Source organism: Indicator indicator, chromosome 10 (assembly GCF_027791375.1).
Source record: "Indicator indicator isolate 239-I01 chromosome 10, UM_Iind_1.1, whole genome shotgun sequence".
NCBI classification, from domain to species: Eukaryota; Metazoa; Chordata; class Aves; order Piciformes; family Indicatoridae; genus Indicator; species Indicator indicator.
The window spans coordinates 33,513,712-33,642,271 of record NC_072019.1 but is presented as its reverse complement, the minus strand read 5'-3'; the positions used below and the strand labels follow the sequence as shown (position 1 = coordinate 33,642,271).

Sequence of the window (128,560 nt, the reverse complement as noted above, 5' to 3'; positions counted from 1 at the left end):
CAAGGAATGCATTGTTTACAGGACATAAGTCAAGCAATGCATTGTTTACAGGACATAAGGCAAGAATGCATTGTTTACAGGACATAAGGCAAGCAATGCATTGTTTACAGGACATAAGGCAAGAATGCATTGTTTACAGGACATAAGTCAAGCAATGCATTGTTTACAGGACATAAGGCAAGCAATGCATTGTGTAGAGAACATAAGGCAAGCAATGCATTGTGTACAGGTTATAAAGCAAGCAATGCATTGTTTACAGGTTATAAAGCAAGCAATGCATTGTTTACAGGTCCTAAGGTAAGCAATGCATTTTGTACAGTTCATAAGGCAAGCAATGCATTGTTTACAGGACATAAGGCAAGCAATGCATTGTTTACAGTTCATAAGGCAAGCAATGCATTGTTTACAGGACATAAGGCAAGCAATGCATTGTGTAGAGGACATAAGGCAAGCAATGCATTGTGTACAGGTCATAAAGCAAGCAATGCATTGTTTTCAGGTCATAAGGCAAGCAATGCATTGTTTACAGGACATAAAGAAAGCAATGCATTGTTTACAGGACATAAGGCAAGCAATGCATTCTTTACAGGTCATAAGGCAAGCAATGCATTGTTTACAGGACTTAAGGCAAGCAATGCAATTTTTACAGGACATAAGGCAAGCAATGCATTGTTTATAGGACATAAGGTAAGCAATGCATTGTTTACAGGTAATAAGGCAAGCAATGCATTGTTTACAGGTCCTAAGGAAAGCAATGCATTGTGTACAGGTCATAAGGTAAGCAATGCAGTGTTTACAGGACATAAGGCAAACAATGCATTGTTTACAGGACATAAGGCAAGCAATGCATTGTTTACAGGACATAAGGCAAGCAATGCATTGTTTACAGGTCATAAGGAAAGCAATGCATTGTTTACAGGTCATAAGGCAAGCAATGCATTGTTTACAGGGCATAATGCAAGCAATGCATTGTTTACAGACGTAAAGGAGAGTAATGCATTGTTTACAGGACATAAGTCAAGCAATGCATTGTTTACAGGACATAAGGCAAGCAATGCATTGTTTACAGACCCTAAGGCAAGCAATGCATTGTTTACAGGACATAAAGAAAGCAATGCATTGTTTACAGGACATAAGGCAAGCAATGCATTCTTTACAGGTCATAAGGCAAGCAATGCATTGTTTACAGGACTTAAGGCAAGCAATGCAATTTTTACAGGACATAAGGTAAGCAATGATTTGTTTACAGGACATAAGGCAAGGAATGCATTGTTTACAGGTTATAAGGGTTGCTCACAGTCACATCCTTCCAGGATGCAAAATCCTCCAGGGATGAAGCTTCCTTCACCTCCCTGGGCAACCTGTTCTAGTGTCTCACCACCCTCATGGGGAGGAATTTCTTCCTAATATCCAATCTGAATCTATGCATTTCTAGTTTTGCTCCATTCTCCCCAGTCCTACCACTTTCTGACACCCTAAAAAGTCCCTCCCCAGCTTTCTTGTAGCCCCCTTCATATACTGGAAGACCACAAGAAGTTCTCCTCATTGCCTTCTCTTCTCCAGACTGAACAACCCCAACTCTCTCAGTCTGTCTCCATAGCAGAGCAGCTCCAGCCTTCTGCTCATCTCGTGGCCCTTCTCTGGACACCTTCCAGCACCTCCAGATGCTTTTTGTAAGAGAAGCTCCAGAACTGGACACAGCACTCCAGGTGTGGTCTCAGCAGAGTGGAGCAGAGGGGGAGAATCCCCTCCCTGGCCCTGCTGGCCACACTTCTCTTGCTGCAGCCCAGGCTCTGCTTGGCTTTTTGGGCTGCAAGTGCTCACTGCTGGCTCCTGTTGAGCTTCTCATCCCCCAGCACCCCCAAGGCCTTTTTTCAGGGCTGCTCTCCAGCCAGTCCCTGTCCAACCTATATCAGTGCTTGGGATTGCCCTGACCCAGCTGCAGGACCTTGCACTTGGTCTTGTTGAACCTCATGATGTTGGCTTGTGCTCACCTCTGCAGCCTGTCCAGGTCCCTCTGGATGGATCCCTTCTTTCTAGTGTGTCAGCAGCACCACACAGCTTGGTGTCATTGGTGACCTTGCTGAGGGAGCCTCAATGCCTTTGTCCATGTCACCAACAAAGACGTTGAACTAGTCTGGTCCCAGGACTGATCCCTGAGGCACTCCTCTTGTCACTGGCCTCCATGTGGCCATGGTTGCAGTGACAGCCCCTCTTTGGGTGGAGCCATCAAGCCAGTTCTTTACCCACTGAATGGTCCATCCATCAAACCGAGACTGCACCAGCTTGGAGACCAGGATGTGGTGCAGGACAGTGTCGAAGGCTTTGCTCAGGTCCAGGTAAATGATGTCAGTTGCTTGGCCTTCACCTATTAATGTTGTGACCTTGTCATAGAAGGCCACCAGGTTTGTCAGGCATTGTCAGGTTTGTCTTGGAATCACCTCCACTTTATGATCAAGACTCAGGCCATGATGACCAAAGCTTGCAGCCTCCCAAACTGTGCAGTCACAGCTCTGTGGGGAGCAGCTGGTTGTGCTTAGCCAGGAGATGGGATCTGTACACTGAACTCAGAGCAACAGGAGGCCTCTTTGCTTTCTTTTGAATATTTATTTGCCTTGTGGTTTCCAAGTACTGTCCATAAATTCAGAATGCTGTCATGAGCCCTTTGAAACTATTTGACCAGTAACCTGCCAAGGGCCCCATCTTGGACACTGGAGAGAAAGGGTGTCCCTGCAGAGCATGGGGTGGGTGCACCAAGAACACACACTTGGTCACATTGTCTCCTGCTGCTCAAGGAGGTTGATAATCTGTGCCAGCTCTGTGGTGATTATCTAGCTAGGAAGCTGCAGGTGCAGTTTGAATTGTTGGGATTGTTTAGCCTGGAGAAGAGGAGGCTCAGGGGAGACCTTATTGCTGTCTACAACTACTTGAAAGGAGGTTGTATCCAGGTGGGAGTTGGTCTCTTCTCCCAGGCAACCAGCAGCAGAACAAGATGACACAGTCTCAAGCTGTGCCAGGGGAAGTTTACGCTCAAGGTGAAGAGAAAGTTCTTCCCAGAATGAGTAATTGGCCATTGGAATGTGCTGCCCAGGGAGGTGGTGGAATCACCATCCCTGGAAGTGCTCAAAAAAAGCTTGGACGTGTCACTTGGAGCCATGGTTTATTTGTCAGGAAGTATTAGGTAATAGGTTGGACTTGATGATCTGTGAGGTCTTTTCCAATCTGTTTGATTCTGTGATTCTTTCACAATAAAACACTATTGTTATAAAAAGATCTCACACAGATTTGAGACCAAAATCTACTCAGAGCTAGATAGGAAACTGTCTGCCTCTTAGAGCTGTTGTTTCATGCTCCCTGCCAACAGACACAGGAGAACATTGCACCATTTTTACCCTGGTTTCTTTCCTTGAAGATCAGATTTGCCTTCAAAGTGTGTAATTAATTTCAGCCTGCAAATCTGCAGAAGGAAGCTGAGGCCTCCAGACAGAAGCTCTTAGCTGTGAGCAGCTGGAAGCTGAATTCCTCGTCAGACTTCTGCTACTTCAGAAATTATTTAAAGTGGTTGGGCTCTAGCAAGCTGCAGAGAGCTATCTGAAAATAGCACAAAGAAAATCCAGTGAGAACAGGCAGACTGATTGTGAGTAATTGAATAGTCTAAGCACTTCCTAAGCACTGGCCTAAGGAAGGTGAGACTTCATGAAAGAAAAAGCTTTGGAAATATGTCTAAATACACAACAGACTCCCTAGAGATTGTAACTTTCAAAAGTACTTGCACAACACACAGAAAATTAAAAAAAAAAAAAAACCCACCTGATTGCACTTAGCAATAAACCTTGGTTTTGCAGGATGATGGTGCTGCCAGGAACACAGAAAAACAACAACCTGGTCACATGCAGAGCTCTCCATAGAATCAGAGAATTGTTAGGGTTGGAAGGGACCTCAAGGATCATCCAGTTCCAACCCCCCTGCCATGGGCAGGGACACCTCACACCACAGCAGGTTGCTCACAGCCACATCCAGCCTGGCTGCAAAAACCTCCAGGGATGAGGCTTCCACCACCTCCCTGGGCAACCTGTGCCAGTGTCTCACCACCCTCATGCTGAAAACCTTCTTCCTAACATCCAATCTGAATCTCCCCATTTCTAGTTTTGCTCCATCCCCCCCAGTCCTGTCGCTCCCTGACACCCTCAAAAGTCCCTCCCCAGCTTTCTTGTAGCCCCCTTCAGATACTGGAAGGCCACAAGAAGGTCTCCTCAGAGCCTTCTCTTCTCCAGACTGAACAACCCCAACTCTCTCAGTCTATCCTCATAGCAGAGCAGCTCCAGCCCTCTGCTCATTCTCATGGCCCTTCTCTGGACACTTTCCAGCACCTCCAGATCTTTCCTGTAATAGAAGCTCCAGAACTGGACCCAGAGCTCCAGGTGGGGTCTCAGCAGAGTGGAGCAGAGGGGGAGAATCCCCTCCCTGGCCCTGCTGGCCACACTTCTCTTGCTGCAGCCCAGGCTCTGCTTGGCTCTCTGGGCTGCAAGTGCTCACTGCTGGCTCCTGTTGAGCTTCTCATCCCCCAGCACCCCCAAGGTCTTTTCTTCAGGGCTGCTCTCCAGCCAGTCCCTGTCCAGCCTGGATTTGTGCTTGGGGTTGCCTCGACCCAGCTGCAGGACCTTGCACTTGGTCTTGTTGAACCTCATGAGGTTGGCTTGGACTCACCTCTGCAGCCTGTCCAGGTCCCTCTGGATGGATCCCTTCCTTCCAGTGTGTCAGCAGCACCACACAGCTTGGTGTCATTGGTGACCTTGCTGAGGGAGCCTCAATGCCACTGCCCATGTCACCAACAAAGATGTTGAACAAGCCTGGTCCCAGCACTGATCCCTGAGGCAGTCCACTTGTCACTGGCCTCCACTTGGCCATGGTCCCAATGACAGCCACTCTCTGGGTGCAGCCATCAAGCTTTATCCACTGAATGGATTCCCCCTCTTTCCCCCTATAAGATATGGCCCAGCTAAGGAGGAAATGAGTTTTAAAATAAATCATGACAATAATGAGCCACAGCCCATGTTTTTGAGAAGGACATAAAAATCTCTGGTGGTGCTTCTGGTTTCCAAGTGCCTCAGAGAGCAGCTTAGTACTCCCTCAGAACAAAGAGGTAAAATCAATGCCCCCCACACGGGCATTCCCCATCTCAGCAGCCAGGGATTCTATTTTCCTCAAGGAGCCTACATCAGAGGCACAGGATGTAATTTTTGGTTCCACTTAAACAGTCCCTAGGGACTGGAAGAAAGGAAACATCACAGTCATTGTTAAAAGGGTAGAAAGGAGGACTCTGTGAATCACCAACCTGTCAGCCTCAGCTCTGTGCCTGGGAAGATGGTGGAGCAGATCCTCCTAGATGTCAGGCTGGACAGGAGCAGGCAGTGTGAGCTTGCAGCACTGAAGGCAAATCACATCCTGGGCTGCATCCAAAGATGTGCTGCCAGCAGATCCAGAGAGGGGATTCTGCCACTGTGCTCTGCTCTGCTGAGACCACCTGGAGTACTGTGTACAGCTCTGGAGGCTTCAGTATAGGAAGGACATGGACCTGATGGAGAGGGTCCAGAGGAGGGCCATAAAAATGACCAGAGGGTTGGAGCACCTCTGCTATGAGGACAGGCTGAGGGAGATGGGGGTGTTCAGCCTGGAGCAAAGAAGGCTCCAGGGGGACCTAATAGCAGCCTGCCAGTACCTGAAGGGGGCTACAGGAAGGATGGAGAGAGACTGTTTGCAAAGGCCTGCAGGGACAGGATGAGGGACAATGGCTTCAAACTAGAGCAGAGCAGATTGAGATTGGAACAAGTTCTGCACCATGAGGGTGGTGGAACACTGGAACAGGTTGCCCAGGGAGGTGGTTGAGGCTCCTTCCCTGAAAATATTCGAGGTGAGGCTGGACAGGGCTGTGGGCAGCCTGATCTAGTTGAGGATGTACCTGCTGAGTGCAGAGGGGGTTGGACTGGATGAGCTTTGGAGGTCCCTTCCAGCCCACTCAGGCCATTCTGTGGTCCTGTGATTCATATTCTTCCTGGTAAGCCTATTAGAGCTCCATTTCTTGAACTGTTTCTTATGTGGTATTGAGGGAGTTAGCACTGTCTGTCTTGTTGGAATCCTGTTTGTAGGACCATACAGAACTGGGAGATGAGGAGCTAAAATTAGCAGGCAAAATTGAGTATTAATGAATGCAAATTAATGCTCACTGGGGAAAAGCCAATTCTCCTCTCTCTCTCTCTATGTATATATATATATATATATATATATATATATACACACACACACTGATGGAAGTTAAATTATTTAGTAACTTTCCAAATACCTCTTAGTGGCCAGTTCTGTGGAATGACACTCCAGCATTCCAGGGTACTTTTTAAAATGAGCTGGGAATTGCTAAGAGAGCCAGAGCAGGACCATAGAATCCAGCACAGGTCACACAGGAACACATCCAGACAGGGCTGCAAAGGCTCCAGAGAAGGAGACTCCACAACCTCTCTGAGGAGCCTGTTCCAGTGCTCTATGACCCTTACAGGCAAGAAGTTCCTCCTCATGTTGAGGTGGAGCCTCCTGTGCTGTATTTATATCCACTGCCCCTTGTCCTATCACAGGGTACAACTGAGCAGCACCTGTCCCCCCCCTTTTGTCCCCCAGCACTCAGATATTGATAGACATTGATCAGATCCCCTCTCAGCCTTCTCTTCTCTTCTCCAGACTGCACAGCCCCAGGGCTCTCAGCCTTTCCTCATCCAGCATTGCTCCAGTCCCTTCATCATCCTTGTAGCCCTCCCTTGGACTCTCTCCAGCAGATCCCTGTCCCTCTTGAACTGGGGAGCCCAGAACTGGATGCAATATTCCAGGCATGGCCTCACCATGGCAGAGTAGAGGGGGAGGAGAACCTCCCTGGCTCTGCTGGACACACTCCTCTCAATGCACCCCAGGACCCCATTGGCCTTCTTGGCCCCCAGGGCACATTGCTGTCCCATGCAGAACTTGTTGTCCACCAGCACTCCCAGGTCCTTCTCCACAGGGCTGCTCTCCAGCAGATCCCCTCCCAACTTGTCCTGCTGCAGTTTATTCTTCCTGCCCAGGTGCAGGACTCTGCACTTCTCCTTGTTGAACCTCATGAGGTTCCTCTGTGCCCAGCTCTCAGTCTGTGTGGGTCTTGCTGAATGGCCTCACAGTGAACTGCCTGAGGTGGGAGCTGCACAATTCCTGTGACACTTCTGAAGCATTCAACTGGGAAAAAAAAAAAAAAGGCTTGAACTTTCATTGATAGTTCATGTGTGCAGCAGGAAGGCAGTCTTCTCTGAACTGCTGAAAAGGCCATGGTGTCACTTGCAGATCAAAGCCACCTATCCAGGTTGGACAGGTCCACAGCCACCCACATGCTGCTGTGTGCTCAGAAACAGAGCCCCTGCAGCCATTAGGTGACTGCCAAGAGCAAGCTCACACAATACCAACACAAAAAGGGAATGTCACAGCTGAAGCCCTGCTGTTCTGCAAGGCTAGAACCATGGTTAGGCTGTTCCTGAAATTTTCTTTCCATATTCATGCTGGAGCTTGCTTATCTTCACTACCAGGGAGAACAACTAACACTACAGGCTAGGGGCAGTGTGGCTGGAAAGCTGCTGGCAGAAAGGGACCTGGGGGTGCTCATGGACAAGCAGCTGAAGAGGAGCCAGCAGTGTGCCCAGGTGGCCAAGAAAGCCAAAGGCATCCTGGCTGGGATCAGAAATGCTGTGTCCAGCAGGAGCAGGGAGGGGATTGTCCCCTGGGACTCAGCTCTGCTGAGGCCACACCTCGAGTGTTGTGTCCAGTTTAGGACACCTCAATACAAGAGATGTGGAGGTGCTGGAGCCAGGGCAGAGGAGGGCAAGGAAGCTGGGAAGGGCCTGGAGAACAAATTTACAGCCACTTCACTCTTAGCAGACATTTCTAGTGAATGACTTCATATGCAGAAGTCATTCATTAAATATGTAAAACATACCTTCATTAAAAATGCAGATTTAATCATATTACAGTAAGGAGCCTGGGTCTTGATATTATCATTTAGGGCCTGGAGAATAAATCTTATGAAGAGTGACTGAAGGAGCTGGGGCTGCTTAGTTTGGAGAAGAGGAGGCTGAGGAGAGACCTCCTGGCTCTCTACAGGTATGTCAAAGGAGGTGGTGGAGAGGTTGGTGTTAGTCTCTTCTCACAGGTGATTAACAATAGAACAAGAGGGAACAGCCTCAAGCTGCAGCAGGGCAGGTTTAGACTGGAGAGTAGGAAGAATTTTTTCCTATCAAGAGTTGTCAGGCATTGGAATATGCTACCCAGGGAGGTGGTGGAGTCCCCAAGCCTGGATGTGTTTTGGGGTGGTTTGAATGTGGTGCTTGGGGATCTGGTTTAGGGGTGAGCCTTGTAGAGTAGGGTTGGACTTGGTGATCCTGAGGGGCTTTTCCCACCTGAGTGTTTCTGTGATTCTGTGAAATTCTGTAACTGCAGGAATTACAAGTGCAGACTCAGAGACCTTTTGAGTGGAATAATTCAATGACTGGAACACTGATGGATATTGCATGAGTGAATCAGCCTAATCATTTTAATGCACTACTCTCTTCTCCTTTCTTATCCACTTCTCTTCCACAATGGCTGTCCAAAGAGGGAGGAAATAAGGATAACAGGAGGGTCAGCCATGGGAATAAATGTAAGGTCCTGCAAACCTCAACTGGAAGCTCTTTGTTGGCAGGCTCACAGGATGTCAGGTGTTGGAAGGGACCTCTGGAAGTCATCGAGTCCAACCCCCCTGCCAGAGCAGGACCATAGAATCCAGCACAGGTCACCCAGGAATGCATCCAGAATCAGTGCATCCAGGCTCAGTGCTGTGACTGACACTCTGTCATTGTAGAAGCAGCCTTGTTCATGAGCTGCCAGGTTTTTTCTTTATCTTTTGAGAAATGTGAAACTGAGGATGTTTTGCAGACAGGTAAATACTGCAGACTGAACGAACAGTCCCTTAAAGCAGCAGGGCTCTCACAGAACAGGTTTAGCATCTTTCCATAACCCAACAATCCTAAAGAGCTCCTTGAAAGGCTGTGTTCGTGTAATATTTATCCAGTTCTGGGCTCCCCAGTTCAAGAGGGACAGGGATCTGCTGGAGAGAGTCCAAGGGAGAGCAACCAGGATGCTGAAGGGACTGGAGCACTGCCTGGTGAGGAGAGGCTGAGAGCCCTGGGGCTGTTTAGTCTGGAGAGGAGAAGACTGAGAGGGGATCTGATCAATGTCTATCAATATGTGAGGGGTGGGGGTCAAGAGGGAGGAGACAGCCTCTGCTCAGTTGCACCCTGGGATAGGACAAGGGGCAATGGATATAAACTACAGCACAGGAGGTTCCACCTCAACATGAGGAGGAACTTCTTCACTGTGAGAGTCCCACAGCACTGGAGCAGGCTGCCCAGAGAGGTTGTGGAGTCTCCTTCTCTGGAGACTTTCAAGACCTATCTGGGTGTGTTCCTGTGTGACCTGTGATGGATTCTCTGGTCCTGCTCTGTCAGTGGGGTTGGACTCAATGATCTCCTGAGGTCTTTTCCAACCCCTAACATCCTGTAATAAATGTTAGGTACTTTTACAAGCACAGGAAATGACTCCAACAAGAGTATCTAACAGGCATGCTAAAGTACCGAAGGCTAGTTAAAGACTGGGATAGAGAGTCAAGACAAGCTTTCCTTATTAAACTTTTTATTAAAATGGGGCTATCTTTACATATTTAAAATACTTTCATATCCAAATTATGCCATATTTATGAAAACAATTGTATGCAAACACTTGCATAAAAATATGTAAAATAAGAGCTAAAGCAACAGAAAGCAATAGAGAGCATGTTCCAAAATGTATTTCAGGAGTGAAATACCTGAGTTTCAGCAAGCTGATTTCCTGCATTTCACTGATTCTTTTAACACTTCAATTTAAGAGAGTATCTGACCTCATACAAAGCATTTCTTTGGTTGGGAGAAACTGCATGGAAAAGGCAGAAGAGCTCAAGCAGAGAGATTACTCAAGGCTTATCTTCAGAGTCTTCTTCCACACGAAGATGCACTGCTTGAGATGCGAGGAACGACTCCCATGTAGCAAGGCACTTAAAAGAGAAAAAACACAACACAGATACATATGAGAATAGCACTTAAAAAACCCCAAACACATCACAGAATCACAGAAACACTCAGGTTGGAAAAGCCCCTCAGGATCACCAAGTCCAACCCAGAACCCTCCTCTGCAAGGCTCATCCCTAAACCACATCCCCAAGCACCACATCCAAACCACCTTGAAACACATCCAGGCTTGGGGACTCCACCACCTCCCTGGGCAGCACATTCCAATCCCTGACCACTCTTGCTGGGAATAAATTCTTCCTGTTGTCCAGCCTAAACCTGCCCTGCTGCAGCTTGAGGTTGTTCCCTCTTGTTCTGTCACTAATTGCCTGTGAGGAGAGACCAGCACCAACCTCTCCATAATGTCCTTTCATACAGATGAATATAGTACTTAAAAAAAACCCCCAAAACACACATATGAATGTAGAACTTAACCCCCCCTAAACCATAGATACATATGAATAGAGCATGGAAAAAAAACCCTAAACCACAGATACGTATGAATATAGCATGGAAAAAACCCTAAACCACAGATACAAATGAATATAGCATGGAAAAAACACTAAACCACAGATACATATGAATATAACATGGAAAAAACACCTAAACCACAGATCCATATGAACAGATCAGGCAGATCTGTAAAACTGGCAGCCAGGGAGAAAAGAAAAAGAATTAGCAGAACACAGATGTGTTGTCACAAGCTGCCTCTGTTGGATGATGGTAAGAGCAAAATACAGTTTCATAGGTAGCACACAGAATTGTCAGGGTTGGAAGGGACCTCAAGGACCATCCAGTTCCAACCCCCCCTGCCATGGGCAGGGACACCTCACACTACAGCAGGTTGCTCACAGCCACAGCCAGCCTGGCTGCAAAAACCTCCAGGGATGAGGCTTCCACCACCTCCCTGGGCAACCTCTGCCAGTGTCTCACCACCCTCATGGGGAAGAATTTCTTCCTAACATCCAATCTAGATTTCTACCCATTTCTAGTTTTGCTCCATTCCTGCCAGTCCTGTCACTCCCTGACATCCTCAAAAGTCCCTCCCCAGCTGTCTTGTAGCCCCCTTCAGATACTGGAAGGCCACAAGAAGGTCTCCTCAGAGCCTTCTCTTCTCCAGACTGAACAGCCCCAACTCTCTCAGGCTGTCTCCACAGCAGAGCAGCTCCAGCCCTCTGCTCATTCTCGTGGCCCTTCTCTGGACACCTTCCAGCACACCCAGCACAGTGCTGTGCACAATGCAGCCAACATGCTGAGTGAGCTGTAAAGGTCACTTGTACCCAGTGAGGAGCACACAGTGCAAGCATTGTCATTGTGTGTGCCAGCAGGGGAGATGCTAGCATTAATTATGCTCTTCTTTTATCTCTTTCTTTAGCTACAGGCAAAGACCTCTTCCAAACAGACAGCTGTCAGGCAGATTCCCTTGTCAGCTCTGTGGCTTCTTATTTTATACCAGATTCCCTTTCCAAGTTAAATAAAAAATATTTTCTCTCTAAATACTACTCAGAGAAGTCATTCCCCTCCCTGAGTAATAGAAAAGAAACAGCACCAGGAAGGCAGGGGGTGGGGATTTCTCTCCTTGTGGCAAATGTGTTTTGACTTGTACAAACTGATTTTTGAAGCACCAAGACTCTCAGCAGCAAAATCAGAAAAAATACAATGAAAATCTATTTCCCTCCCCCCCATGCCCCCAATGACTTCAGTTCAGTTTGGCTTAAATGAATGTTGGCAAAGTGGCAAACCATCAGTAATCATAGATGAGTGTGGAGAATCATGGCAAGGCTGGCACTAGGTAACCTCTACTGTGATGATGCTACCAAAGGACCAGGCTACTACTGGCATGAAGTGATCTGAAGGAGGCTACAAGAAAGCTGGGGAGGGAATTCTTAGGGTATCAGGTAGTGACAGGACTGGGGGGAATGGAACAAAGCTGGAAGTGGGGAGATTCAAACTGGATGTAAGGAAGAAGTTCTTCCCCATGAGAGTGGTGAGAGCCTGGAATGGGTTGTCCAGGGAGGTGGTTGAGGCCCCATCCCTGGAGGTGTTTAAGGCCAGGCTGGATGAGGCTCTGGCCAGCCTGCTGTAGTGTGAGGTGTCCCTGGGCATGGCAGGGGGTTGGAACTGGATGATCCTTGTGGTCTCTTCCAACCCTGACTGATTCCATGATTCTATGATTAGAAGAGGGCAGGCAGATTGGTGCAATAATTTTATTGATCGTATTGGGAAAAAAAATCTTGAAATGGAAATGTTGTAATAAAATATCATAGAATCATGGAATCACAGAATAGTCCAGGCCAGAAGGAACCTCCAAAGGTCATCCAGTCCAACCTCCCTGCACTCAGCAGGGACATCCCCAACTAGATCAGGTTGCCCACAGCCCTGTCCAGCCTCACCTTCAATATCTCCAGGGACGGAGCCTCAACCACCTCCCTGGGAAACCTGTTCCAGTGTTCCACTGTCCTCACAGTAAAGAACTTGTTCCTCACATCCAATCTAAATCTGCTCTGCTCTAGTTTGAAGCCATTGTCCCTCATCCTGTCCCTGCAGGCCTTTGCAAACAGTCTCTCTCTAGACTTCAGGTACTAGAAGGTTGCTATTAGGTCCCCCTGGAGCCTTCTCCTCTCCAGGCTGAACACCCCCAGCTCCCTCAGCCTGTCCTCATAGCAGAGCTGCTCCAACCCTCTGGTCATTTTCATGGCCCTCCTCTGAACCTTCTCCATCAGGTCCATGACCTTCCTATATTGAGGGCTCCAGACCTGTACACAGTACTCCAGGTGAGGTCTCACCAGAGCAGAGCAAAGTGGCAGAATCACCTCTCTGGATCTGCTGGCAGCACATCTTTGATGCAGCCCAGGCTGCCACTGGCCTTCAGTGCTGCAAGCTCACACTGCCTGCTCCTGTCCAGCTTCTCATCCATCAGCATCCCCAAGTCCTTTTCGCCAGGGCTGCTTTCTATCACCTCCTCCCCCAGTCTATATTGATAGTGAGGATTGCTCCATCCCAGGTGCAGAACTTCATGAGGTTTCACCTGGGCACCACCTCTCCAGTTTGTCCAGGTCCCTCTGGATACCCTCCTGTCCCTCTGGTGTATCAACAGCACCACTCAGCTTGTCCCTTAGACTGGAAACCATGCGTCTGTTCCTCTACTCTTTCTTTTCTGCTCTTGCTGACAGAATTCCCAACTAGCTTTGCTGCTTTTGTGCACAAGGACATGAGGCTGCTGTTCAGAGCTACCTAAGGTCTAAATTACTGTGAAAATAGAGCAATAATAGGATAAGATTGATGTGGAAATCTGCTTTTGTCATTGACATTTTGGAGAAATGGTAAATATAAAATTGGGCAGAAATGGTGAAAATAGTACAGCATAAGCAGTGATCTGCAAGTGCTGCAAACTGATATCTGACTTAAATGGTCCTTTGCCCTTTTGTATAAAGCCTTTATGGCTTGATCATTAGATTCTTCCCTACTTCATGTTGCACTGGCAGCTGAGTCTATTTGAGATGACTGAGCTGGAATGTGGCATCTTAGTTTTAAATGTCAGTGAGGCTGCTGCTATCAGTGTGTCTCCACTGTGGTGCTTGGACTCACAGAATCACAGAATTGTCCGGGTTGGAAGGGGCCTCAAGGATTATCCAGTTCCAACCCCGCTGCCATGGGCAGGGACACCTCACACTACAGCAGGTTGCTCACAGCCACATCCAGCCTGGCTGCAAAAACCTCCAGGGATGAGGCTTCTACCACCTCCCTGGGCAACCTGTGCCAGTCTCTCACCACCCTCATGGGGAAGAACTTCTTCCTAACACCCAATCTGAATCTCCCCATTTCTAGTTTTGCTCCATTCCCCCCAGTCCTATCACTCCCTGACACCCTCAAAAGTCCCTCCCCAGCTTTCTTGTAGCCCCCTTCAGATACTGGAAGGCCACAAGAAGGTCTCCTCAGAGCCTTCTCTTCTCCAGACTGCACAACCCCAACTCTCTCAGTCTGTCCTCACAGCAGAGCAGCTCCAGCCCTCTGCTCATCCTTGTGGCCTCGGATTTCTGTTTGCTAGAGCCCAGCTGCATTAGCATTTCAGAAAGGTGCAGGGCATATCTGTTTTCCTAGGCTTCTTCTAGGTGTAAGAAAAGACAGCACAGGCTCACAGAATGCCAGGGGTTGGTAGGGACCTCTGGAGATCTTGGAGTACAACTCCCTTGCCAGAGCAGGACCACAGAGTCCAGCACAGGTCACAGAGGAACACATCCAGACAGGGCTGGAAAGTCTCCAGAGAAGGAGACTCCACAACCTCTCTGGGCGGTCTGTTCCAGGGCTCTGTCACCCTCACTGGAAAGAAGTTTCTCCTCATGTTGAGGTGAAATCTTCTCTGTTCAAGTTTGAACCCATTGTTCCTTGTCTTATTACTGTGCACCACCAAAAGAGCCTGGCCCCCTCCACTTGCCCCCCACCCCTCAGCTATTGATAGACATTGATCAGATCCCCTCTCAGCCTTCTCTTCTCCAGACTAAACAGCCCCAGGGCTCTCAGTCTCTCTTCACAGGGGATTTAATTTTTTTTTTTTTTAGGTTTTCTATTTGATGTTCTACAACATCCATCCCTTGGTCTTCTGTTAATCAGCAAGAAAAATGGGGGAAACACACACAAATGACTCCTTTCTAAAGGGATTAAATCCCAGTTAGGAAAGGTCAGATAGGTTTTACAAAGTCTTCTAGGCTAGCAGAGTCTTCAGCTAAAGGTTAAAACACAGGTAATACAACACACTTCTCTCCTCAACAGGCTTTTGGTTTGTTTTTCAAGTTCTTTGCATACCCAAGCCAAGTAAAAAAAAAAAAAACCCATACTCTTCTCTGTTCAAGTTTGAACCCATTGTTCCTTGTCTTATCACTGTGCACCACCCAAAAGAACCTGCCCCCCTCCACTTGACACCCACCCCTCAGCTATTGATAGACATTGATCAGATCCCCTCTCAGCCTTCTCTTCTCCAGACTAAACAGCCCCAGGGCTCTCAGTCTCTCTTCACAGGGGAGATGCTCAAGTCCCCTAAGCATCCTCATGACTCTCCTTTGGATTCTCTCCAGCAGTTCTCTCTTGACCTGGGAAGCCCCAAACTGGACACATTACTTTCAGTAATATGCATTAAAATACTTCCATCAGCATTGGCTAGAATGTGAAAATGCCTTTCTGGTAGCTTTGCTACCCTGAGCCAACCAGCACTGGTTAAAAAGCAACCACAATATGTTCCTGAAGCAGACAGATACAACCTACTGAAGTCTTTCCAGACAAAGATGCAGAGTATCTTTTTTTTCTCCTTTCTTTTCTTTTTTTCCCCCCCAGTTCCATGAGTTACTGAGTTTTGAATGTATCCTCATTTAGACAACCCAAACACATCTTCCAAACTGCAAGAGCCTCGGTGGCTCATTTGACTGTCAGACATCACAGTGTCGCTCCAGCTGACAGGTTTCATAATTAACCATAGCAAAACAAAACTGGGGCTCTGTGCCTCAGGCTCCAGCTTTTTCTGTTGTGAAGCCTGAACTGCATGCATGGCATTCTGGCAGTGATGAACACTTCAACACTACTACAGAATGGTTTTGCTTCATTCCTCTTGGGAGGGTGGAAATGGAGATCTAACCAGGGGATCAGGCAGCTCTCACAAGGGGTCAGAGAGGAAAATGAGCAAAAGGAAAAATCACAGAATGTCAGGGCATGGAAAGGACCTCCAAAGCTCATCCAGTCCAACCCTGCTGCCAGAGCAGGAACACATCCAGGTGGGTTTTGAATATCTCCAGAGAGGGAGACTCCACAACCCCCCTGGGCAGCCTGTTCCAGGGCTCTGTCACCCTCACTGGAAAGAAGTTTCTCCTCATGTTGAGATGAAATCTTCTGTGTTCAAATTTGAACCCATTGTTCCTTGGCTTATCACTGTGAACCACCCAAAAGAGCCTGGCCCCCTCCACTTGACACCCACTCTGTCACCCTCACAGGGAAAATATTCTTCCTCCTGTTTCCATGGAACTTCCTCTGCCTCAGCTTCCACCACTGCCCCTTGTGCTGGCATTGGGCATCACCCAGCAGAGCCTGGCTATAGCCTCTTGGCACTCCCCCTGCACATCTTTATCAACAGCAATGAGGTCACCTCTCAGGCTCCTCCTCTCCAAGCTCCAGAGCCCTCAGCTCCCTCAGGCTCTCCTCATAAGGAAGATGTTCCACTCCCCTCATCATTTTTGTGGTTGTGTGCTGGACTCTCTCAAGCAGTTCCCGGAGGTCCTTCCTGAACTGAGGGGCCCAGAACTGGACACAATACTCCAGATGCAGCCTCAGCAGGGCAGGGTAGAGGAGGAGAAGAACCTCTCTCAACCTACTAACCACAGCCTTTTTAATCCAGCCCAGGATGCCATTGGCCTTCTTGGCCACAAGAACACATTTCCAAACCCAGGAAATTAAATGTGCAAGCCTAGAATTGAAATTCATAATCCCATTAAGTGTAAAAGCCTCAATACACCAAATAAAAGAGCAAGAGCTTAAATAAGGCTGCTTTCCCTAAAATATTCTGATTACAGGTCACACATCTATTATGCAACATCATTTTGAGAGAAAGCAGTGCAAAGCCCTTCAGATAACAGGATTGCATGTCTAACACAGCAGGAGATAGGAAACTGGAACATGTAGCAGGGATGATTACCAGCAGTGTGCCACATGCAGTGTGTGCATTTGTTATAGTTCCCTGCTTGCCATAGTGGATACCTTACATATGCCATTTATGAGGAATATGCCATGGAAGCAGGAGGACAAGTTTTTTGACTGCTAGGGTGACAGAACACTGGCACAGGCTGCCCAGGGTGGGTTGTGGAGTCTCCCATCTCTGAGATATTCAAAACCTACCTGGATGTGTTCTGCTCCAGGTATTCCTGCTCTGGCAGGGGGGTTGGACTGGATGAGCTTTTGAGGTCCCTTCCAGCCCCTAAAATTCTGTGATTCTGTGATGATGGCATTTTCTGGAGAAGATTCTGAACAAGAAATTTTGGTCTGAGAGAGAGAGGAAAAAAAAATACCTTCACAGTTTCAGGGTGCAAGGAAAGTAGAACAGGAGTGCATAGAACTAGTGATTCCTACATTCAAAAATGTATTCCTAAAAGCATTTAAAATAATGATTTGTGGTTGTTATGGGTTGGATTGGATTCCCCCCCCCAGATAACTTTGTTTAGAATCAAAGAGTAAATTCACCACACTCAGAATTTGGAAGTAAAAATTGAATTGTATTTACAAAAGAAAGTGAATCTAGGAGTATAGAAGGCAATAACCACGCACAGAGTGTAGTTACATAGGTACAGACACAGCTCAACACAGCACAGCCCTCCCTTGTACTTTAATTCAGCTCTTTTATCCCCTCCTGGGGACAAAAGGGCCCCAGAAGGCTGTACAACCACAGGAGCTCCCTCTCCACCCCACTGTACCTTACAGAAGTGAAAACAGAGAAGCCCAAGGTCAGAGGGAGAAGAGCAAAGCCCAAAGCCCAAGCAGGAGCAGTGAGAGATGGAGACAGCAGCTTGTACTGCAGAATAGAAGCTATTCTTCAGGCCAGCTGAGAGAGATGGACTTCTCTTTGTTACAATCTGAACTCTGAGTAGCCCACCATTCTCAGACTGTCCCAATCCTCTGGAAAAGTCTGTTTACAACTAAATTTCTCCAGCAGGCTGAGAGAGTTGGGTCTGTTCAGCCTGGAGAAGAGCTGGCTCTGGGGAGACATTACAGAAGCCTTCAGCTACCTGAAAGGAGCAGTACAAGAAAGCTGGGGAGGGACTTTCTACAAGGACTTGTAGTGATAGGATGAGAGGAAATAGATTTAAGCTGGATGAGGGGAGATTTAGACTGGGTATCAGGAAGAAATTCTGGACAGTAAGGGTGGGGAGACACCAGAACAGGTTGCCCAGGGAGGTGATGGAAGCTTCATCCCTGGAGGTTTCCAGGCTGGATGTGGCTGTGAGCAACCTGCTGTAGTGTGAGGGGTCCCTGGCCACGGCAGGGGGGTTGGAACTGGATGATCCTTGAGGTCCCTTCCAACCCAAACCATTGTATGCATAGATTTTAGTTCCAAACTGTAACAGTGGTTGAAGCAGAACAGTGGCTTTGAAGCCACACAGACAGAGAGATAGTGGCTCAGCCTGTGGGAGCTTTTGAAAATCACATGGAGTTTGTTAGCTGAATTCCCAGCCATTGCTAAGGTAGGATGTGATAGAACCATAGAATCAGTCAGGGTTGGAAGGGACCACAAGGATCATCCCGTTCCAACCCCCCTGCCATAGCCAGGGACACCTCACACTACAGCAGGCTGGCCAGAGCCTCATCCAGCCTGGCCTTAAACACCTCCAGGGATGGGGCCTCAACCACCTCCCTGGACAACCCATTCCAGGCTCTCACCACTCTCATGGGGAAGAACTTCCTCACATCCAGTCTGAATCTCCCCACTTCCAGCTTTGTTCCATTTTCCCCCAGTCCTATCACTCCCTGACACCCTAAAAAGTCCCTCCCCAGCTTTCTTGTAGCCCCCTTCAGATACTGGAAGGCCATAAGGTCACCTTGGAGCCTTCTCTTCTCCAGACTGAACAGCCCCAACTCTCTCAGTCTGTCCTCATAAGAGAGGATCTCCAGCCCTCTGATCAACATGCATGAGCAGCTAAGCTTTCTTGTTTTGCTGTACAACCAAGTGAGTGGCTAAATGCATCACTACAGGAGCCCCTAGGGCAAACAACAGAGCTCATCTCTTTTTCTCCAGCTTATAGAGCTAGAGAGAGAGGCACACAAGGGCTTTGGAGTTAGGGAGAAGTTGCAGTAATAGGGAAGGAGCTGTGGTTTTACCCTAAAGAATCCTTCATCTGTACAGCAATGTGGGTCACAGAAATAAACTAAATCCGGAAATAAACACGGAAATAAACTAAATTAATGCTTGGAATCATTCAGAAAATCAAGGAACTATTTATAGTTTCTGGAAAAGATTCTCTCAATAACAAGAAAAATGCATACTTCTGAGGAATATTTCTCCATCGTAATGATCTTAGAGCTTTTTATTCTTCAGGTCCCAGCAGTTCTCCATCTTTCAGGGTGGAGTCCTGGACATTCCTGTGCAACCTGATCTAGGTGTACCTCTGCTGGCAGGGGGGTTGGACTAGAAGATTGCATAGGATCATAGAATCATAGACTGGCCAAAAGGAACCTCCAAAGCTCATCCAGTCTGACCTCCCTGCAGTCAGCAGGGACATCCCCAACTAGATCAGGTTGCCCAGGGCCTTGTCCAGCCTCACCTGGAATATCTCCAGGGAAGGAGCCTCAACCACCTCCCTGGGCAACCTGTTCCAGTGTTCCACCACCCTCATAGTAAAGAACTTCTTCCTGATATCCACTCTAAATCTGCCCTGCTCTAGTTCGAAGCCATTGTCCCTCATCCTGTCCCTGCAGGCCTTTGCACACAGTCTCTCTCCATCCTTCCTCTATCCCCCTTCAGGTACTGGCAGGCTGCTATTAGGTCTCCCTGGAGCCTTCTCTTCTCCAGGCTGAACACCTCCAGCTCCTTTAGGCTGTCCTAATAGCAGAGCTGCTCGAACCCCCTCCTCTGAACCTGCTCCATCAGGTCCATGTCCTTTGTGTATTGAGGGCTCCAGACCTGCACACAATACTGCAGGTGAGGTCTCAGCAGAGCAGAACAAAGTGGCAGAATCACCTCTCTGGATCTGCTGGCAACACATCTTTTGATGCAGCTCAGGTACAGTGTTAACACCTGCTTCATTTAAGAACTGGTCTCTGCAAGGTAAACAAATTAATCACAGATTCATACAGAGTCAAAGAATGCCAGGTTGGAAGGGACCCCAAGGATCATCTGGTCCAACCTTTCTAGGTGTTAGTGTAGTTGAAATGAGCTGCCCCAGCACCTTGTCAAGCTGAGCCTTAAAACTGACCAGTGCAGGGAAATCCACTACTTATCTTGGGAGATGACTGGGGGAAATGGAGCAAAAGTAGAAATGGGTAGATTCAGAAGTTCTTCCCCATGAGGGTGGTGAGACACTGGCACAGGTTGCCCAGGGAGGTGGTGGAAGCCTCATCCCTGGAGGTTTTTGCAGCCAGGCTGGATGTGGCTGTGAGCAACCTGCTGTAGTGTGAGGTGTCCCTGCCCAAGGCAGGGGGCTTGGAACTGGGTGATCCTTGAGGTCCCTTCCAACCCTGACAATTCTGTGCTTCTGTGATTCCAATGTCTAACTGTTCTCATGATGAAAAAGTTTATTCTGGGTTCCAATCATAATCTCCCCAGCAATAACTTGTCCCCACTGTCCCTTGTCTTTTCCATGTGACTCCTCTTAAAAATGGAGTCTCCATCATCCTGGGAGCCACCCTTTATGTACTGGTATGTGGCAATAAGGACTCCCCTAAGCCTCCCCTTCCCAAGGCTGAACAAACCCGGCTCTCTCAGTCTTTCCCCACACAGCAGGTCTGCCAGTCCTTTGATCATTCTCATGAACACTTTCCAGCCTGTCCACATCTCTTTTGGCCAGCAGGCACTAAATCTGCAGGCAGGGCTCCAGGTGTGGCCTGACCACTGCTACTTGCATCAGAAACAGGAGCAGAGTTCTGAATTTTTCAAACAAGAAACACTTTGCATATTGTTTCTCAGGAAACCCTCCACATCCTAGCACTGCACTTACACTCATTATTACTACTGCATGTGATTGGCTTGAAGCCTTTGTGGAATAGAGAGAGCCTTAAGCATTCAACTCTTGCCAGAGGGAAAGAAAAGGAAGTAGAGAACTCTCTGAACTCTTGAGACCAGCTACAGGCATACCATATGATTGGTAATTCTTGCATTTAAATGTTTTATTGGAGAGCAGTGAAGGGGAAAAGGACCTGGGGGTCCTGGTGGATGGAGGTTGCCCATGAGCCAGCAATGTGCTCTTGTGGCCAAAAGGCCAATGGCATCCTGAGGGGGGATTAGAAGGGCTGTGCTCAGTAGGTTGAGAAAGGTTCTCCTCCCTCTCTACTCTGCCCTGCTGAGGCCACATCTGGAATATTGTGTCTAGTTTGGGCCCCTCAGTTCAGGAAGGACCTCGGGGAACTGCTTGAGAGAGTCCAGTGCAGAGCCACAAAAATGATGAAGGGAGTGGAACATCTTCCTTCTGAGGAGAGCCTGAGGGAGCTGAGGGCTCTGTAGCTTGGAGAGGAGGAGCCTGAGAGGTGACCTCATTGCTGTTGATAAAGATGTGCAGGGGGAGTGCCCAGAGGCTGGAGCCAGGCTCTGCTGGGCGATGCCCAATGACAGCACAAGGGGCAGAGATGGAAGTTGAGGCATAGATGTTCCATGGAAAAAGGAAGAATATTTTTTTCCCTGTGAGGGTGACAGAACACTGGAACAGCTGCTCAGGGAGGATGTGGAGGCCTGGATGCCTTCTTGTGTGACTTGCTCTAGGTGCTCCTGCTCTGGCAGGGGGGTGACCTTTCCAGGTCCCTTGCAGCCCCTAACATTCTGTGATTCTGTGACCTTGTACAATATCAGAGGAAAGCCTTCATTTTCACAGGCCTGCATAGAAGCACCCTGTAAAGTTCAAGCAGTGGGCTTTAATTAGTGCCTTTGTTACCATAGCATTGAGAGACACAGAGACTGGTGATGCCACAGCTGTAGAAAGAAAGGGCTGGCTCCTATTCAAGTGTGTTAAACAGAGAGAGCCAGTAAACTGGAAGGCTGCAGAAACACCTCTGCTTGTTCTGAATTAGTACAGGTAACACTTGAAAGTAGCACTTCATGTAACAGGAACATTAATTCAGCTTAAGGGAGACAAACTCTTTCATGCCAGGTAACTGATCCTTGACAAGTCGACAGCAGAATCCTCAGGCAACTACAGCTAAGGACAAATCCAAACATATGTAAGGTCATCCTCTTTCTTCTTTCTCCATGCTGTGACATACAGCAAAGAACATTTCAGAGGTTCTGGTGTACTCTAACACACTGCTGTGTTGTACTGCATCACACTGGCTTTAGTTCTACAGTCTTGAAGGACTGGATCCCCTACTGCCAAAGCCACCAGTAAAGATGAGATTGTCTGTCTCTCATTCCTCTGCAGGGAACAATGCTCTTGGAGAGGCAAGAACAGGGGCTTCACTTGGGAGTGGGGAGGGCAGTTGTGGAAAGCTAAATGGAAAGGAGAAGAGATGCAGGTAGTGACTAAGTTAGAAAGCAGGAGATGGAGGATTCCTCAGAGGAGATGGACAGAAGAGCTGGGCAACTGAATCCTATCCATGGCACCCATGCTGCCTGGGACCTGGCAGAGAGCTTACTTGGGAAAAAAAAAAAAGAAATCAAAAAACAATAAAGGAGATGAGGGATGCTACAGAAGAAGAGGCTGAGTGACAATCAAGAGGTGCATCAAAAGCATGAACAAGTAATTTAACTGCAGCCACACGAAAGAAGGTTGATGATGCAAGCAGTGAGTGAATGTTAGTCTGCCTAGTCCCTGACTGCAAAGACTGAAAGTAAAATAAATTACCATTGGATGCAAAAGGAAAATAATGCTAAGGTCTATAGAATTCATTGGATTGCTAATGGGGATATAGAGCAGAGGCAGAAACAGTTCTTGCTCTCTTTTCTTCTCCTGTAGCTTCTGCTTGAAAACTTCTCTCTCTCTCTTCCATGGCCTTGCAGGGGGAGCTCTCTTTTGACTACTGTGTGAGGTAACAGGAAGGAGGCAGTGGGGGACGAGGTGAACAGGTCCCCTGGATCCATCCAAGGGGGGTCTGAGGAGTTTCTGTGTTATTTATAAATTGCAAATTAATATATTTTGCACATCTAATGTAATTTTGTACATCATCTATTGTATATTTTGTACATCTATTTTATATTTTATACATCTATTTTATATTTTTCACACCTATTGTATATTTTGCACATCATCTATTGTATATTTTATACATCTATTTTATATTTTGCACATCTATTGTATATTTTGTACATCTATTGTATATTTTGCACATCTTCTATTGTATGTTTTGTACATCTGTTGTATATTTTGCACATCTATTGTCTATTTTGCACATCTATTGTCTATTTTGTACATCTATTGTATAGTTTGTACATCATCTATTGTATATTTTGCACATCTATTGTATGTTTTCTACATCATCTATTCAGAGGAGTGTGTCCAGCAGATCAAGGGAGGTTCTCCTCCTCCTCTGCTCTGCCCTGCTGAGACCTCACCTGCAAAACTTCATCCAGTTCTGGGCCCCCCAGTTCAAGAGGGACAGGGATCTGATGAAGAGAGTCCAAGGGAGGGCACCAAGGATGCTGAAGGGACTGGAGCACTGCCTGGTGAGGAGAGGCTGAGAGCCTTGGGGCTGTGCAGTCTGGAGAGGAGAAGGCTGAGAGGGGAATTAATCAATGTCTATCAATATCTGAGGGCTGGGGGTGAAGAGGGAGGGGACAGGCTCTGCTCAGTTGCACCCTGGGACAGGACAAGGGGCAATGGATGGAAACTACAGCACAGGAGGTTCCACCTCAACATGAGGAGGAACTTCTTTACTGTGAGGGTTACAGATCCCTGGAACAGGCTGCCCAGAGAGGTTGTGGAGTCTCCTCCTCTGGAGCCTTTGCAGCCCTGTCTGGATGTGTTCCTGTGTGACCTGTGCTGGATTCTGTGGTCCTGCTCTGGCAGGGGGGTTGGCCTGGAAGATCTCCAGAGTTCCTTTCCAACCCCTAACACCCTGTGAGCTGAAATGTTTTCTGCAGCTCGTGACTTAACGATAGGAATTTCACCTATGGTACAAGTTGGGATGCTCTGAATTAAAATTCCTATCCAGCAAGAAAAGCATTTCTGAACAAAAAAACAAAACAAAACAAAACAAAAACCAAAAAGAAAACCAAAGAATCATTTTGTGTGTTAATTTAGCTAACCACTCATGAAGTTAATATTCCAATACACTTAGCATGGCTTTGACAGATGCATGGCTGGTACAGAAGTCAGAGATCATGAAGAGCTGAAGAAGATGTGAGAGGATGCCAAAACCCTGCTGCCTGATTGCAGAAAATATTTTGATCTTAATGTGCAACAACAGATTGTCAATGTCCATGCCTCTCCCAGACAGTATGGTAATTAATTAGACTTGATGATCAAGAGCACTGTCTTTTCAATTATGTTGTAACAAAAGGATTTGTAAAATCAGGGCACTGCTGTTGGCTAAAGGGGTAATCCATAAAAAGTTCAGAATCCAGGACTGGAAGTTACAGATGTGGACATATAGCTGTGAAAATTTGTAATTAATGGATGGCTTAGTGCATTCCTTCTTCTTCTTTTTTTTTTTTTTTTTTTAATATAATTCCCCAAATAAGGAGAAATTATTTTAAAACAATTCAATACATCTGGGATCCTTTCAAAATGTGCACGTCACAGAATCACAGAATTGTCAGGGTTGGAAGGGACCTCAAGGATCATCCAGTTCCAACCCCCCTGCCATGGGCAGGACACCTCACACTACAGCAGGTTGCTCACAGCCACATCCAGCCTGGCTGCAAAAACCTCCAGGGATGAGGCTTCCACCACCTCCCTGGACAACCTGTGCCAGTGTCTCACCACCCTCATGGGGAAGAATTTCTTCCTAACATCCTATCTGAATCTACCCATTTCTTTTTTTTGTTCCATTCCCCCCAGTCCTATCACTCCCTGACACCCTCCAAAGTCCCTCCCCAGCTTTCTTGTAGCCCCCTTCATATACTGGAAGGCCACAATAAGATCTCCTCAGAGATGTCAGTGAACATGAAGGGACTTCACAGAATGCTTAACATAGTTTTATGTTTTCAAGTTCTCTTTCTTATTATATATTCTTGTAGAAGGTAATTCATAGAATCATAGAATCAGTCAGGGTTGGAAGGGACCACAAGGATCATCTATTTCCAACCCCCCTGCCATGGGCAGGGACACCCCACACTAGATCAGGCTGGCCAGAGCCAACAACCTCAGCAAGCAGGATTTGAGCTGAAATATAAACATTTCATTCCAAGCACTTACTTTCTTTCATTCTGAAAGAGTCATTTTCAATTACAAGAAGATTTGATCCCTTCCTTGTCTACACTTGGCAGCATTTGCATTTTATTAAAGAAGGGCAATAAGCTTTCCATGCTGACTTCTCAAAACTGCTCTCTTCTTCTTTATCCTTGTCAAGCCTGGTTTGTTCCACAGAGGAATTCACAGGGAGGCCCTCCTGAATGTGCTGTCTGAAACAGTCACCTTTAAATGTTTTTCTCATAAGCTACCTTTGACTGAGCTTTCAAGAGGGCCTCTTCATGCAGTTGCAGCAAAAGGCTTCCAAACTGAAACAGAGCAGCTGATGTTGGACTGCAAAGTGGGTTCCAAATCATGGTGGTTAGCAAACCAAGAGTGCCCTCTGTCGATGATGAGCCTGGGATCCACCACGTGGGCACAAACCAATCACCTTTGCCTTAGAACCTGTCAAACCAGAGCGAACCTCCCTTTCCCCACAAAGACTGATGCTGAGCTTAACACAGCTTTGACCTAAAATGAAAAATTTCCTCTTTAGAGACAATCCATGAACTTCTGAGCCAGCAGTGTGCCCAGGTGGCCAAGAAGGTCAATGGCATCCTGGCCTGCATCAGCAATAGTGTGGCCAGCAGGAGCAGGGAAGTCATTCTGCCCTGTGCTCAGCACTGGTCAGGCCACACCTTGAGTCCTGTGTCCAGTTCTGGGCTCCTCCATTCAAGAAAGATGTTGAGATGCTGGAAGGTGTCCAGAGAAGGGCAAGGAGGCTGGGGAGGGGTCTGGAGCACAGCCCTGTGAGGAGAGGCTGAGGGAGCTGGGGGTGTTTAGCCTGGAGAAGAGGAGGCTCAGGGCAGACCTCATTGCTGTCTACAACTACCTGAAGGGAGGTTGTAGCCAGGTGGGGGTTGGTCTCTTCTCCCAGGCAACCAGTGACAGAACAAGAGGAAACAGCCTCAAGCTGTGCAGGGGGAAGTTTAGGCTTGATCTTAGAAAGAAGCTCTTCCCAGAAAAGAGAGATTGCCCTTTGGAATGGGCTGCCCAGGGAGGTGGTAGGGTTGATTTCCCTGGAGATGTTTAAGGAAAGCCTGGATGAGGTACTTAGTGCCATGGTCTAGTTCATTAGTTAGGGTTGGGTGATTGGTTGGATTTGGTCTTGGAGGTCTCTTCCAACCTGGTTGATTCTGTGATTCTCCACTGAAATCATAGAATCACAGAATGGTCTGGGTTGGAAGGGACCTCCCAAAGGTCATCCACTCCACACATCCCCAGAGTCCAGCCTCACCTTGAATATCTCCCTGGATAGGGCCACAACCACCTCCCCAGACAACCTGTTGCAGTGTTCCTCTACCCTCATGGTACATTTTGACTCAGACTGCTAGGAGGAAGTGGTTTTACCTCTTCATAGTAATGGAGATTGTTCTCAGCCACACTAGTGAATGTTGATCTCATATCACGCTGCATGTTGTGCTTCCACCTGTCCCAGTCGGCTTTCAGAACATTGTTGGCACATTCAACTTTGTCTTCAAGTTTCCCAATCTCTTCTGAGAACTACACATGAATGGCAAACATTAAAACAAAAAAGTATTTAGTCAAGTCACCAACTGAAATATGATCAAAATCAAGTTACTGTAGTGCAAAGAAACAAAAGTGCAGAATCAAGGCTGGTATTGAACTCAGCATAGAAAATCATTTCCCAAGGATAAATTTCAACTTCATCCTTAGTGAATCGCTCAGTTCAGCAGTGTTGCTGAAGATAATTGTATTGACTGAGAAGTTACAGACTCTGGCATCTCTTCACTAGCACCTGACTGATGCACCTATAGGAAAATAGAGGCAGCTTTACTCAGCAGAATCAATTACACAACATAGATTTGGCCACTAAGACAGAGCAAACCCTGACAGAAACTTTGAGGACCTCAGGAGAAACAACAAGGGAGAGAAGAAAGCAGAGAGCAAAAGCACAGACTGTCAGATTTCCTGGCTGTCACCTTGATGCCATTTCTTGTGGGACTAACCTCTGAGTGACTGTATCAGAGAGAGAGAAATGCAGAAACAGAGAAACAAATTAAACTAAACAACTCCTGCAGAAACTCTTTCAAAGCAATTCAAATTCAAAAACTTTGAGGGCTACTCCACTTCTAATTAGTGGAGATGCACACAGTGATGTTTTGGTTAATGAGAATGAGGAAATGGACAGACACCCTCTCTTGCAATAACTTAAATGGTGACAGAGCTTGAGCCCAGTGCTTAATTCAGAAACCATGGATCCCAATGGGTCTGACATACTCCAATCCTTCAGCTCCTCCTGGTGCACAGCCTTCAGCTTGAATCACATAGGGAGGACAGGGTTCCAGAGCAACAAATTAAAATGGTGACAGTGCTTAAATCAGAAACCATGGATCCCAACAGGGTCTGACACCCAGTTAACATCCTTCAGCTCCTCCTGGTGTGCAGCCTCCAGCTTGAACCACACAGGGAAGACAGGGTTCCAGTGCAATAACAGCTTAAATGGTGACAGAGATTGAGTCCAGTGCTTAAATCAGTAACAATGGATCCCAGCTGGGTCTGACATACTGAATCCTTCAGCTTCTCCTAGTGCACAGCCTCCAACTTGAGCCACACAGGGAGGACAGGGTTCCAGTGCTACAACTTAAATGGTGACAGTGCTTAATTCAGAAACTATGGATCCCAGCTGGGTCTAACATGCTCAAATCCTTCAGCTCCTCCTGGTGTACAGCATCCAGTTTGAACCACACAGGGAGGACAGGGTTCCAGTGCTACAACTTAAATGGTGACAGAGATTGAGTCCAGTGCTTAAATCAGTAACCATGGATGCCAACTGGGTCTGACATACTCCAATCCTTCAGCTCCTCCTGGTGCAGAGCCTCCAGCCTGAACCACACAGGGAGTACAGTTTTCCAGTGCAATAACTTAAATGGTGATTGTGCTTAAATCAGAAACTATGGATCCCAGCTGGGTCTAACATACTCAAATCTTTCAGCTCCTCCTGGTGTGCAGCCTCCAGCTTGAACCACACAGGGAGGACAGGGTTCCAGTGCAATAACTTAAATGGTGACAGAGCTTGAGCCCAGTGCTTCATTCATAAACCATGGATCCCAACTGGATCTGACATACTTGAATCTTTCAGCTCTTTAAGTGCCCAAAACCTCCTTTGCTAGCAAAACTTCAGATTCCATCTGAATGTGTTTCCTCTGCTTTCCATGATACACAGCTGAATAAACATTTTTAGTTTGACTTGACTTCTAGACTGATTTTCCTTGCCACATTTCTAGATTCATGAAATGCTGGTTATTAATCCAGAACAAAACTGCAAAATGTTGTTCCTCCTTACCTAGCCAGACAACTAATCCAATGATAGACAGGGGTAACTTCAACTATTGACACGGTATTCAATAGGAAGAGTTTAATCCAAAGTTTTATTTTGGGGAAATTACCCTTAAAACTGGATTTGGGGTCTTGGCCATGTCCCAAGGGCCTTTTCCACCAAATACTGAAAATGAATACAGATGGGATTCTGAAAACAGTGACTATTTTTAGCTGATTTAGAGCAGAGAAGGCAGTTGAATTGGTTTTCTGCTTTGCCAAGGGAAAAAAAATCATATGGGAATGAGCAAGGCTAAAGCATATTAAAAATTCCTCCGACAGAGGTCCTGGCTGCAGCAAGACCTTCCTAGCTTTAAGACATTTATTTTACAGTCTGGTTTTGCATTGGCTTTTCTATGAACTACAGATTTCTACCAAGGTGCAGTCACAACATGATGTGGACAGGCAGGCTCTGCTCTACATCCCTACCTGCATGTGCAATCTAAACATCACCATCGTGTGTCCAGCAGATCCAGGGAGGTTCTCCTCCTGCTCTACTCTGCCCTGTTGAGGCCACACCTGGAATATTCCATCCGGTTCTGGGCTCCCCAGTTCAAGAGGGACAGGGATCTGCTGGAGAAAGTCCAAGGGAGGGCTACAAGGATGCTGAAGGGATTGGAGCACTGCCTGGTGAGGAGAGGCTGAGAGCCCTGGGGCTGTGCAGTCTGGAGAGAAGACTGAGAGGGGATTTGATCAATGTCTATCAATATCTAATGGCTGGGGTCAAGAGGAGGGGACAGGCTCTGCTCAGTTGCACCCTGGGATAGGACAAGGGGCAATGGATGGAAACTACAGCACAGGAGGTTCCACCTCAACATGAGGAGGAACTTCTTCACTGTAAGGATCCCAGATCCCTGGAACAGGCTTCCCAGAGAGGTTGTGGAGTCTTCTTCTCTGGAGACTTTCCATCCCTGTCTGGATGTGTTCCTGTGTGACCTGTGCTGGATTCTCTGGTCCTGCTCTGGCAGGGGGGTTGGACTTGAACATCTCTGGAGGTCCCTTCCAACCCCTAACATCCTGTGAGCCTTTGATCTGTGACCTAAATCCTTACAGAGACTTTGTGGTGAATCAAGGCAAGGGTTAGACTTAAGGTCTAAAGACAGCATTACGCCACTCTTCACCACCTCAAGTGAAAAGGTTTAAGATCTGCTTTTTCCCAACTGAAATGAAACAGAAATGCCATCCTCTTCAGCTGCCATGACAGGAGGAATCAAATGAGAATGGCTTGGTCTCAACTAAAAGATCTGCCCAGAGTGTTCCTCATTTACAAGGTGCAAACTGTTACAATTTATCCTGCAAATTAAGTATGATTCTGAATCCATTTCTTACATTGATCTCAGTGAGGCAGCAATAAATCACATCAGTGAGCCTAGAGAAGAACAGAACACCTGGGGCTGTACAGTCTGGAGAGGAGAAGACTGAGAGGAGATCTGATCAATGTCTATCAATAGCTGAGGGCTGGGGGTCAAGAGGGAGGGGACAGGCTCTGCTCAGTTGCACCCTGGGACAGGACAAGGAGCAATGGATGGAAACTCCAGCACAGGAGGTTCCACCTCAACATGAGGAGGAACTTCTTCACTGTGAGGGCTACAGAGCACTGGAAAAGGCTGCCCAGAGAGGTTGTGGAGTCTCCTTCTCTGGAGACTTTCAAGACCCATCTGGATGTGTTCCTGTGTGACCTGTGCTGGATTCTATGGTCCTGCTCTGGCAGAGGTCCCTTCCAACCCTAACATCCTGTGAGCTGGTGGAAACCTCATCCCTGGAGGTCTTTAAGGCCAGGCTGGATGTGATTCTGGGCAACCTGATCTAGTGTGAGGTGTCCCTGCCCATGGCAGGGGGGTGGGAAGTAGATGATCTAACTCTTCCAACATTAACTTTGGCAGGCCAGCTCAGTTGGAAGCAAATGAAAGCTGTATTTACAAACAAAACTACAACCTACTATGGAATGCAATGAATAGGAACAAATATCCAGGACTTAGAGGTATATGCAACTAATACACAGCACAAGGACTGCCCTGGCCAAAGGAGTTGCAACAGCTCCTCCCCTACTGCCTCCCTCTTACCTTCCTGTACAAAAGTGACAAGAGACAGAAGCAGAGAAGTTAATAGCAGTCAAAACAATGCAGCCAAGGTCAAGCAGAAGAAAGTTAGTCTCCCCCAGAGTGAAGAAGCAAGAAGAGAGAGAGAGAGATTGTTTTGGGAGCCAAATTTTATGGGAGCTATCTCTCCAATGGGATTGTTTAGAACTATCTTTATTTTCCTTTTTACACCCAATAGCGACTTATTTATGTTCTACTAGCTTCTGCTCAAGATATCTGAAACATTTTTGAAGGCATAGCTTGAAACTACCACATATGATCCTGTGAGCACAGTGCTAACCAGATATCAGCCCACGGGGCAGGAAGGTGGGGGGCAGAAGGGCAGACACTGCTAGGGCACAGCACTACCACATGTTGAGCATGACCTGTATCCAAAGATACTTGGCCTAATAGCCAAACTACCTGGAAAGGGAAACAGCATTTTACACTGCCTCACTTAATAAGGACAAGTGCAGGGTCCTACATCTGGGGAGGAATAACAGCAGGCACCAGGACAGGTTAGAGGCTGCCCTGCTGGAAAACAGTTCCACAGACCTTGGAGTGCTGGTGGGCAGCAAGTTCTGCATGGGACAAAATGTGCTCTTGTGGCCAAGAGAGCCAATGAGATCCTGGGATGTATCAAGAAAGGTGTGTCCAGCAGGGCTAGGGAGGTTCTTCTACCTCTCTACTCTGTCCTGCTGACACCACACTTGGAATACTGTGTCCAGTTTTGGGCTCCTCTGGTCAAGAGAGACAGAGAACTGCTGGAGAGAGTCCAAGGGAGAGCAACCAGGATGCTGAAGGGACTTGAGCATCTCCCCTGTGAAGAGAGACTGAGAGCCCTGGGGCTGTTTAGTCTGGAGAAGAGAAGACTGAGGGGATCTGATCAATGTCTATCAATATCTGAGGGGTGGGTGTCAAGTGGAGGGGGCCAGGCTCTTTTGGGTGGTGCACAGTGATAAGACAAGGAGCAATGGGTTCAAACTAGAACATAGAAGATTTCACCACAACATGAGGAGAAACTTCTTTCCAGTGAGGGTGACAGAGCCCTGGAACAGGCTGCTCAGAGAGGTTGTGGAGTCTCCTTCTCTGGAGAGTTTCAAAACCCACCTGGATTCATTCCTGTGCAGACTACCCTAAGTGATCCTGCTCTGGCAGGGGGGTTGGACCTGATGATCTGTGATGGTTTGAAACTGTCTTTTTAATTTTTCCTTGCAAAGTTCAAAACAGAGAAAGTGAAAGAATGTAAATAAGTCACTATTGGGTGTAAGAAAGCAAATTAACGATTGTTCTAAACACTTCCATTGGATAGATAGAAATGTTTAAGAACTATTACCCAAAACAAAGCAGGCATTCGGCACATTCTGCGTTCGGCAGTGGGGGCAGTTGCTGGGCTGTCTGGCTGCTGTTTCTTCTTCTTCTCTTCTGGCTGAAGATAACACGTACTGACCTTGGCAGCTAAGTTAACAACCTTCTGTTCTAACTAAACTCTGCTTCTCTGTCCAGGGGGGTCTGGGGGGGAAGCTCCTGGGAGAGGGAGGCCCCTTTGGGAGGGTCCCCTTGGGGGGAAGCAAAGGGAGATCGGTTGTGCTTTTTCTGTTGATTGTATATATTTGTGAATGTTGTGAATTTTGTATATTTGTACATATTCATTGCATTTCATCTGCTTGTAAATACAGCTTTTCATTTGCTTCCAGACTGAGCTAGCCTGGTTGTTGTTGGTGGGGGGGGAATTTCAGCTCACACCGACACACTTTTTATTTTTGGCGCCCAACGTGGGGCTCGGTTGCTTGTTTGATTTATTTCTGCTCAGATTAGGAAGCAAAAATGAAGCTGTTTTGGATTTTGAGTAATTTTATTTCCTCTGTTATCAGTGTGATTGTTTACAGATGGGCCATTTCTTGCATGATAGACAAGATTGTGAGATATGTGGCATATAAGTCGTTTCTTTTGGTTAAGAACAAGTTACTGAATGTTGGTGAATTCTGTTATGGTCTTATTGGGCTAAGAAGCTATGGTAACTCAACTATGGATCTGCTAGCAGACACATATGAGTTTGTTACTCCTCTTACAACTACAGAGGGTCTTTGTAACCAGTGGTACCCTAGATATCTTGTACTAGCCTTAATCTTAATTTTGTTGCTTCTTGGAATAATCATATGGCTACTGATAGCACTGTATCAAGAAAGACATAAGGCTACTTGCTCTTCCAACTCTGCTGTGAATGTGAAAACCAAGCCAGTAAATTTGGTGGCCACTGTAACCAGAAAGCGTAAAGGAGCTGCAGGAGGAGATGCAGATGCTGCAGGAGATGGTGCAGATGGAGATGAGGGTCCTTCTACTCAGGGTCCCTCTCTTAAGAAAGATCCTTCTGATGAGGAAGAGAGGGTTAGCCTTAAAACTCTGGTAGACCTCTTGAGACCCCACATGGATGATGGAGATGTAGGTCAGGATGTAGACCCTAGTAGATTAGCAACTGCTGGTAGTGCCTCTGAACTCAAAGAAATTCAACGGAGGATTAAAATAGGATTATGGGGACAGCGACCTCAGGATGATGATGATGATGATGAGGATGAGGATGACATACAGTCAGCTAATGCACCCAGACAGGAAATTAGACATGTGAGGAAGGATTACATCAGAGGAGATAATGAGCCAGTCCTGTCTTGGCTAGCTAGGTGTTTTGATATGGGAGCCCCAGCATTGGTGGTAGGTGACAAGTCGGCCTCTCAGTTGGGGATGCTCTCAAAGGATACAGGCATAGACAGGCATCTAGGCAAGTGCATTGGTAAAGTTTCTCTGTGGGCACGCCTCCTACTGGCAGTCTCGCTGAGGTACCCCAGCAGAGATGATTTACCATGGAACCCTAAGCCTTGGACCACAATAGCTGAGGGAATCAAGCGTCTGAGAGAGTTTGCTGTGAGAGAAGTAATGTATGGAGATCATAAGACTCTGAATCCTGATGAAATTCCTGTTGGAACAGGCCTTGCCAAAAAGCTCATTAAGCTTGCTCCTCCTAATTATGCTACTATTCTGGCAAGCAGGATTGTGGCAAGAAATTATGGTGGAGTGCCTCCCACTGTTGGCTATTTCACTGACCAAATGAGGCAATTGGAGGATAGTCTTGCACGTACTTCTTTGGTTTCAGCCATTGAAACTCTGTCTGGAAAGATGGAGAATTGCATGAAAGAGCTGAAGGAGGAACTTAAAACCTCCATATCCAACTTGATGAAGGGGGATGATTCTAATTCCTCTTCCTCCAGATGGATACAAGTTTCAGCTGTTAGGAACAGACGTGCTCCAAGAAGGCCATTCCAGAATAGGTCAAACCAAAACAGACAGCAGAGGCAATCACGTGGCAGTATCTGGATAACTCTGCGTGATCAGTTTGGTGAGAACATGAACAGATGGGATGGTCAACCAACTTCTGATCTTTTCAAGAGGTTACGGGAGCTGCAGAGGGGCAGATCCCGAGGTAGCAATACCAGGAGGGTAGCTGTCGCTTCCTCAGTTTCCCAGAACAACTCTGATAGCTCCAACAGTGATCCTAATTCTGGTGCTGGACGTTGTGCCAGCTGTACATGTGGAGGTAATCCCCACCATTAGGGGTGCCCTGCCTTCCGCCAGGGGGAGGTAAGGGATAATGGAGATAACAGAATCTATTGGGATGTGTACATCCAGTGGCCTGGCACTTCAAAATTTCAGAAGTACAGGGCCTTGGTTGACACAGGAGCTCAGTGCACCATAATACCATCATATTATCAAGGGGGAGAATCTATAACTATTCAGGGAGTCACTGGTGGATCTCAAGAGTTGTTTAAGATAGAGGTTGATATAAGTTTAACTGGGAAGCAGTGGAAGAAACATACTATTGTAACAGGTCCTAATGCACCTTGTATTTTGGGAATTGACTTTCTGAGAGAAGGGCGTTTTAAAGACCCTAAGGGTTACAAATGGGCTTTTGGAATAGCAACTGTAGAAACTGATGGAGGAAAATTGAAGTTGTCCATTAGACCTGAGCTTTCAGATGAATCTGCAGTTGTGGGACAACATGAGATAGAGGATGTAAAGCTGCCGGTTGCTTCTCAAACCGTGCATCACAGACAATACAGAACCAACCGTGACTCTTTGGTGCCCATTCAAAACTTGATTCGTCAGCTGGAGAGTCAGAAGGTCATCAGCAAAACTCATTCACCTTTCAACAGTCCAATCTGGCCTGTGAGAAAGCAGAATGGAGAGTGGCGTCTGACAGTTGATTTCCGTGCCTTGAATGAAGTAACTCCACCCATGAGTGCAGCTGTGCCAGACATGATGGAGCTCCAATATGAGCTGGAATCCAAGCAGGCCAAATGGTATGCTACCATAGACATTGCTAATGCTTTCTTCTCTATTCCCATAGCAGAGGAATGCAGGCCTCAGTTTGCTTTCACCTGGAGAGGCATTCAGTACACATTCAATCGTTTGCCCCAGGGGTGGATTCACAGTTCAACCATCTGCCATGCAGTGATCCATGATGCTTTGGAGAAAGGTGGAGCTCCAGAACACATTCAGTTCATCGATGACATCATCGTCTGGGGTGAGACTGCTGAAGAAGTCTTCGAGAAAGGTAATAAAATCCTTGACATTCTCTTGCAAGCTGGTTTCGCTATCAAGCGAGACAAGGTGAAAGGACCTGCCAGAGAAATCCAGTTTCTGGGAGTGCGGTGGCAAGACGGTCGCCGTCACATCCCAATGGATGTGATAAACAGAGTCTCCACCATGGCAAATCCCACCAACAAGAAAGAAACTCTGCGTTTCTTAGGCATAGTGGGATTTTGGAGACTGCACATTCCTGGATACAGTCAGATTGTGAAACCTCTCTATGATGTGACTCGAAAGAGAAACAGTTTCCAATGGGGTCCTGAGCAACAAGCAGCCTTTGACCAGATAAAGCGAGAGGTAGTCCAAGCGATGGGTCTGGGACCTGTCCGAGCTGGTCCAGACATTAAGAACATTCTGTACACGGCCGCGAGTGACAATGGTCCAACCTGGTGCTTATGGCAAAGAGCTCCAGGGGAGACACGAGGACGTCCTCTTGGTTTCTGGGGTCGTGGCTACAGAGGCTCAGAGGCAAACTACACTCCAGCAGAGAAAGAGATTTTAGCTGCTTATGAAGGAGTGAAAGCTGCTTCTGAAGTGATTGGAACTGAGTCACAACTTCTTCTAGCTCCTAGATTGCCAGTTCTGAATTGGATGTTCAAAGGCAAAGGTTCTTCACCACATCATGCAACAGATGCTACCTGGTCTAAGTGGATGGCTCTGATAACACAGCGAGCTCGAATGGGAAATCTCGAAAGGCCTGGTTTGGTGGAGGTGATCACAAACTGGCCAGAAGGCACAAGCTGTGCTAAACCTCCAGAGGAGAGAGTAACTCGTGCTGAGGAAGCTCCTCCTTACAGTGATCTGTCTGATGATGACAAGGGATACGCTTTGTTCACAGACGGTTCCTGTCGTCTTGTTGGGAACAAACGGAGATGGAAATCTGCAGTGTGGAGCCCAACGCGCAGAGTTGCAGAAGCGAGAGATGGAGAAGGAGAATCCAGTCAATTTGCAGAGGTAAAAGCTGTCCAGCTAGCTCTTAACGTAGCTGAACGTGAGAGATGGCCAAAGCTTTATCTCTACACCGACTCGTGGATGGTAGCCAATGCCTTGTGGGGTTGGCTGAAAGACTGGAAGAAGAATGGCTGGCAGAGAAAAGGAAAGCCAATCTGGGCTGCAGATCTGTGGCAAGACATTGCTGCTCGCATTGAGAGAATCCCAGTGAGAGTGAGACACATCGATGCTCACATTCCTAAGAGCAAAGCTACAGAGGAACAACAACACAACCATCAGGCAGATCTAGCTGCAAGAGTTTCCCAGGTGGACACAAACTCTGATCCTGATCCTGATCTTGATTGGAAACACCGAGGTGAGCTGTTCTTAGCTCGGTGGGCCCATGACTCGTCAGGACATCAAGGCAGAGATGCAACCTACCGATGGGCTCGTGACAGATCCATTGACATTTCCCTGGATGCTATCACACAAGTCATCCATGACTGTGACATTTGTGCTGCTATTAAGCAGGCAAAGCGGATCAAGCCCTTGTGGTACGGTGACCGATGGTCCAAGTACAAGTATGGTGAAGCCTGGCAGATTGACTACATCACTCTACCTCGTTCTCGATCTGGTAAGCAGTATGTGCTGACTATGGTAGAGGCAAGCACTGGATGGCTGGAAACTTATCCAGTTCCTCATGCAACTGCACGTAACACCATTCTTGGCCTGGAGAGACAAATCCTGTGGAGACACGGAACTCCAGAGAGGATTGAGTCAGACAACGGAACTCACTTCAAGAACAATCTTGTAAAAAACTGGGCCAAAGAGCACGGCATCGAGTGGATATTCCACATTCCCTACTATGCACCAGCTGCAGGGAAGATCGAACGCTACAACGGTTTGCTGAAAACCACTCTCAAAGCCATGGGGGGTGGATCTTTGAAAAACTGGGAGAAACATTTAGCACAAGCAACCTGGTTGGTGAATAGTAGAGGTTCAGTGAATCGAGCTGGACCTGCCCAGTCAGATTTGTTGCGAAAGGAAGAAGGTGATAGAGTTCCTGTTATCAGAGAAAAGAATCTGTTAGGCAAAACTGTTTGGGTATTTTCTCCTTCAGGAGAGGCCAAACCTGTCCGAGGGGTGGTTTCTGCTGAAGGTCCTGGTCACACCTATTGGGTGATGCAAGAAAATGGTGAAATTCAGTGTATTCCACAAAGAAATCTAACTTTGGCTGAGAGAGGTTAAATTCAGAGTGTTGCGCAGATACAGCATCGCGCCCAAGAGGAGAGTCCATGAGATCTACGGTGCACGAACCCTGAGAGCCCTGAGTCACCTGAGAGTCCCTGTTCCTTTCTTCGCTCCATCTGTGAGGAAACAAATTGTTTGCTGTTTTTCCTGTGATTTGGCTCTTTTGAATCATCTACATCTGAGATAGCCGGAATGGACTATGGTCTTTATTCACCTATTGTTGTAGATATTATTATAGATTAGATAAATGATAGTAGCAGCCAATGGAATTGTTTAGAAGGGGTGGACTGTGATGGTTTGAAACTGTCTTTTTAATTTTTCCTTGCAAAGTTCAAAACAGAGAAAGTGAAAGAATGTAAATAAGTCACTATTGGGTGTAAGAAAGCAAATTAACGATTGTTCTAAACACTTCCATTGGATAGATAGAAATGTTTAAGAACTATTACCCAAAACAAAGCAGGCATTCGGCACATTCTGCGTTCGGCAGTGGGGGCAGTTGCTGGGCTGTCTGGCTGCTGTTTCTTCTTCTTCTCTTCTGGCTGAAGATAACACGTACTGACCTTGGCAGCTAAGTTAACAACCTTCTGTTCTAACTAAACTCTGCTTCTCTGTCCAGGGGGGTCTGGGGGGGAAGCTCCTGGGAGAGGGAGGCCCCTTTGGGAGGGTCCCCTTGGGGGGAAGCAAAGGGAGATCGGTTGTGCTTTTTCTGTTGATTGTATATATTTGTGAATGTTGTGAATTTTGTATATTTGTACATATTCATTGCATTTCATCTGCTTGTAAATACAGCTTTTCATTTGCTTCCAGACTGAGCTAGCCTGGTTGTTGTTGGTGGGGGGGGAATTTCAGCTCACACCGACACATGATCTCTGGAGGTCCTTTCCTTTTCTGTGAGTCTGTGATACTATGCAAAACAGCATGCTCCATGAACTAATCCAACTACAGCTTGGTGATGCCAATCTTTTTTAGCCTGGAGTGAAAACATGAGATATATTCAGAATATGATAGACTCAGCATTTCATCTCTTTCCTGCTCAGCTTCAAGCCTGAACACTAACATCCTTAAGATAGCATTTAATGCTTATCTGGTTCTGTCAGAGCACATTATGCTAATCTTGTGTCAGAATTACTACTAGAACTAGTGGCAGTACCAGAGCTGTTAATGACTCCCAGACCACAGAGGGATGCAGTAGCATGGCTGTGTATGCCTTCAGAATGGAGTGATGCAGCCAGACCCTGGAGTCAGAGCTCTGGGGGTAAGAAATGTCTAGATAAGCAGGAGGACACCAAGTCTTCCCAAGTATCTCTCTCAAAGCTCTCATCCAGAATCAGTCTCCAAACCTTCCATACCCCGAACAACTGCCTTCTTCATGGACTCCTACTCCTACAAAGTTGGCTTTGGCTCTTTAGCACTACAAGTAGTAGCAGCACTACAAGCAACGTTCCAAAACTTGGTGCCAGAAGCAGAAGTCCAGAAAATGTTTGTGTTTTTTTTGTGTGGGGTTTTTTTTGTTGTTTTGTTTTGCTTTGTTTTGTTTTGTTTTGTTTTTTTTCCCAGCCAGTGAGCCTGACATCTCTGTGGTGGGTTGAAATTACCCCCAAAATAAAATTTGCCAGATCAGCTCAGTTGGAAAGCAAATGGAGCTCTATTTACAAGCAAAAATAATATATAGAAATATGAAATGCAATTAATCTGTACCAAATATATAATATTTACAGGTATTTACAATTTAGAAACAACACAAGAGCATCCCTGGACAAAACCAGGGGGTTACCAACATCTTTCTCCTCATCTCCCCCTTTTCCCCTGTACAAGGGACAAGAGAAAGAGAAGAGCAGAGAGTAGTTTGTTAATACTCAGCCACAGCAAGAATGCAGCCAAGGTCAGCAATAGCCAAGCAAAAGCCATCAACTGGTATCTGCTGGAGGGAAGAAGCTGAAAAGAGAAAGATTTTTGTTTATCCAACTAACTTTATGTTAGTAATCAGACCAATGCCATTATTCAGACCTTATCCTGATTTTCCCTTTTACATCCAATGGTGAATTTATTTACAATCTCAATCTGTGCAAAATTTTCCTAGGCATCATCCTAAAACCACCACACATCTCCTAAGGTTTAATTTGCCATTCCAGCCTATTTCAGCTGCACTGACCTCAGGATTGTTTTGCATTCTCCTGGTTGTTACCTCATTTAATATTTGCTGTGACCCATGCTGAAGATCTCCCAGTCTTTTATCAGCTCTCAAGTCAGCTCTGAGATTCCTTATCTACAGTGGAAGTGTACTTCAAATGCGATTAAAGTTTGTGCCACTCATTGTCAGCAGAATTTCTGGCTACTGGATCTCACTGACAAGTTCAGTCTGACATCTGTGAGACCATTAGAAGCTACCTGAGTTCTACTGAGGATCAAAAATAAGCAAATACAGCCAAAGGCAGTGTTTGCCACCAATTCCAGCAACAGCACCTGTCTTATGACCACCTTGCATTCTGAAACCAGTCTGATTAGAAATGTCAGCAAAATATTTCAACACATAATAAAAATTAAGATATAATTTTAAAAACTGATCAAGGAAACAGTTAAAAGGTAAAAATGGTTGAAACCAGCAGTACACCATTACAGATCACAGGATGTTAGGGGTTGGAAGGGAACTCTGGAGATCTTCCAGTCCAACTCCCCTGCCAGAGCAGGACCACAGAATCCAGCACAGGTCACACAGGAACACATCCAGACAGGGCTGCAAAGGCTCCAGAGAAGGAGACTCCACAACCTCTCTGGGAAGCCTGCTCCAGTGCCCTGGGACCCTCACAGTGAAGAAGTTCCTCCTCATGTTGAGGTGGAACCTCCTGTGCTGGAGTTTATATCCACTGCCACTTGTCCTATCCCAGGGTGCAACTGAGCAGAGCCTGTCCCCTCCCTCTTGACCCCCAGCCCTCAGATATTGATAGACATTGATCAGATCCCCTATCAGTCTTCTCCTCTCCAGACTGCACAGCCCCAGGGCTCTCAGCCTCTCCTCACCAGGCAGTGCTCCAATCTCTTCAGCATCCTTGTAGCCCTCCCTTGGACTCTCTCCAGCAGATCCCTGTCCCTCTTGAACTGGGGAGCCCAGAACTGGATGCAATATTCCAGGTGAGGTCTCAGCAGGGCAGAGTCGAGGGGAGGAGAACCTCTCTTGGCCATTTTCTGTGGCCAAGCTTTCATTAATAGCAAAAGCCTTCAATTTCTAATTAAGAAAAAGTCTTCAGAGTACAGCTGCCACTCAATTAGAGAACACAGGATCTGATGATCTGATTAATCTAACAGACATCTGCTTTACTGCTCTGAGAGAAATCAGGCTCTCAGAAATGGGTCGTTTTAAATCAGTAAGAAAAAGAGGGATTGGAAAGATAATGCCAAGGCAGGAGGACAGGGCTCTGGGCAACCTGATCTAGTTGAATATGTCCTGCTGACTGCAGAGGGGGGGACTGGATGACCTTTGGAGGTCCCTTCCAACTCAGACCATTCTGTGATTCTATGATTCTATAACTAGTTGCATACAACTGACTTTTGCAATGATGCACAGCACTCCTATCTGCCAGAATAAATTCTCAGAATCATAGAATAGTTAGAAGGGATCCAGGATCCTTCTTCATATATACTGTACTTACATGCAATGCAACTAATGCATGCTGCAGGCACTCAAAGAATCATAGACTGGCCAGAAAGGACCTCCAAAGCTCATCCAGCCTGATCTCCCTGCACTCAGCAGGGACATCCCCAACTAGATCAGGTTGCCCACAGCCCTGTCCAGCCTCACCTTCAGTATCTCCAGGGAAGGAGCCTCAACCACCTCCCTGGGCAACCTGTTCCAGTGTTCCACCCTCATGGTGCAGAACTTGTTCCTCACATCCAATCTCAATCTGCTCTGCTCTACTTTGAAGCCATTGTCCCTCATCCTGTCCCTGCAGGCCTTTGCAAACAGTCTCTCTGCAGCCTTCCTGTAGCCCCCTTCAGGTACTGGCAGATTGCTATTAGGTCTCCCCAGAGCCTTCTCTTCTCCAGGCTGAACACCCCCAGCTCCCTTAGCCTGTCCTCATAGCAGAGCTGCTCCAACCCCCTGAGCATTTTCATGGCTCTCCTCTGGACCCTCTCCATCAGGTCCATGTCCTTCCTATACTGAGGGCTCCAGACCTGTACACATACTCCAGGTGAGGTCTCACCAGAGCACAGTGGCAGAATCACCTCTCTGGCTCTGCTGACAACACAGCATTTGATGCAGCCCAGGCTGCCACTGGCCTTCAGTGCTGCAAGCTCACCCTGCCTGCTCCTGTCCAGCTTCTCATCCATCAGCACCCTCAAGTCCTTTTCCTCAGGGCTGCTTTCTATCCCCTCCTCCCCCAGTCTGTATTGATAGTGAGGATTGTTCTGGCCCAGATGCAGGACCCTGCACTTGCTCTTGTTGAACCTCATGAGGTTCACCTGGGCACCACCTCTGCAGCTTGTCCAGGTCCCTCTGGATGCCCTCCTGTCCCTCTGGTGTATCAACAGCACCACTCAGCTTGGTGTCATCTGCACACTGCTGATGGTGCACTTGATCCCAGTGTCTGTAGCATTGATAAAAAAATTGAACAGCACAGGTGGCACAGGCTGCTGGGGACATGGGTAGGATACAGGAGGAGCCAGCCTTGGGTCTTTCTGTACCCACAGAAGGTAGCATGGGAATACAGTGGTCTGCAGCCAGCAGAGGACTCACACTGCCCCAAGCCCAGCCTAGGGACCTTCTCCAAGTTAACCATCCTCCCTGCATTTTATATGAGCTTCAAACTTTACAGGTAAAGACAAATGACAGGAGAAGCAGCAAAGGAACAAGAAGAGTTTAGAGAGCTCCAAGGCAGTGAAGTGAGAGGACAATATAAGGTGTAAGCATACCAAATTTGTGCTTCAGGGGGAAAAACCCAAACAAACAACAGAGGCTTACAACTTGCTGTCCCACTGCAGAACACAGAGGCAAACAACTGGAAAATACACTCCAGCCATTGTTGATATCACAGTGGTAATAGATACATACATTTATTCAGCTCAGTGACAAGAAATCATATAAAATGATGCATTTCAAGTGCTGAAAGCTATCTAAACAGCTCATCTTTACATGCAAGCTAATGACAACAATCCTATTAAAAAGCATCTAAACTGCAAGGACTTTATCCTCTCCTATGGAGACAGATGAAACAGTTGGGGTTGTTCGGTCTGGAGAAGAAAAGACTCCGAGGTGACCTTCTTGTGGCCTTCCAGTATCTGAAGGGGGCTACAAGAAAGCTGGGGAGGGACTTTTGAGGGTGTCAGGGAGTGATAGGATTGGGGGGGATGGAGCAAAAATAGAAGCGGGGAGATTCAGATTGGATGTTAGGAAGAAGTTCTTCCCCAGGAGGGTGGTGAGAGACTGGAACAGGTTTCCCAGGGAGGTGGTGGAAGCCTCATCCCTGGAGGTTTTTGCAGCCAGGCTGGATGTGGCTGTGAGCAACCTGCTGTAGTGTGAGGTGTCCCTGCCCATGGCAGAGGGGTTGGAACTGGCTGATCCTTGAGGTCCCTTCCAACCCTGACAATTCTATCATTCTGCTTTGATGTACTAAACAATTACTTAGAAATTTTTATATATCATTTACACTGCACAGCCTTTTGGGTTAACACTACACTCAATGTCATTATGTAGACTTAAATGCCAATCCTCATCTCAGAAGTTTCTTTTAAGTGTCCCACTGAGCCTTGCTGATGGGTTTGGGGATGCCTGTCCCCACAGGCTACCAGTTACAGTCTGAGCCCACTAGAATGAATGAAGGGGTCATACTGGAAGTAAAAAAAAAAATATCCCTGGGTCCAACCAGATGTGACAGAAATCTAAGAGAAAAGAACCCAGAACCTTTTATTTAAGCAAGTGTAATGAACAGCTTTGTTCATTCTAATCACCTTCCACATCAATGGAGCAGCAGCTAGAGGATGTTAGGGGTTGGAAGGGACCTGTGGAGATCGTCAAGTCCAACCCCCCTGCCAGAGCAGGACCACAAGAGCACTGCAGCAAGTCTGTCTTTCTTTTAACTCCTAGTCTGGAAGTAAACAAGAGTGCTAAAAATAAGCTGCAGTGCAGTGTGTGTTGACAAAGCACAGTGGTCACCCACGATGACCTGAGCTTTGCTCCAGCAGCCTATCGACTGAAATGCTGCATCTTGCCTGCCATGCACAGCTACAAAGATAAAAGCTTTAAAGAATCATGATCAGAAATACAGAGGCACTGTCCAGGCACAAAGCATGGCTTCAGACTACCTGCTCTATTCAACCTTCTGCAGTTGAGAATGAAGCCTGCAAGATTTCAGCTTGCTGCACATACTCACCAGATCCTTTTCTGTCTTTTTATTGGCTAAAGCATCAACTCTTGAGTCAAGCTCGCCTTGGATTTGGTCTCTCCTTTTCAATACACCCTGAATAGAAAGAAAAAAAGAAACCAAACAAGAAGTAAAACTGCACCAAATTTTAGCCATCTATTCAGAAAACCATCAAGCAACTTGGCTATTTAAAAAATTAAGCAAGACCACAGAATGCTACCATTTGATAATTTTGATGTGGTAATACATGTACTTAACACCCCCTACCCCCCAAAAATCCCCAAATCATAGTTTTCAATACTTATATTTTATCTTATGTGCCTTCCAAGAGTCTCAGTAAATCTAATTGGCCATCTACAGCATCATTGCTACAGTTGTAGGAGGAAATAAATCTATAACAACAGTTTACTTAGTATCAGCTCCACTTACCATTCTAAAAGAGCAACAGGATTTTGCCAAGTCTCATGAACAAAATCGTCTTCAAGTCAGTTACAACATAAAGTGGAACAAATGACTTAAAAATGTTCTATCAGGCACTACTGAAGTTGTGACTTTCACCTGCAGTACTATTTTGGAAGTGCCAAACCTGCCAATCTATCCTAAGAATGATAGATGTTGGAACGTGGATACCTGGGATTATTTTCAGCACAGGTAATTATGTGTTACATTATTATTTTATAGCTTTTTAGATATTAATTATTTGTTATATATTATTATATATAAATGACTTACTATATATTATGGATTATATAGAAATGACTCACTATCTATTATTTAGCATACATTAATTATTCATGGTATATTAATCATTCATTATATATTAACTATATATCATACACCAAGTATTTATTAACTATTATTTATTAACTATTATTATACATTTATTATTTTTACCTATTAAAACTGTCTGACAAAGTATTGGATGTTTAGCATAAAGTCAAAAAATAATTAGAAGGGACAAGCTGGACTGTACTATGAAGAAATCTTCCATGTCCAACACTCCTTTGCTCTGTGGCCTTACAAATTTCTATTTGCCTTAGTTTCCTCCCTGGGCAACCTGTTCCAGTGTTCCACTACCCACATAGTAAAGAACTTGTTCCTAACATACAATCTAAATCTGCTCCTCTCCAGTCTGAAGCCATTGCTCTTCTCTAGCTTTGAAGACTTACAGATCTCTATTTGCCTTAGCTTCCTCCCTGGTCAACCTGTTCCAGTGTTCCACTACCCTCATAGTAAAGAACCTGTTCCTAATATCCAATCTATATCTGCCCTTCTCTAGCTTGTAGCCTTACAAATTTCTATTTGCCTTAGTTTCCTCCCTGGACAACCTGTTCCAGTGTTCCACTACCCTCATGGCAAAGAACCTGTTCCTAACACTAAGTCTAACTCTGCTCTTCTCTAGCTTGAAGCATTATAAATTTCTATTTGCCTTAGTTTCCTCCCTGGACAACCTGTTCCAGTGTTCCACTACCCTCATAGCAAAGAACTTTTTCCTAATACCCAGTCTAACTCTGCTCTTCTCTAGTTTGAAGCCATTGTTCTTCTCTAGCTTGAAGCCTTAGAATTTCTCTTTGGCCTTAGTTTCCTCATCTGTAAAAACACACTGAAGAGTACTTGTCTCACAGAAACAACTTTAGTCTAGCTTCTAATAACCAACCAGAACCAGGACATACACAGTTACAAATCTCAAAACCTTCTGCCTTGCCACACCTGCTTTTACTGCTTCACCTGCAGACACTAAAGGGATTTTCAGTATTCACCTCTAGCACAGGGCATGTTGCAACAGCACAAGGTACAAGCTGCTCCACCTTCTCCAGCTGTCTTATCTGACTGAATTCTCCTTGAAATGTTTGCTCTAATTTAACAAATACAAAGGAATCATTTAGGAGCTTAATAGTAAAGTATTTTTGTCAAAGTTTCATTCTGAACAGGTAGAAAAACAATTGATAAGCCTGACTGTGGACAATTCTGAGCAACAGACACACACTGATGCTCATACATTTCTGCTTCAATAGCTCAGAGTATCTTTTGGTTAGATAAACACAGAGAATGGTTGTCTGTGATCACAAAAGCAAAACAAGTATGTCTGGAAAAGCCTTTCTTCATATTACAAATATTTTCTCTTTTGTCATTATTTCTTTTGCCTCTGAAAACTGTTTCAGTGACTATTGGGCAATGTTATCACAAACATTCCTTAACCTGTAAGGTAAGCTACAAGGTATTTCATTATTAATGCACTACAGGTGCTGACTTGTAATGGCAAACAGAGGCACTGTGTTTTCAAAACATAGTAATAGACTTTTACAAACTTTTAGTGCAATATTTAATGGTACCCTGCCCCAAAACTCTCAAATAATTGCATGTGGAATCCTAACCAGAGTTTGTACCCTGAGGCACAGCAGTACTCTGCATTCCCCAGATTCATTCTGTGAGTTAAGAAAAAGACAGTCCAGAGAAGTAAATATTTTAGCTATGAATGCATCTTTTTTCCCCTGAGCTGAACTCCCAAGACTGGAAAATACAAGGGCTGTATTGCAGTGACCACACCTTCTGGACAGCTGCACATGATGCTGGCAGCACTGTGCAAAGGTCCCTGCCATGAGGGGTTAATTGACCACACCTCTGCAAACAGCTTTTACCAGTGTGTGACTGCCCCTGCTCTATCTTTAGCATGACCAGCAGTGTGAAAGGGAAGTGAGCTACAGGAAAAATAAAAATCCATGGCAAATGAACCACCCCATGCAGCACTACAGGCTCAGGACAGAGCAGCTGGAGAGCAGTCAGGCAGAGAGGGACCTGGGGGTACTGCTTGACAGCAGCTGAACATGAGCCAGCAGTGTGCCCAGGTGGCCAAGAAGGCCAATGGCATCCTGGCCTGCATCAGCAATAGTGTGGCCAGCAGGAGCAGGGAAGTCATTCTGCCCTGTGCTCAGCACTGGTCAGGCCACACCTTGAGTCCTGTGTCCAGCTCTGGGCTCCTCAGTTTAAGAAGGGCATTGAGATGCTGGAAGGTGTCCAGAGAAGGGCAACAAGGCTGGGGAGGGGTCTGAAGCACAGCCCTGTGAGGAGAGGCTGAGGGAGCTGGGGGTGTTTAGCCTGGAGAAGAGGAGGATCAGGGGAGACCTCATTGCTGTCTACAACTACCTGAAGAGAAAGTTGTAGCCAGGTGGGGGTTGGTCTCTTCTCCCAGGCAACCAGTGACAGAACAAGAGGACACAGTCTCAAGCTGTGCCAGGGGAAGTTTAGGCTTGAGGCGAGGAGAAAGCTCTTCACAGAAAGAGTGATCTGCCCTTGGAATGTGCTGCCCAGGGAGGTGGTGGAGTCACCATCCCTGGAGGTGTTAAAAAAAAGCTTGGATGTGGAGCCATGGTTTAGTTGTCACGAGGTATAAGGTATTAGGTAACAGATCAGACTTGATGATCTCTCAGGTCTTTTCCAACCTGGTTGATTCTGTGATTCTGTGATTCTGAAATGGTTGTAGAAAAGGAATGAGCTCCTGGAGGAAGCTTTGCCCCCAGACAGGATTTCATGGCAGCCTAATGCTGTGTTGCAAACATCCAAGCATCAAGAATACTGCAGGGAGGGCAAAAATAAATAATTAAAGGAGCAACAGCAACTTCTGATACGTGTATGAAGAGCCAGGTAGTCAGTCTGGGGTTTGTCCACAGAAACCTCTGTGCTCTGGACAAAAAAGAGAACCACCTGAGGTGAGCTCATGTAGCAGTTTTAGGCTGATGCCTAGGAAATTTTCCACATCTTTTGAGTGGAAAGTGATAGAATGTAAATAAATTACCATTGGATGTAAAGTGAAAATTATGATAAGGTCTAAATAATCCCATGGGTCTGATAACTAACACAAAGTTAGTTGTATAAATTAACTTCTTCTCTTCCTTGGCTTCTTCACTCTGGCAGATACTAGTTGGTTACTTCTGTTTGGCTGTTGCTGACCTTGGGCTGCATTTCTTTGTTGTGACTAACAAGACACTCTCTGCTTTTCTCTTTTTCCCTTGTACAGGGGGAGACAGAAGGGAGCTAACAGATTACAGACTGAGAGAGTTGGGGCTGTTCAGTCTGGAGAAGAGAAGGCTCCAAGGTGACCTTCTTGTGGCCTTCCAGTATCTGAAGGGGGCTACAAGAAAGCTGGGGAGGGACTTTTTAGGCTATCAGGTAGTGACAGGACTGGGGGGAATGGAATAAAGCTGGAAGTGGGGAGATTCAGACTGGAGGTGAGGAAGAAGTTCTTCCCCATGAGAGTGGTGAGAGCCTGGAATGGGTTGTCCAGGGAGGTGGTTGAGGCCCCATCCCTGGAGGTGTTTGCAGCCAGGCTGGATGAGGCTGTGGCCAGCCTGCTGTAGTGTGAGGTGTCCCTGCCCATGGCAGGGGTGTTGGAACTGGATGATCCTTGTGGTCCCTTCCAACCCTGACTGATTCTATGATTCTAACCATGTAAGCCCTGGTTTTGTCCAGGTGGGTTTTCTTGAGTTGTTTATAAGTTGTAACTATTATACAAAAATATGTATAATTTGTACATATTCATTGCATTTCATATCTCTAGAGTTTAGTTTTCCTTGTAAATAGAGCTTCATTTGCTTCCAACTGAGCTGGTCTGGCAAATTTTATTTTTGGGGGGTTATTCTCCAAATTAGTTGGGGGTTAGTTTTAACCCACCCCAGCTGGGCTGCAAACTAGAAGACAAGGGGCAGGCAACATCTTTTCAGCAGCATGAAGGCTAGGGGCAACAGACAGAAATTCTGAAGCATCAGTGAGGAAGTGGGGCAGAGAAAGCAGACCTGCAATGGCTAGGATGGCCTCTCCTTGCAGCAAGAGCCCACCACCATCTACCTGCAGGTACATGTGAGCTGCAGGAGGCTTTGCACGGCCCCTCTTTTGCTGAAGCTTGTTTGAAAGACAGCAGTCACTGCTTCAGTAATTCTTAACCTCTCAGTAGCTAAGTCTGAGTGAGAAACTGGCAGTGCTCTGCACAGTGCCAGCAAAGGTTTAATTAACTTGGGTCTCCCTTCACCTCTGGCCTGTAGCACACTCTCAGCCCCACTCAGAAACCACTGCAGGAGGTTCCCCAGCAGTAAGGCAAGAACAGAGACTGCAGCTTGCATTGGCCAAAACCTAGACAACAAGAGGTTTGTACACATTTCCTGTGCAGAGTGGGAACTATGACATGCTGAATTCAGTCATTTAATGACTCCCCATCAGCACTGAGTTTATCAGCTCCGTAGCTGGATTTTTCATGTTCTCTCAAAGTGCAAGGGAAGTACACACATAAAAGGAACTGAGACCATCAGCTTGTGGCACAGACTAACACATGGTGACGTAATGGCACAGGGACTGGAAGTTCCCTGCTGTTCTGGAAAAAGAAAACCTAGCTTGGGAACATCTCCTAGAAAGGGAAAAACCTCTCCACTCCTTTTCCCCCACACAATCTGTTACTCAGTGAGTTCATATTTCAGCAGTGTCAGAGGAGGTTCTTAGCTGCTGTTCCCTAAACCATTCTGTGTTCCTGCCTCTCTGCTACAACGCAGAGGTCTCTGAAGAAGGCAGACCCAGACCATCTGTATCAACAGCTCCCATGGGCAGCCTGCCACACAGAACTATGAAGCTCTTCTCATCTGGAAGTGGCCCCCCTTGCCTGATTAGGAAGGGAAACAGGAACAACCAGATCCCCTGCTGACGGACAGCTATTCCCACAATGTGCAGGGTTTGGTAACAACAGTCAATAGGAGGGGCTGCAAAACCAGGTTCATCTGTCATAGTTTCAGGCTGTGACTGGAAAATTTTCCACAGATCTTGAACAGAAAGCGTGTAGAATGTAAATAAATCACCACTGGATGTGAAAAGGAAAATGATGCTGAGCTCTAAATAATCCCATTAGACAGATAATAAACATAAAACACAGATCTGTAAACTAAGTTTCCCTCTTTTCGCTTCCTCTGCTCTGCCTGAGGCTTCTGCTGGCTTTGGCTGACCTTGGCTGTGTTCTTTGTTGTGGCTAAGTACTAAAAACTAACTCTCTGCTCTTCTCTCTCCTCTATTGTGTACGGGGGGCAGGGAGCAGGGAAGGGGAAGCTATCAGTAGCCCCCACCCTGGTCTGTCCAGGGGCTTCTTGTGCTGTTTATCAATTGTAAATATTTGTACATAGATGTAAACATGGTCTATTTTGTACATATTTGTTGCATTTCATTTTAGATTGTAGTTTTGCTTGTCAATACAGCTTCATTCACTCTGAAACGGGTCAAGAACTGGCTGGAGGGCTGGGCCCAGAGAGTGGTGGTGAATGGTGCCACATGCAGTTGGCAACCAGTCACTAGTGGTGTCCCCCAGGGATCAGTGCTGGGCCCCATCCTGTTCAATATATTTATTGATGATCTGGATGAAGGAATTGAGTCCATTATCAGTAAGTTTGCAGATGACACCAAGTTAGGAGCAGGTGTTGATCTGCTGGAGAGTAGAAGGGTCCTGCAGAGGGACCTGGACAGGCTGGATGGGTGGGCAGAGTCCAATGGGATGAGATTTAACAAGGCTAAGTGCAGGGTTCTACACTTTGGCCACAACAACCCCAAGCAGCACTACAGGCTGGGGACAGAGTGGCTGGAGAGCAGCCAGGCAGAGAGGGACCTGGGGGTGCTGGTTGATAGTAGCTGAACATGAGCCAGCAGTGTGCCCAGGGGGCCAAGAAGGCCAATGGCATCCTGGCCTGGATCAGCAATAGTGTGGCCAGCAGGACAAGGGAGGTTATTCTTCCCCTGTGCTCAGCACTGGTCAGGCCACACCTTGAGTCCTGTGTCCAGTTCTGGGCTCCTCAATTCAAGAGAGATGTTGAGGTACTGGAAGGTGTCCAGAGAAGGGCAACGAAGCTGGGGAGGGGTCTGGAGCACAAACCCTGTGAGGAGAGGCTGGGGGAGCTGGGGGTGTTTAGCCTGGAGAAGAGGAGGCTCAGGGGAGACCTCATTGCTGTCTACAACTACCTGAAGGGAGGTTGTAGCCAGGTGGGGCTTGGTCTCTTCTCCCAGGCATCCAGCAGCAGAACAAGAGGACACAGTCTCAAGTTGTGCTAGGGGAGGTCTAGGCTGGATGTTAGGAGGAAGTTCTTCACAGAGAGGGTGATTTCCCATTGGAATGTGCTGCCCAGGGAGGTGGTGGAGTCGCCATCACTGGAGATGTTCAAGAGAAGCCTGGATGAGGCACTTAGTGCCATGGTCTGGTTGATTGGATAGAGCTGGGTGATAGGTTGGACTGGATGATCTTGGAGGTCTCTTCCAACCTGGTTGATTCTCTGATTCTATGATTTGCTTCCACCTGACCTGGTCTGGCAATTTTATGTTGGGGGCGGGGGGGGAGGAGAGAATTTCAACCCACCACGTCATGCATCACAAATTCTCTTCTAGAGTGTTTCACTGGACTGAGTCATATGTCACACACAGCCTATAATAAGCAATCCTTAAGGAAATCTTACCATCAGAATCTCACTGTAGAGAATGTACTCGTGCAGAACGGGCAGGAGGTTCTCCGAGAGCCCTGCCATCCGCCTCTCCGTAGCCTTGCAGCACTTGTCGATGCAGCTGGCGACACCCTTCAGGCAGTCTGCTACGTCCTCCTCCGACGCCGACCACAGCGTGTGGATGGGGCCATACTCCTTCATCTCATTAAGATACTCTTAATGGGAACATACAGTGTGTGTTACTCTTTTGCTCACTAACAAATCACAGAATGTTAGGGGATGGAAGGGACCTTGAAAGCTCCTCCAGTCCAACCCCCCCGCCAGAGCAGGATCAGCTAGATGCATCACACAGGAATGTATCCCGGTGGGTCTTGAATATCTCCAGAGGAGGAGACTCCACAACCCCCCTGGGTAGCCTCTTCCAGTGTTCTGTCACACTCACAGGGAAAAAATTATTCGTCCTGTTTCCATGGAACTTCCTCTGCCTCAACTTACACCCATTGCCCCTTGCCTTGTCACTGGACATCACCCAGCAGAGCCTGGCTCCAGCCTCTGGGCACTCCCCCTGCACATCTTTATCAACAGCAATGAGGTCACCTCTCAGGCTCCTCCTCTCCAAGCTACAGAGGCCTCAGCTCCCTCAGGCTCTCCTCATAAGGAAGATGTTCCACTCCCGTCATCATCTTTGTGGCTCTGTGCTGGACACTCTCAAGCAGATCCCTGAGGTCCTTCTTGAACTAAGGTACCCAGAACTGGACACAATATTCCAGATGTGGCCTCACCAGGGCACAGTAGAGAAGAACCTCTCTTGACCTACTGACCACAATGTCTAAGTGACACCAACCATGACCTCACATTTACTGTGAACAAAGCAAGAGACTGAGACTAACATTTAAATCTGCTCAAATGACCAAGGTAAGTAAACTTCAGTTTACAGTTTATGAATAAAGAAATGAATTAATGTTTTGTGATGAAGCAGTTCCTAGAAATCAATCAGCAAAAATGTCCCAAGTGTCTCAAATGGACACACACACTAAGGCAGACCTGAAGAGTTGTACTCAGACCACCCAATGACCCCAATTACTTCATGTTGAATTCATACAGAGAGACAGGAGTCAGAGCAGCCCCAGGCTGCTGTCAGTTTGACTTGTTTCTACTGACCTGAATTCCTCTGCTCCAAATTCTGTCTCAGTTGTTGAAACTGTCAGCCTTGGTGTGTCCCAGAAACTTCAGAACACACAGTGGAGTACGCTCCAGCTGTCACAGAATTGTTAGGGTTGGAAGAGACCTCAAGGATCATCCAGTTCCAACCCCCCTGCCATGGACAGGGACACCTCACACTACAGCAGGTTGCTCACAGCCACATCCAGCCTGGATGCAAAAACCTCCAGGGATGAGGCTTCCACCACCTCCCTGGGCAAACTGTGCCAGTGTCTCACCACCCTCATGGGGAAGAATTTCATCCTAACAGCCAATCTGAATCTACCCATTTCTAGTTTTGCTCCATTCCCCCCAGTCCTATCACTCTCTGACACCCACCACAGTTCTCTTGTAGTCCCCTTCAGATACTGGAAGGCCACAAGAAGGTTTCCTCAGAGCCTTCTCCAGATTGAACAACCCCAACTCTCTCAGTCTGTTCTCATAGGAGAGGAGCTCCAGCCCTCTGATCATCCTCACACCTTCCAGCACCTCTAGATCCTTCTTGTTATAGAGGCTCCAGAACTGGACACAGTGGAGCAGAGGAGGAAGATCACCTCCCTGGCCCTGCTGGCCACACTTCTCTTGCTGCAGCCCAGGCTCTGCTTGGGTTTCTGAGCTGCAAGTGCTCACTGCTGGCTCCTGTTGAGCTTCTCATCCCCCAGCACCCCCAAGGCCTTTTGTTCAGGGCTGCTCTCAAGCCAGTCCCTGCACAGCCTATATTAGTGCTTGGGATGGCCCTGACCCAGTGGCAAGATAGTAGCACTCCTATAGTAGTTCTTATTAATCTAAACACAAAGATATCCTATGATATCTTTCTCTTATGTCTCTAGGCCAAATGATGATCTGTAAGCAGAAAGAAGGCCCAGAATTCACTGTACCATTTGGTAGGACTAAACTTGGGCAAGGCTGGATATGACCTGGAAGCTGCACATTCACATTAGAGTACTGTAGGTCACATATTGATAACACAACTCCATCACAGCTGAATTTATAATGAAGAAATGTCCAAGAAGGCTACAAAGAAGCCATGTGGCATGAGGAGTGCAATGTTTACTTAGAGAATAACTGGAGCAAAAAATCCCCAACCAAACCCTCCATGGAAGATGTAATTAGCATCCCCTGTTCACAGGCTCTCAGGATGTTAGCGGTCTGAAAGGAGCTCTGGAGACCTTTGAGTCCAACCCCCTGCCACAGCACAGGTCACACAGGAACACATCCAGACATGGCTGGAAAGGCTCCAGAGAAGGAGACTCCACAACCTCTCTGGGGAGCCTGTTCCAGTGCTCTGGGACCCTTAGAGTGAAGTTCTTCCTTGTGTTGAGGTGGAACCTCTTGTGCTGTAGTTTATGTCCATTGCCCCTTGTCCTATCCTAGGGTGCAGAGCCTGTCCCCTCCCTCTTGCCCCCCAGTCCTCAGGTTATTAATAAATAAACATTTATTAAATCCCCTCTCAGTCTTCTCCCCTCCAGACTGCACAGCCCCAGGTCTCTCAGCCTCTCCTCATAGGGCAGGTTAGGCTCCTTCAGGAGCAGCAGGGAAGTTCTCTGAATCACAGCCATCATCAGCTCATACCCACAACTGCACACCTAAGTGTCCTGCCAAGTACTGCTTAGAAAATCTAGAAAGAAAATCTATCCTGCAGCATTTGGGAGCATGTCAAAATTTATCAAGTTTTCTAAGAAACATCTTGGCACCAGTGCCTTCAACCTGTGGACCTCAGCCAGCTACTGGCGCTGAAGTGAACGACATCAAAAGGAACTCTTTTCAGCAACCTGCTATTTCCCTTTTAAAAGAGCCAATAAAGCACAAGGGCTGAGGTATTAAAGAACACAGTGCAGGTCTTCAAATTATATCATACAGACAATCAAATCTCTCAAGTGCTGAGCATTAGAAATTTTACTGAACAGACATAAAGTGTTCAACATCTATGTCGGTGCCAGGGACAGAGGCATTGAGTGCACCCTCAGCAGGTTTGCTGATGACACCAAGCTGTGTGGTGCAGCAGACAGGCTGGAGGGAAGGGATCCATCCAGAGGGACCTTGACAGGCTGCAGAGAAGGGCACAAGCCAACCTCATGAGGTTCAACAAGACCAAGTGCAAGGTCCTGCAGCTAGGTTGAGGCAATCCCAAGCACAAATACAGGCTGGGCAGGGACTGGCTGGAGAGCAGCCCTGAGGAGAGGGACTTGGGGGTGCTGGGGGATGAGAAGCTCAACAGGAGCCAGCAGTGAGCACTTGCAGCCCAGAGAGCCAAGCAGAGCCTGGGCTGCAGCAAGAGAAGTGTGGCCAGCAGGGCCAGGGAGGGGATTCTCCCCCTCTGCTCCACTCTGCTCAGACCACACCTGGAGCTCTGGGTCCAGTTCTGGAGCCTCTGTTACAAGAAGGATCTGGAGGTGCTGGAAGGTGTCCAGAGAAGGGCCATGAGGATGAGCAGAGGGCTGGAGATGCTCTGCTATGGAGATAGACTGAGAGAGCTGGGGCTGTTCAGTCTGGAGAAGAGAAGGTTCCCAGGAGACCTTACTGTGGCCTTCCAGTATCTGAAGGGGGCTACAAGAAAGCTGGGGAGGGACTTTTTAGGGTGTCAGGGAGGGATAGGACTGGGGAGAATGGAAAAAAAATAGAAATGGGTAGATTCAGTTTGGATGTTAGGAAGAAGTTTTTCACCATGACAGTGGTGAGACACTGGCACAGGTTGCCCAGGGAGGTGGTGGAAGCCTCATCCCTGGAGGTTTTTGCAGCCAGGCTGGATGTGGCTGTGAGCAACCTGCTGTAGTGTGAGGTGTCCCTGCCCATGGCAGGAGGGTTGGAACTGGATGATCCTTGAGACCCCTCTCAACCCTAACAATTCTATGATTTTATCATCTGCCACAACAACCACCCTTAGGAAAAGCACAGTATGAACACATCTCTCCCTCTTCCCCTGTTTGCTGGAGAAAACATTTTGCCTGGCATGGTGAAAATGACTTCACTTTTCCGATCTATTTCTTAAATCAATAAAACTGCTGCTTTGTGGTTTTTTTTACTTACCTCTTTCCTCCTTGTAAATTCTTTGAGCTATCTTGTCCAGCACACTTATTTTCTGGCTAAATGTTTGCATGTAATTGTTCATTTCTGTAAACACTTCAGGACGGTTTTTAACTCCTCCTCCTCTTACTGATGACGCTACAGCTCTCACTGTCTGCCCCATCCTGCTAAGCAATCCGGGGCCCTGCTTCTTGTGTGAGGAGAGTTCCTAAAGACACAACAAGACAAGTTTTCCCTCTAAGTGCTTTTTTAAAAATTTCTGAAAAGAATGCATAAGGATCTTTTAAATATTGTTTTTCTTAAGCAGATTGTTGTGGGTTGGATTTTCCCCTTCCCAGCAAATCAGAACAAATTTTCCACACTAACTCAGGATTTTGGAAGCAAAAATGAAATTGGATTTACAAAAATTGACTCAATGTGAAATTATAAAAGGGTATGCTTATATATATTCACAGGTAAGAACATCAGAAATATTTCACTACACAATAATTCAGCTCTTCCCCTCCCACCCCTTTGGACAAAGCCCAGAGAGGCTGAATACAGCCATCAGCTTCCCTCCCTTCCCCAGTACCTCACACACACAGCCAAAACAAAGATTACTCAGGCAGGAGCAAGGTTGCAGAGAGAAGCAAGCAGCAAGAAGCCACAGGGAGAAAAGAGAAAGAACTCTCTGTGTTTTCAGATATACAGAAATTTGCAGAGCCAGTGATATGAAATAAATCTCTAATATTCTGTTGAGCCACCCTCAGGCATTTTGTCCTGGGTTAGAAACCTCTGGAAAACTCTTATTTACAATTAAGCAGAGCTTAAAAGTGTAACACAAATCTACAGACATAAACCTCTGCATGTCTTTTTAGCATCCAAATCTTACTTTAGAATTATTAGACCAGTGTCAGAACTGTACCTGTTGTCTGTTTGTTAGCTAAGCTCTTCTGGGCAAACACAGCCTTGCTGTATATCATGCTTGCACATGAATCAAAAAATGTTAGGGGCTGGAAGGGACCTCAAAAACTCATCCAGTCCAACCCGCTGCCAGAGCAGGATCACCTAGAGCAGATCACACAGGGACACATCCAGGCAGGTTTTGAGTATTTCCAGAGAAGGAGACTCCACACCCTCCTGGGAAGCCTGTTTCAGTGCTCTGCCACCCTCACATGGAAATAATTCTTCCTCCTGTTTCCATGGAACTTCCTCTGCCTCAGCTTCCACCACTGTCCCTTGTGCTGTCATTGGGCATCACCCAGCAGAGCCTGTCTCCAGCCTCTTGGCTCTCACCCTGCACATCTTTATCAACAGCAATGAGGTCACCTCTCAGGCTCCTCCTCTCCAAGCTACAGAGCCCTCAGCTCCCTCAGGCTCTCCTCATAAGGAAGATCTTCCACTCCCTTCATCATTTTTGAGGCTCTGTGTTGGACTCTTTCAAGCACTTCCCTGAAATCCTTCTTAAACGGAGGGGCCCAGAACTGGACACAATATTCCAGATGTGGCCTCAGCAGTGCAGGGTAGACGGGGAGGAGAACCTCTCTTGACCTGCTACCCATAGCCTTTCTAATGATTAAAGATAGTGGAGAATCTCCACCTTTTCATTCCTTAGCTAGTTTGCAACTGAGCTTCTTGAACAGAAAAGCAGAGGTAACGATTGCAGAAATGAGTCTTTGAGACAAGCAAACAATGTTCCTACTGGAAGAAGTAATGAATCTTTTTTTTTTCTTTTTGGTGGTAGTTCTTTTTATATGTTGCTAGAATAACATGTGCTGAAGTTTCGAGGCAGGCTTTTCTGAGGACAATTTTCAACTGGACACATCTTGCAAAAATACAACAGTGAATTCAAATGCTGTATTCTTATAGCAGTCTCATAAAAGAAGCTTTTGATGAAAAAGCAGATGAAATGCAAAAAGTAATTGATTTTAAAGACTACTTTCTTATGTGTGTATCAAAAAACATGAATTATCATAGAATGATAGAATGGTCCAGGTTGGAAGAGACCTCCAAAGCTCATCCAGTCTGACCTCCCCACAGTCAGCAGGGACATCCCCAACTAGATCAGGCTGCCCAGGGCCTCCTTGAGCCTCACTTTGAATATCTCCAGGAAAGGAGCCTCAACCACCTCCCTGGGTAACCTATTCCAGTGTTCCACCACCCTTGTAGTAAAGAACTTGTTCCTAAGAGTTGAAATACTGTGAATTTGGCACAGAAATACAAAATGCATTAACATGACCCCACCTGGAGCGGTGTTTCAATTTCTGGAGTCCCTATTACAAGAAGGATCTGGAGGTGCTGGAATGTGTCCAGAGGAGAGCCACCAGGATAAGCAGAGGGCTGGAGCTGCTCTGCTATGAGGACAGACTGAGAGAGTTGGGGTTGTGCAGTCTGGAGAAAAGAAGGCTCTGAGGAGACCTCCTTGTGGCCTTCCAGGATCTGAAGGGGGCTACAAGAAAGCTGGGGAGGGACTTTTGAGGGTGTCTGAGAGTGATAGGGCTGCAGGGATTGGAAAAGAAATGGAAATGGGGAGATTCAGATTGGATGTTAGGAAGAAGTTTTTTCCCATGAGGGTGGTGAGACACTGGAACAGGTTGCCCAGGGAGGTGGTGGAAGCCTCATCCCTGGAGGTTTTTGCAGCCAGGCTGGATGTGGCTCTGAGCAACCTGATGTAGTGTGAGGTGTCCTTAGGCATGGTAGGGGGGTTGGGACTGGATAATCCTTGAGGTCCCTTCCAACCCTGACAATTCTGTGATTCTGTGAACAAAAACTGCTTTGGAAGGTATGGCCACAGGTATGATTACCAAAGACATGAGAGTAAAGCGTTAGCTCAGGCGATGAATATTCCCTAAACCCCCTGCCTTCTCCTGACTCTTCTGTTACAAGCCACAGCAGGACACAGTTGAGTACTGAACTCCTGACATAGTTTCCTAACACAAGAGAGGGTTTCACATAGCTGTAAACAAAGTCACTTTACCCAGGCCTGCACAGTCAGAAAAATTTTGAAGTCTTCATTAAAAGTTAAAGTTGGGTGATCAGCGATGCGGTTCAAGAATTTATGGAGTGCTTTCCTTCGAGTCTCAATGAATTCCTCACTGAATCGTTCCACCATTCCCTTCATTATGAATTTCTCAGGCAATGGCTAAGGGGAAAAAAATAAGAGAGAGAGAAATATGTTGTAGCATTTGGATAACGTTAGGAGCATTGTAATAAAAGAAGAAATCTGTTGTAGCATTTGGGAAATATTAGAAGTATCATAATAAAAAGAAATATGTTGTAGTATTTGGGTAACATTAGGGGTTAGTATCATAAAAAGAGAAATATGTTAATAGCATTTGGATGACATTAGGAATATTGTAAGAAAAAGAGAAATCTATTGTAGCATTTGGGTAACATCAGGGGTTAGTGTCATAAAAAGAGAAATATGTTCTAGCACTTGGGTAACAAAAGTGGTAAGTATAATAAAAAGAGAAATGTGTTGTAGCATTTGAGTACCATTAGGGGTTAGTGTAGTAAAAAAAGAAGTATTTGTAACATTTGAGTAACATTAGGGGTTAGTGTAGTAAAAAGAGAAATATGTTGTAGCATTTGAGTAACATGAGGGGTTAGTGTAGCAAAAAGAGAAATATGTTGTAGCATTTGAGTAACATGAGGGGTTAGTGTAGCAAAAAGAGAAATATGTTGTAGCATTTGAGTAACATGAGGGGTTAGTGTAGTAAAAAGAGAAATATGTTGTAGCATTTGAGTAACATGAGGGGTTAGTGTAGTAAAAAGAGAAATATGTTGTAGCATTTGAGTAACATGAGGGGTTAGTGTAGCAAAATGAGAAATACGTTAATAGCATTTGGGTAATATTAGGGGTTAGTGTAATAAAAAGAGAAATATCTTGTAGTATTTGAGTAACATCAGGGGTTAGTGTAGTAAAAAAAGAAATATGTTGTAGCATTTGGGTAACTATAGGGGTAAGTATAATAAAAAGAGAAATATCTTGTAGCATTTGGGTAACACTGGGGTAAGTATAATAGAAAGAGAAATCTGTTGTAGTATTCGGGTAACACTAGGAGTATTGTAACAAAAAGAGAAATCTATTGTAGCATTTGGGAAATATTAGGAGTGTTATAATAAAAAGAAATATGTGGTAGCATTTGGGTACCATTAGGGGTTAGTGTCATAAAAAGAGAAATATGTTAATAGCATTTGGATGACATTAGGAATATTGTAAGAAAAAGAGAAATCTATTGTAGCATTTGGGTAACATCAGGGGTTAGTGTCATAAAGAGAAATATGTTGTAGCATTTGGGTAACTAAAGGGGTAAGTATAATAAAAAGAGAAATGTGTTGTAGTATTTGAGTAACATTAGGGGTTAGTGTAGTAAAAAGAAACCTATTGTAGCATTTGGGTAACACTGGGGTTTAGCATAATAAAAAGAGAAATCTATTGTAGCATTCGGGTAATATTGGGGTAAGTATAATATAGAGAAATATGTTGTAGCATTTGAGTAACATTAGGGGTTAGTGTAATAAAAACAGAAATATGTTGTAGTACTTGGAGAACACTGGGGTTTAGCATAACAAAAAGAGAAATCAATTGTACCATTTGAGTAACATTAGGAGTATTGTAATAAAAAAGATAAATCTACTGTAGCGTGTGGATAATATTAGGAGTATTATAATAAAAAGAGAAATCTACTGTAGCACTTGGGTAACATTGGGGTAAGCACAATAAAAAGAGAAATCTGTTGTAGCATTTGGGTAACATTGCGATATTATAAAAAGAGAAATCTCTTGTAGCATTTGGGTAATCTTAGGAGTATTATAATAAAAAGAGAAATCTCTTGTAGCATTTGGACAGCATTAGGGGTAGTATAATATTAGTTCTATTTACTAAAACCCCATAGGTATACCTGGTAAAATCCACCACCCAAAAAACTGCTGCCAAGTTACCACATTTCAAATGTGGTGTGACATGGTTCTTGTGGCACACAGTGGAGAACACCAACAGAAACAAGCCAGGACATAAACGACTGCAAATTACTGCCAAAAGGCACAGTCACAAACATAAAAAAGTACAACTCTGTGGTGGTTTTAACTAGCACATACACACAAAGCTCCTGAAAAAAATTGGTTATTTAATGCTGGTGAGATGTCAGAGGCTAAAGAAAGACCTCACACATCTCTGTATCGAACTGGAGCCGCCTTAGAAAGGAAGCAAAAACAACTGAAGTTGAAGCAAACGAACTGGAATAATCAGAGTGGGATGAGCTTCTTCGAGCCTGCTCTTCAACCAAAGGAAATCCTGATACCGTCTGCGAACTTCGTATTCACTGGAGTCAAACTCCCCACGAGACGTCTGGAAATCAGAGGCCGGAAAAACAGACCCAGGTTAGAATGCCAGGAAAAAAACCCACAATAGAATAGTTTAACGTTTTGGAGAAAGTCAAGCACTTGAAAGGAATGCATACATGAGGCTATCTTGCCTGTGGTTTTTATTCTGTGGTGTGGTTTTTTTAAATTATTATTCTATTTATTCTATTCTTTTTTATTCTATTCTTTCTATTCTATTTCTTTTTCCATTCTCTAACATTCCATTCTCTTTCATTCAATTTTTTATTCCAGTCTTTTTCATGCCATTCTTTTTTATTCCATTCTTTTTCATTCTATTTTTTCATTCCATTCTTTTTTATTCCATTCTTTTGATTCTATTCTCTTTTATTCTATTCTTTTTTATTCTATACTCATTTATTTCATTCTCTTTTATCCCATTGTTTTTTATTCCATTCTTTTTATTCTATTCTCATTTATTTCATTCTCTTTTATCCCATTCTTTTTTATTCCACTCTTTTACTCTACTGTATTTTTATTCTATTGTATTTTTATTCTATTGTATTTTCATTCTATTCTTTAAATTCCATTCTCTTTTCATTCCAACCTCTTTCATTCCATTCTTTTTATTATTTTTCATTCCATTCCTTTTATTCTGTTCTTTTTCATTCCATTCTTTTTATTCTATTGTCATTTATTTCATTCTCTTTTATCCCATTCTTTTTTATTCCACTTTTACTCTACTGTATTTTTATTCCATTGTATTTTTATTCTATTGTATTTTCGTGCCATTCTTTTTTAAATTCCATTCTCTTTTTATTCCATTTTCTTTTTATTCCATTCTCGTTCATTCCATTCTCGTTCATTCCATTCTTTGTATTCTATTCTTCTTCATTCCATTCTTTTTATTCCACTCTTTTTCATTCCATTCTTTTCATTATATTCTTTTTCATTCCATTCTTTTTATTCTGTTCTTTTTCATTCCATTCTTTTTATTCTATTCTTCTTCATTCCATTCTTTTTATTCCATTCTCATTTATTTCATTCTCTTTTATCCCATTCTTTCTCATTCCATTCTTTTTATTCTATTCTTCTTCATTCCATTCTTTTTATTCCATTCTCATTTATTTCATTCTCTTTTATCCCATTCTTTTTCATTCCATTCTTTTTATTCTATTCTTCTTCATTCCATTCTTTTTATTCCATTCTCATTTATTTCATTCTCTTTTATCCCATTCTTTTTTATTCCACTCTTTTATCCCACTCTCTTTTATCCCATTCTCTTTTATCCCATTCTTTTTCATTCTATTGTATTTTTATCCTATTGGGTTTTATTCTATTCTATTTTCATTCTATTCCTTTTTATTCAATTCTCTTTTATTCTATTATTTTTATACTATTCTCTTTTATTCTATTCTTTTTTATTTTATTCTTTTTTCATTCTATTAGTTCTGGTTTTTTACTTCAGTTCTCTTTTGCCTTGCTAGCTTTTGAAGTACAATGATCAACTACTCCAAGAGCTGAATAAAGCACATCCCATTTCAGCAAGACATCACAGTTCTGCAAACACTAAGCTGCACACCAAGTGGCAGATAATAATTAGCCTACCACAGCGTTTCCAAAAGGTTACAATCATTACTTCAGTGCAGCCCTTTCCTTTTAGTAACCATGGTTATGTTCATTACTTTTAGGGTGCTTCTTTTGAAGTGATTAGTACTCTGTAAGTTGGGAAACTCCATTTTTTTTCCCCAGCATTTTGGAAACAGAATTTCCATCCTGCCAGCCACTGGTTCCAGTAGAACTGGTTCTGTGCAAGGTCCTGTGATGCACCCCAGGGCTGCTCATCTCCTCCCCCCAGCACTCCCCAGGTGCTCTTTCCCCCAGGCCCTGCCTGGACCATGCTGTTTCTCCTGCAGGAAGGTCACAACAGAGCTCCCATATTGGGGTAAACCTTGGGCTGTCTCTCCTCTGAAGTGAACCCCAAGGTGGCCTCAGTGCCTTTCACACCCTGGCCAGCCACTGGGGATATCATGGCCCATGGAGAAGGACTTGGGAGTGCTGGTGGACAGCAAGTTCTGCATGGGACAGCAATGTGCCCTGGTGGCCAAGAAGGCCAATGGGGTCCTGGGGTGCACTATGAGGAGTGTGTCCAGCAGATCCAGGGAGGTTCTCCTCCCCCTCTACTCTGCCCTGCTGAGACCTCACCTGGAATATTGCATCCAGTTCTAGGCTCCCCAGTTCAAGAGGGACAGGGATCTGCTGGAGAGAGTCCAAGGGAGGGCTCCAAGGATGCTGAAGGGACTGGAGCACTGCCTGGTGAGGAGTGGCTGAGAGCCCTGTGGCTGTGCAGTCTGGGGAGGAGAAGACTGAGAGGGGATCTCATAAATATCTGAGGGCTGGTGGTCAAGAGGGAGGGGACAGGCTCTTCTCACTTGCACCCTGTGATAGGACAAGGGGCAATGGATATCATAGAATCATAGAATCAACCAGGTTGGAAGAGACCTCCAAGCTCATCCAGTCCAACCTATCACCCAGCCCTAACCAATCAACCAGACCATGGCACCAAGTGCCTCATTCAGTCTGCTCTTGAACATCTCCAGGGACAGAGAGGAACTTCACTGTGAGGGTCCCAGAGCACTGGAACAGGCTGCCCAGAAAGGTTGTGGAATATCCTTCTGTGATGGTTTGAAACTGTCTTTTTAATTTTTCCTTGCAAAGTTCAAAACAGAGAAAGTGAAAGCTCCCATGGGAGATATCCTCTCTTATTGGGTAATGTTGGGGGAGTATCCTCTTGGCCTCTTATGCCTGTCTAGGCCTAATGCCAGGAGGAGAATGGAGGGGGGGGCAGTCTCAGACCTGGCCAGCCTGAGACTTGCCTAGCAGTGGGAGGGGGAAGAAAGAGGAAGAGAATGGCTTTGCAGATGGATTTATAGGGCGCAGGATTTATGGGTAGAAATACGTCGTTTCCTGGGTCCACCCCTATTGGGTGGGCACCCAGGACACCAGAGGTGTAATTTATGTGGCAGTAGGAGGGGGCACCCAGCCTAAACTGCCACACCTTCTCTGGAGACTTTCCAGCCCTGTCTGGATGCATTTCTGTGCTAGATTCTCTGGTCCTGCTATGACAGGGGGGTTGGACTCAATGATTTCCAGAGATCCCTTCCAACCCCTAACATCCTGTGAGCCTGTGGATGACTGTGGCAGTTTGAGCTAGTCCGTAGCTTAGACATCAATTATAAATAGGAAATTCCCAGAGACTTTGAGTAAAAGATAAATAATGTTAGGGACACAGAAGGATAACAATAGGTAGGTTAATATCATTCCATTGGTGTATTGGAAACCTTACATTTTGCAGCACAGTTTGTTTCTCTCTCTTTGCTGCTCTCTCACTGCTTCAATTTGGGTTTTGGGCTCTGCTATTCTCCCTTTGACCTTGAGCTTCTCCGTTTTGGCTTCTGTAAAGGTACAGGAGGGGTGGAGAGGGAGCACCTGTGGTTGTATAGCCTTCTGGGGCCCCTTTGTCCCCAGGAGGGGACAGAAGAGCTGAACTGGGGTGCAGGGGGGGCTGTGCTGTAGTTGAGCTGTGTGTATAGATGAAAAAGAACTTTGCACATGGTTCATTACCTTTTATACATCTATATGTATTTCTTTTTGTAAATACAGTTCCATTTTTACTTCCAAATTCTGAGTGCGGTGAATTTGCTCTGGGGGGCAGATTCTAAACAAATTTATTGGGGGGATCCAATCCAACCCACAACAATGACCCTCACAGTGCTCAGGAGGCAGCTCTGCTCCCCACTGCCCTGCACAGGGGACTGGGAATGCTCCTCTGATGGCTCTGCCAAAAAAACAAATAGCTGACATAGGTTCTGGGGGCCTGCTGACACTACTCAACAGTTCCCACATTCAAAAGGTGAGTACTTCAGCCTGTCACAGCAATAGCACATCCTGCACTGCTTAATGGATTCTGTATTCCACCATCAATTCCAGTTCCATAGCCCTTTGGTTAGAACTTGCCAACAAACCTTCAATGCCTAGAAAAAAAAATGCGTGTTATGCTGCTGCAAAATTGTCAGACCATGAGATTTATTTTCTCACTGCTCTGCTTTCTTGAATGGAGCCCCAAGCAGCACATTTTTTATGAAGATGCCCTTTCTACCATTCATTGCTGCACAGAGATTTTGAATGCAATGCAAGTCAGCTACAAAATCCTCAAAACAGGCTTTGGTCATCTAAACACTTTGGAAGGCTGAATAAAGAGTGGCAGTCAATGAGTCCATGGCCAAGTGGAGACCACTGACAAGTGGACTGCCTCAGGAATCAATCCTGGGACCATTCAGTGGGTAAAGAACTGGCTTGATGGCTCCACCCAAAGAGGGGCTGTCACTGCAACCATGGCCACATGGAGGCCAGTGACAAGAGGAGTGCCTCAGGGATCAGTCCTGGGACCAGACTAGTTCAACGTCTTTGTTGGTGACATGGACAAAGGCATTGAGGCTCCCTCAGCAAGGTCACCAATGACACCAAGCTGTGTGGTGCTGCTGACACACTAGAAAGAAGGGATCCATCCAGAGGGACCTGGACAGGCTGCAGAGGTGAGCCCAAGCCAACCTCATGAGGTTCAACAAGACCAAGTGCAAGGTCCTGCAGCTGGGTCAGGGCAATCCCAAGCACAAATACAGGCTAGGCAGGGCCTGGCTGGAGAGCAGCCCTGAGGAGAGGGACTTGGGGGTGCTGGGGGATGAGAAGCTCAACAGGAGCCAGCAGTGAGCACTTGCAGCCCAGAGAGCCAAGCAGAGCCTGGGCTGCAGCAAGAGAAGTGTGGCCAGCAGGGCCAGGGAGGGGATTCTCCCCCTCTGCTCCACTGTGTCCAGTTCTGGAGACTCTATTAAAAGAAGGATCTAGAGGTGCTGGAAGGTGTGAGAATGATCAGAGGGCTTAGAGCTCCTCTCCTATGAGAACAGACTGAGAGAGTTGGGGTTGTTCAGTCTAGAGAAGAGAAGTCTCTGAGGAGACCTTCTTGTGGCCTTCCAGTATCTGAAGGGGGCTACAAGAAAGCTGGGGAGGGACTTTTGAGGGTGTCAGGGAGTGATAGTGATAGGACTGAGGGGAATGGAGCAAAGCTAGAAATGGGTAGATTCAGATTGGGTGTTAGGAAGAAGTTCTTCCCCATGAGGGTGGTAAGACACTGGCACAGGTTGCCCAGGGAGGTGGTGGAAGCCTCATCCCTGGAGGTTTTTGCAGCCAGGCTGGATGTGGCTGTGAGCAACCTGCTGTAGTGTGAGGTGTCCCTGCCCAAGGCAGAGGGGTTGGAACTGAATGATCCTTGGGTTCCCTTCCAACCCTAACAATTCTATGATTCTAAGTGGAAGGAATGCTGTTACTTTATCACTAACAACCAGCACTTCAAATTAAATATGGTAAGAAAGGACAGAACAAATAAAAAAGGCAAAAGTAATATACCTTACTACAGCCCTTTCATACTTGCCTGAAGAAAAAAATGTTCTCTCATCTACATAAACATGCAGAAAGTGACAATTATTGCTAGCAACCTAGAGAAGATAGCTCTCTTCCTAACCTTTAAATATTTGATGAGGAAATGATATCTCCTCTTATTTAAAGATGAATAATTCCCATATGAAAATTTGGTTTTAAATGAATCTTTTAAAACTAACTCAAAGTAAAATAACAGTGCAATTCTCCCAATGCAGTCTGCAGAATATTTGCTGGCAATGCCAGAAGATCAGAGAATCACAGAAACATTCAGGTTGGAAAAGCCCCTCAGGATCACCAAGTCCAGCCCAGAACCCTACTCTACAAGGGTCACCCCTAAACCACAGCCCCAAGCACCACATCCAAACCACCTTGAAACACAGCCAGGCTTGGGGACTCCACCACCTCCCTGGGCAGCACATTCCAATCCCTGATCACTCTTGATGGGAAAAAATTCTTCCTAATGTCCAGTCTAAACCTACCCAGTCACAGCTTGAGGCTGTTCCCTCTTGTTCTATCACTAATGACCTGGGAGAAGAGACCAGCACCAACCTCTCTACCACCTCCTTTCAGGTAGCTGTAGAGAGCCAGGAGGTCTGCCCTTAGCCTCCTCTGTTTCACACTAACCATCCCCAGCTCCTTCAGTCACTCTTCATCAGATTTATTCTCCAGGCCCTTCACAGCTTCCTTGCCCTCCTCTGCACTGGCTCCAGCACCTCCACATCTCTCTTGGATTGAGGTGCCCAAAACTGGACACAACATTCAAGGTATGGCCTCAGCAGAGCTGAGTCCCAGGGGACAATCCCCTCCCTGCTCCTGCTGGACACAGCATTGCTGATCCCAGCCAGGATGCCTTTGGCTTTCTTGGCCACCTGGGCACACTGCTGGCTCCTCTTCAGCTGCTTGTCCATGAGCACCCCCAGGTCCCTTTCTGCCAGACACCTTTGCAGCCACACTGCCCCAAGCCTGTAGCCTGGCTACACTCACAAGGTTGACTTTTTCCTTATTTCCAGTAAATAACTAGCATTCAGGAGAGTTTAAAAATACAATTCAGTCATTTCTTAACAACACATTTTCATTGGAGAATTGTAGCAGTGTCCCCAGAAACAAGATCCAACTGTAAATGGGAAGCAAATGTCTGTGTGATAGTGGCTGCTGTAATTACAAAAGAAGGAAACTGAGAGGCTTTGTAGCAGGTAACATTTATGCAAGATGAAAGACTGCTAGCCTACAAGTTGATCTCCAGGTCATAAATGCTTGAGCTAATACAATCTCTTTGAACTGAATTAATCTTTCTGCTGTTTCATATTCCTGCTGAAGACCACGATAGAAAATGTTCTTTTGGCTTAGAATTAATTTGGCTATTGAAAATTAGCTCTTTTCTGAGAATAAAAAAACCCAAACACAAACCTAAAACTAAGCACCTATGTGTGTAGATTTGCACTGATTTGTTTTTTACAATCTACTGCACAGTTTCACAGTTTGAGCAGTCTATGACTCACAGCAAAATGAAGAGTATAGAATCATAGAATGATCCAGACTGGAAAGAACCTCCAAAGGTCACAGAATCACAGAAACATTCAGGTGGGAAAAGCCCCTCAGCATCACCAAGTCCAACCTCTAGAACCCTACTCTACAAGGCTCACCCCTAAACCTCAGCCCTAAGCACCACATCCAAACCACCTTGAAACACATCCAGACTTGGGGACTCCACCACCTCCCTGGGCAGCACATTCCAATCCCTGACCACTCTTGCTGGGAAAAAAATTCTTCCTATTGTCCAGTCTAAACCTGCCCTGCAGCAGCTTGAGGCTGTTCCCTCTTGTTCTATCACAGAAAAAAAGAGACATCTAGTCCAAAGCAGGTCCTCTAGTCTGAGCTCCCCATAGGCAGCAGTTTCAACTTAGTAATACCTCAGAGCATGGTGGAGAAGAAGAGTGAAAACGCTGCCACTGTTCTCAGTGTAAGGCACTAGAGGCATGAGCAGATGCTTACCTTTGTGAGTACTCTGTAAGTAATAAAGGTTTCAATGGCTGTGATGTGGCTTTCAGGATCATCCACTGTAATGAAGAGATCTCTCTGTTCTGGTTCATCTTCAAACTTGTACTGGTTTATCATGGATGAGGGGGATATGGGCATGGAAGGACTGAAGGAATTTACCTCAGCCAGTGATGTGTCCTACAGATAAGACAGGAGAATATCCACATCAACACATGGTGACATAAAAAACACACAAGTGCAGACAGCTATGTGTCAAAAACTAAAATGGCAAATTTTGAAGCACCACAGTACTTTAGAGGTTGGAAGAGACCTCCAGAGACCATCGAGTCCAACCCCCCTGCCAGAGCAGGATCACCCAGGGGAGTCTGCACAGGAATACATCCAGGTGGGGTTGGAATGTCTCCAGAGAAGGAGACTCCACAACCCCCCTGGAGAGCCTGTTCCAGTGCTCTGTCACCCTCACTGTAAAGAATTTTCTCCTCACGTTGAGGTGAAATCTATGTTCAAGTTTGTATCCATTGTTCCTTGGCTTATCACTGTGAACCACCCAAAAGAGCCTGGCCAAGAGTCAAGGTGTAAAACAGATAAAACAAAGAGAAGATGAAAAAATTACAATAGTACCTGTCACATCTATTACTCTTTTCAATATTTGCTTCAGTGAGGATGCAAGAAATGAGATTTGTTCTAACACTGATGACAGAACAAAATGATAACCAAGAGGGCCAGTGGGATCCTGGGGTGCATGGAGAGGAGTGTGTCCAGCAGAGCCAGGGAGGTTCTCCTCCCCTCAACTCTGCCCTGCTGAGACCTCACCTGGAATATTGCATCCAGTTCTGGGCTCCCCAGTTCAAGAGGGACAGGGATCTGCTGGAGAGTGTCCAACAGAAGGCTAAGAGGATGCTGAAGGGACTGGAGCACTGCCTGGTAAGGAAAGGCTGAGAGCCCTGGGGCTGCTTAGACTGGAGAGGAGAAGACTGAGAGGGGATTTAATAAATGTCTATAGATATCAGAGGGCTGAGGGTCAAGAAAGGAGGGTACAGGCTCTGCTCAGTTGCACCCTGGGATAGGACAAAGGGCAATGGATGGAAACTACAACACAGGAGGTTCCACCTCAACATGAGGAGGAACGTTTTTACTGTGAGGGTCCCAGAGCACTGGAACAGACTTCCCAGAGAGGTTGTGGAGTCTCCTTCTCTATCTGGGTGTGTTCCTGTGTGTCCTGTGCTAGATTCTCTGGTCCTGCTCTGGCAGGGGGGTTGGACTTGAAGATCTCCAGAGGTCCCTTCCAACCCCTAACATCCTGTGAGCCTGTGATCAGAATGTTATGCATAACTAGAAAGAGAACTTGCCTATGAATGCTGAAATTAGTTATGAATCCAAGTCCCCAGTAATTGTGAAGGGTATCTACCAGTTTTACTAAAATTGTTAGACTCAGGACTTACAAAGCTTGAATTGTATCTAATAACCTGCACAGGGTGGGTAAAACCAATGATTTTTTAAAAGAAAAGATGACAAAATTCAAATGAGACTTTTTATTGGAAATGGCTATTTCCATACATTTTAAAAGAAAGTGGGAAGTTGAAAAATTTACAGATACATGAACTTGATCTGTTAAGAAAGACAGGAAGTAAGGATGCACTACAAATTCATTTCTCAGTTTTTAAAGTAAGTCAAACCACTGTTTTGCTGAAGTGGAAAACCACTTTTTGATAGCATCAACCACTTCCACCACAACTCTCTCAGACACTGTCCCATACCACATCCTTGTCTCCAAACTGGTGACACATGGGTTTGATGGGTGGACCACGAGATGGATAAAGAACTGGCTTGATGGCCACAGCCAAAGAGTGTCTGTCAATGGCTCCATGTCCCAGTGGAGGCTAGGGACAAGTGGAGTGCCTCAGGGATCAGTCCTGGGACCAGGCTTGTTCAACATCTTTGTTGGTGACATGGACAAAGGCATTGAGGCTCCCTCAGCAAGTTTGCTGATGAGACCAAGCTGTGTGGTGCAGCAGACAGGCTGGAGGGAAGGGATCCATCCAGAGGGACCTGGACAGGCTGCAGAGGTGGGCACAAGCCAACCTCATGAGGTTCAACAAGACCAAGTGCAAGGTCCTGCAGCTGGGTCAGGGCAATCCCAAGCACAAATCCAGGCTGGGCAGGGACTGGCTGGAAAGCAGCCCTGAGGAGAGGGACTTGAGAAGCTCAACAGGAGCTGTCAATGTGCACTTGCAGCCCAGAGAGCCAAGCAGAGCCTGGGCTGCAGCAAGAGAAGTGTGGCCAGCAGGTCAAGGGAGGGGATTCTCCCCCTCTGCTCCACTCTGCTGAAACCCCACCTGGAGTACTGCAGCCAGTTCCGGAGCCTCTATTACAAGAGGGATATGGACATGCTGGAAGGCGTCCAGAGCACTGATATTCAACTCAGAGTTGCCTCCATGCCTCATCCATCCATCCCTCCCTGCACCCAAGTGAGGATGGAGAGCTTGCCATGTTCTAAGGCCAGGAATTCAAAACAGGTTAGGAAATAAAGGACGTGGTGGGAGAGTTTGACACATAAGAGAAGAGCTTTGCTGCTGGAGCATCTTCAAAGAAGGAAAGAGATTTAGGAATACAGAATAGTTCCTTGCCCTCCCCACCACCCAAAAAAATAATAAATAATTTATAAATCAGTTTAAAATCTTTGATCAAGTTGTTTTGTAAGAAAAATTAGCTGCTATGCAATTCTGAAGTGGCACCTCATAGAATATTCTGGGCCAGAAGGGACCTCTGAAGCTCATCCAGTCCAAACTCCCTGCACTAAGCAGGGACATCCCCAACTAGATCAGGTTGCCCACAGCCCTGTCCAGCCTCACCTTCAATATCTCCAGGAATGGAGCCTCAACCACCTCCCTGGGAAACCTGTTCCAGTGTTCCACTACCCTCATAGTAAAGAACTTGTTCCTGACATCCAATCTAAATCTGCTCTGCTCTAGTTTGAAGCCATTGTCCCTCCTCCTGTCACTGCAGGCCTTTGCAAACAGTCTCTCTCCATCCTTCCTGTAGCCCCCTTCAGGTACTGGAAGGTTGCTATTAGGTCTCCCCAGAGCCTCCTCTTCTCCAGGCTGAACACCCCCAGCTCCCTCAGCCTGTCCTCATAGCAGAGGTGCTCCAACCTCCTGAGCATTTTCATGGCCCTCCTCTGGACCCTTTCCATCAGGTCCATGTCCTTGCTATATTGAGGGCTCCAGACCTGTACACAGTACTCCAGGTAAGGTCTCACCAGAATAAAGTGGCAGAATCACCTCTCTGGATCTGCTGGTAACACAGCACTTGATGCAGCCCAGGCTGCCATTTGCCTTCAGTGCTGCAAGCTCACGCTGCCTGCTCCTGTCCAGCTTCTCATCCATCAGCACCCTCAAGTCCTTTTCCTCAGGGCTGCTTTCTATCCCCTCCTCCCCCAGCCTGTACTGATAGTGAGGATTGTTCCATCCCAGATGCAGGACTCTGCACTTGCTCTTGTTGAAGGCCACCTCTCCAGTTTGTCCAGGTCCCTCTGGATGCCATCCTGTCCCTCTGGCATATCGACAACACCACTGAGCTTGGTGTCACCTGCACACTTGCTGCTGATGCCTTGATCTTACTCTCTATAGCATTGATACAAATATTAAAGAGCACAGGTCCCAGTACTGACCCCTGAGGGACACCACTGTCACTGCTCTCCATCTGGACTCTTATAATTACAAACCAGAGGCAAACACTATAAAACAGAGTTTGAGAGAAATGCTGCTAATGATTTTATGCATTAACCAAAGTCCTGACAGCTTTGTCAATGCCAGGTCACCACTACTGGTTAACAAGAAAGGCAAAGATTAACTGAATGGGTGCTGCAATATATGTGGTGCTCTATACTCTGAAATTCATGGAAGAAAGCATGTGGAAAACATGCTATTGGTGTGACTCACGACTCTGCTCTGAAAAGTTGTCCTGCTGTCTTTCTAGCAAAGACTTTTTCCAGGGTAATGGAAAACAGGAGAAAGTGAAATGCATGTCAGATCATGAAATGCTTCATCACAGCTGCCAAAGAAGATGCTAGTCTGTAAGATTTGAGATCTGCCACAGGCTATCAGGTCAATGGTTTATGATACAGTCAAGTTAAATGCCTTATGAATTTTCATACAATAAAAGCCCTGTGTTTACATCTTGAGTAATAACTGTGGGTATTGAAGTTGACAAGTTTTCAGAATCTCATTTTTCACCATTTTGGTAGCTGGTAGATGTCATTTACTAAACTAAGAAAGATGAAGTCGATGACAGTGCTGAGCACCAAGCACTGCACTGCTGCTGCTGTCCTGCTTGACCTGCCAATGCTACACCACTAGCTTAAGGGCAGCAATGTGAGAAACACCATTAAGATACAATTTAAAAGAAAGTGGTCCTGGAATAGTATATTATGGAAAAATCAGTTTTACAGAACTTTAAGTCTGAAACTACATTTAGCCTGTCAGCTTCCCTCCAGTGTATGAAACGTGACCAAATGGGGTGTAATCTGCTGTGGTGGGTTGAAATTACCCTCCAGCTACCTTGGAAAAAATACCCCCAAAATAAAATTGCCAGGCCAGCTCTATTGGAAAGCAAATGAAGCTCTATTTACAAGCAAAACTACAATCTAGAGATATGAAATGCAATGAATATGTACAAAATATACAGTATTCACATACAGTTACCATTTATAAACAACACAAGAATGTCCTTGGACAAAACCAGCGTTTTTCTTTTCCATTGCCTCAGCACTTTGAATCACTTGGGCTGCTCTGGTCCTTGTTCTTCATCTAGAGTGTGGCCAGTTAGTGCTAGCAGGCAGTGAAAACAGCTTCTCTATTTATCCTCCACCACTCAGGACAATGCTGACTGGATAGCAGTATAGAAATCATGTGTAGGAACACAATGAGTGAAAATAAAATGCCTTAGGGGTATACAGGTAAGCAGCTATATAGCATTTAAAGCATTGGATTTAGTCTCCCATCCTGCTTTTCTCTCCTTGTTCAAAGAACAGGAGAACTTGGTACATCAGGGCTGGCTGTACATCTTTCTCAACACAAATTTCTACTCCATATTTGTGGGTCTATGTTGCTAACACAAAGGAGAAGGGTGGTAGTAGGCAGTAAGGTTTAAGGCAAGAAAAGACAAAACCAGGGGCTATCAATAGCTTCCCCCTCTCTGCTCCCTTTCCCCCCCACCCTGTATAAAGGAAAAGAGAGAGAAAAGCAGAGAGTAGCTTGTTAGTACTTATCCACAACAAGAACACAGCCAAGATCAGCAACAGCCAAGCTGAAGCAACCAGCTAGTATCTCCTAGAGCAAAGAAACCCAAAAGACAAAGAGTTACTTTATGCAACTGACTTTATGTTAGTTTTCAGACCAATGGGAATATTTAGACCTTATCATAATTTTTCTTCTGCATCCAATGGTAATTTATTTACATTCTTCTACTTTCTACTCAATCTGTGGAAAAATTTCCTAGGCATCAGCCTAAACCTGCCACATCCCCCAAGCAACTTCACAGGGTGTAATCAAATTGCACCTGAAAACAATCTGAATTTCTGGTATATGTATATAGAATCATAGAATCAGTCAGGGTTGGAAGGGACCACAAGGATCATCTAGTTCCAACCCCCCTGCCATGGGCAGGGACACCTCACACTAGATCAGGCTGGCCAGAGCCTATAGATAGATAGATAGATAGATAGATAGATAGATAGATAGATAGATAGATATAGATATAGGTAACCACTAACGGCAGATCTCCAAGCTTTGGAAAGAATGCTGTTGCTTTCATATAGTATGACAAAATTTCTTGCTTGCAGGAATAAGTAATCATCTGGCACACATTAAGAGTACTTAAGATTTAATAAAGGTAAGAAGCGTTTGGAATTATTCCCAGCAGCAGAAACTTAAATATATAGGTATTTTGCCATATAGCAGCAGTAACTTGTATCAGCTGCATCTGCTTTCATCTTCTGTCATATTTATATCTATTTCCCAAGGAGCACCACTTTGGACAAGCAAGCAGATTAACTGTCAATACGCTGCATTGATAGGTAGATACCTGCATGCACAGCTGCCTGAGCTCACCTAGTTCAAAGGATCCAAAGTAAGAAACAAACAACTAAACTCGTATTTTAGCACTGCTTTTGCATGCAATTTCAGTGAATGATTCATCTCTTTATGTCAAATCAAGACTGGTGCTTTCCTAGAAAAATATAACTTAGCTAGACCCTCATTATGCTTCAGAAAAACCCAGACAACGTGGTGAAATTTAGTCTGACCTCTTGGCACGTTACAGACTATTAAATCACCTAATATTCCCTTCTAGCCTTGAAATCCATTCATTTCAAGAATTTTGCTACAGTCAAAGTTTATATACACAGCTCCTAAGAATAAAGCTCTTGTTCCAATGTTTTTACTCACTGATACAAACAAAAAAAATTGTATCTTGTTAATAGGAATACAAAGAAAACAGACATGTAATTCATGACTGAAAACCTGGTTAGTGTTGCATTTTCAAATTGGAAATCTGCTATTTCTCTCCAGTGTCACACATCACTTAAGAACTCTCAGGAGGTAAATGTGGCCTTAGTCCCCTATGTGTATTTTTGCCACCTTAGCTCTCCCTGTGTCCTTATGCTACATTTCAGAGGCTGTCTTGCCAATGCAAACAGAGCCATGGTGTGCTCTCATCTTTAATGGCCAAGAAGGAAAGCGTCAAGTCTTGTCTTAACCAAACCATTAGAATTTATGTGGTTGCCACACCACACTCCCACGTTTTTTAATTAAAATCAGCAAAACTGACAGCCACACACCTTGCTAACCCTGTGCTTTCCGAACGTGAACCCCAGTATATGGTCAAATGCATTCATTTTATTCCCTTCATCAAAACACAGATGTTATCTTCTTGAACCTCCTGGGTGAAGGTGCCACACTTCCCTTTGTCTTTTAAAAGAACGCTGCAACTTGGAAATACTTATTTATATTTAAACAAAATTGCAACTACTAAATAAACTGCTCATTTAAATTGCAGATACACACAGGGTACATGACAAAGGTGATAAGAATGTCACAGTGAGTCCCGATTTCCAGGCAAATTTAAGATAAGCGCAGTTACGCCTTTGACAGCTCATCTGATGCAGCAAATCTCCCTTTTTCGTACCCAAGAAGGTGTTACCCGGGGCTCTGCTGAGCGGCCCGGTATGTCTGGGGCAGCGCTCCGGCCCTGGAGCCCCGGAGACTTCTCATCGGGCAGCGGCGGACTGCCGGACCTGCCCCGTCCTGGCGTGCAGGGGCCGGGAGGAGGGAGTGCAGTCTGCCCGGCCGAGCGCGGGGCAGGCTGGCAGAGAAGGGGCTGAGATGGGACTGAGACCGGGCTGAGAAAGGGGCTGAGAAAGGGACTAAGAAAGGGGCTGAGACCGGGTTGAGAGAGGGGTTGAGACCGGGGCTGAGAAAGGGGCTGAGAAAGGGTTGAGAACGGGGTTGAGACCGGGCTGAGACCGCGATCGCCGCCGCTACCCAGGGCGGGGCTGTGCCGTGCCGTGCCGTCCCCCCGCACCGCCCCGGCTCGCCTGGCACATGGCAGGACAAAGTGCCGGCCAGTGAGGCAGCGGCCGAGCAGCCCGCCTGCCCCCGCCGTCACCCGCACCGACCCGTGGAGAGCGCCGCCGTACCTTGCTGAACACCTCCAGGTCGTCGTCCTCCTCATCGTCCAACGCCAGCACGTCGGCGGCGGCAGCGAGCAGCGGCCCCCGGGCCTCTCGAGGGGCACCCGCGGTGGCATTGGCCTCAGCCCCTCCCCCATCGCCAGAGGCAAGCTGGGGCAGCGACGGCCCCGGCACCCGGCCCTCTGCCTCCATCCTCCCCTACCAGTGCGGGCGGCCCCGCCACAGCCGCTCCCCGGGGGCCACAATTGGCCGCCCGCCGCTCCCCCGCCCCTTGCCCGGCCCCGGCCCGCCTGGGGGACGCGCCCAGTGCGCAGGAGTGGAAGCGGCGGCAGCAACAGCGGCGAGAGGGCAGTTCTGCCCTGCCTCGTTAGGAGGAAGCGGGAAGCGAAGTGGAGAAGGGATGTGCCTCCTGGCAGGCTCGCAGCCGGGGCCTGCCCCTCGGAAGGCGGTAGAAGTGTGCCGGCGGCCGCAGCTTCTCTGGGGGCTGGCCGGGACGGGGGGAGGCGGCCGCCTCTCCCCGTCCCGGCCAGCCCCCAGAGAAGCTGCGGCCGCCGGCACACTTCCACAGGCGTTTGCATGGAGGCTTGGGGACGTCGCGCTCGTTCGCGTGTCGCCAGCTCCCCACTTTGGCCGCTTCCGAGGTTGCTGAGGGACGGGGCGGGACGGGACGGCTCGGTCGTGCCCAGTCGGGCAGGGGTGAGCCGCACCCGGGGGCGGGCTCGGCGCAGGAGTGCCGCCGCTGGGTTGGGTCGTTGTGGTGCTCTGTGCTTCGAGTTAGCCTAGTGGAGCTAAAGAGCCGCTGGCGCTGTGCTGCCGTTCAGCGGCTCTTGGGCAGGGAGGAATTTAACGAAGTTCGACAAGGGAAAGGGCTGCACCTGGGAAAGAACAACCCCGTGGAGCAGGAGAGGTTGGGGACTGACCTGCTGGAGAGCAGTGAAAGGGAAAAGGACCTGTGGGTCCTGGTGGATGGGAGGCTGACCATGACCCAGCCAAGAAGGCCAGTGGCATCCTGGGGTGGATTAAAAGGGCTGTAGTTAGTAGGTCAGAGAGGTTCTCCTACCCTTCTACTCTGCAGTGGTGAGGCTGCATCTGGAGTATTGTGTCCAGTTCTGGACCCCTGTGCAGTCTCCCTCTCTGGAGATATTCAAAACCTGCCTGGATGAGTTCCTGTGTTACCTGATACAGGTGATCCTGCTCTGACAGGGGAGTTGGACTGGATGATTTCTCGAGGTCCCTTCCAGCCCTTAACATTCTGTGATTCTGTCTGTCCTTGGAAGCTCCCTGAGTGGTGGCAGGCTTCTCTCTCCAGGCTAGTCCCTTCCTGGTGGGCATCCAGGCTGCACACCCCTCATCCTTGCACTGGGGCAGCAGACAGAACATGTCCTGCTTGCTGCCTCTTGCATGCTGTGGGCAGCTGTTCTGTCGTTTGTAGCTGGAAGCTTGCTTGCTTACCTGGGGCCAGCAATAGTATCACAGGACATTAGGAGTTGGAAGGGACCTCTGGAGAGCTTCGAGTCCAACCCCCGTGCCAGAGCAAGACCATAGAATCTAGCACAGGTCATACAGGAATGCATCCAGATGGGTCTTGAAAGTCTCCAGAGAAGGAGATTCCACAACCTCTCTGGGCAGCCTGTTCCAGTGCTCTGGGACCCTCACAGTGAGGAATTGCCTCCTCATCTTGAGGTGGAACCTCCTGTGCTGTAGCTTACATCCACTGCCCTTTGTCCTGTCCCAGGGTGCAAGTGAGCAGAGCCTGTCCCCTCCCTCTTGACCCCCAGCCCTCAGATATTGATAAACATTTATTAAATCCCCTCTCAGTCTTCTCTTCTCTAGACTAACCAGCCCCAGGGCTCTCAGCCTCTCCTCAAAGGGCACATGCTCCAGGCCCTTAATCATCGTGGTAGCTCTCTGTTGGACTCTCTCCAGCAGATCCCTGCCCCTTTTGAAGTGGGGAACCCAAAACTGGATGCAGTATTCCAGACATGGCCTCACCAGCACAGAGTCGAAGGGGAAGAGAACCTCCCTGGATCTGCTGGACACACGCTGAATGCACCCCAGGGTCCCATTGGCCTTCTTGGTCACCAGGGCATATTACTATCCCATGCAGAATTTGTTGTCCACCAGCACTCCCAGGTCCTTCTCCCCAGGGCTGCTCTCTAGCAGATCCTCCCCCTATCCTTCTGAAGATCCCCTCCTATCCCTCTGGAGATTCCCATAAGCACATATATCTTCAGCTCTTCTGATAAAATCTATTCAGTGCAGGTCAGAGATGCTGATAAGCTGAAGGAAAGTTGAGGATGGATAAAAACCAGCAGTTGAGGAAAATGATTCTGGCACACTGCTCTGCTCTGGTGAGACATCACCTGGAATACTGCATCTGGTTCTGGAGTCCTCAGTACAAGGACATGAACCTGTTGGAGTGGCTCCAGCTTCGTTGCCCTTCTCTGGACGTGTTCCAGCATCACAATGTCCTTAAATTGAGGAGCCTTGGTTTAGTTGTCAGGAGGTTTTAGGTAATAGGTTGGACTTGATGATCTCTCAGGTCTTTTGCAACCTGGTTGATTCTGTGATTCTCTGCAGTGCTGGGCATATAAAGAATGCTTGCACAGGGTAGAACAAGGTATGGCTTTACAGATCCCATCTGAAACTTCTGAAGTCAATGGGAACGTTGTTGTTAAAGTCGGCTTCAGGAGTCCTGGGTGGCAGATACAATACAATCTTGAGTACCTTGGTTTCCTTCTGTCAAATTAGAAGAGGCAAAGCCCATAAGCAAATGAAAGTATGTTGAAAAGCATCCATTCGTGAAACACTCTTGGCAGTTGATGAGGGAATTCATTTGGTATTTCATGCTTTTTGGTCAAGTCTTGAGCAACAACTTGAAAGGCGTAAAAATAACCACTAAAGAATCATTGAACTGTGCAAAGAAAATAAGAATACGCCTCTGTACTTAACAGAATGTATAGTAAGGCATTTTCATCTTTGTTTAAAAAAAAAAAGAAAGAAAAAAGATAATCAACCCTCCAAGCTAAAATTCAGACGTAAGTGTGGGTTGAGGGGAGTGGATCTTTAGACAGCAGTGATTGAACACAAGGGTTCGTCGTAGCAGGTCGCTGTCTTGCCTGGACTGGCCACCAGAGGGCGATGGGATGCTCTGCTGGGTACTCGGAGGCGCGCCGCTGGCAGAGTGTTTCCCTCAGCTAATACAGGCACTGTCGGTAGCTTTCAAACAACAGCCCTGGTACGAGATCCGCAGGCATCTTGTCATTCTGACCTCCTAGACCGACCCTGCCCTGCTGCTGTTGTGCCCCAGCTGTGATACTCTGAGGAGCCCCAGTTTCCGTGGTGCACTACATCCCTCACAGGCTGCAGCTGGCTCTCTGTCAGGTGCTGCTCACTTCCAGGCTCTGCAAGGTGCAAGCTGGGATTCTTTGTGGTGCATGTGCTTCTCATCCAGCACCAAGTCTACACCTTTTCCCACCTCTGTGTATTTTACAGTTTCTTTCCAGTATCCTTTCTGCTCTTGTACTGCACTCGGCACTGCTGAGGCCACACCTGCACCCCTCACTACAAGAAGGGCATTGAGGTTCTGGAGCATGTCCAGAGAAGGGCAACAAGGCTGGAGAAGGGCCTGGAGCACCTGGGCTATGAGGAGGGGCTGAGGGAGCTGGGGGTGTTCAGGCTGGAGAAGAGGAGGCTGAGGGAGACCTCATTGCTCTCTACAGCTCCCTGAAGAAAGGTTGGAGCAGGGAGGGCGCAGCCTCTGCTCCTTGGTGGCAAGTGACAGAACCAGAGGAAATGGTTCCAAGCTGTCCCCGCGAAAGTTCAGGCTGGATGCTAGGAAATATTTCTTCCCAGAGAGGGTTCTCAGACGCTAGAATGGTCTGCCCAGGGCAGTGCTGGAGTCACCATCCCTGGTGTTTAAGGTGTTTAAGCAGCCTGTGGAGCTGGTGCTTAGGGACATGGTTTAGTGTTGACCCTTTAGTGCTGGGTTAGGGGATGGACTGGATGAGCTTGGAGATCTCTTCCAACTTTTCTGTGATTCTGTATCCTCTGGCTACCCTTGGGTACCAGGTAATGATGAAAGTGAATATCAGAATACAAATTTCTACTCTTTCTACTCTACTCTTCATATGTCAATGATAAGACAAGCACAGCTAGTTTGTTTTCTCACTTTATAGAGGTGATGGATGAATTTTGTTTCCTCTAGTTTTGCCTTTATTTCACTGTTCCTAACTGCTGTATGTTGTGCTTTTGGCCTACAGGTTTTTCTGAATACCTATGACCCATGTAATGCCTGAGTGTTTTAATATGTCTGTATTTAAATTCAGATGTTAAACTTGTGAGGCAATAACAGAATAAAACTCCTTGAGGATCAGAATTCCAGACAGCACACATCAGAGATGATAAATAAAGGACAGCCAGAGTATAAAACTGATATACTGCAGGTTTGAATACTAAGGCTGTCATCTGGATAACACTAATTTTTCAAGGTTTTACCATTCTCTCGAGTTCTCTTTATTTCTGTTTGAAAGAAATCTCACAAGATGCTTTAATTGTTTTTTTTCTTATTATAGCTTTTTATTAGCTCATTAATCAAGCTTAACAAGACATATTTTTAGATTCCTTGCTGGCAGTGCTTATCTTTCTGTGCTTTGTATTTGAAGTACCAATCTGTGAGAAAAGGTATTCATTGTCCTTCACTCTAGGAAAATATGCATTACATTTACCACTTATTTGGACTTTTAATCATAACAGGGATCCACACTAAAACAGAGCAGGAAGTTATTCTGCCACCACTTTTGTCTACTTTTGTAGAATCATAGAATCAACCAGGTTGGAAGAGACCTCCAAGATCATCCAGTCCAACCCATCACCATCCCTATCCAATCAACTGAACCATGGCACTGAGTACCCCATCCAGTCTTTACTTACTCTTCTACTTTACTTGCTCTTCTACTTTCCCCATCCTCTGCCCTAGTTGTCCCTAATCTCTGATGAAAGGGTCCAAGGAGTAAATGTAACTTCAGGGCATTGTCCATCCCTTGCTGAGTCCCAGTGGCATCTTCATCCCTGCAGTCTTTAGCAACAAGAGCTTGTTACAGGCTGAAGAATTAGTTGCTCATTTTCTTCTATAGGACCAGAGACTACTTTAAACAGTGGAATAATTACACTACTCAGAGCTGCTGCAGGTAGCAGTTGTGCTGTTCAGAGCTGCTGCAGGTAGCAGTTGCACTACTCAGAGCTGCTGCAGGTAGCAGTTGTGCTGTTCAGAGCTGCTGCAGGTAGCAGTTGCGCTGCTCAGAGCTGCTGCAGGTAGCAGTTGCACTACTCAGAGCTGCTGCAGGTAGCAGTTGCGCTGCTCAGAGCTGCTGCAGGTAGCAGTTGCGCTGCTCAGAGCTGCTGCAGGTAGCAGTTGTACTGTTCAGAGCTGCTGCAGGTAGCAGTTGTGCTGTTCAGAGCTGCTGCAGGTAGCAGTTGTACTGTTCAGAACTGCTGCAGGTAGCAGTTGCGCTGCTAAGAGCTGCTGCAGGTAGCAGTTGCACTGCTAAGAGCTGCTGCAGGTAGCAGTTGTACTGTTCAGAGCTGCTGCAGGTAGCAGTTGCGCTGCTCAGAGCTGCTGCAGGTAGCAGTTGTACTGTTCAGAGATGCTGCAGGTAGCAGTTGTACTGTTCAGAGCTGCTGCAGGTAGCAGTTGCGCTGCTCAGAGCTGCTGCAGGTAGCAGTTGTGCTACTCAGAGCTGCTGCAGGTAGCAGTTGCGCTGCTCAAAGCTGCTACAAGTAGCAGTTGTGCTGTTCAGAGCTGCTGCAGGTAGCAGTTGAGCTGCTCAGAGCTGCTGCAGGTAGCAGTTGTGCTGTTCAGAGCTGCTGCAGGTAGCAGTTGTGCTGTTCAGAGCTGCTGCGGGTAGCAGTTGCGCTTCTCAGAGCTGCTGCAGGTAGCAGTTGCACTGTTCAGAGATGCTGCAGGTAGCAGTTGCGCTGCTCAGAGCTGCTGCAGGTAGCAGTTGTGCTGTTCAGAGCTGCTGCAGGTAGCAGTTGTACTGTTCAGAGCTGCTGCAGGTAGCAGTTGTGCTGCTCAGAGCTGCTGCAAGTAGCAGTTGTGCTGCTCAGAGCTGCTGCAGGTAGCAGTTGCACTGCTAAGAGCTGCTGCAGGTAGCAGTTGTACTGTTCAGAGCTGCTGCAGGTAGCAGTTGCGCTGCTCAGAGCTGCTGCAGGTAGCAGTTGTACTGTTCAGAGATGCTGCAGGTAGCAGTTGTACTGTTCAGAGCTGCTGCAGGTAGCAGTTGCGCTGCTCAGAGCTGCTGCAGGTAGCAGTTGCGCTGCTCAGAGCTGCTGCAGGTAGCAGTTGAGCTGCTCAAAGCTGCTGCAGGTAGCAGTTGTGCTGTTCAGAGATGCTGCAGGTAGCAGTTGTACTGTTCAGAGCTGCTGCAGGTAGCAGTTGCGCTGCTCAAAGCTGCTACAAGTAGCAGTTGTGCTGTTCAGAGCTGATGCAGGTAGCAGTTGAGCTGCTCAGAGCTGCTGCAGGTAGCAGTTGTGCTACTCAGAGCTGCTGCAGGTAGCAGTTGTGCTGCTCAAAGCTGCTACAAGTAGCAGTTGTGCTGTTCAGAGCTGCTGCAGGTAGCAGTTGAGCTGCTCAGAGCTGCTGCAGGTAGCAGTTGTGCTGTTCAGAGCTGCTGCAGGTAGCAGTTGTGCTGTTCAGAGCTGCTGCAGGTAGCAGTTGTGCTGTTCAGAGCTGCTGCGGGTAGCAGTTGCGCTTCTCAGAGCTGCTGCAGGTAGCAGTTGCACTGTTCAGAGATGCTGCAGGTAGCAGTTGTGCTGCTCAGAGCTGCTGCGGGTAGCAGTTGCGCTGCTCAGAGCTGCTGCAGGTAGCAGTTGTGCTACTCAGAGCTGCTGCAGGTAGCAGTTGTGCTGTTCAGAGCTGATGCAGGTAGCAGTTGTGCTGTTCAGAGCTGATGCAGGTAGCGGTTGTGCTGCTCAGAGCTGCTGCAGGTAGCAGTTGTGCTGTTCAGAGCTGCTGCAGGTAGCAGTTGTACTGTTCAGAGCTGCTGCAGGTAGCAGTTGAGCTGCTCAAAGCTGCTGCAGGTAGCAGTTGTGCTGTTCAGAGCTGCTGCAGGTAGCAGTTGTACTGTTCAGAGCTGCTGCAGGTAGCAGTTGTGCTGCTCAGAGCTGCTGCAGGTAGCAGTTGTGCTGTTCAGAGCTGCTGCAGGTAGCAGTTTTACTGTTCAGAGCTGCTGCAGGTAGCAGTTGTGCTGTTCAGAGCTGCTGCAGGTAGCAGTTGTACTGTTCAGAGCTGCTGCAGGTAGCAGTTGAGCTGCTCAAAGCTGCTGCAGGTAGCAGTTGTGCTGTTCAGAGCTGCTGCAGGTAGCAGTTGTACTGTTCAGAGCTGCTGCAGGTAGCAGTTGAGCTGCTCAAAGCTGCTGCAAGTAGCAGTTGTGCTGCTCAGAGCTGCTGCAGGTAGCAGTTGTGCTGTTCAGAGCTGCTGCAGGTAGCAGTTGTGCTGCTCAGAGCTGCTGCAGGTAGCAGGAGTACAGAGCTAGGCTTCCCAGAAGAGATTTATTGCTTTCTCTTGTGCTGTTGTTTCAGAAGGGTGTTGCTGTGCTGGGTTATTCATTTCAGTGTGTGTGCACAGCTACGCTGGCAGGCTCCCTGTTTCCTGAGCATCTGAAATTGGCACTTTTAGCCAGCGAGAGCCTTCCCTGAACCTGTTCAATAATCAAGGGGCAATAGGTCAAATGTTGTTACGTCATGAATATTATCCCCCTCTAGTTATTTAAAGAAATAGCTATTGCACTGAGACAGTGCTCCACAATTGCTTGCTGAGTAAGTGTTAGCATTTTGTAAACCAGGGTGTTTTCTACATACCTATGCAATCTGTATGGAATACTCAACCTTCCCATGCCCTGCTAACAGGGAACACTGAGTGGAGTATTTTGCATCTGCTAGGGCTGAGCTTGCAATCGCCTCCCGACTTCTATTTGTTCACTTCAGCCCAAGAAGCTATTACAAAAATGCCAATATTATTCCTACTTGTGTTTTCCCCTTTTTCTTTGGTGAGAGTGTTGATGCTAGCTAGTAATCCCTTCCAGAGTTGCTTTTGCTTGAACAAATTAAATTTCCAAACACCGGAGCAGAACCAAGCCGTTCCTTTGCTCTCGTGTGCAGGCTGCCTGTGATCCCTTTAGGCCACAATACCACTTTGAATGCTTAATGTCGACTTGTCAGGTTTCACCAACTGCACAGTGATATGGACAGGATTAAATCTTGCTTTATTTCATTGGCTCCCTAGCCAGGCAGTGGCTGAGTGCAGAGGGCACACGAGGTTCTGCTGCGTTCCCCCACTGCAGTGCAAATAATCAGTGTATTAGTGAAGCTGCTGACATTTGGCACCTTGGTGCAACTGAGAATGTTTTTGTGGGTCTGAAATGCGTTGTCAAGTAGCATCCTTGTCAGGGTTGTGTAGTCTATAAGCAGAAGTCATTATGCTTACACCCAGAAGATCTTTTGATGGTGAATTAGTGGCTGACCTTCCTATTATACCATTTATTAGAGCAAGCTTTATAGTGAGCTCCATATATAGGCTCAAATTAAGGGTAACTATTTCTGTTCCATGCCTGAACCAGCAAAAGAGTTGGAGTGGTACAGATCCCAGGTAGGTTGTGGGCTGCTTAGCTTTTCAGCTGCCTGTTGTGTTGTGGTTGAAAGGTGACTGTTAAGTTCTTCTGTTATTTTTTTGTTGCTGTTATTAGTTTTAAGTTTGGAAGGTGCTTTAATTGGAATATTGTAAAAAGGATTTCTCTGTCGGACAGTGGATATCCTCCAAGCTTATTATTTTTTTTTTCAGAGACTATCAGGCTATCTTTGCTTTCTGACTGCCCAAAGGAAATTACAATGTGGTGTACTCATAATCACGTTATCTATTTTGTAGCTGCAGATCATTTTTATGACATTGTAGAGGTAGAAAGCCCTGGTCGATATCTAGAGGCTTGCTATAACTCAAGTTACCTGACTCTGCCAGATTTTAGCCAGGAAAATATTCCAGGTGAAGTGTTATTTGCTTTCATGATTTTTACAGCACCTGAAAACAGTTGCCAAGCTTCACTGGATATGAAAGCATTGATTTGATTTGATTTTTTTGCTAATACTTTGCACTGTCAGAGCCCATCTGGTCCAAACTAGCATTGTCCCTTCTGCTGAAGGAATGGTTTCATACTCCCAAATAATTGCTGCTGTTCCTGTTCTTTTTTATTTTGTTTTTGTTTTATTTTTTTTAATAAATAGTCTATTTGGCAGTCTGTAACTCGTGGCATGAAATATTAAGAATATGTCCTAGTGCAAGAGTGTGCAACAAATATATTTATCATGCCTTGAAATCCTTAGTGAATTAATTTGATACAGAAACCTTTCTATTTATCGACCCCACTGTTAACCTGTTGATCAATGACCAGGTGTGGTTCTCTTTGTCAAATAACTGAAATGACAGTGACTAATGAGTGTCATTAATTTACAGCTGTCTGTTCATAATCCATTTAAAGGGAAGAATGCTGCATTTCAGCTCTTGCAGTGTAATGCACAGGCTCTGAAAACACTGTGCAAACCTGTCACCATTATTTGACCTCTTAGGCACTGGACTTGCCATTGTGTCAAGGTTAGTTTGCCTTTACAGAGCTGTCCTATAAGGATTTAGGAATCCTTCCTTGTTCTCACATGCTTTCAGTGACCCTCAAAAAGAGAGCTGGCAGATAGCTAAGCCTAGTTACACCAGTCCAGGAATCACATCATAACTGAATTAACCTGTGTATTTATGATGTTTTAATAGACTTTTCTGTCTGTCTGACTACCTATTTATTTATTTTAGGCAGAACCTCTGTGTGCTTCTTACCTTAGGTTATTACCTCTAAGGTCACTGTTTGCTTATGGAAAGGTTTTTATTCAGTCCTCAAATTCACACCCAAACTATTCACATAAAATTGAGATCTAACTGAGGAAGCTGAGGTTCTTTAGCTTGGAGAAGAGGAGACTCAGAGGTGACCTCATTGATGGTGATAAAAATGTGGAAGGTGAGTGCCAAGAGGCTGGAGCCAGGCTCTGCTGGGTGATGCCTAATGAGAGCACAAGGTGGAAGTCGAGGCATAGGAAATTCCATGGAAACATGAGGGAATTTTTTTTCCCTGTGAGGGTGACAGAGCCCTGGAACTGGCTAGCCAGGGGGGTTAAGGAGTGTTCCTCTTTGACAATACTCAAAACCTGCCTGAATGTGTTCCTGTCTGATCTGCTCTAGGTGCTCCTGCTCTGGCAGGAGGGTTGGACTGGATGAACTTTTGAGCTTCCTTCCAGCCCCTAACATTCTGTGATACATGGCACCTAATTAATACTTTAATACTTTAGTGATAGGAAATGATATGCATGTAGTCATTCATAAAACAAGTAGAAAATTCATTCTAGAGTTATACAGCCACAGAATTCCCCAATTCTTTCTTGTCACTGAGCTCTGCCATAAAACTCTGTATGATGCTAATTGTTAGGGGAAGTGGTTTAAGGTCATTCTTGCTAAAAACTGCTCCTTTGTGTTCTATAGGTGAGAAAATAAAAACCACCACCAACAACAACCACCCAGTCATCATAATTATGCAGAACTAAAAGTATGGTCATTAGTATGGTGAAAAGTTTGGTGGATTATCATAGAGTCATAAAATGGTTTGGGCTAGAAGGGACCTCCAAAGGTCATCCAGTCCAACCTCCCCACAGTCAGCAGGGACATCCCCAACTAGATCAGGTTGCCCACAGACTCATTGAGCCTCACCTTGAATATCTCCAGGGAAGGAGCCTCAACCGCCTCCCTGGACAACCTGTTCCAGTGTTCCACCACCCTCACAGTAAAGAACTTGTTTCTAACATCCACTCTAAATCTGCTCTGCTCTAGTTTGAAGCCATTGACCCTTGTCCTGTCCCTGCAGGCCTTTGCAAACAGTCTCTCTCCATCCTTCCTGTAGCCCCCTTCAGGTACTGGCAGGTTGCTATTAGGTCTCCCTGGAGCCTTCTCCAGGCTGAACACCCCCAGCTCCCTCAGCCTGTCCTCATAGCAGAGCTGCTCCAACCCCTTAATCATTTTTGTGGCTCTCCTCTGGATCCTCTCCATCAGGTCCCTGTCCTTCCTGTACTGAGGGCTCCAGAGCTGTACACAGCACTGCAGGTGAGGTCTCATCAGAGCAGAGCACAGTGGCAGAATCCTCTCCCTGGATCTGCTGACAACACTGCTTTTGATGGAACCCAGCCTGCCACTGGCCTTCTGTGCTGCAAGCTCACACTGCCTGCTCACGAACCAGAGGAAAGAATGTGAGCAGTGTGGCTGCAGAGAGGAATTTTAAGTGATGTATGTGAAACTGCCAAATTGAGAATTGCAGCTGAAGGAAGCGAGGCAGCAGTCTAACTACAATCAATATCCAGGTTAAGTAAACAATTACAGCCTGCCAGAGTCAAAAGAAAATCCACACAGCCTGACAGGGTAGCTGCAGCATCTTCAGGTGTGAATTCTGAATGTACTTCTTGCCACTGACACAGAGTGTATCTGATTTTTTTATTTAATTCTCTCTTTTTTTTTCCAATCTATCAGGCACAGGCTGTGCTCAGTTTATGAAGAGCTGCTGTTTAATCTTTGCAACCAAATGATGCAAGTCAATTAATAGTGGAGGATCTTTTAAAAACCTGGAAACTGAGACTCAAAGGTGATGTAATAGTGTGAGTGTAAACAGTGTAAACCATCACAGGTGATCAAAAGAACAATGTGTTATCAGGTGGTGAGTTTAGACAGGGAAGGAGGCTTAGGAGCAAGTGAAAAATACAGAGGAGTAATATTGGAGTATTTTGTGAGCACTGAGCTTGCCCAGCATAGAAACTGTGGTGGACAGCAAGTTCTGCATGGGACAGCAATGTGCTCTGGTGACCAAGAAGGCCAATGGGATCCTGGGGTGCATCAGAGGAGTGTGTCCAGCAGATCAAGGGAGGTTCTCCTCCCACTCTACTCTGCCCTGTTGAGACCTCACCTGCAATATTGCATCCAGTTCTGGGCTCCCCAGTTCAAGAGGGACAGAGATCTGCTGGAGAGAGTCCAAGGAAGGGCTGCAAGGATGCTGAAGGGACTGGAGCACAGGAAAGGCTGAGAGCCCTGCAGCTGTTTAATCTGGAGAGGAGAAGACCGAGAGGGGATTTAATAAATGTTTGTAAGTACCTGACGGCTGGGGGTCAAGAGGGAGGGGACAGGCTCTGTTCAGTTACACCCTGTGATAGAACAAGGGGCAATGGATATAAACTACAGCACAGGAGGTTCCACCTCAACATGAGGAAGAACTTCTCTAAGGGTCCCAGAGCACTGGAGCAGGCTGCCCAGAGAGGTTGTGGAGTCTCCTTCTGTGGAGCCTTTGCAGCCCTGTCTGGATGTGTTCCTGTGTGACCTGTGCTGGATTCTATGGTCCTGCTCTGGCAGGGGGGTTGGACTTGAAGGTCTTCAGATGTCCCTTCCAAGCCCTAACCTCCTGTGATCCTGTGATATCAATTCTGGAACGGTAACAGCTGTGTTTTCAACATTTTAGGATAGTTTCCTTATTAAATATTAGTGTGTGGAAAAGCCCTTGTATGATTACTTGGTGGTTGGTCTAACAGAATATTATTCTTGCAGTATTTGCTATAAAGATGCTAAATAGCTCAAAAAACAGTTTCAACACCATTAAAACAGATGCCTAAGCCCCTCCAAAAGAGCTGAAATAGATTTATAGGTGGAAAATATATATTTTTTTAATGTTTTGGCTTGATCTCTTGCCTCTTAGACTGAATTGGTCTGTAGAGGGAAACAATGAGATTAATGAGGTCCCTGTTTTTTATTCAGAGGGATGATGTGATAGTAGAGCACTTAAGATGCTGACAGTGCTTTGCAAGAGAACTTGTGTTCAAAATGAGGCTTGTGGGCAGGCTGTGTCCCTGAAATACTGTATTCTGGTGAGTTACAGTCAGCTCTGTGTTTAGACAGCACTGGGACTTGTTTTTCACTGAAAGTAAGAGAACAGTTGTTTGGCAAGATGAAACTACAGGGAAGAGTAGGTGTATGTCCCCAGCTCCCACGAATTAAATCCCTATCACAGCAGATGAAAGCTTCAAGTACATTAAATTTCTTTATTCATCTTTCTGATAAACCATTGCAAGCAGGATGTCAGGCTCCGGAAAATGGAAGGACTAGAAGAGTGTGGAGTGCAACATTTGCACTTAACCCATTCCATGCTGTGGCAAACTCTGTCAGCCTGAGAGGTCACTTCCCTCTAACTGTGCAACTGCGCTTTTCCTTATCTGTGAAGCAAAGCTGGGTGCTATTTTTGGCTTTAGTGATCTTCTGAAACCTTAACAGATTTTATTTTTTTGTCAATGTCATATCACTGAAGACAGCAAATTAATCTCTGCTAGATGGCATTTTTCAGCCTGTGGCTGTGTACGCTGCAGTAGATGAACTGTGTCCAGTTCGGAGCTCCTCAATTCAAGAGAGATGTTGAGGTACTGGAAGGTGTCCAGAGAAGGGCAATGAAGCTGGGGAGGGGTCTGGAGCACAGCCCTGTGAGGAGAGGCTGAGGGAGCTGGGGGTGTTTAGCCTGGAGAAGAGGAGGCTCAGGGGAGACCTCATTGCTGTCTACAACTCCCTGAAGGGAGGTTGTAGCCAGGTGGGGCTTGGTCTCTTCTCCCAGGCAACCAGCAGCAGAAGAGGGGACAGAGTCTCAAGCTGTGCCAGGGGAGGTCTAGGCTGGATGTGAGGAGGAAGTTCTTCACAGAGAGAGAGATTTGCCCTTGGGATGTGCTGCCCAGGGAGGTGGTGGAGTCACCATCACTGGAGACGTTCAAGAGAAGACTGGATGAGGCACTTAGTGCCACGGTTTAGTTAGGGCTGGGTGATAGGTTGAACTGGATGATCTTGGAGGTCTCTTTCAACCTGGTTGATTCTATGATTCTATGATTTGGTGTTCTGTCTCTTTAAATTGACTGTAATTGATATATACTACCAAATTGTTCACATTTCTGGTTGAAACTAATGAAACTGGCTGGAATTTTAGACTGGTGACCTCTTTTGTTCTCGTGGGACACATACAAGGAAAATAGCACTGAACAGAAAACACATGGTGCACAGGGATCATTTTCCATATACAACATTCCTGAGAGCACCTTTGGGTCTGCTCAGAGGAAAGTCCCATTTAGAATCACAGAATCACAGAAGGGTTGGAAGGGACCTCAAGGATCATCCAGTTCCAACCCCCCTGCCATGGGCAGGGACACCTCACACTACAGCAGGTTGCTCACAGCCACATCCACCCTGGCTGCAAAAACCTCCAGGGATGAGGCTTCCACCACCTCCCTGGGCAACCTGTGCCAGTGTCTCACCACCCTCATGGGGAAGAATTTCTTCCTAACATCCAATCTGAATCTACCCATTTCTAGTTTTGCTCCATTCCCCCTAGTCCTGTCACTACCTGATAGCCTAAAAAGTCCCTCCCCAGCTTTGTTGTAGCCCCCTTCAGATACTGGGAGGCCACAAGAAGGTCTCCTTGGAGCCTTCTCTTCTCCAGACTGAACAGCCCCAATTCTCTCCTCATAAGTGCTCCAGCCCTCTGCTCATCCTCGTGTCCCTTCTCTGGACACCTTCCAGCATGTCCATATCCCTCTTGTAATAGAGGCTCCAGAACTGGACACAGAGCTCCAGGTGTGGTCTCAGCAGAGTGGAGCAGAGGGGGAGAATCCCCTCCCTGGCCCTGCTGGCCACACTTCTCTTGCTGCAGCCCAGGCTCTGCTTGGCTCTCTGGGCTGCAAGTGCTCACTGCTGGCTCCTGTTGAGCTTCTCATCCCCCAGCACCCCCAAGGCCTTTTCTTCAGGGCTGCTCTCCAGCCAGTCCCTGCCCAGCCTATATCAGTGCTTGGGATTGCCGTGACCCAGCTGCAGGACCTTGCACTTGGTCTTGTTGAACCTCATGCATTCACTTTCACTATTGTATCATCTCTTAGACTGCCTCATTGCTGGGCAAGCTCTGATGCTGGACTCAATACCTGAATCTAAAGGAAGGGGTCTCAATGTTAAACTCTTTTGGTTTGGAATCATCTGGGAATGCCTTCCACTTTTGGGCAGGTTGGAATAGCTTAGGAGTGTTTTTGCATGAATTTGTGCTTCAGGAAACCATTCAGGCTGCCAGGAGGAATGAAGATGTGGGAGACTTTGATTTGGTTTCCACTCTGCCAAAAAATATCTAATGTGATTCCTGGTAAGCTGTATGGCTTCTCACTGAAGCCCTATGCTGATAAAGTGCACAAGTATTTCGGATACAGTGCTGGAGCACAAGAAGGCTGTTCTAGCCTTCAGCTATCCTCTCTGCATGATAAGAGTTATTGGGTAGATTGGTGCAAATCTCCATTGCTATCTGTGTGCCTTTTTAGGGCTTTAGGAGCATGCTGCAATAAGATTCTTGATTCCCATGCTCTAGCAGAACCAATGCAAATTATTCACAAGGCAACGAAGAAATTGCTCTGAGGTTCCCACAAAAATGTGCTGCTGGTTTGTGGATGCCTTTTAAATTTATCCTTCATTTTACATGGACACCTGAATGCAAATGCAAGCCTGATAGGAGTGAGGAAAGGAGGCAAGAAGAAACAATAAAAAGCAAACACAGTTGGTATGAGCTTAAACCCAGATGGACAAAAAGGAAAAAGGTTGAAGAATCCTTTGGCTATGCAACATATTTGAAAGTATGGTCTAGTTCATAGTCTCACAGTATATCAGAGATTGGAAGGGACTTCAAGAGATCATCAGGTCCAACCCCCCTGCCAGAGCAGGATCACTTAGGACAGTCTGCACAGGAATGCATCCAGATGGGTTTGAAAGTCTCCAGAGAAGGAGACTCCACAACCTCTCTGGGCAGCCTGCTCCAGGGCTCTGTCACCCTCACTGCAAAGAAGTTTCTCCTCATGTTGAGCTGAAATCTTCTATGTTTAAGTTTGAATCCATTGGTCTTTGTCTTATCACTGTGAACCACCCAAAAGAGCCTGGCCCCCTCCACTTGACACCCACCCCTCAGCTATTGATAGACATTGATCAGATCCCCTCTCAGTCTCCTCTCCAGACTAAACAGCCTCAGGGCTCTCAGTCTCTCTTCACAGGGGAGATGCTCAAGTCCTCTAAGCATCCTTGTGGCTCTCCCTTGGATTCTCTCCAGCAGGTCTCTCTTGACCTGGGAAGCCCCAAACTGGACACAGGATTGCAGGTGTGGTCTCACCAGGGTGGAGTAGAGAGGTAGAAGAACTTCCCTAGACCTTTCTTGCTGCACCCCAGGATCCCATTGGCTCTCTTGGCCACAAGGGCACATTGTTGTTCCATGCAGAACTTGCTGCCCACCAGCACTCCAAGGTCTTTCTCTGTGGAGCTGCTTTCCAGCAGGGCAGCCTCTAACCTGTCCTGGTGCCTGCTGTCATTCCTCCCCAGATGCAGGACCCTGCACTTGTCCTCATTGACCTTCATGAGGTTTGCCTGCACCCAGCTCTCAGCCTGTCCAGATCTCATTGGATGGCAGCACAGCCTGAGGGGTGTCAGTTTTGTATCCTCAGGAACTTGCTGAGGGTGCACTCAATGCCCTCAGCCAGGTCGCTGATAAAGATATTGAACAAAACTTGACCCAGTACTGATCCCTGGGGAACACCACTGGCCACGGCCTCCAAGCTAACTCTGTGCCATTGATGACAACTCTCTGAGCTCTGTTGTGGAACCAGTTTGCAACCACCTCACTGACAGCCATCTATGCCACATCTCCTGAGCTTTTCCATGAGGATGTTATGGGAGACAGCATCAAAAGCTTTACTGAAGTCAAGACATCTGACATCCACTGCTCTGCCCTCATCTACCCACTTGGTCATAACTTCATAGAAGTCTATCAGATTAGTTAGACAGGATCTCCCCTTGGTAAATCCATGTTGGCTACTCTTGATAACCTTCTTGTCTTCCATGTGGTTAGCATTTAAGCATTTTCCCCCTTATTATTATTTTTGTAGTACAAAAAAAAGCAAGTAATGTATGGGTGAGTACAGAAGGTGAAGAGATGAGTCTCCAGTAAAAATATGGCCTGAAATGCTAATGGCTTTAAAACAGAATTATGCCTTTTTGCAAATGAATCAATCAGTTTTGAGGCAACTCAAGTGCAGAATAGATTGGATCCAAATGATCAAAAAGTAAATAATGATGTGCACTGCTGCATACTGAGGGAGCTGAAAATAAGGCAATAGCATCAGTGATCTGCCCCTGGGGACTGAGATTGGCATAAATGAGCCTGAAAGTAAGACATGAGAGGTAAGGCTGAGAGATTTTTGGACTGTTTGACTTGCCTCCTGTAAAGAAGAAAAAGTGAGTTCAAGAGTCTTGCAGTCATGATGGAGTTAGCAGCAAGCAGAAGCATGGGCAGCCAAAAGAGAAAATAATCATCTGTGTAGCAACAATCAGGTAGGGCAGTCTGGTCCAGCTTCTGCAGTGTGACCATCACTACCTTGTTGGGAGTTTTTCTGTCAGCCCTTCACTGATGGATGTACCCCTGAACATGCTGTGCAACTGCCACCTGCCTCTCCTCTGCAGCTAGGCAGGGGCAGCCACTTGTACAGCAAGGAGAAAATGGTCAGATGAGTGGCAAGGGAAGTGCAGCTGACCCTGCTGGAGAGAAAAACAACAGGCCAGGGCAGTACTTCAGAATTAATCTGGGTAAAAATTGATGGTTAGGAAAGAGCAATTGAACTCTGTGTATGCAGCTGGACCAGGAAAGTGTGAGATGTTAGGAGGATTACAGGATTACAGGATGATAGAGGTGGGAAGGGGCCTCCAGAGATCTTTGAGTCCAACTCCCCTGCCAGAGCAGGAACATAGAATCCAGCACAGGTCACACAGGAACACATCCAGACAGGGCTGGAAAGGCTCCAGAGAAGGAGACTCCACAACCTCTCTGGGCAGCCTGTTCCAGTGCTCTGTCACCCACATAGTGAAGAAGTTCCTCCTCATGTTGAGGTGGAACCTCCTGTGCTGTAGTCTATATCCATTGCCTCTTGTCCTATCCCAGGGTGCAACTGAGCAGAGCCTGTCCCTGTCCCCTCCCTCCTGACCCCCAGCCCTCAGATATTTATTTATTCAATCCCCTCTCAGTCTTCTCCTCTCCAGACTGCACAGCCCCAGGGCTCTCAGCCTCTCCTCACCAGGCAGTGCTCCAGTCCCTTCAGCATCCTTGGTGCCCTCCCTTGGACTCTCTCCAGCAGATCCCTGTCCCTCTTGAACTGGGGAGCCCAGAACTGGATGCAATATTCCAGGTGTGGTCTCAGCAAGGCAGAGTAGAAGGGGAGGAGAACCTCCCTGGCTCTGCTGGACACACTCCTCTGAATGCACTCCAGGATCCCATTGGCCTTCTTGGCCACCAGGGCACATTGCTGTCCCATGCAGAACTTGTTGTCCACCAGCACTCCCAGGTCCTTCTCCACAGGGCTGCTCTCCAGCAGATCACAGCCCTGTGGAAATAAAGGTGAGAAAGAAAGAAAGGAAGAGAGAAAGAAAGGAAGAAAGATAGAAAGAAAGAAAAAGAAAGAGAGAAAGAAAAAAAGAAAAAAGAAAGAAAGAGAAAGAAAGAAAAAGAAAGAAAGAGAGAGAAAGAAAAAGAAAGAAAAGAAAGAAAGAAAGAAAAGAAAAGAAAAGAAAAGAAAAGAAAAGAAAAGAAAAGAAAAGAAAAAGAAAGAAAGAAAGAAAAGAAAGGAAAGAAAGAAAGCAAAGAAAAAGAAAGAAAGAAAGGAAAGAAAAAGAAAGAAAGAAGAAAGAAAGGAGGGAGGAAGGAAGAAAGGGAGGGAGGAAGGAAGAAAGGGAGGGAGGAAGGAAGGAAGGAAGGGAGGGAGGGAGGAAGGGAGACATTAATTTAGGAGGCAATAGTCCATCTATGTTGTTTGAATCAAAATGACTTCAAAATCAGGAAATCATACAAAAATTCTATTAAATTTTAAAAATTATTGTTCTGTAGGGTTGGATTAGCTTACTAAAAGGAATCTTTTTTTTCTTTTTCTTTTTTTTTTTAAAGCATTTTATGTTTTACTGTTTTGTACACGGTTAAAACTTCTTTAAGTGCTACCAGGAGTTGTGAGCATATGGGTGGGTAGCACCACATATGGAAGTATTTATCTTCCTCAGTATAGCTTGGAGAACAAATGCTAATAATACTGGCTATTGCTGCTGGTAATAGCTGACAGTTCTTTCACTTCATCAATAAGAGGCCAGCTTTAAGGTTTCAGTTCAGTAATGAAGATATTCTAGCTGAGCTGAGTGAAGAATGTGTGATTCAGATGAAATTAAAGAAGAGCAAAACCACCAGGTGTCTAACTGAGGATTTCAAAGTTTGCTGCTCCACAGTTGTGAATTATTAAATCAATCCACCAAAGAACACAAATGTGAGGGAGGTTTGGAACTTTCTTACACAGAAGGTTGAAAGCTATCTGAAATGAATATGCAGGACAAAGAAGGAAACATTGTTTTAATAATCTTAGTTGGATGAACAGCCACATAATAATAATAAAAACCCACAAAACAACAGAAAAAGAACAGAATGGAAAAAAAATGCAGGAAGGAGTGACAGGCAAATAAACCTATGCAAAAGAGGCAATGAAGCATAGGATTAAGGTGAACTGAACAAAAGTGAAGCAGAGCTAGGCCTTGCACTCTCTATTGAAGGTGATAAATCTACTCAGCCTTAAGCAAGCAGTTTCAGAAACAAACCACTAAGAACAGGAGGTCACTTTTCAGAGGTTAAATGTATGGTTCTTAAAGTAAGGAAATGCTTTGTTTGTAAGGAAATGGTGTTTAGTCCTGAGAAGGCTGAGAGAGGATCTGATCAATGTCTATCAACATCTGAGGGGTGGGTGTCAAGTGGAGAGGGCCAGGCTCTTTTGGGTGGTGTGCAGCAATAAGACAAGGAACAAACTTGAACAGTGAAGATTTCACCTCAACATGAGGAGAAAATTCATTCCAGTGAGGATGACAGAGCCCTGGAGCAGGCTGCCCAGAGAGGTTGTGGAGTCTCCTTCTCTGGACACATTCAAACCCCACCTGGATACATTCCTGTGCAGACTGCCCTGGGTGATCCTGCTTTGGCAGGGGGGTTGGACTGGGTGATCTCTGGAGGTCCCTTCCAACCTCTAATGTACTGTGAGTCTGTAATGCTGCTGCTGATCATAGTGGGAAATGGAGGTTGCCTAACTAGGAATGGGTCCACAGCCTTCAAAACAAAAATTATTGCATCTGTTGTTGCAGACCTACAAATTTCTCATACAAAATACCAAAGCTTGACGTAGATGCAGAACACAGGATATGGAATTGCTGGGAAACTCTCCCCAGAACTGATTTAGGATTGCAGCTAGCTTTGAAATACTCTCTCTCTCATCCTCAAGAAGAGAGCAAAGATAGTGAACAGCACATTTGAGTCCACAGAGATTTTCCCACCAGAATCAAGGCCACTACACAAATTCTTTTGTCCTGGAAGAGAAGTGCTTTAGACCTCTTGCTAGTACTAAGTGTAAATTAAGTTGTAAATTGCAGTCTGTTTACAAAAATCAAATCTCTTTCTAAAATGTATCCATACATAGTGTGGGTTTGTCATATTTCTGAGGTGTAAAAAGCCTGGATTCATCCATGTACCTGGATGAAAGTTCCTGTTGCTAGTGTGGAGTTTAGGGAGCATCATTTGAAACAGAAGACTCTGTGTGGTATATTTTTCTTCCTTTAGGTAAGTCTTTAGGTGTCCTGTTTGAAGGCTCTATCACCAACAGGATTTTTTCCCCCCTAAAATTTTCTCAAGTGTTCCCTTTATTCCTTACTTTTTCACTTCCAGGCTGTATTTTTTCATGTCTGCTAGAAAAGCCCAACTAAAAGCTTGCTCTCAATAACAGGCAGGCAGGGGCCAGGTAAGCCCTTTCTTTAATTCCTCTGTGCAATAGCTTGGGTATTCAGAGCGCTCTTTAGTGATCCCTTCCTCCAAGAAGCTCCAATAATTCCTGGTATTCTATTAATCTGTCAGAGCAGGGGTTGCTTCTGAATTTATCTTGGTATTTCTGTCTGAAACAGCTGTGCAGCCTATGCTTCAAATTGCCAGCATTAAATCAACACAGTTTTCCTCCTCATTCTTCATCAATTTGTCATATAGATAAGCCCACTACCAGCACTAGCAATCTTCCATTATCCACTCTTCTTGCTGGTTTCTTCCATATATTTCCATCAACACCCACAAAGGCTTTTAACCCTCAGATATATTTTGTCTTTTTCTCTTTAGGTTTGGTTTTGGTGTTTTTGGTTTTGGTTTAATTCCACTGCTTAAGAAGATGTCTGCAGATAGCTAATGACTCTGAAAACTGAGCATGGCACATGACTGATGGAGTGGGGCTAGAGGAGGGGGGTCAAGAGGGAGGGGACAGGCTCTGCTCAGTTGCACCCTGGGATAGGACAAGAGGCAATGGATGGAAACTACAGCACAGGAGGTTCCACCTCAACATGAAGAGGAACTTCTTCACTGTGAGGATCACAGAGCACTGGAACAGGCTGTCCAGAGTGGTTGTGGAGTCTCCTTCTCTGGAGACTTTCAAGACCCATCTGGATGCATTCCTGTGTGACCTATGCTAGATTCTCTGTTCCTGCTCTGGCAGGAGGGTTGGGCTTGTAGATGTCCAGAGGTTCCTTCCAGCCCCCAACATGCTGTGAGATTAAGTGACCTGTTCCAGATCACAACACACAATTGTGACAGCACAAGAAGCAGATTCTCTGCCCAGCTTACTAAATTTGGAGTCATAATAAATGTAACCCTGATTTTATATATATATATATATTTTTATATATATATATAAAAATATAAATATATATATATTTAGGAAAAGGTGAGTAGTTTAGAATTGGCTTGAATCTTCTTTTTGGTCCTTTTTTGTGTTTCTCCAGAGAAATAAGTATTACACTATTTCGATTGGGTGACGTAAACCACGTTAAAATGGTTTTCAGAAAATTCTGTTTCCATTTATTATTTCAGGAATGTTTTTCTAAAATGGAAAATAGTCATTTGGGGGTTTTTGTTTGTTTGTTTTTGTTTTTTTATTCATGGAAAGCCATTTCAAAGGGCTGCTGCTCTCCCTCCATTAGAGCAGAAGCGCAAGTTGAAGAGGGGCTTGTTTTTCCATGTGTGCTTTTCATCCACAGGGGATACTAATAAAAGAACTGCTAGGCTTTTTTTTTTTTTTTTTCCCTCTCTTTTAAAATCAGGAATAGATTTATTTGCAAAGGAAAAGATTATCAAAATGACCAAAACACCTGAAGAAAAGTTAATTTGGAAATAAACCCAATGGTTTATTACAATTGTGGCAAGGGGGGGTTGCCAACAAATGAAAGGGATGTTTCCTCTGATGGTTTCTTGTGCTTCCCTGTGCTGCTGCAGGTGCCCCAGGTTTTTTCCTTTGGTGCAGCTGTCCTCCACTGCAATAAATGACACTTCCTGGGGCCTACATCTTTAGTTACTGTTGTGATGGTTTTAAGGGTGTGCCTTTAATTTCTTTTCACAGAGTTCGAGCAGAAAAGTAAAAGAATGTAAATAAATGTAAAGAAAGCAAAAATGTTGATTATTCTAAACACTTCCATTGGAGAGAGAGAAATGTTTAAGAGTCACTACTCAAAACAAAATTCAGTCTGTCTGGTGTTTCTCTGCTGGGCAGTCTAACAGAGTTCTTCTTCTGGCTTTGCTTTTGAAGATAACATACTGGCACACTGACCTTGAAAGCTAAGTTCTGTCAACCTCTCTGCTTCTTGTCTTTCTTCCTTCTGCCAGGGGGGTCTGGGGAAGGCAGAGGGACAGCTTTCCTGGCTTTGGCCAGGAGGTTTTTGTGCTGTTTCTGTTAATTGTACATATTTGTAAATATTGTAAGCTGTGTATATTTTGTACATACTCATTCCATTGTAGACTGTAGTTCTTGCTTGTAAATACAGCTTCATTTGCTTCTGAACTGAGCTAGTCTGGTGGTGTTACTGTGAGAGGGGAATTTCAGCCCACCACACTACAACAACTGGTACAAGAGTCACTGCAATGTTCAGTGAGCCATTTCAAGAAGGCTGTCAAATGGCTACTAAAACACAGCACTGCATAACAAGATAGCAACTGTGTGCTTGCAGGTAGGGCTACCAGTGACACAGCTACCTGCATATCATTCCCTTTCCCCAGAGGAGCAGCAAGGAAAGGTGGAAAACACCCCAGACACTGAAGGGTGAGTCTCACAGCTGTCTGTCTTCCCAGCTTCCTCCCAATTTTCTCTTGTGGTTTGCTGTCTCCACAGTGCTGAGTTTTCTTAGCTCAGTGCATTCCTTGCCTCCTATCACAGGGCATACCACAGTGTGAAATGTGGCTGAAAGTATGCCTGTGTCTTCAAGATTTCTCTTACTTCCCAGAGTAAGTTATGGTGAATTGAAATTACACCCCCCACCCCAATTAATTTGGAGGACTAGCCCCAAAATAAATCACTAGGCCAGCTCAGTTTGGGATGGAAGCAAATGAAGCTCTAGTTACAAGCAAACTACAATCTAGAAATATGGAATGCAGTGAGTATGTACCAAATAGACAATAGATGTACAATAGAGAGACGTATTTACAATTTATAAACAACACAGAAACTCCTCAGACCCCCCTGGCCAGATCCAGGGGACCATTCACCTCCTCCCCCACTCCCTCCCTCATTGTCATTACCTCACACAGCAGTCGAAACAGAGATGCCCTGGCAAGGCCATGGGGGAGAGAGAGAGAGAGAGAAGTTGCAAGCAGAAGCAACAGGAGAAGAGAGCAAGAACCTTTTCTGCCTCTGTTCTATATCCCCATTAGCAATCCAATGAATTCTATAGACCTTAGCATTATTTTCCTTTTACATCCAATGGTAATTTTATTTTACCTTCAGTCTGCAGTCAGGGACTAGGCTAAAGTTCCCCCTTCAAAGTGGCACAGAAGTGAACCTCTTGTGAGAGTGGAAGGTGTTATGCATTAACAGGAAAGTTTTGCCCTTTTTAATCAGAGAGGTCTCTTAATCAGGGATTTGTGCATTAAAGCATTGGCAAGTTTGCAGCCTGTCCTGCAGAGCAGACATCAATAGGATAAAGGAAGTGTTGAAGAATCATGGCAAGAAGTTCCCTTCTCTTTCATGGTATTCCCCACCAAATACTAAAAATGAATACCATTTAGGTTGGTTCTCAGGAAGCAACATGTTGGTGGCTTCTCAGGACCTCATCTGAGATGTACAGGATTTACCTGCCAAGGGCTCTGCCACTGTTGAGGTTGCTGATCTCAGAGTGGCTGAGGGCTAGCTCTAAGTACTTGTGTCTTGGGTAGGATGCCAGAGTATCAAGGCATTGAGATTCTCCTTTAAGAGGAATGCAAAACTCTTGGGGCAAGTAAAGAGGGACTTAAATTTCTGCTGAGTGCTTGAAAACTGAGCCCCACACCAGTTAATGGTATCTGGCCCTGGGCTTTTTTCTTTTCATATTTGTGTGCTCTTGGTTTTGGTCATTGCCTTATTCTGCTCTTAAATCCAGTTTGCAGCTTGTCTCTCTTTTTTTTTTTTTTTTTTTTTTCTCCTCTGGAGGCATTAAGGTTGTCATCAGAGAGTCACAGACTGTGAGGGGTTAGAAAGACCCTTGCAAGCTCATCCAGCCCAACCCCCTGTCCTGTCAGAGTAGGATCACCTGGAGTAGGTCACACAGGAACACATCCAGGTGGGTTTTGAATATGTCCAGAGAAAGAGGCTCCACAACCTCTCTGGGCAGCCTGTTCCAGAGCTCTGTTACCCTCACAGTGAAAAGTTTTTTCCTTATATCTACATGGAACCTCCTCTGCTCCAACTTGCACCTCTTGCCCTTTGTCCTGTCACTGGACATCACTGAGCAGTGCCTGACTCCATCCTCCTGACACTGCCCTTCACATATTTATAACCATGATTGAGGCCACCTCTCAGTCTTCTCCAAGCTACAGAGCCCCAGGCCCCTCAGTCTTTCCTCAGCAGGGAGATGTTGCACTCCTTTCATCTTTGTGGCTCTGTCTGGACTCTCTTAAGCTCCTTCTTGAACTGAGTGGCCCAGAACTGGACACAATATTCCAAATGTGGCCTGAGCAGGGCTGAGTAGAGGAGGAGGAGAACCTCTCTTGACCTACTAACCACAGCCCTTCTAATACAGCCCGGGATGGTATTTGCCTTCTTGGTCACAAGGACACATTGCTGGCACATGGTCATCCTACTATCCCCCAGGATCCCTATGTCATTTCCCTAGAGCTGCTTTCTCAGCCCCCAACCTATACTGGTCTCAGACTCCTTTTCTCCAAGCTGAAGAGCCCCAGCTCCCTCAGCCTTTCCTCAGCAGGGAGATGTTCCTGGCCCCATGAAGTCTCTAGTGTGCACAGGAAAACAGCACTTCAAACACTAGCATATGTTTCAAGCAGACCCTCTAGACTCATAAAATGTTACAATTTAAGATCTTTTCAGTGACAGCCACGACTGCCTTGCTTTAATGTCAGGCTTCTGGAAGATTCTTTCCTAGCCAGTGCTATTTAGCCATCTGTCCCTTAAAGAGGAAATAGATATCACAGTATCACAGTCTCACAGTATATCAGAGGTTGGAAGGGACCTCAAGAGATCATCAAGTCCAACCCCCTGCCAGAGCAGGATCACCCAGGGGAGTCTGCACAGGAATGCATCCAGGTGGGGTTGGAATGTCTCCAGAGAAGGAGACTCCACAACCTCCTTGGGGAGCCTGTTCCAGGGCTCTGTCACCCTCACTGCAAAGAAGTTTCTCCTCATGTTGAGCTGAAACCTTCTCTGTTCAAGTTTGAACCCATGGGTCCTTGTCTTATCACTGTGCACCACCCAACAGAGCCTGGCCCCCTCCACTTGACACCCACCCCTCAGATATTAATAGACATTGATCAGATCCCCTCTCAGCCTTCTCTTCTCCACACTAAACAGCCCCAGGGCTCTCAGTCTCTCTTCACAGGGGAGATGCTCAAGTCCCCTAAGCATTCCTCATGGCTCTCCCTTGGACTCTCTCCAGCAGGTCTCTGTCTCTCTTGACCTGGGGAGCCCAAAACTGGGCACAGGATTGCAGGGGTGGTCTCAGCAGGGTAGAGCAGAGGGGGAGAAGAACCTCCCTAGCCCTGCTGGCCACACTTTTCTTGCTGCACCCCAGGATCCCATTGGCTCTCTTGGCCACCAGAGCACATTGCTGTTCCATGCAGAACTTGCTGCCCACCAGCACTCCAAGGTCTTTCTCTGTGGAGCTGCTTTCCAGCAGGGCAGCCTCTAACCTGTCCTGGTGCCTGCTGTTATTCCTCCCCAGATGCAGGACCCTGCACTTGTCCTCATTGACCTTCATGAGGTTTGCCTGTACCCAGCTCTCAGCCTGTCTAGATCATGTTGGATGGCAGCAGAGCCTGAGGGGTGTCAGCCAACCCCCCAGGTTTGTATCCTCAGGAACTTGCTGAGGGTACTCTCAATGCCCTCAGCCAGGTCATTGATAAAGATATTGATGATACAGGCCTTGCACTCGAGTTACTCCCTCTCCAGCCAGAAACATTGCATTTTATATTCTTCCCTGTATTGATTACAGAGTACCTGGTACCTGCTTGAGTATTTGCATAGTTCATTTGCCCCATAGACATTTGCCCCATGACAAACACTCAAATCTTTCAGAAAATCTCTGATTTTTTTGCCACAGACTGTGAGTCTTTCCTTGCATTCTGTGCTATTTACTCTGCCACCAGAACTGTTACAATTCACAGCCACTTCTCTGACACTGTCTTTTGACAGAGTTTGTTTGTTTGGCAACAATTAGGATTTTCTTGTAAATATTCCCCCCATGGGTTTGTTTGTTTGTTTGGGGGTTTTTGTTTGCTTGTTTTGGTATTATTTTTTTTTTAAAACAAATCCTTTGTTTCTACAGTAGTTGAGAAAAATCAGTGATTGGAATCAGAGCTGCATGCTGCTGCTTTGCTAGGCAGTTATATCCTGAGCTTGTTTTCTGCTTGGAGAGGAATCATGTTGCAGCTCGAGTGGCTGTGTGTTCTCCCTCTGTGTTTTGTTTCTGGTAGGTTGTTCTACAAGGGGAAAAAAAAAAAACAACCTCCTGAACACATATGTGGAGATGCTCTGTATAGATCCATAGATTTGCCAGGTTATAATCTCCTTTTTTAATGTGAAGGATTTAAATCCTTTTTTTTTTAATTTGAAGGATTTACATTTTTTTTAATTTGAAGGATCTAATTTTTTTTAATGTGAACGATTTTAATGTTTTTTTTTAATCTGAAGGATTATTTTTTTTGATTTGAAGGATTTAAATTTTTTTAATTTGAAGGATTTAATTTTTTTAATTTGAAGGATTTAATTCTTTTAATGTGAAGGATTTTATTTTTTTAATGTGAAGGATTTTATTTTTTTTTAATTTGAAGGTTTTAATTTTTTTTAATTTGAAGGATTTTAATATTTTTTGTAATTTGAAGGATTTAATTTTTAATATGAAGGATTTAAATACTTTTTAAAAATTTGAAGTGATTAATTTTTTTTAATGGAAGGATTTTGATTTTTTTTTAATTTGAAGGACTTACATTTTTTTATTTGAAGGATTTTAATATTCTTTTTAATTTGAAGGATTAAATATTTTAATTTGATGGATTTTTTTTAATTTGAAGGATTTATTTTTTTTAATGTGAAGGATTTAATTTTTTTAATGTGAAGGAGTTAAATATTTTTCTTTAAGGATTTATTTTTTTTAATTTGAATGATTTTTTTTTAATGTGAAGGATTTAATTTTTTTTTAATGTGAAAGATTTTTTTTTTTTTTTAGTTTGAAGGATTTAAATCTTTTTCTTAAATTTTATTTTTAATTTGAAGGATTTAATTTTTTCTTATAGCTTGTATAAGGTTTTGGGGTGTCAGCAAAGAGATGTCTGTTTACTTTCACCTCATCCTTTGCATTAGTGTAAGGCAATTGCCATTATAAAGATACCTGGGAGGGGTGGGGGAAACAGTCTCTAGTCTCCTTTGATTGTTTAGTAATTTAAAAGCATCACTTTCTTTATATATATATATATGTGTGTGTGTGTATGCACACATATACATATATATATGTGTGTGTGTGCATATGTATGTGTATGTGTGTGTGTGTGTATATATATATATATATATACACACACACACACATATATATATATATATATATATATGAGTGTGTGCGAATATAAAGGCTGAAGATCATCATGCTTAGGATCCCAGGATGTTAGGGGTTGGAAGGGACCTCCAGAGATCATCAAGTCCAACCCCCCTGCCAGAGCAGGACCAGAGAATCCAGCACAGGTCATACAGGAACACATCCAGATGGGTCTTGAAAGTCTCTTAGGAAAGGTAAGAGCTGCTGGAAAGGGGACAGTGGATACTTACTCAAATTTGGTGTAATTGAGACTGGAGATGCTCTTATCATTGATAGCCAGGCCCTAATTTTCTTTTGATAGTTTGTATCCTTCTGGAAAGAAACGATTTTAAAGAGACGGCTTCCTGTGGAACTGCTGAAACATCGTAGGTCACGCCTCTGAAAGAATCAGAGAACATCTTCTTACACTTAACTGGAGAAACCAAAGTGGTGGTGGGTTGTTTGTTGTGTTGGTTTGTGGGAGTTTGTTTGCGGGTTTTGTTGTTGTTGTTGTTTTGGTTTGGTTTGGTTTGGTTTTTTGGTTTTGTGTTGTTTTGGGTGTTTTTTTTTTTTTTTTCACATGCAGTATTGCTCTTAAATGCAAACCCAAATGCCAACGTGACTATCGATACAGCACCAAACTTCATCTGAGATCTGGGGTGTTGCCATGGCAATTCCAGTTGTTGGGAGGAAAAAAAAAAAAACAACACAAACCAACACCACACCACAACCCTTTTGTGATTTGTTCTCATATTATGTGGCAAAATGCTGATTGTGGAGAAACATGCAACCCAAAAGAGGTGTGTGTGGTGGAGGATCTTTCTGAGGATGTAAAACAGAGTGACTTGCTTTTTGTGAGAGGCTGAGTGTGTGCCCAGCTTATTATCAGCTCTATTTCTTTTTTCCCCCCCCCTGCAGATTCAGATAGATTTTGGTTTCTCCACCTGCCCTGATAACACTGAATGCTATTTCTCCCAAATGTAGTAATCAACATGAGAAGGAATTCAGAGACATCTCTCCCATTTCCCGTGCAAAAGATCAATGTCTAGTGTGTTATACTGCTGGTGTGAACCTCTTGCATGTAACAGTGCTGCTGTGGGAGTTTGAAATGTACCTGAAAGACAAGAACTTGCCTTTGCTATTTAGAGATATATCAACTATATAATTATCTATCTACCTATCTATCATCTATTTCTCTATTTATATACATCAACTCTGTATTTTTATATATATATCAACTAATAATCTATGCATATTTATATATATCAACTGTTTATGTGTATCAACTATATAATCTATCTATATTTTAATATATATATCAAGCACATTTTTATATATATCAACTATATAATCTATATTTTAATATATATCAAGCACATTTTTATATATATCAACTATATAATCCATATTTTATATATATATATCAAGCACATTAGATTTTTATATATATCAACTATATAACCTATCTATATTTTTAGATATATCAAGCACATTTTATTTTTTGTATATATCAACTATATAATCTATGTTTTTTAAATATATCATGCACATTAGATTTTTATATATATCAACTATATATTTATATATATATCTCAACTAAGTAACCTATGCATATTTATATATATCAGCTGTTTATATATAGCAACTACATAATCTATCTATATTTTTATATGTATCAACTCTATATTTATATATATCTCAACAATATAATCTATGTATACTTATATAGATCAACTATTTATATATATCAACCACATTATCTATATTTTTATAGATCTCAACTATGCAATCTATTTATTTTTTTATATATCTCAACTATATATTTATATCTCAACTATATATTTATATCTCAACTATATAATCTATGTATATTTATGTATATCAATTATTTGTACATATCAACTACATAATCTGTCTACATTTTTATATATTTCAACTATATATTTGCATATCTCAACTATATAATCTATCTATATTTATATATATCACCTATTTGTATATATCAACTACATTATCTATATTTTTATTTATATCAACTATTTATATATCTCAACTATATAATTTATCTATATTTATATATATCTCAACTATTTGTATATATCAACTATAAATCTATATTTCTATACCTCATCTATATAATCTATGTATATTTATATATATAAGCTATATTTCTATACCTCAACTATATAATCTATCCATATTTATATATATCAACTATATAATCTATATCTATTTATATATCAACTATGTATTTATATGTATCAACTATATATTTATATATCTCAACTATATAATCTATCTATATTTATATATATCATCTATATATTTATATATCTCAACTATATAATCTATGTTTATATATATCTCAACTATTTTTTATCTATCAACTACATTATCTCTCTATATTTATATGTATATCTCAACTATATAATCTATGTATATTTATATGTCAACTATTTATATACATACATATATCAGCTATATAATCCATGTACAATCTAAGCAGAGTAGCTCATCATAGCCGATAGATCAGTCTTTGCTGTTTCTAGTTATAAAACTGTTTTTTTTTTCTACCAATACATCTCACTGTGAGAAAATTGGTATCGCTATTACCTATTCCTTGCTAAATCAATATACAACAAGCTTTAAATAAGTAACCCCCCACAATGCTTCCAACCCAGCAACAAGCAAACAAACAAAACCAAAACCAAAGGGGTGAAGTTAAAACGTGGTTTGCACTGCAGTTCCCACTGAGGTTTATTGTGCATTCTTTTATGTAGGGAATGCATAAAAGGGGGAAACGTTTCCAGACAAGAACTAATTCTTGCAGTGCTGCATTGCTGCTTTATAAATAAATCATTGTCCTTTCTCTATTGATCACTGAAGCGATCGTGTTGAAGAATGCTGACTTAGTGCAGCCCTTCTCAGGAGGGCTGGACTGCGAGGAAAAAACTAAGCAAGGGGGACCCAGCAGCAGGCAATAGGGAGAAGCCCACACTCTTTAGAGAGCAGGTTTGATGCATAAAATCCAGCCCTTCACTTATTTCTTACCTCCAAAAAAGATTGACAAAGAATCTGATTCCTACATGGATTCCCCCCACCCCCCACCCCCTCCTTCTTGCTGAAAAGTCATTGATCAGGGACATAATAAGTAATAATACAATGTTAGTTGTATCTACTGGATGCTGAAGATCTGTGTATCATGTGCTGTGAATTTTTTTTTTTTTTTTTTTGAGAATGTATTCAAAAGGACCTTCTGAATTTAATCCAGTCTTTTGGTAATCCTAATTAGGATATTTATTTGTGGAGAAATAAAGGCTCAAGTCTTCCAGGAATACGGTTGAAATGGTAGACTCTTGGAACTGTTAACTGCATTCTTGTGAGATGAGGGAGAATCTGGATTTTATTTGGCTAGCTCAAAGATCCACAGCTCGCCAGTCTGGCAATTTTGTTATGTCTTATTTGTCAAGATTGCTGGTATCAGGCCCCAGTGTTTTTCTGGGGAGAGGAGTAGCCTGTCCCAGCGAGAACCTGAGGATTACTGAGTTTACATGTCTGACCATTCTGATCAGGGTTGGGTTTCAGAAGCAGGAGCCTTACAAAATACGGTTTCACTGCAATCCACGCTAGGTTTCCCTGTCAAGGCTGTATGGTCACCGTGGCATTACCCAGCATTTCCAGCTAGTTCTACCACACAAACTCGTTCTTTTTCATAAAATAGGCTTTGCTAGTAGACACAGGGCTCAGCTGCTGGCAGGTTACTCAGGGCTGTGGCGATGTGTGGCTTTTAGGGTGTGTCAGTACATCGTTTGTTTCCCCGTTTCCCATTAATTATGAATACTTGCAGGATGCAGGACTGTAAAATGTAATTATTTGTTCCTCTGGGTGTTTTGCCTCTAGTCTTGTAATCAGAGGCAGCAGAAGCTTGCCGAGTTCTCCCCGTGTGCAGTTGGCTGACTGATGGAAGCAAGCAGCAAGCAAGCAGACTGCAAGCAGGCACTCCTGAACACAATAGAGGCACACGGCGCTGAGCGAGAAAGCTGCGGGCTTGAGTGCCTGAATGAATCCCAACTGCCTCAGCCGTGCGTTAGGTGGCCGGGTCTCATGTTCCCCGCTTGCTATGGGCGGAGGTGGTGCTGCGGAACAGCCGGGACTCGCCAGGATCACGTCCCTGCCGAACACAGGTGACAACAAAACTTGACCAAATCGGAGCTATAAATCTGGACCAAAAGGGCTACAGGGGACAAATCTCGAAGCGGAGAAAGTGACTAAAGGTGTCTTTGTTGATAACACGGCAGAAAACACCTGGTACAGCCCTTTAACTGGAACCTGACTTAGAATCATAGAATTGCTAGGGTTGGAAGAGACCTCAAGGATCATCCAGTTCCAAACCCCCCTGCCATAGGCAGGGACACCTCACACCACAGCAGGTTGCTCACAGCCACATTCAGCCTGGCCTTAAAAACCTTCAGGGATGAGGCTTCCACCACCTCCCTTGGGCAACCTGTGCCAGTCTCTCACCACCCTCATGCTGAAAAACTTCTTCCTAATATCCCATCTGAATCTACCCATTTCTAGTTTTGCTCCATTCCCCCCCAGTCCTATCACTCCCTTGACACCCTAGAAAGTCTCTCTCCAGCTTTCTTGTAGCCCCCTTCAGATACTGGAAGGCCACAAGAAGGTCTCCTTGGTGTATTCTCTTCTCCAGACTAAAGAACCTCAACTTTCTCAGTCTGTCTCCGTAGCAGAGGAGCTTCAGCCCTCTGATTATCCTTGTGACCCTTCTCTAGCCACGTTCCAGCACATCCAGATCTTTTCTTGTAACGGGGGGCTGCAGAACTGGATGAAGTAGTCTAGGTGGGATCTCACCAGAGCAGGGTAGAGGGGGAGAATCACCTCCCTCGACCTGCTGGCTATGCTTCTCTTTGTCCAAATATCATGCCTGCTGGTAGCATGCTGAAAGGCCTGTCCTTAACGTGAGCGTAATAAGCCATGAAGTATTTCGTTCCTTGAAGCAACGCAATAAAAGCAGAAAATCCGGCGGCTGTGCCCTCCTCTCCGAGTGTCCCTCTGCCTGCTCGAGCAAGAGTGCAGCCGCTGGCCACTAGGTGACGCTGTTGTATAAGGACAGATCGGGCAGCAGGGCGTAGACAATAAGTAATTGACTTAGGGAACATCTCTGTGTGTAATTAGTAATCATCAATGTCTTTCTTTTAAAATAAAATAAGTTTACCGTATCTAATTAGATATTTCTCATAAGATAGATTTCGTTCTAATTGGGTAAAGCTCTGCTCCTGGTTTGAAATCTAGGAAAGAAGATATTTGTATTCGCTCTCAGCTTCCGTGGGGTTTTTTTTTGTGGGTTATTTTTTTGTGTGTTTTTTTTTTCCGTCCTTGCAATAAATGGATCTGCTGATTACACCTTTTAAATCGATGTTCTCTCAAACCAGTATGACATAAATGATTGTTCTGTCATGGTGACTTTACTGCCATTGTTTTCAGTCTGTGAGGTTAGTTAGTGATATCTCTCTCAGTCTCGTTCTGCCTCTCCCCGTCCTCCTGATTGTGATCTTCAATCTGCATATTCCTTCTATCCACGCAGGAGTAATCTATTTAAAGAGCCAACAACTGCCACCACGCACAACTCCAGCCTGACCGTGGCAGCGCAGGCTTTCCAGCAGCAGTGAGCACAGCAATCCCCAGGTAATAATGAAAGAGCTCCAAGATGTCTGTTGTGCCAAGGGATTTCCTTAAAAGCTCAGACTTTCCGTAGCAGAGTGCTGCCCGTGGAAAATCTAAGTTGTGCAGATGCCAAACGAGATTCGGGTCCGTGTAAAACGGAACGGCGGTGTGCTTTTCTGTAGGGCAAAATGACTGTGTGTGAAGCTTCTGTGTGAATTCGGCAGGCGCCGGCTGGTCAGCGCCACACCTGTGGGCAGGGTGCAGCCCTTCCCCAGCGAGGTCCCCAAGGAAGCCTGAACTCGCTTCGCCAAGTGAGCTCTGGATATTTCCACCACATGCCAGCATCAGGACTGCACTCAATTTACAGTTCTCTCAGCTCTGTGAGAGATTTGATAGAGGTGGTCTTCCTCAGATCAGCTCTGCTGACACCAGGCTGGGACCCCCACCACTTTTCACCTCCTGAGTGAAAACGAGTTCCTGCTGCTGTCTCACACATCAGCCACTTGTGATCACCTTTCCCTAATTACGACTGGAAGTTGCCTGTTTAAATCTTGGTGGCATTTTAAAAATGAATTTAAATTCTCTTCTGGAAAAACAAAACAAAACAAAACAAAATCTACAAAAACCCAGGATCACAGAATCACAGAATCAACCAGGTTGGAAAAGACCTCAGAGATCACCAAGTCCAACCTATTACCTAATACCTAACCCTTCCTGACAACTAAGCCATGGCTCCAAGTGCCACATCCAATCGTTTGTTGAACACCTCCAGGGATGGTGACTCCACCACCTCCCTGGGCAGCACATTCCAATGGCCAATTACTCTTTCTGGGAAGAACTTTCTGCTCACCTCCAGCCTAAAAAAACCAAACCAAACCCAACCCAAACCAAATCAAATCAAAACCCCAAACCCAACCCAAACCCAAACCTAAACCCAACCCAAATCAGACCAAACCCCCCAAACTAAGCCAAACCAAACCCAAACCAAACCAGATCAAACCCCCCAAACCAAGCCAAAACCAAACCAAACCCAAACCTAAACCCAAACCAAACCAGACCAAACCAAGCCAAAACCAAACCAAACCCAAACCCAAACCCAAACCCAAACGAAACAAAATGAAATGAAACAAAATGAAACTAAATCAAACCAAACCAAATCAAACCAAACCAGAAACCAAACCCAACCCAACCCAAACCAAAACCAAAACCAAACCAAACCCAAACCCAATCCAAACCAAAACCAAACCCAATCCAAACCCAAGTCAAATCCAGCCCAACCCAACCCAAACCAAACCCAAAGCCAAACCAAACCCAAACCAAAGCAAACCAAAGCAAACCAAAACCAAACCAAACAAACCCAAACTCCAAGATCGAAACTCGCCAATAAAAACCACCACCAAACAAACAAAACCACCAAACCCCCAAACAAACCCACCAAAAAACCCCAACCAAATAAAAAAACCCCCATCCCCTCCCTTCCTCAACACCCCCCCCGCCCCAAACCAAGAAGCTCCTCCTGCAGCAAAGTAAAGGTAATTTTAGAGTAATTTTCGGCACAGGGTTTATAACTACATTGTAGCTCCGAAAGAGCTAAGAGCTTCTCTGACCATCCCAGTGGTGCATGGCTTTCTCTGCTGTCCCTCTAGCTCATGTACAAAAGGATGGACTATTAGACACAAGTCATACCTCTGTCTTTATTTACTCAAGGGTTGGTTCACTAAATAAAGGACCTCAATAATGATTTGAGCTGGCTGAAAACCTGCTCAGGAAAAAAGAAAAGAAAATTATATGTATTTCAGTGAAAGGTTTTCAACAAGCTCTGTTTTTGAAGCTGAAGTGCTTCGATTCGCAGTGACCAAATTGATTAAAATATAAATAGCCTAAAGAAAGAGATGAATTACTGTGGTAGATTTGCATATCACATAGTCGGTGTGGATATAGCCATTTCTTCATGCAGACTAGCAGCTACTGCAATCCTGTGGCTGAGTGAATGACTGTGGGGTGAATGAGGAAGCAAAGAGGACAAAGGCAAAAATTATTTGTGCTGAATGGGAAGGAATAGTACAGGATTTTGCATCCTAATTAAAAACTCTTGTTAAACCAGTTTCCTCCACTGAGGCATATTCAGTCTGGAGAAGAGAAGGCTCTGAGGAGACCTTCTGGGGGCCTTCCAGTATCTGAAGGGGGCTAAAAGAAAGATGGGGAGAGACTTTTGAGGGTGTCAGGGAGTGATAGGATTGGGGGGAATGGAGCAAAGCTAGAAATGGGTAGATTCAGATTAGATGTTAGGAAGAAGTTCTTCCCCATGAGGGTGGTGAGACACTGGAACAGGTTGCCCAGGGAGGGAGGTGGTGGAAGCCTCATCCCTGGAGGTTTTTACATCCAGGCTGGATGTGGCTGTGAGCAACCTGCTGTAGTGTGAGGTGTCTCTGGCCATGTCAGTGGAGTTGGAACTGGATGATCCTTGAGGTCCCTTCCAACCCTGACAATTCTGTGTGATTCTATATCTCAACTAATCAATTAGCACAGGGGGGATGTGCATGCCTTAGTATTTGAATAAGAGACAGGAATTGAAGGAAATATCATGCTCCAATTATCTTTTCGGGATTGTAGACAGTTAAAGGCTATTGCAACCAGGGTGAGTATGATCTGAGAAATGCAGGGGAAGAGCAATCAGAGTGGAAGGAATTAAGACTGCCTTAGCTCAGGGGAGTTTAGTGTTCCACCTGCAGCAAAGACCTTTGCATCTGCAAAAGGCAGCCGCCGAAATTTCTCATCAAGTTCGACCGGTTGTACTGTGAGTAATGTGGCAGAGACTCCAAATACAGAGTTGTCTTGTCAATGGCTTTTAATAAATGAAGCTGAACTGATGCAGCAGCTTGTGTAGTTCCTCTGATCTGTACCATTTCACTGCTCTCTGTCTTCATGTGTATTTCCGTGAATCACTGATGCGCTTGGCCAGTGAGGTTTCTGTGACTTCAAAGCCAAACCTTTCACTTTGCCTTGTATAAAACATGCCCAGGAGCTGAGTGCTGAAGAAAAGAAGTAGGGGGTGGGGAAATGTTGATTTTAGATGTCAGGATAATCTGAGAAAAATGGTTAGAAAAAGAAAAAGAAAAAGAAAAAGGAGAAGAAAAAGAAAAAAAGAAAAAGAAAAAGAAAAAGAAAAATAAAAAGAAAAATAAAAAGAAAAAGAAAAAGAAAAAGAAAAAGAAAAAGAAAAAGAAAAAGAAAAAGAAAAAGAAAAAGAAAAAGAAAAAGAAAAAGAAAAAGAAAAAAAAGAAAAAGAAAAAGAAAAAAAAGGGTGGGGGTGGGACAGGAATTTTTGTGGAATTTTTTAGCTTTCTCGTTCGTTGCCAATAGCCTTCAGAAAGTTTTGTTGCAGAGGGCCACCCAGCTGGCAAACAACGACTGCAAATATTGAAGTTGTAACTAGGAGAAGGTGCTGTGATATTGGAGGATATGTTCTTAAAAGAGCTGCTGTTCTGCACCACTTCAGCTTTCCAGGGGAAAAGATGAAGAACAAATTGATTACTCTTTAAGAATCATAGAATGGTCCAGGCTGGAAGGGACCTCCAAAGGTCATCCAGTCCAACCTCTCCAAAGTCAGCAGGGACATCCCCAACTAGATCAGGTCACCCAGAGGCCTGTCCAGCCTCATCTTCAATATCTCCAGGGATGGAGCATCAACCACACCCCTGGGCAACCTGTTCCAGTGTTCCATCACCCTCATAGGGTGAACTTCTTCCTGATATCCAATTTAATCTGCTCTGCTCCAGTTTGAAGCCATTGTCCCTTGTCCTGTCCCTGCAGCCCTTTGCAAACAGTCTCTCTCCATCCTTCTTGTAGTCCCCTTCAGGTACTGGCAGGCTGCTATTAGGTCTCCCCAGAGCCTCCTCTTCTCCAGGCTGAACACCCCCAGCTCCCTCAGCCTGTCCTTGCAGCAGAGGTGCTCCAACCCCCTGATCATTTTCATGGCCTTCCTCTGGACCTGCTCCATCAGGTCCATGTCCTTCCTTTATTGAGGGCTCCAGACCTGTACCCAGTACTGCAGGTGAGGTCTCACCAGAGCAGAGCACAGTGGCAGAATATTGGGCACCAGGCTCGTCAGTAACTGTCTGAAAAGACTTAGAGTTGACATTGTAGTGTGCAGGCTTCATTAGCTCTCATGTAATTATCTTTGTTAGCTTTTGTGATGCAACTCGATGTATGTCATTGTGCATTGCTTTTGCAGAATACTGTTGGAAACATGGTCAAAAGAACAAGGGGCGATGGTGGAAGTTGAGGCATAGGAAGTTCCATGGAAATATAAGGAAATTTTTGTTTTCCTGTGAGGGTGACAGAACACTGGAAGAGACTGCCCAGCAGGGTTGTGGAGTTCCCCTCTCTGGAGATATTCAAAACCTGCCTGGATGTGTTCCTGTGTGACCTGCTCTAGGTGCTCCTGCTCTGGCAGGGGGTTGGACTGGATGAGCTTTTGAGATCTCTTCCAACCCCTAACATTGATTCTGTGAACCAAACAGTCCCAGATTTCTGCCCTTTTTTGAAGTGACTAAGACATTTTGAATCCTGAATGTCAATAGACCTTTGTACTTCTAAATCACCTAGAATATCCTTGAAAGTATGACCTTTAATACAATCTTACCTTTCTAAATGGCTTCAGGGTTCACCCCAGAGTTTCCAGACAAATTTGGTGTCGAATGAAATGAGGAACTGCTGAGTTCAGCTTCAAACGGAGAAAGAATAAATCGGAAAATGTGAAGAAAAAAAAGTTTACAGGACCAAAACCATTCCAAAATCCATTGCTGTGTTTTCACATCCCATGAGATCTTTGGTCACAGGAGAACGTGCAGTGTGCAGGGAATCTAACTGACTGAGGGTTACAGTTTGAAGGGGGAACTTTAACCTACATCCTGACTGCAAAGGCTGAAAATAAAATTCTAGTGGATGCAAAAGGAACATAATGCTAAGGTCTGTAGAATTCATTGGATTGCTAATGGGGATATAGGGCAGAGGCAGAAACAGTTCTTGCTTTCTTTTCTTTTCCTGTTGCCTCTGCTTGCAACTTTTCTGTCTCCCTTCTGTGGCCTTGCCACAGGATCTCTGTTTTGACTGCTGTGTGAGGTAACAGGATAGAGGGAGGAAGTGAGGGAGGAGGTGAAGAGTCCCTCTGGATCCATCCCGTGGGGCCTGAGGAGTTGCTGTGTTGTTTATAATTTGTAAATATATCTCTCTCTTGTACATCTATTGTCTATTTTGTACATATTAATTACACTTCATATTTCTAGATTGCAGTTTGCTTGTAACTAGAGCTTCAGTTTCTTCCATCCCAAACTGAGCTGGGCTGAGCGATTTATTTTGGGGTGTACTTTCTCCAAACTATTTGAGGGGGGGTGGTAATTTCAAGCCACCACACTGAGTATGAGTATTGCTGGTCTTCAGGAAAATGTTTTAATAACTCATTGACCTGCAGCTGTTGAAATTTATTGCATAAAATACCTTCTTCCCTCCTCCCCCCCCCCCCCTTTTTTTTTCTTGATCCGTTCGAATTCAATAAGTGAAAGAATTTTTTAATATTTAACTTTGCAGCATTTGAAACCAGGCTGAAACAGATCATTTTATGAGACTTTTTATCAACTTCACTTAAAGTGAATCCAAGGAAATAAGTATTGCAGCTGAATAATTTTTTTTCTTTTCTTTTTTTTTTTCTTTTTTTAAGGGATTGGGAGGAAGAGACACCATTATGTAAAGGAATGTTTGGTATCAAAGCATATAAATAGCTTTAGCTGACAGCAGAACAATAACTTCAAAAGATGGCAAATTATTCTCAGATTTTAATAAAAAAAATGAGGGTAGATTTCTTCCACTCTGGAGATAAGAAAGGATGGCTTAATTCAGTTCTTCTTGCAGCATGGGTTTGTTTTTTTTCTTCTCCCCCCAGTCGTACTTAACTTTTGATTTCAGTGCTTTTTAATTCCTGATTTTGCACTAATAAAAACTAGGTGCAAATGAGTGCTGATGAGTCTGCACTGAAGTTAAAGGAGTAGTTTCCAAAGGGCTATGAATATTCATCTCAGCTCAGAAATGAACTCCGAATCGATCGTGCCGGTGACTCTGTGTGGATTTACTCTCTGCGAGCATGCAGGCACTTGAAATTATCTTTCATGAATATTTGCAAAAGCAAATTTTTAATCAGAGTTTTCAAATACTTGCAGAAAAAAAGAATATTTTTTTTTCCTAGTGACACATTTAATTGTGAGGTTTGGATGTCACACCCTGGTCGCCTGGTATTTGCCGTCTGCTCTGTGGGACTGCATAGCAGAAGGACTTCAGGGAAGGTTTGTGGCTGGATGGAGTACTTTGGAAAACCTTTAGCTTGTGAGAATAAATCTGATGAAGAGAGACTGAAGGAGCTGGGGATGGTTAGTTTGGAAAAGAGGAGGCTGAGGGGAGAAATCCTGGCTCTCTATAACTACCTGAAAGGACATTGTAGAAAGGTTGGTGCTGGTCTCTTCTCACAGGTTATTAGTGATAGAACAAAAGGGAACAGCTTCAAGCTGCAGCAGGGCAGGTTCAGACTGGAGAGCAGGAAGAATTTTTTCCCATCAAGAGTGGTCAGGCATTGGAATGTGCTGCACAGAGAGGTGGTGGATTCCCCAGGCCTGGATGTGTTTCAAGGTGATTTGGATGTGGTGCTTGGGGCTGTGGGTTAGGGGTGAGCCTTGTAGAGTAGGGTTCTGGGTTGGATTTGGTGATCCTGAGAGTCTTTTCCAACCTGAATGGTTCTGTGATTCTGTGATTCCCAAGGTTCATTGAAAAGCAAAACTAAATGAGGATAGAGAAGAAAAGAAGTGATTGTGCAGATCTCAAATGTATCTTTGAGGAAGCTTTGGATTGTTTTGGGTTTTGTTGGTTTTTTTGGAGGTGTCTGTTTGTTTGGTTTTATTGTTTGTTTTTGTTTGGGTTTTTGTTTGTTTTGGTTTAGGGAGTTTTTTGTTTGTTTTGTTTTCTGGGGTTTTTGGGTTTGTTTTTGTTTTTTAATGTACTGAGCATTGTACTTCAGTAGAATTCACGAAAGTGAATCCTAAGGATCCGATTTCTCCTCATTTGTGCTGTCAGAAGATTGTTGCTGGGCAAGGTCAAGTGACTCTGGACAAGCAGAATAATTGTAAGTGTTTGGGGTTTGGGATTTTTAATCATTTAAGAGATGAGAATCATGATAGAATGCAATGGCTGCAGGTTTGGGGTGACTTAGAGGGAGAGCTTTTCATGCAATGACTTGTGGCTGGAACTCCAAACTGTGCTGTGTGGTTTGGTTTGAAGCTAACTTCATGTAATAAGCTCTCATTTTAATCAGGTGTTTGTGTAAAACAGTTCTAGTGGTGTACCAAGTTTGAACATATTCTTGAGCCTGTTGTGCCTTGCAGGAAGACCTGATGCCAGAATATTCTTCTTAAGGGATGTGATATTAAAAACAATTCAGCAAGTCTTCTAGAGTGAGGGAGGAAACCACCCCAGCAGACAGGGCAGGAGGATGGGATGTGTGCTGCTTGGCACAAGTATATTTGTATTCCTAGAATCAAGAGGAGAACAGAAGGATATCTGACCCCTCCATGGCCCCAGCAAGCTTGGTTCTGGCCTGAGCAGTGATGCATGAAGGCTCTGCGAGGAGATTCCCCTGGCAGCCCACAGAGGTGCCCCTGGGAATCTCTGGGCTAGCCCAGAGGAGATGAGCTCCTCCACCTTGATAAAGGGGAAGGTGCTGCTCAGGGTGAGCAGCCTGGTTCCAATTTGGGCCTGTAATTGCCAGTCCACTGTGCTGCTGATCTTAGAATCATAGAGTCATAGAGCTGTCAGGGTTGGAAGGGACCTCAGGGATCATCCAGTTCGAACCCCCCTGCCATGCCCAGGGACACCTCACACTACAGCAGGTTGCTCACAGCCACCTCCAACCTGGCTGCAAAAACCTCCAGGGATGAGGCTTCCACCACCTCCCTGGGCTACCTCTTCCAGTGTCTCACCACCCTCATGGGGAAGAACTTCTTCCTAACATTCAATCTGAATCTACCCACTTCTAGCTTTGCTCCATTCCCCTCAGTTCCTATCACTCCCTGACACTCTCCCCAGTTTTCTTTTGGGGTTTAGGGAAGTCCTAACTGCAGTCTAGAAACACATTTATAAATTTTAAATTAGTTGTTACTGTGTGAGTTTGTGCAATGCTGTGCACAGGACTCTAACCTCTTACTTGGCTGGACAAAACACGTCCACATTTAATCTTTTATCTTGCCAAGCAGAAATTACCTGCCTTCTGGCTGATTCAGGCACTTTCTTACTTGGAGAGTAAAGAACTGAAGTGCATCCTGTTGCATTGCTGGTCCCTCAGAGCAGGGGAGTGGTTTCCCACCTATTCACTAGGGTCAGCTTGAGAGCAGGCAGCGCTGGGTCAGTCTCACAAGCTGTCCTAGTTCAGAGCAGGACAGATTGTTCTGTTGCTCCAAAACAGGCAAAGGAATAAGGCTCACACAAATAGATTGGAGAGTCATGGAAAGGTTAAATGGAAAAGCAATTCATAGGCCACAAAAACTGCAGGGCATCGTGGTGAGCATAGCAAAGTTCCTTTACACTGTTTGGTCACCCAAGTATGAGAAATATTCTTGGGAGCATTATTTGGGCTTTGAAGCAATCCTCACCTGACTCTCCAAAGGTGAGAAATCTCCCATGTAAGAAGGCAGCCATCATTATTCCTTTACAGAAGATTTGTGCTGGCCTATAAGGGCAGCAGCAAGCCTGTGTCTGAGCAGAAAAGGAATTGCAGCTGAGTCACCTGAGTAAATAATGACCTGTGCTATTTTCAGTGTCCAGTTCCTAAACAATAAGCTGACTACAAAATGAGAATAACTGTTTGGTTTCTGTCCTAGTTTATTCCATTCCTAGTTATTCCATTCACCCCTAGGGAAGCTGGAAGTGGGGAGATTCAGGCTGGACATGAGGAAGAAGTTCTTCCCCATGAGAGTGGTGAGAGCCTGGAATGGGTTGTCTAGGGAGGTGGTTGAGGCCCCATCCCTGGAGGTGTTTAAGGCCAGGCTGGATGAGGCTCTGGCCAGCCTGATGTGGTGTGAGGTATCCCTGCCCATGGCAGGGGGGTTGGAACTGGATGATCCTTGTGGTCCCTTCCAACCCTGACTGATTCTATGATTCTATTCTATGATTCTAGTTCAGAGCAGGACAGATTGCTCGATGGCTCCAAAAGGGGCAAAAGAATAAGGCTCACACAAAGGGATTGGAGAGTCATGGAAAGGTTAAATGGAAAAGCAATTCATAGGCTACAAAAAAACACAAAGCATAGTGGTGAGCATAGCAAAGCATACGAAGTTCAAAGGAATCCCCAGCCTAATCTTAACACAAAAGTTCCTTTACATCAGATCAAAACCCCAGCACTGCCCTTCTCCCCATCTGGGGTTCACCAAAACCCCAGGGCTCTTTCTTCCCACCCCCCCCACCCCCCCATTGCTAAGCTGGTTTCAGGCTGGCCAGGCCTGAACTGCCCCTTACCTTTTACCCTGGCATTAGATTGTACAGGGAAAAAAAAATTACTCAGGCCAAAGGGGCCTGGGATGTTCCCCCATTGATACCAGATCAGAGAGCATCTCCCTTCCATGGGAGCAGAGAGGGAAGAAAGAGAGACAATAACTTTGCAGCCAGATGTATAAGGGTGCAGGATTTGTGGGGAGAAAGAGACTATTGCCTGTGTCCACCCCCTGGGCTGGACACTCTGGAAACTCTGGACATTCTCTGGACACTCTGGACACTCTCTGGACACTCTGGACCCTCCAGACGCTGGAGGTCTCAACTCTGGGGCTTCTTTTTTTTTGGAAGCACCCAGCCTAAACAGTCACACAAGCAGAGGCAGCACCTCTGACAAAGAGCAAGCAAAGGAGAGGTCGTTTAAGATGCACATGGCAGCTACCCTGAGAGGGTCGTACAGCTCAAACAAAAGCAGATCAAGTTTCTGAAACCCAGACAACTAAATTATTCAGCACCAGCAATCTTCGCTTGCCGAGGTGCTGAGCGCCGACAATTCCACGTTCAACTGTTCTGCAGGCTGAAATACCACTCACTGGAATAAATGTGTGAGTAATTTCAAGACAGGTACTATCTGGGAGGTTTTCTAAGTGATTTGTAGACAATTTATACAAGGAAGATGAATAATCGAACTGCTTTTGTTACGTATCCCTCCTTCAGCTCTGGTTTGGGGTGGTGGAGGAATCCAGCCCCAGTGCCCAGAAGGCATCCCTGCCAAGGGCTGGGTTTCCTGTGTAAAAGCTATATAATGTGATAGCACAGTCGGCCTGCAGAGTCAGTTTTGATATGTAACCTTTTAAACAAATTGGAATATCTTTGTGCCTACACTGGCACACACGAGAGAGATCATAAACAATACGTTTTGTAAAGGTCACTTCCTCACTGAGCACTTAGTGCCGGTGGCGAGAGCAGGGTAGGGCTATTAAAGGGTTTGTATGCTTCTATTTTTTTGGTGGGTGTTAATATTTGGGTGGCTTTGAACCTCTGTAGCCTTCCACGCCGTGGCTGTGCGCAGCCCTGCGCTGCCTTCCCCTGCTGCAGGGCTGGCTGCGAGTGCCGGCAGGGGCTGTAGAGTCTGCAGGATTGCCGGAGGGGGCAGCACGATGCAGCACGACCGAGGCTGCCAGCATCCTTCCTGATGTGGCTAAGGGGGGAGGAGAAGGGGCACAGCAAGATCCAAACCGTGGAAGGCTGCTGACCTTTTGTGTCAGCAGCATCTCGAAACGACCAGAGATGTCCCCAGCTTGGTGTCCCCAGCAACCTGGGCAATGCATGAGTTCCAACAGCGGCGGAGGGAGCTGCACAAGGCAAGAGGTGCCAGGTACCCTCGGAGCTCAGACCAGCTGCACAGCACATTGCTCAGTTTTTCCTGCCTGCTGTTGCCTTTGAAGGTGTCCAGTTCTGGGCCCCTCAATTCAAGAAAGATGTTGAGTTCAAACGTGTCCAGAGAAGGGCAACAAATCTGGGGAGGGGTCTGGAGCACAGCCCTGTGAGGAGAGGCTGAGGGAGCTGGGGGTGTTTAGCCTGGAGAAGAGGAGGCTCAGGGGAGACCTTATTGCTCTCTCCAACTCCCTGAAGGGAGGTTGTAGCCAGGTGGGGGTTGGTCTCTTCTCCCAGGCAACGGTGACAGAACAAGAGGACACAGTCTCAAGCTGTGCAGGTGGAAGTTTAGGCTTGATCTTAGAAAGAAATTCTTCACAGAAAGAGAGATTGCCTTTTACAATGTGCTGCCCAGGGATGTGGTGGGACCAACATCCCTGGAGGTGTTTAAGGAGAGCCTGGATGAGGCACTTAGTGCCATGGTCTAGTTGATTAGATAGGGTTGGGTGCTTGGTTGGACTTGATGATCTTGGAGGTGTCTTCCAACCTAGTTGATTCTGTGTAATTCCATGTGTAAGGTGCAGAGAAAGTTGATGGAATCATTTTATTTTGGACCAGTGAGAAAAAATTGTCCCTGATGGTCTTGCTTGTCTCCAGCAAAATACTTTTTTCTGAGAGGAAATTTTTGGAAGCTCCTTCTCTGTCCCATCAGCATTCAAACCTGCTCTACGTGCTAGGTCTTCAGAAGCATTCAGGCATGTTTTTTTTACAGACTCTCCTTGTATTATACCTGCTGGGCTGGCCTTTCCTGTGATTGACAAGATAGCCTCAATCAATATCCTTTTATTTTCAGACCTTTATTTGTTTTTAAGGAAATCCACTTCTGTCTTGCTGGCAGTTAGTGCAGGGGAAACTTATTCCCCACTGTAGCGGCATCAGAGGACACCCTCAGCAGAGTAAGTGGAGTCCTTCTGGTGTCATTAGAACAGCCTCTGGCCCGTGGATGTGAGCAACATTTGGAGGCCCCTGCCCCACAGGAGAGTCAAGCAGGCAGCTGAGGTGGTGCATTTGAACTCCAAGATGTTTTGTCTCTCTCCAATTCTGCAGGCTGGTGTAAATCCACTGTGGCTGACAAGAACAAGGTGTTGGTAAGGAAACTGACGATACACAGAGGTGTGGTAAGAAGTGAACCCCAGAGTGTGCCCTGGCAAAGGGTGCTGGATGCTGCAGGCATGGCCTGGCTGATGAGGAGAGGTGGGTGCTGTCTGATGGGGAGAGGTGGGTGCTGTCTGATGGGGAGAGGTGAGTGCTGTCTGATGGGGAGAGGTGGGTGCTGCCTGCTGCAGGAGGCAGCTCACCCATCTGCTCAGAGAAACACTCTGAGACCTGCTCTGCTGCAGCTGGAGTTACCCCTCTCATAGCCATGGCGCTATGCAGAGCTGCTGCTGCTGGCATCTGTGCTGCTGTGGTGTTTATTCAGCACCTAGGAATTTTATTTAGAATTATTTCAGTTCTTTTTCTCAGTGAGAAGCCCTTGCATGTATGATTCAAAGCTTTGATATTCTCTTCAGTGGGAGACCCATACCTAGCACCAGTCTGTGATCTCAGGGAGGGCACATGTTTTCAACCACAGAGATGTGTCAGCCTGAAAGTTCAGATTACCCAGGTGACACCTATCCTGGGGAAAAAAAAGTCTCTTCCCTATTTGTGAGGGCAAGCTGACAAAAGTCAGCATTTCCCAAATTTAAAGTAGCAGTGGCAGTTTGTTGCTGTCCCCTTGTGCACGAGCATGGACACTCCTGTGAATAGATTGTTTTATGAGATTCTTAACAACTCTTACAGCCTAGTCCCTGACTGCAAAGGCTGAAAGTCAAATACATTACCTTTGGATGTAAAAGGAAAATAATGCTAAGGTCTTTAGAATTCATTGGATTGCTAATGGGGATATAGAGCAGAGGCAGAAACAGTTCTTGCTTTCTTTTCTTCTCCTGTCTCTTCTGCTTGCAGCTTCTCCCTGTCTCTCCCTTCTGTGGCCTTGCCAGGGGATCTCTGTTTTGACTGCTCTGTGAGGTAACAGGAAAGAGGAAGGGAGTGGGGGACGAGGTGAATGGTTCCCCTGGATCCATCCAGTGGGGTGTGCAGAGTTTGTGTTATTTATAATTTGTAAATATCTCTGTATTTCACATCTATTTTCTATTTTGTTCATATTCATTACATTTCATATTTCTAGATTTTAGTTTGCTTGTAACTAGAGCTTCATTTGCTTCCATCCCAAACTGAGCTGGGCTGAGTGATTTATATGGCAGGTAGGTAGTTCTCCAAATTAATTTTGGCATAATTTCAACCCACCACAATAACTCACCTACATTTTTAACACATCTCAGGATCACAGGATGTTAGGGGGTTGGAAGGGACCTCTGGAGATCTTGGAGTCCAACCCCCCTGCCAGAGCAGGACCAGAGAATCCAGCACAGGTCACACAGGAACACATCCAGACAGGCTTTGAAAGTCTCCAGAGAAGGAGACTCCACAACCTCTCTGGGGAGCCTGTTCCTGTGCTCTATGACCCTTACAGTAAAGAAATTCCCCCTTGTGTTGAGGTGGAACCTCCTGTGCTGCAGCTTACATCCATTTGCATGAGAGAATTTTAAACAAGGTCATGTTTTCTATGGCATGCTCAAAGTATGCCTTTGTACACTTTCCACTTCACTCTAATTGTGTTATCCTCAAGCCTGAGGCATTGTGGCATTCTGCTCCTGGTGGTAGCATCTAACCTTCCCTATGGGCCCTGATCCCTGAGTGGAAAGGAATCTTTTTTTGGTAAGATACTACATAATCTTCCCAGAGAAGGGATAGAACTTGGACCTCACAATAAGGAATAAAAGATGTAATTCCCCCTTATGATTGATAAGCATCATTTGTAAACGAACCTGCTCTGAGGAACGATGAAAAATGGTCAGAGCAGGTAAATAAATGGATCAAATATGGAGAAAATACACTCCCCAAAGAAGGAATAGGAATTTGTAAAGGGGGAATACAAAGTGATTTCTAGACATTAAATTAACAAATTAATTTGGCTGACATTGCCTCCAATTTACTACAGAAACCATTTTTCATGTTTTCTGTGTTAGACCATTTTCAACATTCTGCTGGGACTGAAGGGAAAAACAAAGCAGATGAGTCCTTGAAGGCAAGAGGTAAACATCCCCAAAGCCATTTGAACTCATTCCAGAAGTTGTGCAGTGGGCAGAGGTTCAGGGAATGGCAAAGGCATATGCAGAGGGAGGAAGTGATGCCAGGGTACAGCTGATATCTGGAAAAGCTGGTTTGCTGTTCCCATAGTGTTCTGCATGCAGGCTGGGGTGAAGCCCTCTGCTGCTAAGGCCAGGCTCTAGCAAGGATACTGCTGTGGAGCTGCTGGTCTGAATCTCATGGCTCATGGGGCCCCAACCAGTTGGGATCAAGAACAGCAAAACCAGATCCTGATTCCGCACTGCCATGGAGAAGTGGAAAGCCAGTTCCTTGCTTGGCTGCATGGACTCAGTGGGAGCAGCTGCACCAAGGCAAGGTCTCTGGGGTGGGCTCATTTCAGTTCTGCTCAGACAGTAGATGTTGTTGCTGGAATGGATGGATACACACACTCCCATTGTTGTTCTTCTGTCTCTTCCATCACAAGACTCTGTAGCAAATTTTCAGTTTGTGGCTCTTTGTTACTCCAGTTCTTTCTGAACACCCCAGATGCTGAAGGTCAAAGATATCTATATAAGGCACCAGTTCCACAAACCAACCACAGCATGGCTATGCTGTGTGATTACAAAGTCCAGGGGGTTTTGATTCAGGAGGACCCAGGTGAACATCTTGGCAGGAGCAGCTAATTTGCACAAGCAGAGTCGAGCTCCTGAGCCCCACTGAATGGCTGGAAACAGCCACAGGTAGCAGTTTGTTTTGAGGCTGGGGATGGTGGCTGGCTGGTTCCTTCTCCATCTCCTGGGTGAGGAGGGTAAGCAATACCCATTTACCTAGAGCAAACTGTAACTAGTTCCTAATGAGACACACAGGCATCCTTTCTTCCTAGTCAGGCACATAAGACAGTGAGCTCTGCCAGGATAAACAACTTGCTGAGCTGGGCATGGTGATGACTCTCTGTGACCAAAAGAGCAGTGCAAATATGCCTAAAGATTCAGGCCCTCATTTTAACTTCCTATTGCAGGGGCATTTCATACAGAGGAGAGAGAATCATACATGGATCATAGAATCATAGAATTGTTAGGGTGGAAGGGATCTCAAGCATCACTCAGTTCCAACCCCCCTGCCATGGCCAAGGACACCTCACACTACAGCAGATTGCTCACAGCCACATCCAGCCTGGATGCAAAAACTTCCAGGGATGAGGCTTCCACCACCCCCCTGGGCAACCTCTGCCAGTGTCTCACCACCCTCACGGGGAACAACTTCTTCCTAACATCCAATCTGAATCTACCCACTTATAGTTTTGCTCCATCCCCCAGTCCTGTCACTCCCTGACACCCTCAAAAGTCCCTCCCCAGCTTTCTTGTAGCCCCCTTCAGATACTGCAAGGCCACAAGAAGGTCTCCTCAGAGCCTTCTCTTCTCCAGACTGAACAACCCCAACTCTCTCAGTCTGTCTCCATAGCAGAGCAGCTCCAGCCCTCTGATCATCCTCGTGGCCCTTCTCTGGACACCTTCCAGCACCTCCAGATCCTTCCTGTAACAGAGGCTCCAGAACTGGACACAGTGTTCCAGGTGTGGTCTCAGCAGAGTGGAGCAGAGGGGGAGAATCCCCTCCCTGGCCCTGCTGGCCACACTTCTCTTGCTGCAGCCCAGGCTCTTCTTGGCTCTCTGGGCTGCAAGTGCTCACTGCTGGCTCCTGTTGAGCTTCTCATCCCCCAGAACCCCCAAGGCTTTTTCTTCAGGGTTGCACTCTAAAAAGTCCCTCACCAGCTTCCCAAATCCAAAAGACAAGGTATGCACTCAAAGTCTAATAAATATTTCCAATCTCCTTCACAAACAGTTAAAAAAAGATCAATGGATCTGCTGTTGTGTTCAGTAGCAAACAATGTGCAATCAGCCATTGAGGTGAAATCAGCCACTGTTGATTTGAAATCAGTCATTATTGATGTGAAATCAGTCATTATTGATGTGAAACCAGTCGTTATTGATGTGAAATCAGCCGTTGTTATGTGAAATCAGCCATTATTGATGTGCAATCAGCCATTATTGATGTGCAATCAGCCATTATTGATGTGAAATCACCAGTTATTGATGTGAAATCAGTCATTGATGTGAAATCACCAGTTACTGATGTGAAATCAGCCATTATTGATGTGAAATCATTGATGTGAAATCAGCCATTATTGATGTGAAATCAGCCATTATTGATGTGAAATCAGCCATTGATGTAAAATCAGCCATTATTGATGTAAAATCAGCCATTATTGATGTGAAATCAGCCATTGATGTAAAATCAGCCATTATTGATGTGAAATCAGCCGTTATTGATGTGAAAGCAGTCGTTATTGATGTGAAATCAGCCATTATTGATGTGAAATCAGCCATTGATGTGAAATCAGCCATTGATGTAAAATCAGCCATTATTGATGTGAAATCAGCCATTATTGGTGTGCAATCAGCCATTATTGATGTGAAAGCAGTCGTTATTGATGTGAAATCAGCCATTATTGATGTGAAATCACCAGTTATTGATGTGAAATCAGCCATTTTTTATGTGCAATCAGCCATTATTTATGTGAAATCAGTCATTCACATGATCCCTGGCCAGGGGAGAGAAATGACAGTGTGAAGATGTTAAGAAGAGAGAAGCAGAAAAACCCAGGTTGCCCATTCTCTTATCTTTCCTTTCGTGCAGGGTTTGGCAGAGAGTTTGGGAAGGGGCTTTTTGCTCCTTCAAGGAGAGACATAAACTTGGACCACGCAGTCTCCAACCCTGCCAGCTTGTCATTCAGCTCCTGTGTTCAAGATGTTGCATATTAATAGTGTTCCCTGATGGTTGGTGGTTAGGGTACTCTCCACCTATACAGAATAAGCCTCTTGGCACGAAAAAGTACAAAAGAGGCTCACACAGGGGGGAAAAAAAAGGCACTCAGGAACTGGTGTGGAGAAACTGCACAGATGCTCGTGTGCAGATGCATATTTCAGCTGTTCTTTGTCCTGATTAGCATGCAGGAAACTCACCTGTTCTGCTGCCTGGATGAGTCACAGCAGAAATGGAGAAACACCTGTGTGGGTTCTTTTTTATTCTCTCCCAAGTTCCACAGCACCCTCTTCCAGGTTCTCTTCTGGGTAGGTACTGCTACCCTTTTCCAGTCTCCTTCTTGGATGTGCCTAAGCCAGCAGACATCAGGGCAGTGCTTGAGGATGGAGAAAAAAGCAGCAACAGTGCAGGGGGCTGTACACTGAGAAGGAGAGGTGGGAATGGTTGGGTGGGATTCTTCACACCAACTCTTACTGGACCAGGTGCATCAGGAGTGCTCAGGATGGATGGGTTCAAGAGAAGTGTGGCCAGCAGGGCCAGGGAGGGGATTCTCCCTCTCTACTCCACTATGGTGAGACCCCACCTGGAGCTCTGTGTCCAGTTCTGGAGCCCCTATTACAGGAAGGATCTGGAGGTGCTGGAAAGTGTCCAGAGAAGGGCCATGAGGATGAGCAGAGGGCTGGAGCTGCTCTGCTATGAAGACAGATTGGGAGAGTTGGGGCTGTTCAGTCTGGAGAAGAGAAGGCTCTAAGGAGACCTTCTTGGGGCATTCCAGTATCTGAAGGGGGCTACAAGAAAGCTGGGGAGGGACTTTTGAGGGTGTCAGGGAGTGACAGGACTGGGAGGTAATGGAACAAAACTAGAAATGGGTAGATTCAGATTGGATGTTAGGAAGCAGTTGTTCCCCATGAGGTGATGAGACACTGGCACAGGTTGCCAGGGAGGTGGTGGAAGCCTCATCCCTGGAGGTTTTTGCAGCCAGGCTGGATGTGGCTGTGAGCAACCTGATGTAGTGTGAGGTGTCCCTGGGCATGGCAGGGGGGTTGGAACTGTATGATTCTTGAGGTTCCTTCCAAACCTAGCAATTCTATGATTCTTCTATGACTGAAATAGGAGGGTGAGATCCCAGAACCTGGGCAAGAAAAACCCCTAGAGTTCCTGATCTGCAAATGATTTGACACTGAGCACATCCATAGCCTTACCTGAGCTCTGGTCATGGGATCCGAGCAAATGACCCAGCCTGCTCCCCACGGGCTCTGCAGTGTGCTGATTACCATAAAGCCTCTGCTCTTAATTTTCACAGTGAGCTCTACAGGCAGATCCTACAGATGCCAGGGGAATAAATTTCCTTTGTGCTCTGCTCCATTGTAGCTTGCTCCAGTGGCAGAAAGCCCAGCTCGGTTCTAACCACGTGTGTTGTAACAGCAAGTGTGGGGAGGAGCAGGCAGGGATGTGGTTGCTTATGCATGTGTGGGGATCTGATGCAATGCACAGCCTGAGCCACGTTCTTCTGGATGCTTCAGTGTAGACTGAGAGTGACACACCAGCACTCCAAGCTGCTCTCAGAGCTGACAGTTCTCCTTTTCTCACTCCAGCAATTGCTTCTTCAATACCCCAGAGGTTGTGAAGTGCTTCAATAAACTTTTAATTAGGAGCAGGTGCAAGAGGGAAACTTGGAGAAGAAAGCTTTAGCCCCCAACGAGAGCTGACCTCAGCTCATACCTGTTTTGCAAGTTTT

At 45.6% G+C, this 128,560-nt stretch overlaps 1 protein-coding gene across 1 annotated transcript; it reads right to left on the bottom strand.

Annotated features, from left to right (window-relative positions):
• Positions 1-9,890: 9,890 nt before the first annotated feature.
• Positions 9,891-76,157, bottom strand: SNX7 (sorting nexin 7). The gene is made up of 9 exons (XM_054384035.1): positions 75,972-76,157; positions 68,270-68,452; positions 60,699-60,809; positions 58,437-58,601; positions 55,484-55,688; positions 51,272-51,471; positions 43,812-43,898; positions 26,558-26,710; positions 9,891-10,132 (listed from the first exon to the last, which is right to left on the bottom strand). The coding sequence occupies exons 1-9, from the start codon at positions 76,155-76,157 to the stop codon at positions 10,052-10,054; spliced, it is 1,371 nt and encodes a 456-aa protein (XP_054240010.1). The 3' UTR covers positions 9,891-10,051.
• Between the last annotated feature and the right edge of the window lie 52,403 nt (positions 76,158-128,560).

What these genes read in the sequence shown, in the direction of transcription:
- SNX7 (XM_054384035.1), bottom strand. Translation starts at nt 76,157, where the DNA reads ATGGAGGCAGAGGGCCGGGTGCCGGGGCCGTCGCTGCCCCAGCTTGCC. An exon ending in CTTACAGAGTACTCACAAAG is followed by an intron (nt 60,810 to 68,269) that starts GTAAGCATCTGC and finishes TCTGATTTCCAG; the next exon opens with ACGTCTCGTGGGGAGTTTGA. An exon ending in ATCTCCATTACTATGAAGAG is followed by an intron (nt 10,133 to 26,557) that starts GTAAAACCACTT and finishes TTCTCTTTTAAG; the next exon opens with TGCCTTGCTACATGGGAGTC.